This window comes from Zalophus californianus, chromosome 2 (genome assembly GCF_009762305.2).
Source record: "Zalophus californianus isolate mZalCal1 chromosome 2, mZalCal1.pri.v2, whole genome shotgun sequence".
NCBI lineage: Eukaryota > Metazoa > Chordata > Mammalia > Carnivora > Otariidae > Zalophus > Zalophus californianus.
Window position 1 is genome coordinate 105085364 of NC_045596.1, and position 144179 is coordinate 105229542.

The window sequence follows — 144179 nt, forward strand, 5'->3', positions numbered from 1 at the left end:
CCTGCTATCTTCTTCTTTTTCTTTTTTCTTAACATATCTTGCATTATTTGTTTCAGAGGTACAGGTCTGTGATTCAACAGTCTTGAACAATTCACAGCGCTCACCATAGCACATACCCTACCCAATGTCTATCACCCAGCCACCCCATCCCTCCCACCCCCCACCACTCAGCAACACTCAGTTTGTTTCCTGAGACTAAGAATTCCTCATATCAGTGAGGTCATATGATACATTTCTTTCTCTGATTGACTTATTTCACTCAGCATAACACCCTCCAGTTCCATCCACGTCGTTGCAAATGGCAAGATCTCATTCCTTTTGATGGCTGCGTGATATTCCATTGTGTATATATACCACATCTTCTTTATCCATTCATCTGTCGATGGACATCTTGGCTCTTTCCACAGTTTGGCTATTGTGGACATTGCTGCTATAAACATTGGGGTGCACGTACCCCTTCGGATCCCTACATTTGTATCTTTGGGGTAAATACCCAGTAGTGGTTTGCATTTGTGTTAATAATACCTTGCTCTAAGTGACAGAAAAAAGAACGGGCAGCCTCTTTATATGTTTGCCTCATTGTGTTTATATGTATACTTGGAATCGATTTTAGTTACCTTCACTAAAGGAATTCAAATGCAAATTTTAAATTGCAGCTGGTTTAAAAGCTGGCTTTCCTCCATGGCTAGGTGCATAACGAACTTGGGGTGATAAAAATTAAGAGTACTTACTATGATGTGTATGAGTTGATTATCCCATTTTAACCTTAAGACATATGAGGTGGGCACTGGTAAATGTTTGAATCACAACTCAAACCAATGTTATGGCTCTTGACTCTTTCAAAATTCATACCACTTTCCCTCACCTGTTTAGGTAGTTTTCAGTGCGTATGTTAATTTGTTGGCTGTATACCACTGAGGTAATATCATAATATAGTTTTGTACTTTATGGCAAAACATTTCTAAGAATAAATAATAGTAGGAAAGGAAGCAACAGCTTGGTAGAGGAAAGTACAATATAAATTGCCATCGTTATCCAGGGTTTAAGATTTAAATGATAAAATAGAAAACTTTGTTTTGCAGATGTTTTGTAACTTCATTACTGCTATATGCTAACAGGATGATTGCAAAGACTGCAGTTATCATTCAAAGGATAAACACACACATAGGATAGGGCTGAATGTATATGGTGACAATTACAAAAAAATAAAAGTGGGTGTTGAGTTGGGGTGGAGCTGAGGAGTTAGAAATAAGCACTCAAGGAACCAATGCATTATGCTGACAGTAACGGCAACGCTTTGAAGTTTAAAAAGAACACATTTTGCCAGAACATACAAATGCACGCAAGGTCTGATGTTTACCAATCAGTTGATTAAACAATAAGCACATGAAGATAAGTGATGGGGAAAGGCGAGCTCCCAAACTCTAACAAGGCTCCCAGACATGAAAGGTAAAGCACTGCAGAAAACCACACTGAAATTATATTGTAGTTCTTATCTGCAGTTTTGTTCTCTTGGGCACTCTCTGAAAGTTGCATATGGATTTTTAGGTCACCGGTTACTTGATACAATTCCGTTCAGCTGGCTCATGGTGAAAAACGAATGAAAACGGTTGTTGGGATTTCACAGGCCAATTCAAGGTCCTAACGGAGGCAGCTGTGTAACAGGAACTTTCTATTCCTAAGAGAATGGAATTCCTGCTCCACTTTGGTGTCCAAGTAGTGCGCATAAGAAAGCACATTATGGTTAAATGTGTAGGCTCTCTTGTTTTTGGTTGAGCATCTCACAAATTCTTTCATGTCTTCAGAATAATCCCATATCCTGTTTCAGCGCTGCCTGAAATAAGTCTTCAAAAGAACAAATTATTTGTAAAATCACATTTTAGGTTAATCTTAGGACTTTTACAACATCCTACCTTTCCCTTGTGAACTAGGCAGATGTGAGAAACTCCAATGCCAGCAATTATTTAAATAACAACACATACGTTATTCGTTATTGTCTTGGCTGATATGCATAACATTCCTTCATAAGCTGAGTATACTTCTGCTTGTCTTTTAGATTCACACATACTTAATTTCTAGCAAAGTTGTTTTTTTTAACACATATGGCAATTTGTCCACTGTAGTTAGGGTCTTTCCAAGCCCCCAGAAAAATTTTCATAATGGCATTTTAAAATTAAAATTTCTATCATACAATTCTGCAATGTTTTTAGAAAGACAGGATATCAGCTGAGTTGATGGATACCCTTGTTAAGTCTGAGTGAGGCAATTATATGAATTCTAACGAAGTCAATCAAATGTCAGGTAAAAATGTCTCATACAAATACCGGTTTTCCATCTGGTCAGTCAAGCCTGTATGTGTGTATGTGTGTGTATTCTTAACTTACAAGAAGTTAATAGAGAACCCTGAACACATGCACTGAGGGCATTAACTCCGTTCAGATTTGGCTTGGCCTGGCTAACTATCTCCCACTGTGCATTTCTTCAGTAAATTCCCAGGTGCTTACACACTGTACCTTCAGACTTTTAAATACTGAGTGGTAACAAAGGCTCTGCTATCCGCTATGAAAAGAGAAAAGATGTTCAGTTTGCTCTTTTCTGCCAAAAAACCAATTCATGAACTAACCGAAAACCTTCTCTTATCTCGAAATTGCACACTGGTTTACATAGTTATAAGATGTATAGCTCTTAAAACTGCTTGATGCATAGTTAGCATTCAGTGTCTCTTAGTGTTATTAAGGTAGCTGTACCTAGAAGTAAATCCTTTGGAAATTAAAATGGTGAATTTTTCCACAGGACACAACTGTCTCTTTTGAGACAAGGCTGCATATTATCTACACTAATAAGGTGTCTCTTCATTAGGGCCTGGTATAGTTCCAACAAATCCTCATGGATGGAAATGGTGATAATTCATAGTAATATTGTGTTTTTCTCATTTCAATCTTCATCTGAAGGGGGTGAGAAGAAATTCCTTTGTTGCCCTCCAGATTGCTCCAGGGAGGCAAGGCGAAACTTGTGGGTATTTTCCTAGGCCTATCCCAAAGGGCATGGCAATGTCTAGCAAAAGGACACTATATTACTATACGATTCCATCTAGGAAATGTTCAAAAACAGGCAAAGGAAAGCCATATTTTTAGTGATGTATACATAGATGTTAAAACTATTTTAAAAACAAAATGATTTTTGCAGGAGTCAATATAAGGGTTGGGATCCTAGAGACTTTTGGGATTCTTTTAACATATATTTTTAACTTCAGTGGCAGTTGGATAAGTATTTTCTCTATAATTAAAGCGTACATACACATTTCATGCAATCTTCAATTTCTATGTTATAGCTCACTGTAAAAAAGAAAAATAATAATATGGAGATGAAAAATATATTACTTAAGCATCATTTCCTTCCCAAACACTATTTGCCAGAAAGATTAGACAGTTCTTCTAATGTGCACCCATGATCTTTGTCCATACCTGGACCACAAAACCCTATCTTGTAAGTTATTCTGGTTCTCCTTCACCAGACTCTGAGCTTCTCCTGGGAAACAATTACATTTTGGCACCTTTGTAACTCTGCAGCCTAGGGTAGAGAATAGCATCTTGTAGTCCTTAAATGCCTCTGGGTAAGTGTATTAATCAATCAAGCAAGCATTCAGTTTAAAAGAAATACAGTGATCAAGGTTTAGTAGAAAGATTTTAGAGTCAATACTTCCCACAACCCTTACACCAACTGACAACAAATACCTTGCAGCTTTTGGCAAGTTATTTATCTCCTGTGAGCATTAATTTTCTCACAAGTAGAATATCTATATTTACCTCATGGAATCTAGCCATTTCAAATGATAACATATAAAAATAAGGTGACTATATGATTTATTGTCCACAGCAGGACACTTTTAAGAGTAAAATGAGACATTTTTTAAAAAGCTAAAATTATGTACTTTTGAAATATTGATTCACAAGACATTTACTACGTTGTTGGTGTTATAAAATAGGCCTATCTTAAAACTAATTCCAAATTAAAGGTGCATGGATCTATGCACAGTAAAGTAAGATTTTAAAAAACTTTTTATTTTAATACAAAATAAGAAAAATAGTTATCCCTTTAATATATTTATGTATTTTAATAAGTTTCTTAGCCACCTGTCATTAATACTGTCACTAGTATTTGAAGAACATATTACTTTTAGGCAAGAATATACAATGGAGAAAAGATAGTTCTAAGTGGTGCTGGGGAAAACTGGACAGCTACGCACAAAAGAATGAAACTGGACCACTTTCTTACACATACACAAAAATAAACTCAAAATGGATTAAAGACCTAAATGTGAGACATGAAACCATAAAACTCTCAGAAGGAAACATAGGCAGTAATTTATTTGACAGGGGCCTTAGCACATTTTTCTAACTATGTCTCCTCAGGCAAGGGGCACAAAAGCAAAAATAAACTATTAGGACTACACCAAAACAAAAAGCTTTTGCACACTGAAAGAAACCACCAAAACAAAACAAAACAAAACAAAACCCAGAAAACAAAAAGGCAATCTACTGAATGGGAGAAGACATTTGCAAATGATATATCCAATAAGGGGTTAATATAAAAAATATAAAGAACTTACATAGCACCAAAAAAAGATCAAATGTTCTGATTAAAAATGGGCAGAATCACTGAATAGACATTTTTCCAAAGACACACAGATAACCAAGAGACACATGAAAAGATGCTCAAGATCACTAATCATCAGGAAAATGCAAATCAAACAAGATATCACCTTACACCTGTCAAAATGGCTAGAATAAAAAAGAAATAATAAGTGTTGGCAAGGAAGTGCAAAAAAAGGAATTCTCATGTACTGTTGGTGGGAGTGTAAACTGGTACAGCCACTGTGGACAACAACATGGAGTTTCCTCAAAAAATTAAAAATAGGGGCACCTGGGTGGCTCAGTTGGGTAAACGTCAGCCTTTGGCTCAGGTCGTGATCCCAGGGTCCTAGGATCAAGTCCCACATCGGGCTCCTTGCTCAGCAGGGGGCCTGCTTCTGCCTCTGCCTGCTGCTCCCCCCTGCCTGTGAGCTCTCTCTCTCTTTCTGACAAAATCTTTAAAAAAATTAAAAAGAGATCTACAATATGATCCAGTAATTCCACTGCTGGGTATTTACCCGAGGAAAATGAAAACACTAATTCAAAAATATATGTACCCCGGGGCGCCTGGGTGGCTCAGATGGTTAAGCGTCTGCCTTCAGCTCGGGTCATGATCCCAGGGTCCTGGGATCGAGCCCCACATCGGGCTCCTGGCTCAGTGGGAAGCCTGCTTCTCTTTCTCCCTCTGCCTCTCTCCCTGCTCATGCTCTCTCTCTCTCTCTGTGTCTCAAATGAATAAATAAAATCTTTTAAAAAAAAATATATATGTACCCCTAGGTCTACTGCAGCATTATTTACAATAGCCAAAATATGAAAGCAACCCAACTGTCTGCTGATAATGGATAAAAAAGATGTGGTACACACCTGTGTACACACACACACACACACACACACACACCCCACATACATGCTGGACTCTTACCCACAGAAAAGGATGAGCTCTTGCCATTTGCAACAACATGGATGGACCTAAAGGGTATTATGCTGAGTGAAACAAGCCAGGCAGAGAAAGACAAATACTATGTGATTTCACTTATCTGTGGAATTTAAAAAATAAAACCACCAAACAAATGAACAAAAGGCAGCAACATACCCGTAAATACAGAGAACTAACGGTTGCCAGAGAGGAAAGGGTTGGGCAAAATGGGTGAAAGGGAGGGGGAGACCTAGGCTTGCAGTTATGGAAAGAGTAAGTCCCAGGGAGAAAAAGTACAGCCTTGGGAATATGGCCGAGGATAGTGTAGTGGCGCTGTGTGCTAACAGATGGCAGCTCTACTTACGGGAAGCATTGCATAAAGTATCGACCTGCTGAATCACTATGTCCCACACGTAAACCTAATATAACATTATGTGTTAACTATACTTCAGTTAAAAAATGTATTACTTCCTTTTAGAAATCACTTTTATCAAATGATGTAAATACATTTTAATATAACTAACATCTACTGCACACTTAATGTTTTACTTTTATGAGGAATAGTTTGCATACAGGAAAATGTGCCAAAATCAGTTGTACATCTCAATATTGACATATGTATATGCCATATGTACCCTCCTCCTCCTCAAGATATAGAATATTCCCATCATCCACTTTGCCTGTTTCTAGTCAACTGACCTTTTAAACCAAAGGCAGATACTCTGCTGAATTATTTACATCACCATAGATTAGTGCTACCTGTTCTGGAGCTTCATAACAAGGGAATCATATCCTTTATGTCTGTATGTATTTTTTATGTTTGGCTCTCCCTCCATTCAGGATTATGTGTGTGACATTCATTCATATTGTTACTTACATCATACACTCATCTCTTTTTAATTGCAGAAAGAAATTTCTTTGTATGATGGATCACATTTTTCTTTTTACCCATTCTCTTGTTGACTGACATTTACGTTGTTTGCAGTTTCAGCCTGTAAGAATAAAGTTGCTGTAAATATTATTTTGCAAGTCTGTTAGGAAACATATTATTTCTCTTAGATATATACTTACAGTGGAATTATTAGAAACTGCATTATTTAGAAACTAAATTATTAGAAACTGCAAATTTTTGCAATGTGTTGGAATCATTTCTACTTTACAAACAATATATGAGTGTGCCTGTTGTTCCACACTTTTTTAAACAACTATGCTTACCAAAATCCTATTTTGCCTGATGTTAATATAATATATATACATTTTGACAACTAGAGCCTTTTTCTGACTGGTAGACTATTACAACTTGTTTTAAAAAATTATGAATTATGCGTTCACTGAAACTAATTTCATGTTTTCCAATTTAGTAAGAACATGATTTTCTTACATGTGCCATGCTCTGCCATCTACATACTTGCACCATCACTGCAAACACATGTAATTTATCCTAATGTGAAATCTTTAATTGAATTTATAATAGCACATGTAATAATGTCATATATCAGTCAATAGAATCCTCTAAAAGTAGAGGTTTGATTCTATGATTTGGAATGGGATAATTTTAATTATTGTTTGAGTAAATGATCTTATTTTCTATTGGAAGCATCTAAAGATGCAGATTTAAAACTTTCCAAGTTCTGTTAAGGAGCTCACAACTGTTGCATCAATTTCTGTATATCCACACATAAAAAACAACTTTGAATAGGGGTGCCTGGGTGGTTCAGTTGATTAAGCGACCAACTCTTGATTTCAGCTCAGGTCATAACCTCAGGGTTGTGAGATTGAGCCCCACCTTGGGCTCCGTGCTGGGCATGGAGCCTGCTTGGGATTCTCTCTCTCCCCCACCCCTCCCATCCCCCCACCCCGCAACCTCTTGCGTGCACACACCCTCTAAAAACAAAACAAAACAGAAAACAACAACAAAAAAACTCTGTATACAAAATGAATAAATTTTTTTTAAAAAGTTGTCATTTGATCTACACCAAAAGTCATGCAGACAAAATGCTATTGAAATATACCCTCTGGGGGCGCCTGGGTGGCTCAGGTCATGATCCCAGAGTCATGGGATCGAGCCCCACGTCAGACTCCTTGCTCAGCGGGGAGCCTGCTTCTCCCTCTCCCTCTGCTCCCTGGCTCCTGCTCTCTGGCTCCCTCTCTATCTCAAATAAAATCTTTAAGATAAATAAACAAACAAAAAAACCCTCTGCAGTAGGCCATATTGAATTGTTGCTGTGATCTTCTCTAAATAATTACATTTAAAGTACTGGCTTGTGCCTCTTAGGAAGCAACCTGGTTTTTGCATTGTCACTGCAGCCCCTGTATTGGTTGATTAATGTTGACAAATATTTTGTCAAGTTATAGAAATCATCAACTTCCTTGAGAAACTGAATTTCATTAAGTTTTTCATTATACAGGCATTTAGATTTTAAGCGTCTTACTGTGGCAAGGATTTATTACAACAGTAAAAATGTAACTAAGTCATACATACACACATATATTGCATAGGCAGATAGGGAGGACTGGCCAACTTACATATATTTATTCAACTACATGTTAAAATAAGAACTCCGTGTATTGCCTGTGCATCTCACATACTAGCAACTGAAGCTATGACAGAAGCTCAAAGAACAAGATGGTAGTTAGCAAACCTTTTTTAATACAAATTAATACATCGTTAAGACTGAAAAGTCTAGGACAAATGACAAATATCAGGGTAATTGGCAAAAATAAGGATGACCAGAGCAGACCCAGTTGTAAAGTTACCATATTTCTACACACACATACACATACACATATTTATATACATATATACATACATATACACAATTACAGGCTTGCCTTATACAATATATAACCATATGACTATAGCAAAAATGCTCAAAGTATTCTTTGTAAGTTTGACAGAACTGCTTAACCCCCATTTATCACACATATTCCTTGTATGCTTTAACCTATAATTTCCCACACTTCCCATCACTAGGATTACTGGCACACTGGCACCTTCATGATTTCTTAGGCAATAGCACATCCTCAGGCTCTCAGGGAATGCCCTTATACTATATCCTTTAGGAATTAAATGCTGAGTGTCTTGGCAGCCCAGGCCCTTTACCTTGGATCCTTGATTACTAGAATGTACTGGCTTCTACTCCCCAGGCATCTGGATGGGACCGCTTACCCCCTTGCTCATGCTGCTCTTCAGTCAGTGATCCCAGCCTCAAGACTATGGGCCATTTTAATGAACACAAAGTCCTCACCATAGCAACCCTGTGCTGGTGAGGGATTAAGCACCATGATGGTATCCAGGTTGTCACCTTCTCACCTTGGGTCACACTTGACTAAAAGGCTACCAGGACAGCTAACAGTCTGGTTTCCAGTCTTCCTACAAGAGCACAAATCCCAAGCTACCTCAACCTGTCTTATCCCCTCTTTTCTTCAACCCATTGATGAGGGGCTTCTCTGGGACTGCCTACCTCCCTCCAACCCACCAACAGATGCACATATTTTTATAGATATTAGACAAATTTCCTAGGCTCAATCTTTGTGAAGGGGAAGGGAAATTAGTTCTAGGGCCCCTTTTCTCCTCAGTTGCTTTGATCTACCCAACATCACATCTTGTTGATTATAATTTTTTTTTTTTTTTTGTAGCAAATGCTCCCTCTCCATACTTTATGGGGCCCCTGCAGCAGCAAGGAACTCCAGATTGTCTGTATTTGGGTATGTGGAAGTACTAAATAAGAGCAAGTCCGGCTTGGCTGTCAATAGTAGACACATTATTGGTGATGCTAAAAATAAGCAGTACAGTGGGTTTTATTTTTGTGGTCTAAGGAGGAAGGAATCTACGTGGCAGCATTGGATGTGATAACTGGATTTCTGTCATTTTCCCAGCAGGAGTGCTTGGCAGGCAGCTGGGGTCCTCAGTTGTTTCCTTCCTAATAAAATAAAAAACAGGTCACCAAAACAAACAAACAAACAAAAACAAAACACCTCTTAACACCACTGAGAATCAGAGTTAGCTATCTCTAACCATGTATAGCTGAGAGCACTTCATTTTATCAGCAAACATTCTGTTTCCTTTGAAAGAGAAGTTTAGTTACTTTGTATCTATAAAGGGCTGTGGAGGGAGGAGGGGGGCCGTGGAGGGAGACTGGTCAACTTTCAAGTTTAACTATGTTAAAATAAGAACTCTGTTTACTGCCAGTGCATCTCAAAATTACCAGCTGAAACTGTAACAGAAGTTTAAAGAACAACGTGGGGATTACCACACTCAACCAAGCTTATTTTAATAAAATTAGTACTTTAAGATTGAAAAATCTAGGGATTTTTGACAAGCTAAAGAGAATACCAGGATAAGTGGCAAAAATAGGGATTACCAGGGCAAACACACAGCTGTAAAGTTACCCTATGCATAGCATGTGCTTGGTAGTACTTTTTTGTATATATAGAAAAAAGAGTCCTCATTAATGAAAACCTATTTTGACTATCTCCCCTAATGCTCCCAAGAAAAATGTATATTAAATAATTTATCTTAAAATACACAATTTGAGTTGACCTAACTACTAAATAGAAATCAGCCCAAATGCCTAGTTTAATGTCTGACCACTAAAACAGATTGCTTCAATGGACAGTCTGAGAAACAGATGAAAAACTAATGATAAATAGGTTGTTGCGTGTTTTAAAATGACCCAGCTATGGAACATGAACTGCCCAGAAAGGTGAGGTCCATGAAGACTAGATAGAGATGGAATGGAAAATATCTGGCAATTTTCAACATTAGCCTGGATTGTATTACCCTTTTTTGTTGAACAGAGCCACAAAGCAAAGTTTGCCATTTGCCAGAAGTTACACCAGTTAAGAATATCATTTCTAATGTTCTAATGTTGCAAGGAATCTGTTACATTAAAAAAAAAAAAAAGTTTTTCAACTGCTCCTTCCAACTAGCCAAGGAGATCTGTGATGCCTCAGAGCTGCCCCATCATGGCTGGGATGTGCAGACAACTCGCTGCAAGTCTTTGGCAGCAACCTGCGAATCTGTGCTGAAGGGGGATTGCTTCAAAGTAGCTTTTGCTTTTTGTCGTCGTTTCTCCAAATAACCAGTTTGCAGCAGCATCTGCTGTCTCAGCTCAGACGGTCCAAACAGATGTGCCATTACCTCATGTGATGAGCACACCCCGTGAACACAGTGCCTGCTCCTCCTTGGCAGGTAGTCCGGGGCGCTTTGTTTAAACCCAGTTGTAAAAATGGCTTGAATCCATCAGGGAATGGGAACTAATGAGAGGCAATTTTCTCTGCAAACTTGGGGAGGAGGATAATGCACTCCTTCTGAGTCCACGGTTTTATTAGTATTTCCGTTTCAGCAAGAGGTGCTTTCGACACAGCTTTCAAATTATCACTGAATTTATCAAGCCCATTTTACTTGATGTTGATGCGTTTGGAGAAGCAGATCAGGAGATGACTTCAGGGGTTCTAAATACATAGTGAGTGTGAAGTGCGAGCAAACTGTGGTATCTTCAGGCTTTGTATCCTTACTTTGTGCCTAAAGTTAGTAAGCAAGCAGGGCCCCGTACAAAAGGCACAAGCCGCCGCTCTATAGGAGCCCTGCAGTATTGCCTATGGAATGCCGTTCTCCAACGCCCCCCCCCCCCCACACACACACCCCTGTAAATGAGTACAATGATCATTTTTCACATACACTGTTTTTTTTTAATATTTTATTTATTTATTTGAGAGAGAGAATGAGATAGAGAGAGTACATGAGAGGGGGGAGGGTCAGAGAGAGAAGCAGACTCCCCGCTGAGCAGGGAGCCTGATGCGGGACTCGATCCCGGGACTCCAGGATCGTTACCTGAGCCGAAGGCAGTCGTTTAGCCAACTGAGCCACCCAGGCGCCCTCACATACACTGTTTTTTTGTTTTGTTTTGTTTTGAAAGATTTTATTTATTTGACAGAGAGAGAGAGAGAGAGAGAGCATGCGCACATAAGCAGGGGAAGCGGCAGGCAGAGGGAGAGGGAAAAGCAGGCTCCCCGCTGAGCAGGGAGCCTGCTGCGGGCTCCGCTCGATCCCAGTCTCCTGGGATCACGACCTGAGCCAAAGGCAGACGCTTAACCCACTGAGCCACACAGGCGCCCCTACACTAACTGTTGGGGAAATAATTTATTACCACCACTGTTCTCTCCTCTCTCTCCTGTAAGCTCATCCTACGAAGTTCCTCAGTATACCGAGAAGATAAACCTATTTGCGCATCCTTTGGGCAGTAGAGTAGTTGGACTCCGGCAATGTGGGAAGATGGTTTACTCTCCGTAGGCAATGTACTATGTGGTTTTATATACATTTTCTCTCATTTAAATTTTATACAACGTAACAGTTGTATATTACTGAGTTTTACTAATGTGGAAACTGACATTAAGTATCTTCTACAACTTCATACCTAGAAACTGGCAGAGAAATATTAAAATTCAGTTTTATCTACCTCCAAAGGACATTTCCTTTCTACTATGCGGTCAGCCAGGCAAGGAAGTTTTGCCATATTACTTACTAACTCTGGGCCTCGATTTTTTTTTCCATAATCTGGTTATTTTATAGACAAAATGAAAAATACAAACATGCACACAGACACATACACACACAAATGCAAAAACACAGGCTCACATTCATGCATTAACATATTGCTTAGCATAGAATCTGAAGCATAAGTGATCAATATATGGTAGCTAATTACAAATACTATAAACATGAAATTTAAAAGTGTTAATGACTACTAACCACTTAACACTTATCCATCCTAATGGTTGTCTGAATTTAAAACAAGTGGCCTAAAAAGAGAATTATTTATCCCCAAATAATGATACTTTAAAGATGGTCTCTTTGGCCACTTGGCTATTGAGTACAGAAGACTTTTGGACTAGGGACGCTTCCCTATGGGGGCCCACTGAATACATCACTGCAATGGCCTTCACACTGGCACAGCACCAACAATGGCCTTAGGCACAGAGGCTCCTTCTGGACAATTGAACAGAGGTTGTCTCCAGTCAATGGGATGGTGGAAAACTTATTTTCTGTTTTGTTTCCTTAGCATGGTGGTGTTGATCATGGGCTTTAAAGCAATTTAGTTGTTGTATAATCTTGAATAAGTCATTTAACCGTACTAACCTGAAACTTCTTTTTTACATTGATAGGAAAAAAACTGCTTGTCCATATAAAATGTCTAACATAATAGTACCTAAAACATAACCAGTCTTCAGTAAATGTTGGCTATTATTTTTGTTTACTAATACTATTATCACTACTACTACTAATGATAAAACAGTTCTTTTTATTTCAGTGGTATTTGTTCCTTTTACAGCTGTAAACTTTTTAAAGTGGGTCAAATACTTATAGGAATTAAAACTACCCAAGAGAGAAATGAAGTTTTTTTAAGATAGCAGGTATAACTGAGACATAATTGTTTGTAATATTTTAAAATTATATATCCTATGGCAAAAGGCCTAAACATTGCTGGAAGCAACAGACAAAATTACACAATAACATACATATTCAATAATGAGAATTTTAAAAATTAAAGTTATTGTGGGGATTTTTCCCTTCAGTTGGCCAATGAGAGAGTGCTAGGAAGGAAGGAAGGAAGAAGGTAGGAAAGAAGAAAGGAAGGAAGGACCTACAATTAACTTTTTTGTTGTTGTTTATTTAATGTTTGCTTGACAATGTGTTTGGGGAATGATTTGCTGCTGTGTCTTCAAGAACTTCAGACACCTCTGGAAGGTATCTAATAATAATTTAGTTTAAGACAGTCTTTTTATGAAATAGGACAAAACTGAAGCCCAAGGAACCAACTGATTTTCCAAAGATGTTTGTTGAAGGGATGGGAGAGGCAAAGAGACATTTAGCCAGGTGAAGAGATTTTGGGGGTAGTTTTTTAAAATGACTTTCAAAATAATGTGGGTTTTTGTGTTTTCATTATCAGAGAAAAGAATAACACACATAACCAGTTTAAATATAAGTTGTTATATGCACACCACTGAGATATTTGGAGTTACATTGAGAAAAGCACAGTTTTTCCAATTAGGATAATATACTTATTTCACTACCATTAATTCCATTCCTTGCAGAGAATAGGATGAAGACAATGTTTTGGGTTTTGTTTTGTAATGTTTCTGTGGCAAGTTTCCTTCCATATACAGTAAAATAAAAACACTGTCAAAATTCATCAGTGGTCAACAGGCAATTTCATACTTCAAAAATAATTTTTAGCTAAAAAACAAACAAACAAAAAAACAAAAAACAAAAAACACCTAAATTACATCTTCCACCATTGAATACACCCATTCATCCTCCCTCTCTTTTTTTCTTTGAGCCTCAGTGTTGTGCTGAGTTATGGACATGGAATGTAACCGCAATTTTTTTAAAAATTGTGTTAAATGAAGGAAATATTACAAAGCACTTTTTTCCTCATTGTATCATGCAAAGAAAAAACTGCTGCCCCTCCTCAAAAACAAATAAGAGAAAAACAGTCAACAAATAGTATGGTTTTTATAAAGAATCCTAACATAAAGTCACAGTTCCACCAATCTTTATTTTATGATGAATTTTGTTTGATTTTCCCATTTAAATTATAATTAGAGGTAGAGTTATAAAGGTCAAGACTTTGTCACCTTAGAAAATAGGGCATTTTGTCACTCAGATTTCAGTATGCAAGATTAATAGCCTCTACTTTGGTTCCTTATAAGCTTTTTCTCCAATGTAATAACAAAGACATTTATTTAATATACCTATTCATACTTGTAAATACAACACTCCTCTTCCTCTAAAGATTACACAGATTTCCAAAACTTGGTTTGGGCATGGATCTCACTCCTTATGAGCAAAAGGAAAAACTTGCACTTAATTCAAAGGAAATATATAAACATTTAATATTAAATTATCTGTGTCACTTTTTCCAAAAAATTTAAAAGGAAAATGTGGAGTAAATAAGCATAGTGGATAAACATGGTAGAAATGAAGGAAAAAAAAAAAAAGAATGAGAGATTATTAAGGAAATTCAAGTCAGGGTCAAAATTAAGAAAGGGCAAAGGCCTGGTTGAACTTGTAGTGGCAAAGTCATCGGCCCAGGACAAGGTTTCTAAAAAGTCTGTATAATGAGGAGTAAAACTTGAAAGAGATTTGTCTTCTCCTTGCAGTTTGCTGGTATAGTCACAAAATAATTTGTTACCAATTATCTCAAGAACTATTTTCTTTCTAAAGAAAGCACAAGACTCCCCACTGCACTGTTACTGGCATACTTTGATTCTTTCTTTTTCAACTGAGCCTTCCTAGGGCTATGAATGTGGCCAGTTCTTATCCTTCCAGTGCCTCCTCTTCCCACTTCTTTGTCTTTCCTGCGTGAGTACTCTCTTCCAACAAGCAAGAATCCCTTCCTGGCATCACAGCATTTTTTCTAACAGCCTATAATAAGCCACCAAGATTTTCCCTTTGGGGGCGCCTGGGTGGCTCTGTCTGACTCGTGATTTCGGCTCAGGTCATGATCTCAGGGTCCTGGGACTGAGCCCCATATTGGGCTCCCTGCTCAGGGGGAGTCCGCTTGAAGATTCTCTCCCTCTGCTCCTCCCCACATTCACACATGTGTGCACGCGCTCTCTAATAAATAAATCTTAAGAAAAAAAGCCTTTTTGTAGCACACATCTTTTGGACCGGTTGGTCTAAACAACAACAAAAAACAAAAAAACAAAACAAACAAAATGAATTGTAAGGTTGTAATATTTAAATTGTGGGCCAGGTAGGAAAGAGAAATCCTCAGTGACAAAAGAGGGAGGAGCATCCTCCCAAAGGAGCTCCCAAAATGAGCAACGATTTTGATCACCTACTCTGTTTGGTAAAGTGCCTCCTTGTCACTTACAATGTAGGTACAAAGAACAGTCATTAAGCAATTAAAAAGAAGTATGATAAACTATGCCACAAAAATACATTGCAGGATGGGTATATATAGTGGGGAACATTACCTACTTTAGGAATTAAGGAAGTGACATTTAAACTGACCCCTGGTAAAGGATAGGACAAAGTGAAGAGGAAAGGGAATCAAGTTCCTGTTTGCCAAAATTCAAAGCTAACACAGGCACCTATATTCTCAGTCAAATTCAGAAGAAAAACTTAATGTTACTCTTTTGACTTGGGGGGTGTTAACAAACTGTCAAAAATTAAAACTTCAAATTCAATTTTACTGTAAGTAATGAATGAAACACATTTCTCACTCCATCTTTGGGCCATTGCCCCTTCCTGACTGCCTGCCCTCATTCCCCCATTTTTGTGCTTCAGATTATCTGAAATTTTGTGCTTCTGATTATCACAGCATTCCTAAACCTTGCCACTCCTTTCTCAACTCCCATTGCTCTCTTACGCTAGTGGGTTACAGTTGCTTAAGTAAAACGAAAGGTTTTTATAAAAATCACCAAGAATTTGCATTACAAATTACACTCAAAGTTACCACAGCATTTTTTATGTCCATACAAATTGTTATAAACAACAGAAAGAAAGGCTACTTTTCTGAAAGAATTATATAGTTACAAGCATTTTCTTGGTATGTTTCCCTTAGAAGTAGCCAGACTGAAAAGATAGAAGGTATAAAAGGTTGACAACTCACTGCTAAATTAGAAGGATGTTAAGTGGCTTTTCTCTATGTCAAACTGTAATATGTAAGTCAACAATCAGATCTAATACTAAACCATAATTTCATTATTTTTTAAATTCTAAAATAGCCCAGTTTGCCTTTTTTACATTCCTTCACTGCATTCTCCTTACTGCGTTCCCTACTCTATCATGCCAGCATGGTTTACTGCCTACATTTTTTTCTCAGAGATTCATAAATAGTACTGCTGAGCAAATTAGACTTTCCTACTTGTAGTATAAGCCAAGAATTAAAATCAATAAGAACAACTTTGGGCCAAAAGTATGATTCCCCAATGAAAGCACATACTCAAATGATGTTTTCCAAAAATTCTCAGCTTGGGAAACCAAGAAAAATGCGAAGTAATTTATGGGAAGAAGAATCTTTAGTACTTGACATTGAACATTTTAATTAGAAATGCATATGGGCCATATGTTAAAACTATATTTCAAAGTCTATCCAAAGAAACCACAGTATCTACCAGGATGTAATTTGAAAAGAGGGATAAATTGTCTTTTCATCTTTTAAAAATTCTTTAGAATCTCTGGAGAGGATATATACAATCCAAGCAGATTTGGGTTAATGTAGTTGGAGTCTTACATCTATATATTACCTCAAGCTTTCATGTTGCAAGTAAGGCACTTCTATTCACATCTCCAAGGGGTTGCTAAAGAATGTATACAACAAGATTTTTTTCACATGCAAAGCTCTATGGATACATGTAATGATATTTCTCCCCATCAAAGTATCTCTTAGAAAATTAAGAATCTGTGTTTAAATGTTTATATCAATATAATCACACAGTAATCAAAGTGCAAAGGATTCAACTTTTTCATGAGCATCACAGTCAAATATCCTGAATTCAGTAATGTTTTTGAATCTGAATTCTGTCAAACCAAACTTGCATCTATTTGATGACATGCTAATTACAAGGTGATGATGGAAAGAGCATTGGCTTGGGTTCTGGCAGTGACTTCAAGGTGAAAGGCTTTGAGATTCTAGTTTATCATCTTTGAGATTATGATGTTATATACAGTTGTTTGCCAAGATTCTTTTCTTCTAACAATATCAACCAATTTATGAACATAAAGGCTTTTTGTCATAACTAAGTGTTCACCATTCGCATCAAAATTATCTAGCATGATTGATAAAAACACCAATTCTGAACCCCACCCAATCCTACTAAATTGGAGTCTTGAGAAATAGATTAAAAAAAAATCTATGTCTCATATAAAGACTCTAGGGGATTCTTCCCTAAAGTTCAATAACTACTAATATATAGTGGATTATTCTGATCATTGTAGAGCATCCCATTGTCAGTATTGTTTATTTTTCAAATCTACTTAATAACAAGGAAAAAAACCCTTTTGTTTACATAGAGATTTATAATTACAACTTCAGGTTTGTTTTTTTTTTCTCCATGCCCAGAACTCTTTTCCACTTCACACTGGAAGAGAAATTACAAAGAATAGGCCATAGATCTTCTTGAAGTCCATCAGAAATATCTGCATTAGCAAATTAGGAACAAATATTATTAGACAAACTCAGGTGGGAAAAATTCTGATCTTTGCATGTAATGTTGGAAATAGTTACTGTCAGAGAAAATAAGCTTTTGTAGTTAGTATAAAACATCTGATCCGTCAAATATCCCATTCTGGCACAAACCAGCACAGCGTGAAAATAGTAAGTGGACAGGAAAGAAGAGAGAGGATCACACCCAAGCACAGAACAGAGACTCTTCCATTCATCTTATTTGGTTAAAAGTTTTACCAACATCATAGTGAAATGACAGATCGTCAAATGTTATTTTCTATTAACAATAGTTTGCCTTGTATGCATTTTATGGCTGGTATATGGATAGAGTTTTAACATCCTAATCTTCGAAATCAGATAATAGTTCCCCCTAGTGTTCCTGTTTTTGCTCTGGACAAACAAGCCTACTTACATGACAGAAAATCTTTAGGACTCATAACTATCATGAAATATTGGCGAACACATAACTCAGGTATCTGGTCATAGTCTTTGATTTCAAACTGCCATAATAAAATAAAAAAATAAACACTGAACCCACAAGCAGAGGTTTAGCTCTACAACAAACATGATAGAATACATTGGTGCATGAACATACTGGGGAGATGGGAGGAGAGCAGTTTGCAAAACCGGACCACATAGGAGCCAAATCTCCATCAGAGGGCTAGTGAGAGAAGCCAGACAGATTTGGTTCAGATGATAGAAAGGTGAGGCCAGGATGTCAAAATGAGCTATGGATGGGACCTACTTAACCCTCACACATAAGCACACACACAGAACACATGTCCAACTACACAGGTATGTGCTCAAATGGAGCCTGTGCACTCTGAGAATCAACGTGTTGAGAGGGCCGTGATATAAGACTTGAGCCTAATGATGTCCGATCGTCTTTTCTATGCTCCTCCTGCTTTGAAAGACCTGGGTTTTAGGGGGAAAGCTATTTCCTTTCTTTTTGGAGAGAGAGGTTCAAGAATATTGAGAACTCAGGGCAGAGATTAATATACTAAAAGGTATTGGTAGTGGTGTGAGCAATAGCTCAAGCCCCCAAAGTGTATACTTTATGAGAAGAAAAGAACTTCTGAGTAGAGAGTAGTGAGACTTTGTGTCAGAGGACACTCAGGTAATGACGAGGTACATGAATGCAGGGGCTATATAGCCACTTGCCTCCCTGAATGCCTCTTCCCCAGGACAAGCTCCACAGCTGAGCTACCAGAGTGAACCCCAGGCCCTAAGGGGCCCTCCTCCTGGCACTGACTGCAGAAAGCCTAGCTGGTAAGGCTCAGCTGCCACATAGTTACAGCTACCTCAATCAGGGCGTCCCCGCCTGTGCGGCGCCCCCTGGCGGCGTCCACGCACCCACAGCTGCTCAGTTTTGGAAACCTTTGACAGTGAATCCTTCTGCCAGCCTCTTTGCCACAAGGCTATCAAGCAGAGGCCTTCTCCCCTTTCCCTGTCCCCCCCACTACTGCACCTGGATATGAAGTATAGGAAGCACTGCACACACAGTAGTGGCGTCTGGCCAGGCACCGGCACGTTTTGCGAGGGGCCGGTGCCACCAGTATCCAGAAGTGCAGGAAGAGCTTTGTGCACTTCTGGCTCCCCAAAGCCTCCACACCCTGCATACAGATGGGTGTCCCTTCCAATGTCCTGACTGTGAGAAGTGCTGCAGATGAAAGGAATACCTGATCAACCACCTGCGGCTCCACACCAGGAAGTGGCTCTTCCACTGTGCCAAGTGCAGCCTCAGCTTCATACTCCAGACAAGTTTCGTCAAGAATCAGCAGAAGCACACTAGGAAGGCAAAAAAGCACACCACCTGCTCCCGTCCTAAGCCTCCTGGACCCCAGGCCAAGTCTGACCGAGGAGAGAGCAGTGTGGGGCTCTCTATGTAGAAGGCACTTGGTAGAGCCTTCTGATCCTCGAGGACTTCAAGTGAGCGGCTGCCTAGTCCCTGAGACTCAGGCCTATCATCAGAAACTGTCATGAGCATAACAAGTCACGCAGAGAACCACACAGCATCCCTTGCACATATCTCCACACCTCACATCAGGATCAGATGTGCTGAGTCACGTGGTAATGACCAAGGTGTGGTTACTCATGACTCAAGACCTGTACCAGTTGGGCTGAGACCTGAAGGTCACCAAGTCAACCCTACTTTGTTTTATACTGATTGCTCATTAAAATGACTGACATGAAGATAGGGAAAACAAAACAAAACAAAAAAACAAAAAAACCCTCAGTATGGATTGGTAACCTAGGATAATGACAGTGGTTTTGATGGACACAGAGAAATACTTTCAAAATCCCATTTCATGGAAGAATTTGTTGCCCTGGTTGCAGGGACTGCTATCAGCAGACATTCTTCAGTTGTCAACTTTTTTAGGGATTGTCTCAGCTACAGAGGCTGCCTTATCCAAGGTCACATCATTGCCAGAGCTACATCCAATGACTGCTGGAGGCAAGAGTAAAAATACCCAGCCATTTGAACTGCTGAGGCATTAAAATGACTGATGTCAAGACCAAACAAACTTCTGCTTACTGAAGACTTATTCGGTGCTAACGTGCAGTAATCAATGATAGCTGCTTTGATGGACACTCTAAAGGGCCACCTGTGTCTTCAGAGCTCTGAGTGGGTAGGGCAGAGCTGTCAGACCTTGGTTATTGCTCATCTTCTTCCTCAGCCCAACCCTTCTTTTACCTACTTTCCCAGAGTATTAATTTCTAGGACCGTTCCCTAGAAAATATCTGCACATTTAATTTCATCTCAGAGTCTGATTCCTACAGACCCAACCTGTGACATTTGATAATAAGAGTGGTCCAAGAAAGCAGGCAATCTAGATGGGTCTCAGAGCTCGATCATTTTGATGCCATCACCAACTGGCACCAAAGACCCATCACCTGTGATAGGTAAGCACAGGGTAGTCCCTGGCACAAGGCATTGGTTCAAACTGTTAAAGATTCACTTGTGAATTGGAACAATATGCCAGTTGAAAGGAGTGCACAATTTGTCAGTTGTTGGAAACATATGGAGAAAATAGTAAAATTAAGAAAAATAAAATTGAATTGGGCTAAACTCAAAGTATGCTTTACAAGAAGATAACAAAAACTTGGGATCAATTAACAGACACCTGAAAGCTAGTGGCAGCATCTGAAACCACCCAAACCCCACCCTCAGCCAGTAGAATTTATCAAAAACAGTATTGCTGTGGAGGAGGGGGAAAGTGATGGAAATCTGTGTCACCATTAAGGATTTAAAAAATTCTAGAGTGTAGGTCCCTACACATCTCTAGTTCACCAGTCTATTTCCTACATAAACTAGAAAGATACTGCAGAATTAAAACAGACCATAACAAACTTAACCAAGTAATAGCTCCAATTGCAGCCACCTTGCCAGGTATAGTATATTTTCTAGAGTAGATGATACGGTCTTCTGGACATGGCATATAACCACTGATTTGGTGAATGTATTCTTTGCTATCACACTATCAGTAAACGAGTCTCAACTAAAGCTTCATAATCACATGGAACAGACAACAGGATACATTTACAGTTTTGCCCCAGGGCTGCATTAACTCCGCAGTGGTGTGTCATAGTATAGTCCAAAGAGATCTGAACTACCTGGACAGAGCAGCACAATGACCCACTACTAGGGGCTTTGTTGAGGCACATGTATTACAGAGATGAGAATTCATCCTTGTAATCCTTGATGAGGATTCAGGGTCTGCCACATCAGTAGTATTTTTAAGGATCCAGGGGTCATGGGCATGCCAGGAAAAATATTTCATCTTGCACCTCTCATTTTAAAATCATCTTTTATCTTCTCATAACACTGAAAATAAAATCCAAATTCCTTCCTCTGACTTAAAAAACGAAACAAAACAAAAAAGCTATAATGATCTAGAGCTTGCCTTTCTTCTGAATTTCTCTTAAAAACTCCTCCTTGCTTCAGGACACTTGTATTAGTTTTCTACTACAGTGTAACAAGTTATCACAAATTAGCTACTTAAAATAATACCTGTTTGTTACCTTACAGATTCAGTAGGTCAGAGGTCTCAGCATGGCATAACTAAGCTCACTGGTCAGGTCTTCACAAAGCTGAAAGCAAGGTGTCAGCTGGGGCTGTGTTCTCATCTGGAGCTTGAGCCCTCCATCAAATTCATTTAATTTGTAGGCAGAATTTAGACTCTGTGGTTGTAGGCCTTAATTCCCTGTTTCTTGCTGGCTGGTACATAGCGTTGCTCTCAGCAGCTAGAAGCCACTCTCAGCTCCTATCCATGCAACTCCTGCATAGGCAGTCCATAAATAACAGGGCTGCTTGCTTGCTTTTGCTTATTGCTCTCAGGTTGATAGGAAAACCTGTGCCTCTTAAAATCTTTCTAGATTCTTTTTAAGGGCCCATTTAATTAGGTCAGGCACATCTAAGGTACTCCCCCTTTCTTAGAGTCAACTGATTAGGGAGTTCACAGCAGCACCTACTTTAGTGTTTGACTGAATAATTGAGAGAAGGTGTGTGTACACCATGGGGTGAGAATCTTGGGGGATATCTTGGAATTCTTCCTATCACAGTGATCAAGACCGAGGCTTGCCTAAGACTGTTCATCTTAGAACTGAAAACATCCCACATTCCAGGAATCCACTCGCTCCTGAGCAAAACTTGTCCTACTAAATTCCTATTGTGTTGACCTTCTTTGGTTCCTCAAAAACATCTAGACCATTTTTCCTTAAGGATTTAACATTAGTAGTTGTACCTGTAATGTATTATCTTCTTGTCATTCACATTTCATATTAAATGTCATCTGCAGAGCTTATATTCTCTGGAGAGTAGGCAGCAAATAAAGAATAGTTGTAATCAATTAGTAATATGTCATATGTTAGAGGATGAGAAATTTTATGGGAAAAAGATGAAACAAGCTAATGAGGATAGTAGTGTTGCGATTCTAAATGGAGTGTCAGGGTGTATCCTTTTGAAAAGGTGACATTTGAGCAAATATTTGAAGGGAGTAAGGGCATTCATTAACCAGGTGGATTTGTGGGGGCGGGTATTCCACACAGAAGGAATAGCTGGTGCTAATTCTTAAGGTGGATGCCTCACATAATCAACAATATGCAAAGAAGAAAATGCAACACAAGTGGAGTGAGGAAAAGCGTACTAGGAGGTGAGTTCAGAGATGTAATGGACAACCACATCGTGCAAGTCCTCAACTTATAGAGTATTGTTAAGATTTTGGCTACTGAGATGAGAAGACACTGGGACACTTGGATCAGAAGAGGAACACGACCCGACTCAAATTTTACAAGATTCCCTCTGGCTTCTATGTTGAGAATAGATTGGGGATGGAGGAAAGGAGGAATTAGGGGTCTGAGCATTTATGGTGATTGAATGTAGTCTGCTAACAGTGTAAGCGATGAAAAGTGACGAGTGCAGATATAGTCACAAATCGACTCATGCAATTATGAGGGATTCCTTTTGTGTGTCCACTAGATTGGCCATAGATGCCACGTTATTTCTGGGTGTGTCTGCGAGGATGTTTCTGAAAGAGATTAGCATTTGAGTGAGTAGATTGCCTTCCCAGTGTGGATGGGCATCATCCAATCTGTTGAGGGCTTGAACAGAACAAAAGATGGAAGAAGGGGTATTCCGCCCCTTCTCGCCTGATTGCTTCAGCTGGGACCTTGATCGCCCGCACTCAGCATCCTGCTTGACAGGCCTTCATACCTGGGCTGGAATCTATTATCATTGGCTCTCCTGGTTCTCAGGACTCTAAATAAATTAACCGGCTTTCCTGTGTCTCCAGCCTGCAGACAGCAGATGGTGGGACTTTTCTGTTTCATAATTGCATGAGTCGATTTGTCATAATAAATGTCTCTATACATATAGACAGATAGGGATATAGGTTCTACTGGTTCTGTTCCCCTAGAGAACCCTGACTAATAGACGCAGCCAAAGTGTTATGTAAAGGTCAAAGCCTTGCTAGGGAAAATGTGGGATCTTGCAACATGAGATGGGGGGGTTTGGATGTATGCACCTGGGGATGTTGGCTCTGCAGACCCCTCAAGCCCCCCTAGATTTACAGAGGTGGGCCACCCTTCTCTTGTTAAGAGCTAGCATTTCTACCACGCTGAATGATGTCACAGGTCACCCTCCCACACCTCCACCCCCTGCCGTGTAACAGATGAACCCCTCAGGAGCTTCTCCTAATACCTTCTCCGGCTTCCTCCAGTGCTACATCCCTTCCTAACCTGTCTGGAGAGGTGCTGGGCCTCCTAAGTGACGAAACAGACTGTATAACCAAAGAGTTGTAAGAATTTGTTAGTTTGTACAAGCAGGAACCAAGAAAACATGCCTAGGTTTGGAATTTGAGGATGGCTACTTAAGGGGGTTAGAATGTGAGACTGGACAAAAATGAATTCACTTGGGCTCACTGTTTTGGGGACACAGAGTTTAATACCCTGGAAAGGACCGCAGGGGGATGGAGCAAACTCCCCACTAGGGTGGTTTTCAGAGTCTTGGAAAAAACAAGGCCTGTGCTCAGTGAAGTGGAAATGCCTGAGTTACATAACAGATGGCAGAGAAAGGAATAAAGGGGCTAAGGTCAGTGGATATGCTAGAATGGATATACGTAAAAGGCAAGGAAACCCACCTGACCCATCCGTAGGAGGGATGCGAGGACATGCCATTCACCAAGGGCCTTAGGCATGCTCTGGTGAGGGGTGCGATGCACCTCATTCCAGTGACAAAGCTCAGGATCCTAAAGAAGTTCACTGGCAGCTCGCCTTTGCAGCCTGGGGCTGAAGACAGTCTCAACTGCCACAGAGCTGGGCTCATTAACTTCCATGGGGATGATGCGCCCCACCAACAGAAGCCAGGTGGCACTATTTAATCACCAGAAGCCAGGAAGCTGCACTTACAATAATTGCAAGGCAAGGTCAGTGGAGACACCAAAGGGGTGTTATCCTCAGGGAGTTATGGAGACGGTTAATAGAGCATAGCATCCCCAGGGACAAAACAGATGAGCTGTCAAGAAGGGTGCTGCTTAGCCTCTATAACCAAAAAAGGCAAAAATGCAGGAGCAGAGGGATGAGGGCAATTGCCCCAGTAAAAAGTAACGAGCTCTTGCTCATTTCCCTGAGGCAGCTTTCAAATCTGGAACCCATTGACTAACGAAGTGGCCTCCTCCCTGGAAGAAAGAGCCTCGCAGCAATTACAGACTGTAATGATTCTCCCAGTCCTTCCCTCAAGGGGAGCTATGACCCAGGTCACTGTACAGTGAGGTAGGAGGAATATGGAAACAGCTGGAGAACCGGGGTCTGAGTAGACATTAAGGTATCATCATGGCATAAAGTAGGAGCTAATTGGAACCCTGTAATAAATGGAGTCTTGGCTAAAGTCCAGGTCACAGTAGACAAATAGGACTGACCAAAAGTTCCTTTCTCCAACACGCAAGTGTAAAAGTTGAATTCTTCTACTTTGTGATTAGAATAATTCCCCACATCCTTAGCCTATAGGGAAGAATACTCACAGTAGGTAAGGCCAAGTGGAAACCTATGAAACTGGCCTCCCCCAACCAAGATAGTAAATAAAAAGGAATGTTGCATCTCAGGGATAGAGAAGGGGGTGGGATGGCAGAAATTAATACCACTATTAATGACGTGAAGAATTAAGAGGTGATGGTCCCAATCATAACTGCATTTAATTTGCCAGTCTGGTCCACGGAGAAACTGTATATATCCTTAAGAATGATTTTAGGCTACTACAGGCTGAGTCAGGGAACATCTCTGGCTGCTGTTGTTGTGCCAAATACAGCACATTTACAGTCTTCCTTGGAGCTGTGTTAATGCTCTGCCCTCCATCACTAAATAGTACAAAGAGATCTGAACCACCTGAATATCACCAGGGTATCCCACTGATCAGTTACACTGATGACACCATACCAACTGGGCCGAACAAGCAAGATATGGCTAGTACACTGGAGACCTCGGTAAGACATATGTGCTTCATGAATTGAATGTTAAGACCTATGAAGATTCAGAGGTATGCCACTTTAGTGAAATTAAGAGTGCAATAGTCAGGGCCTGCCCAGAAATCTCCTCCAAAATAAGAGGCAAATTATTGCATCTTACTTCTCCTAGCACAAAGAAGGAAGCAAAGTGCCTAGTAGGCTTCTTCGGCTCTTGAAATCACATACCTAGGAATACTGCCCCAGCCCATATACTAGGTAAAATGGAAGGCTGCCAAATTTGAGCTGGTCCCACAGTAGTACAAAGCTCTGGAGATGGTCCAGGATACAGTGCAAACAGCCCTGCCTCTTAGGCCACACAGTTGAGCAGAACCTATCTTGTGGAGGTCCCAGTGGTGGGAAAAGATGCAGTACGGCACCTATAGCAAACAAGAGGGTCACAATGCAGGCCCCTGGGAATCTGCAGCAAGGCCATAGGACAGAACTATACACCTTGTGAGAAACAGCTCCAGGCATGCTATTGTTCCTTAGTAGAGATGGATACTTGACACAGGGAAAGCCTGCCCTGACAAATCATGTGGTCCGATGGGCCCAGCAATTCATCATAAAATGGAAATGGTATATCTGAAATTAAGCCCAAGCTCTCAGATTTTGTTATGAGTTAAAAGCCTTAGTTTTTACTTTCTTCCATGTGCAACAAATATTACAAGTGTTTTTTTTTATTGATAATGATCAGGTCATTATCTTTTAGAAGCTGATGTTAAACACAGTTGTATTAATTAATCTAAGGAACATTTAAAATTATCTCTAATATGTGGGACTTTTTGTAATATGCATTGTCAAAATAAACTAGACAAATGTTGCTAAGGTATTTGTCAATACTTACAAAACACGCAATAGTTATCTATAGTTCTCAACATGTTGTTTTATACTGATAGTTTTGTACATTTGGTGCTTTGCACAATCTCACAATAGCTCTGTTAAGATCTGAGTACCTGTTTAAGAGAAATCATTCTCTAAAATTCCAAGATATCCAAAAGTAAAGAAATACTTACATTTTAGTATAGATTACATAATGAAATATTATATAGCCATTTGAAAACATGTTTTTAAAGAAAATTAAATGGGGGGGGCGCCTGGATGCCTCAGTTAGTTGGGCATCTGACTCTTGATGTCCTCTCAGGTCATGATCTCAGGGTCGTGGGATCCAGCCCACATCAGGCTCCACACTCAGTGTGGAATCTGTGTGTCCCTCTCAAGTAAATAAATAAATAAAATTTTTTTTTAAAAAAAGAAAATTAAATGGTAATGGTATGAATAATTCTCATGGGACAATATCAAATTAAAATAATCTAAACATGCAACTTATATATTTATTGTGTTTAGATATCTTTCTTTTCCATATATTCTAAAATTTTATAATATGAAAAACAAATATATATTATGTTAATATGTGATGAATTATTATCTCTGAGGTTACCGTGGAATTATTGAAGTTATATCATCTCTTATATTCATATATCATAAAGTTTTATCTATTATCTAGAACCTGATGACAGTAAATGGCATCATAACTTTCTCCACATAGTTTTACCAAGTATCCTTTTTGCTCAAAATGTCTTCCTTATAATAATGTATAATAGATCATAATAACACTACATATATTTACTCAAACAAAAGCCCTGTGCTGAGAACACACAAAACATCGTGATCATACTAAGGACAGCACCAAGAATCTATTGCTAAAAGACATGTACTTCCTGCCCAAAAACGAAGTAACAAAATGCTATAAATGAAGTTAATCTCTAGAGAATAGGGGCGCCTCAGTCGTTAAGCTTCTGCCTTCGGCTCAGGTCATGATCCCGGGGTCCCGGGATTGAGCCCCGCATCGGGCTCCCTGCTCAGCGGGGAGTCTGCTTCTCCCTCTCCCACTCCCCCTGCTTGTGTTTCCTCTCACTGTCTCTCTCTCTCTCTCTGTCAAATAAATAAATAAATAATCTTAAAAAAAAATCTCTAGAGAATAAAATGTATAAGGATATATATATATATATAAGACATATATATATATCTTACAACTGCTTAGCATGTTCAGTCTTCTAGGTTTTTGTACTAATAATTATGATGCCTATTTTAATATTCTTGTCTATTAATTTTAATATCTGTGTCAGCTGTGCTTTGGTTTCAAATGTTTAATTTTTCTCCTTGGTGTGTTTCATATTTTCCTGCCTTTTTTTCATGCCTGGTAATTTTCATTGGATGTCAGACACTATAAATTTAACCTTGTTTGGTGCTAGATATTTTTTTTTTATTTCCCTATACATATTCTTGAGTTTTGCTCTGGGACACCGTTAAGCTACTTGGAAACTGTTTGATTCTTCCTGACATTTCTTTTAAGATTTTTTTAGGTAGAATGAGAGTAGCATTTCTTCTAAAGCTGATCATTTCCATTTACTGAGGTTTGATTTTGTCCCTCCTAAAAAAGATATGTTGAAGTTCCAATACCCAGTACCTCAGAACGTAACATCATTGGGAAATACGGTCTTTGCAGATTTAAACAAGTGAAAATGAGGTCACTATTGTAGGTCCTAATATGACTGATACCATTATAAAAAGGGGAAGTTTGGATTCAGACACACACAGGAATAAGATGGCCATGCTAAAGTACTGGCAGGGGTTGGAGTTACGCTGCCCTGAGTCAAGGAGCACCTGGGGCCAACAGAAGTTAGGGAAGTGATATGGCACAGATGCTCCCTCACGACCCTCAGAAGGAACCAACTCTGCCAACACCTTGATTTCGGACTTCTAACTTCCAGATCTGCAGGACAATACATTTCTCTTATTTAAACCATGCAGTCTGTGGAATTTTGTTGCTACAGCCCTAGGAAATTACTGTATGACAGAACACTTTCTGAGCACTCTACTCCATGTGAACAATGAAGTTTTCCTGTTTGACTGTGATAATAGGCACTATTCTCTCTCTCTCTTTCTTTTTAAACTATAGAAAACAAATTGAGGATTGCTGATAGGGAGGTGGGTGGGGGATGGGCTAAATGGGTGACGGGGATTAAGGAGGGCATTTGTTGTGATGAGCACTGGGTGTTTTATGTAAGTGATGAATCACTAAACTTTACTCCTGAAACCAATATTACACTCTATGTTAACTAATTTGAATTTAAATAAAGACTTGAAACAAACAACAAAAAAATAGGCACTGTTTTTAGCTCCCCCTGAGGGCTGGCTATTGTTATTTCAAATCCTTTGAGGTGGTTCTATAGCTTTGAGTGGTTTCCTCTCTTGCATACAAAGATTTGTACTCTGCTGAATTCTTGAGTGTATCCTCCTTGGTCCTCCAGAGTTTTCTCTGTCCAATTTTGCTCTCTTCTATACTCTGCCCAGCTAGTTGTAATGAGCTTGTTCTCCCCCTAACTCTCAGCTCTGTCCTTAACCAATGGAATCCACTGTGCCCCACCTGCTTTCCCTCTGTATTGCGACCTAGAAACTCTCTCAAGACTGTAAACTTAACATGAGCAATTATAGGGCTTACCACATTATCTCTCAGGGATTACTGACCTTCATTACTTCATGTCCAATGTCTTGAAAACCATTGTTTCATACATTTTGTCTAGTTTTTTTCATTGTTTCAGAGTTATGGGTAAAACCACTGTTACTCTATCGTGAGCACCGTGCAAGTCTATGCTCATACAGGCATTATTTGTTTTTATTGCTGGCATATTTGTGTACATTTCTCCTCAGTATCCAAAATGAAACTTTAAGACTATACTTTAGGACATACCACTGCTGTACTTGAGAGACTCTTAAAATAAAATCCAGAATCTATAGTATATAAGCTCTCTTCCTTGGTCTGCTTCATGCCTATTCATTTGACCTCATCCCCACTTCAGCTGCGATGCATCACCTATTGGCCTTCCTTGATTTCCTCACAGGCATTAAGTTTATCCTCAGAGTGTTTACACTTGCTGTTCTGTGGGCCTGGAAGGCATTTCCCAGAGATTTTCTCAGAGTTGCCTTTCATCATTCAGGTCTCAGCCCAAATATCTCTTCCTCAGAAAGTATTGGCTCTGGTACCCTGTTTTATTTTATTGATACCACTTTTCCTTATCTGAAGCAAGTTAGCTAGCTTCCCATATTTTCTCAGAAAATAAATTTCAGGAGAAATGTGAATTCTACTTTCTTGTTCAAAGCTACATCTTCAGGGTACAGATCAGTGTCTATGGAATAGTAGTGCTCATTAAATGCTTTTGAGCACTGGATAAATTGCTTTCAGAAAAGAATGTAGACAGCTAAATATATATAAGTAGCATTTTATATTGCACACCCTCACTCAAAAATAATATATTACTATAAAATAACTATGTTTATGTTATCTGTTCATGTTACAGTAGAAAGGAAATATGGTAACATTATTCTATAGGGATTAAAAATAGTGTTTTCTTTTGCACTACCTAAAAATATGTCCCTGGCATTAAAGAGTAGAATAATCAGAAACTTCATATTTGTATTAGAGTAAGTATTATTCCTCATCATCTCTCATTTCCATAACTATAACATCTATTATTTCTCTGTGGACAAACTTATCTTCAAATGCAGCACCTGAGAAGGAAACGTAGCTATATTCTTTTGATTTAAAAACTGTAATGATTGGAAAACTCTAAGCCAAATATTTAGTAAATGAAATTCTTAGTATTATATAAAAGAGCTGAAGCTACAGCATATCAGTTTTAGAAAAATATTATTCTTATCCTGTGGGAAGGGAAATGTGAAACAAGAAAATAGAAAGAGATGTATATGTAAATATGTGCTTTTAGTTGGAGATTTGAGTTGAAAAGTCTCTAATATAGATAATGGCTTTTATCTTAGGAGTGGGGAGCACTATTATATCCTTTTATGCAAATCAGTTGCTATAAGGCAAACAGGCATCAACTGAATAAGCCTTCTTTCAACTCTTATTACAAAGCAATTAATAGGCTCATAAAAAAGTAACTTCAGACACTATAGGCTGAAAAAAGAATTCCATTACAACCAGCCAGGGTCATCTTTGTCCTCCAGTTTTGCTAAGTATCAGCCCTGAATTTCATGTATGGTGCATAATTTTCTATACATTGATTATTGCATCTTTCACATGTAGTAAAAATTATATGTACGTTCACTAACAATTTCATTGTATGTATTCACATTTGATTATTTTCTCAAAGGAACCCTTTACTTTTCCAGAGGAGGAAAATGGTGTAGATGAAAATATTTCTTGACGTAGATAGATAATGATGGTCACACTTAACAAACGTTGCAACTGGAGTTTCAGAGAGGGGGGAACCCACATATAAACATTAAATACATGAACAACCTAGATTTTGAGGAAGGGGCTCACTGCTGTGAGCAAGTATTTCTTTTTTTTTTTTAAGATTTTATTTATTTTTTTGACAGAAAGAGACACAGCGAGAGAGGGAACACAAGCAGGGGCAGAGGGAGAGGGACAAGCAGGCTTCCTGCCTGAGCAGGGAGCCCAATGCAGGGCTCGATCCAGGATGCTGGGATCATGACCTGAGCTGGAGGCAGACGCTTAATGACTGAGCCACCCAGGCGCCCCATGGGCAAGTATTTCTAAATATTGAACTTCAGGCTTATACCTACTTACATAAGCAAGGCTGGGAAACCACTGTCTTCCCTAGTTAACTGATTAGGACAAATAAGAATATTTTCTCTGTGGGTAAACTCACTCCCAAGAAGGAAGAAGAGGAATGGGCTATCCTACATAAGGATCTGAGATGGTGAACAGCTCAAGTGGTGAAGACTAAACCTTCTCCACCTAGGGACAAAGGCATATTCCACCTGTGACTCCTACATATCCTATGATATTTTCTTCATTGTCATGGTCAAAGATGGTTTACCAACACTGTATCTTTATTCTAAGCTATTGGAATGAGAAATGGTGGACAAGCAAGTTCCTTTTAACGGTATAATCCAGAATTCACATACATCACTTTATTAACATTTATTTTCATTACAGCTTAGCTGCATGGCCACAAATAGCTCCATAAAGGAGGCTTAGTGGTTGTGATCCTGTGAAACAGGTATTTGGTCTTCATCCATTGTTCCAGGCACAGAGCTCCTAAAACCCTTGAATTTCCTTAGTGTTGAGAGCAAGAAAGGTGTCTTTTGTAATGTTAATGAGGTGAATTTTGGACCCTCTCTAAGGATGGGGCTGGTTTCCAGGAGAACCAACAATGTGATTTGAAGGTTGGAACTTTCAATCCCACCCCCTTGACCTCTGAGGAGGGGAGAGGGGCTAGAGGTTGAATCGGTTTCCAGTGGCCAATTATTTAATCAATCATGCCTGTGTAATGAAGTCTCCATAAAAACCCAGAAGGATGGGGTTTGGAGAGCTTTAGGGGTTGGTGAACACGTGGTGATTCGGGGAAAGTGTCACACCCTGAGAGCATATGGATGCCCCACACCATTTTCCCATACTTTTCCCTGTGTATTTTTTATCTGGCTGTTCATGAGCTATATCTTTTTATAATAAATTGGTATTCTAGTGGGTAAAATGTTTCTCCGAGTTCTGTGAACTATTTTAGCAAATTAATGGAACCCAAAGAGGGGTTACTGGAACCTCCAGTCTATAGCCAGTTAGTCAGAAGCACAGGTCACAATCTGGACTTATGATTAACATCTGAAGTTGGTGGATGGAGGAAGAGACAGATTCCTTTTTAGGTAAATAGTATCAGATTCGAGTCAAATTGTAGGACACCCTGCTGGTGTCTATGCTTGTTTGGTGTAAGGAAACCCTTCATTCACCAGCAGATGGAAATGAGGAGCAGAACCTTTTAGTGGGCTTTTTATTTTTTTTTATGAATATTTAAAAAATAGAATGTGGTTCTATGTGAATTTACAGCTTATAATTTAGACTACCCACTATTGCATCTTATATTTATTTGTTTGGGGCATGCGGGGATATACAATGTGAATCTACTAGTCTACAAAATGCCAAATTCAAGTTCAAATAGCAAGGGATACCACATTTACTTCCTCAGCATTAGTTAACCTTCCTCAGAATTCCCATAATGAGTTTTTGTATATCTCTATCATTTCTCTTACCAAATTGAATTTTAATCACATTTAAATACTTTTTTTTTCTATTTAGGTGGTTGTGATCACTCAAAGTCAGAAATTATCTTTTTCTCCTCAGTTCAGTGCCTGGCATATAATAAACACTAAATGAATGTTTAGTGATGGTAAAACTTACAAAGAACAAAACCAGAATGTCAATTTATTACTTGTTACTTAAAATAATAATTAAAAGAGAAGCAGTCAAGTGTCCCGACAAACTGAAGCTAGACTTTGTTGCAGTTACACACAGCTCCCAAATTTTAGGGGTTAACATAATAAAAATTTGTCATTCACACATAATCCACCATAGGTCTAGACTCTCCATAGTAGTACTCTGCTATGACTAACTATGATCCAAGATGTTTTGACTTTATCCTACTGGCTTTGCCATTTCAGTATGAAATTAACACTTTTGTTACAGTAGAGGAAGGAAAAGAGGAACCTAAGAACTCTACAGGGGGTTATACTGCCTTATCCAAGAAGTGATTATACCGTGTTTGTTCATATTTCAACAGCCTAAACTTGTCACACTGCCCACCTAACTATAAAGGGACTGGAAAGTATAGTCTTCACTTATATCCAAAAAGGAAAAGGAAACTAAATATTAATGATTACTAGTATTATCTACCATAACAGTAAATCATAATAACTTAAACACACTGAAGCAAATTTTGAAATTAGGATTTTACAGTCTTCATAAAGGAAACTTTACTCTGCATTACCAAAGAAATGAAGTGCATTTAATTAAAAACAGAGTGTTTATGCACCCAAGTAATTTTCAGAGATTATAATTTCATCTGTTTTGTTGATAAAAACAACAGTTATGGAGAATGGAAGTCCATACATTTTTCTAGAAATACAAATTTTATTCTTTTATGATAATAAATCATCTGAGAAAAACATATATGGACAACACTGTTTGAAATCTTTATAGATTCATTTTATTGTGTCTTATATCAACATTATTCTATGAACCTACATTGAGTCATATCAGAAGAAAGCATCATATAAACTCTCTCACTAGTACCTACTTTCGGGATGTAAAAAGACCTGTTCTCTCACATGAGAGTTTCCTCTTTATCATAATACATGAGAGAAATTGACTCCAGATCTTAGAAACAGAAAAACAAAACAAAAACAGATCTTCCAAACAACCAATTTGCTTATTCTTTTGAGAGTTGTTAAAATGATTGTACGTTGTTCTTTGTTTTGATCTCATCCTTGGGCCATGATGTTACATTCTCACTTCTGTCAGCTATATGGGCCATGTGGTTGAATTTTTGTTCATTGATATATTTTTGGCTATATTATTTTCCAGACTATATTGTCTTTCCATGTGACTCTAATATTTTTATCTTTTAGAATTTTACATTTTTATAATTCTCTGAAATGGTGGAAGATGGTAAATAGATAATCAAATTACTCCTATATTCATTTTTAGGAATAAATATAACTACTAAAAAATTTGACCCTTATAACCTCTAGTTAGCCATTTTTTTCCTTATGGGCTTATTAGGAAAAACTCTCGTGTTTCTCCTCTACTACTCATTCAGAACACTTCTGTGACCAGATATGTTTGTTTTTTCTTGTTTGTTTGATTGTTTTTTTCCTCCACTGACCAATTCTAGTACCAGCTTGGTGTCCTAAAATTCAGTTCAGTTCTACAATATGTATAGGTGACACTATCCACCTGGAGTTAGCATCAGATTCCGCAAGTGAAGGGCTTAGTCCCATAAGACTGCCCCCACTTCATACTCCAGTCACAAATCCCAGGTTGTCACCTGTACTTCTGACCAACTGGCTATAAATTATGGTTCCCATGAGCCCCTCCTTGGGTTTGATAATTTGCTAGAAAGGCTCAGAGAATTCAGGGAAACACTTACATTTACTGGCTTATTGTATAATAAAGGATATGATAAAAGACACAGATGAATAGCCAGATAAAGAGCTACAAAGGGCGAGTTCTGGAAGAGTCCCAAGCACAGGAGCTTATGTTCCCCTAGAGTTGGTGTGCACCACCCTTCCAGCATGTGAATGTATTCACCAACCCAGACTCTCCAAACACCATACATTTAGGATTTTAAGGAGGCTTTATCATGTCATGTCAACATGATTGACTCATGATTGACTCATTTTCCCCGCCCTCTGGGCTGGGGGGAGGGGGTGTGGAAGCAGGGGAAGTGGGAGGGCTGAAGGTTCCAGGCTTCTAATCTTGGTCTTTCTAGTGACCAGCCCATATCTAGGAGGCTGCCAAGAGTCACCTCATTGCAACAAAAGATGTTCCTATCACCCAGGAAATTGCAAGGGATTTAGGAGCTCTGTGTCAGACCCTGCTATCCCTCAGGAAATTGCAATGGTTTTGGAGCTCTGTGTCAGGAACTAGGGTCAAATACCAAATATTAGCAAGAATTGGGGGTATATATTTCCTGTTTCAAAATGCTATAGATCAAAATCAAAATGCTGTTTGGTGATTGTAAAATCTGACTAGGAAAGATTGGTATATGATTTAAAATGCTAAATAGCAACAGGTTAAAACAACCTAATACCTTGGTCCTTCAGTTATGGACATAGACCATCGGGAATGGATTTTGTTCTTGGGCTTGATCAGGCTAGCTTCTTCCTGGACAGGTTTAAGAAGGGATGGGGCATACCAATATTTATATTCACAATCATTTTCCAAGGTTCTCTTTCTAAATAAACCTCCTCTTTTAGATTTTTTATTTGCTATATTTCTTCTTTAGATATGTTAAAATTCTTCACTCAGATTACAATCTAGTCATTCTGATATGGAAATTACTTTATTTCAAGTGGTTTAGAGGTTTATGTTTATCTCTGCGCTTTTCAAAATGAGTTGACTCTATGTTTTAACCCAGTGATGATGATCTTTTTGCTTATGTGAGCATTCCATTGATAGGTTTCCCTAAGAAAGTATAGACTCAAACATCTCTGGAAAATATTGTCAAATTCCTTCCTTATATGACCTTAAACTTTCTTTTTCATATTTCTTATAGAAAACACAGTTGAAAAAAATAATCATAAAAGTTTCTTAAAAAATTGTAATTTAATTTCCAGCGAGGACTGGAAGGGGAATTTGATAAAAGGTCTTGGTCATTTCCTAAGAAAACCAAATATCATACATGTGTTAACATATAATTTCAAAGACCTGCTCTCATCATAATGTTAAGTATACCCAAAAGCTTCTCAAAGAACATTATCTTGGGGCTCCTGGATGGCTCAGTCAGTTAAGTGTTCGACTCTTGATTTCAGGTCAGGTTTTGATCTCAGGACTGTGGGATCGAGCCCTGCCTCAGGCTCAGAGCTTAATGCAGAGTCTGCTCATCCTCTCTCTGCTGCCCGCCCCCATTGTACCCTCTCTCTCTCCCTCTCTCTCTAAAAAAAATCTTTAAAAAATTGTTATCAAAGAACACTATCTTTTCTCTAACAAAATCTCTTTTTTTGGCAATCTTTTATTTATTATCTCTGTGCAAATAGCTTCAAAATCTTAGGCTCAACTCTTGACCTTTTCGGTTGCTTACAAACATCTCTTACATGATGTCAGGTCTCATTTCCTCTGGTTCCTGTGAATCGTCATAGCATTATTCTTTACCTTTCTTGTAGGGCACATCACTTTCAACTTTGTGTTTGTGTCATTTCATCCAATAGACTGAAACTTCCAGTATCTGCACGCAAATTTAGGGATGGGAATTTCCTGTTCAAGTTTACTGAGCAATTCCTGACTGGGGAGAAAAAAAAAAAAAAGGCAGGGGGTGGGGGATGGAACATATTTTCCACTTTTTTTTTAACCAACAAAGTGTATAACTCATATATCAGGCAAAACTTTCAACCAGTTTCCAGAAATGGAACTAAAATACTATGAGGTAGCTCTGCATTAGAATGGTAAATACTTAAAACATTTCTTCTGGAACATCAATTAAGACAGCTTCATATAGAGTAATGACCTCTTTCAGTACTAGCTACATCTGAGATGTACAGTCCCATTTTTGACATTGGACATGCTTCTCAAAATGTCTACACTTAACTCTAATAGACTATCAGGTGAATTTAGAAGGTAATTCTAGAAATTTTTCTTACACATAATTTTCTTAAAAACATAGGGGTGCTTGGGTGGTTCAGTCCATTAGGCATAGGACTCTTGATTTCAGCTCAGGTCACAATCTCAGGATCATGAGACTGAGCCCCGCATCTAGCTCCACACTCAGCGGGGAGTCTGCTTGAGATTCTCTCCCTCTCGCTCTGCCCCTGCCCCTGCTCACTCACTCACTCTCTAAAGTAAATAAATAAATATTTTTAAAAATGTGTATCATTTGGAAATGAATATATATTTTTCTCTATAAACACCACCCAAAACATTGTATTGAGAGGCATAAAGATTCTGTAAAGTTTTGGTATTAAAAATAAAGAGGTATGTCAGGAAAAGGTTAAACAGGGACTTTCTATTAAGATTCTTTCACTCGCAGTTAATAGAAATTAACTTGAGTTAATGTAATTAGGAAAATTATTAAAAGGATATTTAGTAACCTCACAGAATCCAAAGATGAGCCCATCTACCAAGCTTCAGAAAGGGTGAGAATAAGAGTCATTTTACAGAACTTGGCTATAGAATTTCCCATATGTTCTTTCCATAGTTAGCCACAAATCAGAACCCAGATATTGCTCTGCAAATCAAAATGCCAAACCTTTGGGCGAAAGCCTCTAATTGGCTCTGCTTGATTCAGGTGTTCCACTGCTAGGCAAATCAACTTGGGCTGGGAAAAGTCACCAGCACAAAGCTGACTGCTTAGGGACCACCCAGATGGGTCAGATAGGTAGTTCTTATATCTGGGAGGTTTAGTCTAACAGTGCCAAAGCTTTTCCCTATTGCTTGTATCTGATTCATCTATAAATGAATGGGGGTGGAGGATGGAACTTATTTTTCACTACTGAAACTAGCCTAAGTACATTTATGCAGTAGATATATGCTGAATTCATATTATTTCCTTGGCTACCACATTTTTTTCCTAAAGGCCTGTAATATATCACACAATCACTACTCAAATCACAAAACTTGGAAACATTTATTATGATGTTTTCATTTCCTAAAATTCTTAAGTTCAATTTAAATTAATCCAATGCATTTTGATAACAATGTTATTTTAAAAAGTGTTGAGTTTATTTTTCAAGTGAAAAATAAGTTGAAGTTGTTGGAGTAAGCTTCTTACAGAATTATTAAAATAATGCTATCTGAGTGACAGGCAGTGAAATTTAGCTGAACTGTTATGAAAATAGTTTGTTCTTTGTCTTGTTTTGTTGTGTTTTGTTTATTAAAAGATCATAATTATTCCCATTCAGTTCTCTTTGTCTGCTTCTTTAAGGAATTTCCTAAGTTGTATGAAATATGGATGAGGTCTATAACATCTGACTTAAAATATACAAATATCTTGAGACATTCTAAAGTAGCTTTCTTTGGCTTTCATGGTTTTGAAAATCTGAATTCGTTCAAAGATATACTTATTTTTTTCTAAAAGCTGATGTGCTAAAGCATAGAATCAAATATAAAGTATAAGCTGGTTGGAAAACCTTTATTATAATATTTGCTAAAGAATCTACAAATTTATATATCTAGTTTCATGAATATCAACTACAATATTATCAGCAAAGGTAAATTTGAAACTTTATTCTTGCCTTCCCTGTCTGTCTTCCTCAAACCACAACACTCTATATTTTCAAAGTGAAATGGTTTGATTTGAATTGCAAATCTTATCACATATATAGTTTTATTCTTTTCTATCTGGATGAGTGACAGTGGTATATAAGAGTTAACAAACCTTATCCAGTTTTAAATACATTTCTGGTATTGAAAGCTAACAGAGCTGAAAGTTGAATGGGAGAAAGCTCAGCTCCTGTATTCATTCTTTTATTTGTGTTCTGAAAGGGCCTTATGGAAGAAACCTGATAGAAATGTCATGGCATTACTAAATAGATCGAAGTCCAAGGTGGGAAAATAAAAGGTTGGCTTTGCTGCTTCTTTTGTCATTTTATAAGGAATGGATAGTGCTTTCAAAATGAGGGCCTGAGGCTATGCATGTCCTTTAATTTCTCAGACCCTGAGAAGAAGCGAATCCATCCCTCAATGGTCTACTGAAAGAAACCTTTAAAGAAACTCCATGTCCCAAGAACACACATCTCTTGTAAAGATGACAACAAAATGGGGGAAAATCTAAATGAAGGAGGCATATATCCTTGCACACTGGGATAGCCAACACCCACTTGAGAGCTGATCTGGGAGGATTATCAGCATGACTGCATAGGAATTTATTTTCTGTGATTTGTTGTGCTTCATTTCCCTGGAATATGGGGTTCATCTTTAAATTGTGTGTGAAGTAGAGTGATAATCTGGGCGTCACGGGAGCTTACAGCTAGCTACATCGTTAAAATATGATAGTCAAACAAGCAAAAATACTATACTCTGAGAAATTCCAAGAAAACTTAGCAATTTGTTTCTCATTTGAAACAAACCACAAAGTATTGTGGAAAAGTAGGGTCTTTGGAGTGATGCATTCTTGAGTTTATATACTCACTTTATTTCTTTCTGCCTTTAGGTAGGTTAGTTAACTTTTGAGCCTCTGTTTCTGCCCTTCTTAAATGAGGATGGTAATGTAAACTATATTAAGCTTTCTGAAGAATTAATTGAAATAACATAGGTAAAATCATCAGTATAAATTAAACTTACAGTAGAGATTAATTTCCTTCCCCCCACTGAAATTAATTTGGCTCTAACGTGGATGGTTGCATTTACTTCTCTTTAACCAATGACAATTATAGAAGTATTTCAAGAATGATATAGAATTTCTGCCATTTAGAAATTTAAAAATGATTAATCATTTCTTTTTACAGAGTATAATTGTTAGTGATTAAGTAAAAATAAAGATCTGGAGGTCAACCTTAGGCAGAATAAATGCATGCTGCACCTCTTCTTTAATCAGTGAAGCTTTAAGGGGAAGAATATGCTTAATATATATTTGTCCTACAATGTAATAATATCTGAAAATACAGCAAATTTTTGCCTACTAGTGTAGCCCTGCCATTTATAAGCAAACGATAAACTATTTTAGATTGAGAAAGCAGAACAGCTATAGCTTTAACCTGAAGTTAAGTAAGAAAATAAGGTAAATTATATACCTGTTAGCTCTATAGTTTAAAATGAGATAATACCTATAAACAAGTAACTATATGTCCCTATTTTCCTGGGACAGTCCTGAGTTACATTTGAAATGCCAACTGTATTATTAATAGGGCTTGCTCCACTTTTAAAGGAGCATTGTTAATATAATTATTAGGAAAAAAACACATTTTTTTAATAAACTTATTTTGGGAAAATCTTTCTAACTATGACTCAAAACCCAGATGCCATAAGAGAAAATATTGGTAAACTCAATTACATTGAAAAAGAAAAGCTATAATATGGAAAAATACCATGAACAAAGTCAAAAGAAAACTGAAAAACAGGAAAAAATATTTGCAACACATATCACAGATAAAGGACTAATATATAACAGACTCTTAAAAACTGGAAAATAAAAAGGCCAAATCCTAAATTTATGAGAAGGACAAAGTAATGTTCAATAAAACTAGTCAGACTCATCAAGAAAAAAAGAGGACTCCAAAAAATAACATCAGACATGAAAAAGGAGTAGTTACATCTGACACCACAGAAATACAAGGGATCAAAAGAGAGGACTACTACTATGCCAACAAATTGGAAAACAGAAGAAATGGATAAATTGCTAGAAAAATAAGACCTTCTAAGACTAAATCACAAAGAAATAGAAAATCTGAATAGACTGATTATAAGTAATGAAATTGAATTGGTAATTTAAAAACTTCCCAAAAAACAATCCAGAACCAGACAGCTTAATAGGTGAATTTTACAAAACATTTAAAGAAGAGTTGGTACCTATCCTTCTCAAATCATTTCAAAATATTGAGGAAGAAAGGGTACTTCCAAACTCATTTTACAAGGCCTTTACCCTAATACCAAAACCAGACAAAGACATCAAACAAAACAAAAAACAACAAAACAACAACAAAAAAAGGCCAACATCCCTGATGAACATAGATGTAAAAATCCTCAATAAAATATTATCAAATCAAATTGAGAAATGCAGTAAAAGAATCATACATCATAATCACATAGGATTTATTCCAGGGATGCAAGGATGGTTCGATATCCATAAATCAATCAATGTACATTAACAGTACACAGGATAAAAATAATACAATTATTTCAATAGATTAAGAAGGCATTTAACAAAATTGAACATGCATGTATGATAAAAACTCTCAACAAAGTGGATATAGAAGGAACATATCTCAACATGATAAAGGCCATATGTGACAAACCCACAGCTTGCATTATACTCAAAAGTAAAAAACTGAAAGCTTTTTTTAATAATTTTTTTATTGTTATGTTAATCACCATACATTACATCATTAGTTTTTGATGTAGTGTTCCATGATTCATTGTTTGTGCATAACACCCAGTACTCCACGCAGAACGTGCCCTCTTTAATACCCATCACCAGGCTAACCCATCCCCCCACCTCCTCCCCTCTAGAACCCTCAGTTTGTTTTTCAGAGTTCATTGTCTCTAATGGTTCGTCTCCCCCTCCGACTTACTCCCCTTCATTCTTCCCCTCCTGCTATCTTCTTCTTCTTTTTTTTTCTTAACATATATTGCATTATTTGTTTCAGAAGTACAGATCTGTGATTCATCAGTCTTGTACAATTCACAGTGCTCACCATAGCACATACCCTACCCAATGTCTATCACCCAGCCACCCAATCCCTCCACCCCCCACCACTCCAGCAACCCTCAGTTTGTTTCCTGAGAATAAGAATTCCTCATATCAGTGAGGTCATATGATACATGTCTTTCTCTGATTGACTTATTTCACTCAGCATAACACCCTCCAGTTCCATCCACGTCGTTGCAAATGGCAAGATCTCATTCCTTTTGATGGCTGCGTGATATTCCATTGTGTATATATACCACATCTTCTTTATCCATCCATCTATTGATGGACATCTTGGCTCTTTCCATAGTTTGGCTATTGTGGACATTGATGCTATAAACATTGGGGTGCATGTACCCCTTGGGATCCCTACATTTGTATCTTTGTGGTAAATACCCAGTAGTGCAATTGCTGTATCATATGGTAGCTCTATTTTCAACTAAAACTGAAAGATTTTCCTCTAAGATTAGAACAAAACAAAGATGTGCATCCTTGCCACTTTTATTCAACATAGTATTGGAATTCCTAGCCACAGCAATTAGAAAAGAAAAAGAAATAAAAGGTATCTGAATCAAAAAAAAAGAAATAAAACTATCACTACTTACAGATGACATGATAATATATATAAAATCATAAGATCTCCACTGAAAACTATTAAAACTAATAAATAGGAGCAACTGGCTGGCTCAGTCGTTAAGCATATGCCTTCAGCTCAGGTCATGATCCCAGGGTCCATGAGTTTGAGGAATTTTACCATAACTGCAGTGGAAAAAAATGAACAGAAGTGGGGTTAAGAATGGGTACATTCTTAGAATGGGGTGCCCGGGTAGCTCAGTCATTAAGTATCTGCCTTCAGCTCAGGTCATGATCCCAGGGTCCTGGGATCCAGCCCTGCATCGGGCTCCCTGCTCCACAGGAAGCCTGCTTCTCCCTCTTCCACTCCCCATGCTTGTGTTCCCTCTCTTGCTGTGTCTCTCTCTGTCAAATAAATAAATAAAACCTTAAAATAAAACTAATAAATAAACTCAGTAAAGTTGCAGGATACAAAATTAACATACAGAAACTGGTTGCATTTCTGTACACTAATAAAGAGCTATCAGAAAGAGAAATCAAGGAAACAATCCTATTTACAGTAGCATCAAAAGAATAAAATAGTTAGGACTATAATAAAAGAGATGAAAGACCCATACACTAAAAACTATAAGACATTAATGAAAGAAATTGAAGAAAACACGAAAACTGTAAAGCTATACCATGCTCATGGACTGGAAGAATTGAAATCATTAAAATGTTCATACTCACCAAAGTAATCTACAGATCAAATCCACCTTCCATCAAAATATCAATGGCATTTTCCACAGAATTACAACAAAGAATCATAAAATTTGTACAGAACCACACACACACACACACACACACACACACACACACACACACACACCTAAATAGCTAAAACAATCTTGAGGAAGAACAAAGTTGGAACTATTGTCTCCCTAACTTCAAACTATACTATAAAGCCATAATAACCAGAACAGTATGTTATAAGCCTGAAAACGGACACATAGAGAACAGAGAGCCCAGAAATAAACCCAAATGTATATGGTCAATTACTCTATGACAAAGGAGATAAGAATATACAATAGGGAAAAGACAGTCTCTTCAATAAATGGTGCTGGAAAAACTGGACAGTTGCATGTAAAAGAATGAAACTAGGCCACTATCTTACACCATATACAAAAATAAATTCAAAATGTATTAAAGAGTTGAATGTAAGACCTAAAGCCATAAAACTCCCAGAAGAAAACATAGGCAGTAAATTCTTTGACGTCAGTCTTAACAATATTTTTTTCAGCCAGTCTCCTCAGGCAAGAGCAACAAAAGCTAAAATAAATAAAAGGGATTATATCAAACTAAATAACTTCTGCACATGGAGGAAATCATCAATGAAACAAAAAGATAACCTACTGAATGGGAGAAGATATTTGCAAATCATGCATCTGATAAGTTTAAAATCTAAAATACATAAAAAACTTACACAAATTAATATAAAAAACAGTTAAAAAATTTGCAGAGGACTTAGACACTTTTCCAAAGACCTACGGATGGCCAACAGACACATGAAAAGATGTTCAACATCACTAATCACCAGGGAAATGCAAATCAAAAACACAACCTCACCCCTGTAAGAATGGTTATTATCAAAAACAAGAAATATTCGGCTCAGGTCATGATCCCAGAGTCCTGGGATCAAGTCCCACATCGGGCTTCCTGCTCCGCGGAGAGCCTGCTTCTCCCTCTCCCACTCCCCCTGCTTGTGTTCCTGCTCTATCTCTCTCTGTCAAAGAAATAAATAAAATCTTAAAAAAAAAAAAAAACAAGAAAAACTAGTGTTGGTGAGAATGTGGAGAAGGGGACCCTCAAACATTGTTGGTGGGAATGTAAATTGGTGCAGCCACTTGGGAAAACAGTATGGAGGGTCCTCAAAAAATTAAAAATAAAATGACCATACAATCCAGCAATTCCACTACAGATATTTATCCAAAGAAAATGAAACACCAATTCAAAGAGATATATGCATCCCTATGTTTACTGCAGAATTGTTTACAATAGCCAAGATATGAAAGCATCACCTATGTATCCATGGATAGATGAATGGATAAAGAAGATGTGATATTACTCAGTCATAGCAAGAAATCTTGCTATTTGTGAGAGCATGAAGAGATAGGGATGGACTTAGAGGGCATATGCTAAGTGAAATAAGTCAGAGAAGGACAAATATTGTTTTATTTCACTTATATGTGGAATCTAAAACCAAACCAAACCAAAACAGAAACAGACTCATAGATACAGGAAACAAACTCTTCGTCAGGGAGCAGGCAAAATAGGTGAAGAGAACTAAAAAGTACAAATTTCCAGATATAAAATACACAGGTCATGAGGACCTAATGTGCAACATAGGGAATACAGTAATTATACTGTAATAACTTTGAATGGTGACAGGGGTAACTAGACTTACCATGGGGATCCTTTTGGAATGTACAAAAATATCAAATCACTATGATGTACACCTGAAATGAATATGATATTATATGTCAATTATACTTCAATAAAAAAGGGCAAATTAATGATCAGGTTATGGAAAAAAATGATATGTAAAACACCCTTAAACATGTTAAAATACACTCATTTTCATGCTTATTAAGAGAAATGCAAGTTAAAACTACCACAGGATACCATTTTTCACCTATGAAGTGCATAAAAATTCAAAAGCCTGTTGCCACACTCTGCTGGCAAAACTGTGGGGAGAGAGACCTTCTCATATATTGCTAGTGAGAGGGCCAAGTGGCACAATCCCACTTCTAGCGTTTAACTGAAGATATGACAACAGATATAAAATATCACCTAATAAACTTATTCACTGAGTTATTATTCATGTAACAAAATATTGAAAACAACCTAACATAATGTATTTCTATGGAAGTATAAACAAACGTGTGGAATCTCTATAAACCACTATGGAATGGTTTCTGCGACATACTAGGTGAAAAATATAAAGTGTAAATAATGCTTCATACTTCACTGTTTTGTAAGAAAGAAAAAGAGATCAGAAGGCAATGTATGCACTTGCTATTTTTGTGGAAAGAAGACTATGAAAACTAAATTAGGATAATAAAAAAATCATTACTCAGAGAGAGTGGGAAGTAATGTTATTAATGGGATAGTGCTGGGAGTGAGAATTCACTGAGTTTAACTTTTTATATGGTTTGACTTTTGAACCATATTAGTATTTCACATATTCAAAAAGAAAATTATAAGGGATAAAATAGTCACTCCAGTTGCATCTAAACAAAAACAAATAAACCAATCTTCACTTCAAATTAATAACATACATAAGAAATAGAATAAACTCAAGTAACTCTTCGACACAGTCCTCTGACAGAACACACTTAGTGGTAGATATTCTAAGGATGAAAATAAGCACAAAGGAATTACACATGACCCTTGAATAACATGAGGGGTTGGGACACTGGTCCTCTGCACAGTCAAAAATCATGTAACTATAACTAATGACTCCCCCAAATACTTAACTACTAATGGCCTACTGTTGACTGGAAATCTTACCAATAACATCAACAGTCAATCAACATATACTTTGTGGGTTACATGTATTATACACTGTACTCTGGCAATAAAGTAAACTAGAGGAAAGAAAATATTATTAGGAAAATCATTAAGAAGAGAAAATACATTTATAGTACTATAACTATATAGAAAAAAATCCTGTGTATGAGTGGATCCACACACTTCAAACTGTGTTGTTCAAGGGTCAACTGCATTTAGTTGGTTTATTGTGGTGGTATGGATGTAGTTAAATCTAAAACGTCCTTGTGTGTGATGCAGAATAGAGCACATATGTAAACATATTAATATTCTCAGGAACCAGAAGACTCAGTTTGGAAGAAAGGAGATACAGACAACCAATGTGAAAGTGAGGAAGAAAATGTATGTTGTGTGTCCTAGCTCTTCACAAAGAGCTGGAAGATCCTGGAAGAGCCTAGAAGCAATGACACAACATTAACAATATGGACCTCTTGAACGGAGATCTTGATTTTTAAGTACCATTTCCCACTAAAGGGAAGTAGGATTCTTTGAATAAAGAGTTTTAAGTAAGACTGTAAGTAAGTCTTAATAATTAATAATCTATCAGCTTGAGTTTGTACTTAGGTACACAGTTTCAGATGTGTGACTTTGAGTTCATTGTATATATATATACATATATATATATAAATTTCCTCCATCATCACAATAAGAATCATTGTAAGAGCTAATACTTAAATAGCCTTTACTATCTGCCAGACACTAGGATCATTTCTGTTGTGTGGGTTTCTTGTGAGGAAGGTGGTAACATGAAATGCCGAAACTATACATTAAAAATGATATACTTTATTTATAAATTTAAGTATATTATGGACATAATTTAAGGGAAAACATATAAAAATCATGACAAATAATATATTTATTTCCTTACTCTTCAAAGAGATTTTGCAAATTAAGAAAATACTATTAATGCCACAGAAGGAAAACAGCAAAGGAGATGAAAGGAACTTTACATAAAATAAATAAAAATGACTGAAATAAGTTGGGGGAAAGTTTAAACTTACTAAAAAATCAAAGGAATACAATTAAAAATGAGTTATAATGTATCATTTCCACCTTAACAAATACTAAAACAAAATAATAAAAATTAAAAGCTAGTCAATGTTAATGAAGGTTCATGCTAACAGGACGTTAAATATTAGGCAGAACTCTAAATCGGTAAAAATTCCCAAGCAATTCATATAGGGACCTCAAAAATGTGTATAACTTTGATTCAGTAATTCCATTTCTTAGAATTTATCCTAAGTAAATTATCACGGTTTGTAGAAAGACACAGTTACAGTGATGTTTTCCCCGGATTGTTTATATTACCAAAAACTTGTAAGCAGTCCAATGTTCCACCATGAAGGCAAAGTCATTACTAAACATCCATGTAGTGAAACACCATGAAACCATTACCAACTACATTAAAGGAAATTACATTCATTGTACATTTTTGTATTTTAAAATATTATATTAAGTTTTTAAAATATAATCCAATTTTTAAAATATGTGCTTTACAATAATACAAAAACACTCGAAATCTGTACATCACAAAATCAAAAGTACTTATCTCTAATTCTTAGTTTTAGGATGACTTTTATTTTCTATTTAGGTATGTGCATTTTTAAGCTTTTTGTGGTATTCTTTTGTTATTGTAATGGATGTATATAACTTATGACAGGAAGAAAAGAAGACACAAAAATAGATTCAAATTACTACATATGATTTTGGAAACAAGATCAAGTGTTCAGAAAAGAAAACCTGAGATTCTAACATTTCCTCTTCTTAATCCTTATAAAATTAACTTAATCAACTTTAAATTGTATTAGTACATCCTTTCAGAGAGCTGCCTTAATGGAAGAAAAGTAGCCGAGTAATTTGAAACCGATTTTCAGGTATTCTAAGGAGAACTCTATTTGAGTGTTTTGAGTCACATAAAACTGTTCTTGAAGATTCAAGAAAGAAGTTTGTTGTTGCTGTTTTCTAAGTCCTACAATCATAACAGACCACTAGGCTTGTATCATTAGAACTGAACTTTAATACAAAAATTTTATGAATAAGCAAATGATGAGTTTTAAAATGAGAGACAAATGAGCATAGAAAGTCAGACCACATTACTAGTTTTCTGAAAAATTACTCTAGTGACTGAATTTAGCTCAGTATAATGAAAGTTTATAACTCAGAATAAGAACTTATTTATTTATTTTTACCTAAATGAATTTGTATTGCTTAATTATGGAACCTATCAAAAGGATTGAAGAACTGGAAAAATAAATATAAACAAACGTATGATAAATAGCAGTGTAACAGGCTTGGCTAGGGGAGATTGTAGAGAGAGCCAAAAGGCTTATGGGAGATCTGGTCTTACTTAGCCTCTTCAGTAATTATATGAATCCAATAATAAATAGAGTATATCTGAAAGTTTCTAAAAATATACAAGTATCTTAAAATATATTTATACATAAAAATATATAATATTTATGTATATTTATATGCACGTCTATATAAGGGTGTATGTGTGTGTGTGTGTGTGTGTGTGTGTGTGTGCTGAGATATTAAGGAGAGATTTAAAAGTTTCAATGAAACAAAGTAGTTTTAAAGTAGAAGACTAAAGTTTGAATAAAAATGCCACATTGCTGGTGGGGAAGCTTTAAAATGTAATCATCCTAAAAAATGATAGCTTATTATAATTTGCAGTTTGCTTTTTTAAAGATTTTATTTATTTATTTGAGAGGGTGAGAGAGAGCATGAGAGTGGGGTGAGGGGCAGAGGGATGAGCAGACTCCCTGCTGAGCAGGGAGCCCGATGTGGGACTAAATCCCAGGACTCCAGGATCATGACCTGAGCCGAAGGTAGATGCTTAACCGACTGAGCCACCCAGGCACCTCCACTGAGAAAATCCCAAAGTTCATGGCCATTAATTCCAAATCCTTAATCTGATTCCTCCATTGAAAAATAGATTAAGGAATTCCAAGCAGGATTTTTAGTATATACCAGAATATTAATTCTGAGAGCAGGGTTTTGGTTTTGCTCACTGTGGTATGCCAGTTAAATTTGACATTCTATTTCACATATTATTTTACAGCATTAATTTTCTTCCAGATTGTTGTGGTACCCTCTGTTCCTGTTACCCTACAACTTATATTTCTTTGTTATTTTTGTTACAAAGCAAAACAGAGTCAAATATAAAAGAAGTAATTTAAATTTCAATGTTTTAATACCCTTTAGTATTAAAAAACTCCTAAACTTATGTTTAATTACAAGGCCATCTAATATTTTCATGAAGGACTTAATAATTTTTTAAAGATTTTTTTGGGGGGTGGGGCAGAGGGAGAGGGACAGAGAGAACCCAAGCAGACTCCCCCATGAGCATGCAGCCTGACTCGAGGCTGATCCCATGACCCTGAGATCATGACCTGAGCCAAAACCAAGGTCGGATGCTCAACCAACTGAGCTACCCAGGCATCCCTTATGGAGGATTTAATAATTTTAATAATGCCTACAGGTTTCAAAATACCTGAATGATCAAAATAATGAGCAGCAGCATTTTGGGCAAGTTCAACATATGACTACTGATGTACCAAACTATACCCAAATAGTGATATTTTTTGACTAAAGAAATTACAGCTAGGGTGGACTTTTACATTATCTTAGGAAAAACAAAAATGCTACAACCTAGAAAGCATCTCTCAGTCTGTGAGAAAATGATGAACTTCATCATCAAGAGTTATGATGTCACAAGAATGCGAATCATAGCATCCATATGTGGAAATACTTCTAGTTCTGGGCACTCCACTCACTCCTGGTACCATCCCTAATCCTCCCAACAGTGCTGAAGACTGGGGACAATTAATCCCATTTTTTAAAGATGTTATTTGTTTAAGTAATTTGCACCCAACATGGGGCTCGAACTCACAATCCCAAGATCAAGAGTCACGTGCTCCACTGACTGAGCCAGCCAGGTGCCCCCAATTAATTCTATTTTGAATATGAGTAACCAAGTAAAGATTATGTAATTCACTCAAGTATGAAGTGATAACAGGAATCAAATTTGGACATGTTTAATTCCAAATCCCGTATCTTTCTCACTCTTTATCTCTCTAGTGAAATAAAGAACATTAGATGAACACTATCTATAGTGGTACTTATGAGTTTCTGCAAAATGTATGATAATAAAAATAGTAACTAAAAATAAATTAAGGGAAGCTTATAATTTCAGTCACATGAAGTTCTGCTGTATGCACTTTGATTCAGTTTAGGATAGTGTTCAGTAATATTCTAGAAAGATAAACTAGACATCCAGTATCTTGTAGAGAGATCACATATTTTGATTTAGGAACTTCCTGACTAGAGAAAAATGATTAATCATTTTCAGCTTATTCACATAATCTTTATTACTTTTAGTAATTAAATGAAAATTCCTTATAAAAAAAGTCTTTGTCTAAATAACTCTTTAAATTTCTCCACATAGGCTTATAGTCTCTAATCTCAACTCCATAATAGTTTATGCAGCCCCACTGATCAATAATTAGAATTAATAGGGAGTAAAATTATCTTTTTTTTAGAGAGAGGGAGAGCCAGTGGCTAGCAGGGGTGGGAGGGTGAGGGGAGGGGCAGAGGGGGAGGGAGAGAAAGAATCTTAAAGGCTCTACACTAGGTGTGGAGCCAGACTTGGGGCTCAGTCTCACAACCCTGAGAGAATGACCTGAGCTGAAATCAAGAGTCCAACACTTAACCACCTAAGTGACTCAACCACCCTGGTAGTATCTTTAAAACATCTCTACACTATTTATTTTATGTAAAGGACTTCTTCCACAATAAATAAAAATATTGTTTTATGACATTCATGATTAGTTTCTCTAAATATCGAATTCTAGTTTTTCAAAGCTGTCAAAATGAAGATGTTAATTGTATCCTTTAACATAGTGAAAATTTATGAAATATTTTGTAATATTGTTCTTTCAAAATCCATTAAGCTTCTAGTATCTTATACTTTTCCATAATCTGGGCCTGAATTTATTATAATAGAAATATAATTTATTATTAATTAGATCAGAAAAACAAACCAAGTCATCTGGTCTGAGTTTTTCTCTTTAATATAAATTCTTGTGTCCATTTCAGTAAAATGTTTCTAAATAAAAACTCCAAAGTCTGTCACACTATCCTGTGTAGACACACACACACACATACACACACACAGAGGGAGCATAATAATTCTTTAAAGAACTAGCTGTTGGTGGAAAGTTTTATTTTAGGTTTTTGATGTATTGTCACCGTTTGGCTCTAATTACAAACTCATAATTTAGATTTTGAATTAACCTTAAATATTGAACACACACTATGATTAGTTGGTTTACAATTTCTCAGGCTTAGGAAATTTTGAGTAAAGTCCCGTTCACAACATAAAGGAATAACATCCAAGTGATACACCATAGAAAGAATAGTCTTGCGGTTCTCTATAAACATAGGTGTAGTGCACTGAGGAAGAAGATGCTCCAGAATGTTCTATCAACTTTTGATTAGCCTACAGTAATCAGATGTTGCCTAGATAAAATCTCCAACTTCCTTTACACACTTCCCTGGTGAATAACAGAGCAGTTATAACTAGACAGGCATGACATGTCACATCTTAAATATATAATTTTTCCTCCATTAATTGTTGAGTAACTCCATTACCTCTAGAGTAAATATAAACATTTTCATCATTCCTAATACAACGAAAATTGCAACCCCAAGAACTGATTGAACTTTATAGTGTACTTTACCTTGATTTTATTCTTAATATTAATAAATTCCATAAAGAAAAATATCAGCATCCTTGTAAGCTGTTCCTGATTATTATATGGTCATATTTTATATTTCTGATTCTTCTATTTTGTTCCTATATTTGAAAATTTATAACACAGGTCTACATTTCTCTGCTTTCTAACGTCTTAAATGATAAGATTGGCTTGCTTTGTGCATAACATGTCTCACTTTAAAATGATGTTGTGCTCAACCAACTGCTCCAACGAAATGATCTTATAATACGGCAAGACTACGTGCAATATTTTAAAAACAATGTTTGTTTCTTCTAACATAAAATATAATGATATTTTGATCCATTCCAACATTTCCCTTTCCATTTTACTTGTTTTAATAATCCTGTCCAGTGAGTGAGAATAAGAATAGCCTCTTAGAAACATAGATCTGTCATATGGGACAGGAAATAACCCTGGAAGAGATTTTCCCAAGAGACACCAAAAAGCTTCCAATAGTTTAGAGTAAGATAGATCTAGTAGAAAGTATTTATAGCACAGAATCTATTGCTTCCTAGCTTGTGACACACTGGGAAAATTAGTTAATCTCTTGGTGCCTCAGGTTCTTTATGAACAAAATAGGAATGCCAACTCTATCAGGTTCGTATTGCTGTGGAGCAAATTACCACAAACTTAACAGCTTAAAACAATACCCATTTTAGTACATTATCTGGGACATATTAGGTGATGAATAAATCTAGATATTATTCCCATTATTATTAAAAGTTTACATGGATTTAGGTACTGAAGAAAGAAATAAAAATAGAATTAATCAGTCACAGTGATTAAGCATGATTCATGTAATCAAAGATGTGGTGTGGTATTTATTTTCTAAAACAGGGGTTTGGAAACTTTTTCTCTAAAGCACCAGATAGTATAGTAAATATTTTAAGCTTTGTAGGCCATCTGGTCTTTATTGCAACTCCTTAACTCTGCTACAGTGGAAGCATGAAAGCAGCCTTAGTAAATACGTAAATGAATACGGGTGGCTGTGTTCCAACAAAACTTTATTTACAAAAACATACAGCAGACCAAGTTTGGCTCTAGGACATAACTTGGCCCATCCCTCTTCTAAAATAGGAGCTAATAGGGGAACATCTCCACTAGTTCTTGATTTTATCTGTACTAATTGATTTATCTTTTTTCTCTTTTTTTGGAAAGACTATCCAGTTGATACATCTTCACCATATATCAACAGTGCAGGCTTTGTAATTCATGTTTCTATCATAATTAGTCTGGGGAAGAGGGGAGAATTGTTTGGGTAGGAAAAAAAGAACATGGAAAGCGTAGAGATGGTTTTGCTCCTTTTTCTGGCCAGAAATAAATACTAAATTTCAACGAGGTATTTTTTTTCCCACCTAGAAGCTGTAGATAAAAAGTTGCCTTTTATATTTCTTCCTGAGGTGTTGTGACAATGATTCATTGTGACTATTTGACACCTATTGAAGAACAAAATTACACACACAAAAACAGACCCAAAGACATGCTTTCATTCGAAGTTAGAATCCTCTGTGGTTCCCAGGCTCCTTCTCCTTGAATACTCTTGTTGGTTATGAACCCTAACTGGATGATATTCAAAATCAAAATTAATAATCTAGCATAGGATCACTTCACTTATATTATTATCAGTTTATATTAATTTATTGACATATAGTATGTCTTGGTTTTATATCTTTGACTAAGGCTATTTGATTTTTTTTTCCTATTCCTTTCTTAGTATTTAGCAAAATCCTAGGCAGAGTGGAGATAATGAAAACTGAAGAGATCATTAAACTTAATTTTGTCAGATGTTTGCAACAGTTAAGTAAGTCTGCATTTAGAACACAGAAACACTGGGGCTAAATTCCATCATGTTTAAAAATCAGTAAATATAGTATATTGGTTTGTTCTGAAGGAATGTATAACTTTTAGTTGACAGGGTATTAAAATTAGTATTCTCTTATGATTCCTTATGTGTTTAGTTAATTGTAGAAAAAAAGGAACTTCTTTCAGAAATTCTTTTTTTTCCAATACATATGTTGACTGATACAAACTTGTTAACATGTATTTGCAAACATTTTAATCATAGACACAGCAGACTTCTCTTTATGTCTTTTATTTATTCTAAAGCTGTTACTCTTACAATAGTTGGCATAACTAAAATGCTTTTCTGTTAACCATATATAAAACAGTAGTGCCCTTAGCATCACAGGTTCTCAAAATGGGAAACAGTCCTTTGGTACAAGCACTGAAAAGTCTAGAAAATGATAGCGAGGAATGAAAAATAACCCTAGGAAGTGAGACTTGGAAGGCAAAGATCAAAGGTCTATTTTCATTTATTTTTCTAACAAACACAAAGCAAGGATACACTGACAATGCCATTATATGGGATCAGGCATAGAGAAAACAAAGGGAAGATCCAGAACTGTTAACAAAACAGCTACATGCATTATTTTTAGGCATGATTCCTTTACTTTTTGCTTGTTTTTTTTTTTTTCACCACTGACACTCAAATAAAATGCATCACATTCAATCCCTCTAACCCTTCAGCTACATATCCAAATACTTTAGACATACTTTGAAAAATGATACGAAGTGTCCTATGCAACCCACCACTTGAAAGGACTGTTATTTCAAAATGTTTTCTTTTGTTCTAAGCTAAAAATAATAAAATAATGGGCTGAGCACAGTTTCAAATTGAACTGAACCATCGGGAGACTGTTTCAAATTAAACGCGAACAGCTCCAAATGCAGCCAGCATGAAGAGATAAGAGTTCATGCACCTCTGTGAGAGTGTTCACACACAACAAATCCCTTCTTGTTTACATGCCTATTAAGAGTTCCCAGCAGCTGAAATTATTTCACTCAATTTGATTCCATCTCATTCTCCATGGCTCATTTACCAATTCCTATCCAGGGCTATTCATGTTCCTTGGGAGAAAGTGAAGGTGAATATTGTATTTACAAAGGCCAGACAAAAAAAGGATCTCAACAATCACTGCTACAATTCAGATCCCACAGTTCCCCTTAAAACTATCTTCTCTATCTGGAGCTAAGCATCTGAGTTCCTTATTTCAGACTCCCAATGGCCAATGTCAAAATAGGTTGAGGATAAAGTTTCCAGCAGGGCACAGAGGCCAGATTCCCAGGTCTGAGGTTCTATTATCAGAAGGGAGGCCTCTGAGGAATCGTCAGTACTTTCAGTTATACGACAAGAATATTTAGCATATTTCATATTGCTTTCAACTTTTAAAACATAGTTCCTGCTTGCAGAATTTATTGGCTTTAATCGATGAAGAAACTGCTTTATGACTAAAGCCTAAGTATCCTTATCTAATAAGTAAGTGTAGTTCATCAATAGCTGCTTTTGGCAAAATAACATATGGTGTTAAAAGTCAAGTTAGTGTGTAAACTTTGGGGTGAGTAGGGAAAACCAGGGAGACTTCTGAGCATTTGGTAATATTTTCTTTCTTGAACAGAGTGCTGACATCACAAGAATACTCTAAGAAAATTTAGCATTCTGGACACCTGGATTTGTGCATTTTCTTGATATTTTACCTTGATACACAGTTTACTTAAAAAAAATGGCTCCTTTTGACTTATGTCAGAACAGATTATATGATGTGCTGAAGAACAAAATGCATGTTGTATGTCATATAACTTGCAGTCCCCAACTAAGTTGCTATGGTGATAGCAGGCACGTCTGTCTGTCTCTTCAAGAAAGTCCTTCTAATGTTTTACTGTGACCTTAATTGGGAAGTAGGCTTTTGGATTAAGACAGATTGTTTGACTGAAGAATTTTTCTTTTATTCTTGTTTTTAAAAATGAGATATAGGATGTTACAAATGAATCAAGATGGGGTGCCTGGGTGGCTCAGTTGGTTAAGCAACTGCCTTCAGCTCAGGTCATGATCCTGGAGTCCCAGGATCGAGTACCACATCGGGCTCCCTGCTCGGCGGGGAGTCAGCTTCTCCCTCTGACCCTCTTCCCTCTTGTGGTCTCTATCTCTCATTGTCTCTCTCTTGAATAAATAAATAAAATCTTTAAAAAAAAACAAGTGAATCAAGATGGTTTATATATGGCATATATGTTATATATATTATATATTTTAAAGATTTTATATTATATATAACATGTTTATGCCTAACATATGAACATATGTATACAATGTTACATATATAGTGTCACACATACCCATAAATATATAATATATATATATATATATATTATATATATTATATATATATATATATATATATGGAAATAAGTTCCTGTAACTCTGGTAAAATCTTTACAGGTAGAAATGTAGTTACATATTCTTGTCTGCTATACTTATTGACATCACTACTGAGAAGAAACTATAAGCTGAAAATAACAAAAGTTCACTATTCTGGTCTTCCACATAAGTTGGCCTGGAGTTGAGCAAACCAGATAAAATATTGTCAAAATTATTCTCCTTGCCATTACCAGTACCAGAAAGTTTGGTCTTACATAGAAGAGAGAGATGAACAGAAAATCAACCTTATTAATGCATGAATTAAGTCTTGTTAAGTATAACATTCAAATTTTCTCCATGTACTTTTATATTTGATATGTTGAACACTGTCAAATGATCAAGGTATGTAAAAATTTTGAGCATTTGTTTAATATTAGTTTCCTTTTGATTTCTAACAATTTTACATATGTATTTTTGAGGCAGCATAGCACATGTTATAAATGTTTATAAAGGACATATCTACATTAGGGATTATAAATTTAACAAAATAAAATTACCCATCTGTCTCAATTAAAGCTAATTGCCTTCAATTTTGCTTAACTCTCACTCATTCAAGATTAGTTAGAAATTGAGGTATTAAATAGAACAGAAGCAGACGTTAAGACTGAAGTCATTACTAACTGGGACAGTAATGAGAGACAGTTGATGTACACAAGCCCCTTGAAAAGGACTTCCCTATAAATTTCAAGGAAATATGCCAAAATATACAATTTTCCCCCAGCAAAATATAGAAATATACTTATTTTCAAAGAATGTTTAACTCCTAGATAACAAAAAGTAGTCATATCGTGAATCCTTTGTATCCCTATGTTCTATTTAATTTCTCTAACATTTAAAATTTCTTTTAAAGATGGCATAAAATTGTTCAGATCTTATAACTCATTCTTTTCTGAAATATAATAGAAGACAATTTGTAAAACATGCCTTGCAAAATGAAATGATTGCTTGAATTTAAAATTTTAAAAATGCTTTCTTCATTCCTTAATTTATATCATCCAATGTGGAACACCCAAAATCACTGTGACAAAAATAATAAATGAAAATGTACTTGCTAATTGAATATACTTTTGTATTTAACATGAGAATGAATATAATGAAACAATCATGAAAGGAAATGCGAATGAAAAGTAAAATTATAACTTTAAAATTTCATATATTTAACTTGGACAAAAAAGCAATTCATATACTCTAACTTTTAACAAAGAGTGCTATTGTACTAAATAAATATTCTACAATAGAATTTTTCTTCCAAAATTCTCATTTCTATGGAAGGTTAATTTGGTATTTTCATGATGGTATGGCTATGCATCCAATAAAGTCTCCAAAATGTGCTGAGAAAACTTGTAGGCTACCCAAAAATTAAAAAAAAAAGAAAAAGTCCCAGCGTGACCATCTCATGAATGGAAGAGCATCTCTATGTCTTGCTTCTGTTAGGTAAAATAATGTATGCAGCAATGGGAGTCAGGGGTAACAAATATTTAGTACCACTGAATTCATGAAACTCAACAAATGATGTCTTTTAAATCAATCGGAAAAGATAGTATGAATTTAATCATAATTTAAAGAAAGCATTGAAGAAATTTAAGTATAAAAATACCCAACATTTATTGAGTGTTCACAAATTGTTAGGTACCTTGTTGGTCATTTTGCATAGATCAAAATTTCTCCTCATAATGAACTATGAGTTTGACACTATGATTTTTCCCCATATCCCATGTAAGAAAGCTGAGAATTATAAAGGTTAGGAATTTTACCCATGTTTCCAGAGCTAGTAATTTTTAGTGTCTGGATTTGAACGCAGCTAGTCTAACCTTACAACTTTTACTTTCAACTCTATTTCAAGATGTATGTAGACTTATGACAAGATCAAATATTCCTCAAAGTATGGCTCTATGCACACACTTAGCAATAGAAAGGCTCTAGAACAATTTTGTCTGATTTTATGATTTGGGTCCAATAAATACTTAATCATTAAGGAATCTGGAGATACAAAATTCAGCACCTGTCTTGTGTAAACTTTGTAAATTAATGCAACAAAATATTTGTCAGTTTTATTTTTTAAAATAATGTACTGAAAAAGAAAATAAATAATTGAAAGTACACAATTTCTAGCTTTTAATTCTGTAGAAGGAAAATAAAGACAAACAAGCAAAGGGAAAAAATAAGAGAGAGAGAGAGAGACAGACAAGTCAACAGACTCTTAACTATAGAGAACAAACCGATGGTTACCAGAAGGAAGGGGAGGGGAGGATGGATGAAACAGGTGATGGGGATTGAGGAGTACACTTGTCAAGATGAGCACCGGGTGTTGCATGGAAGTGTTGAATCACTATATCGTACACTTGAAACTGATCACTGTATGTTAACTGGAATTAAAATCAAATTTAAAAAAACATTGAAAAAATAAATAAAACTTATTTTTAATATGGAAAAAAGACATAATAAAGAATGAAGGTATTTTAAAAACCCAAGTTATCCTCCAATTCCATGAGAGCTGAATTAAGAAGAATAACAATACATGGAAGAAATTATTTCTTAGAGAAAAGAAATCAGTTGAAAAGAACTATTTATAAATGTTGCCAAATACCACCTAATATTTCAGTCAGTGAAAAAATCAATGAATTGCAGAGAAAAACAATCAACAAAACTCTGCATAATCTTTCAAGCTATTTATTATTATTAAAAATAATATAATTGAATATAAAATAATGGAATATAATGAATAATAAAAAATTTCATAAATCTTTCAATGATATCTTCTGATGTCTCATACATGCACCTTAAATGGAAACAAAACCAGAAAAAGAAAAATTGAAAGTAAAAATGACAAAAATGATTTGAGACTTCAACCTATTAAGCAGCATTATATTCCTATTTACCTTAGATGGTAAAATTCATGTATTTTTCTGCACTTATTTTTCTGTTCTGAAAAAACCTTTCTCAAATAAACCTGACTTACATGGCAGTCTATTCCAATAAGCTGAAGACTTTAGAATTCTCTTTCAAACTGTAATGAACCAACCAAATGGTGGCAGAACAATGCTAATGATATAGGTGCAGGGGAGTTGAATTTGATAAAGAATTAAGCATTCACACAATGATTTTTGTTCCTGTTAAACACTCCCTGACAGTTTTCAAATTAAAACACTGAAAGGGCAAAGCATGCTTTATGTCAAATCTAAGTATAGAAGCCAGACTCCAGTTCATCAGTAACACTTTCCAGATTATCTAATTGGTATTTTGTTTCAGGGAGGAAAAATTGTGCTGTGTACATTTTTCCCTTAGTATTAGCAGTACAATGGCTGAGGTATCAAATAGGGATTTTTTGGTCACATACTGGACACAGATGTGCCTGATTTAGTTTAATTAAAAAAATAATGACTTACAAATGTAAACATCTTAGGAAAGAAGACTCCTTAACGAGGCCTCATTAACAGATAATCCTAAAAACTTGGTTAATGTTTTACACATTTTACCCTGGCTTTTCATGATATAAATAGCACAGTTAAGAACTTTTTCAAATAATCAGCATGTTTCTTACCTATTTGCAAATTCATAAACTGATGAAAGTAAAATAAATATGGCTTGCTGCCTCTTTCAGTATTTCTAAATATAGAAGATGGTTTGAATTTATTCCCTAGTAAAATAAAGAATAACCATATGTACTGACAGTTTTTCAGGTTGTTTAGGTACTTTAATAAATTACATGAATTTAATTTGGCACAATGGATTTTTTGATGAAATAATGAGCTCCTGAGAATTAGAGGCTAAAAAATATTAATTTTTAGCAAAAAAAAATGCAACAACAACATAAGGTAAATGATGTAGAGATTTTTATATTTATCCAAATTAGCATGCCATGTTTAAACCCAAACCAAAACCTGTAAAATTAATGAGAATCACAGAAAGTATTGAAATGTTTCAGAAAATAAATCACTTTTCCTTCAGGAAAATTTGCTTATCTTATTACACTAAATATGAAAGAAGAGTAACATAACACTCTGATGGTATTTCTCCCTCTGTAAAACTCAAACGCTGCTGACTAGATTATACTCAGGCTGTTGATTAAGAATTGGTAATTATCTAGTAAACTCAAACTGATAAATTAGAATCTCTGTTTTATATACATTTTTACATTAAATGTTCTAAGTTGCAGAGGCTGTGACTAAAAGCGAAACTGTTCATTTACATTTGCCTTTTGTACACATGATTAAGTCTTAGCCCGCTACTCAAAGAGGACATAAAATGGGAATATACAAGTGGGGTACACTTGGTAAAAAGTGAGCTCTTTCAATGCACTGTTCCTTAAAGAGTGGTACCAATCTAGTTTGCTCATTTAGGCATATATATTATATAATATATTATATATATATATGTTCGTAGCAACATCAAAATTATCCCAGACTGCATTTGTCTTTGTATCCCGCAAATGGAACAGAATGCTAAGGACCTATTTCTCAAGGAACATATATTTTCCATTCACCCATATGAAAGATGCTCATTTAACTCAACATTTATAAAGATCATAAAATGGATTATTTTGAATACTCAGCCTCCATAATGTGAATTATGTGTGATTTTCTAGACTATTACCAAACACAACAAACTGCAGATTGTATGCAAGAGTTCATAATGTAGATACAATATCAACTTCTAACTCAAGAAAAAAAACTGGCGTGGCTGAGGGAAATGTTTCTCTTCTGACCTAGACTTCCTCCTTTCATTGTCTTCACTTGTTCTCTCTTGTCTACGCTGTTCCATTTTCTACTCTATTCGCAGACTGTATTAGTTTGTTAGGGCTGCCAAAACAAAGTACTACAGACTGGACGGCTTATACAAAAGAAGTTAATTGTCTCACAGTTCTAGAGGTTAGAAGCCCCAAATCACTCACTCTATGAGTATCTCTCTGACAGAATTCCTTTTATTTTTTTTAAAGATTTTATTTATTTATTTATTTATTTATTTGACAGGGAGAGAGATAGAGCAGGAACACAAGCAGGGGGAGTGGAGGAGGGAGAAGCAGCCTTCCCTCTGAGCCCGGAGTCCGATGCGGGGCTTGACCCCTGGGTGAGCCAAAGGCGGATGCTTAACAACAGAGCCACCCAGGTGCACTAGAATTCCTCCTTTTTAAGAGGATACCAATCATACTGGATTAGGGGTCACCCTACTGACATTTTCACTTGATTACCTCTTTAAGGAGCATTTTTTTCTTTTCTTTCTTTTTTTTTTTTTTGGTTTTTTTTGTTTGTTTTGTTTTGCTTTTTTAAGGAGCCTTTTTTTTTCAAATAAGGTCATATCCTGAGGTACTAGGGATTAGGACTTCAACATATACACTTTGAGGATATAAAATTCAATCCTTGACATTTAGCAGGTCATCTAGTACTTGAAAGAAAACTTTTGTATGAGAAGGTATTTAATGCTAATGCAAAAAAATAAAAATCTTTGCTCACAATTATTTTGCCTATTACAAGTACAGAGTTTTCTGGTAACATTATTTATTTATTTATTATTTATTTATTTATTTTATTTATTTTATTATTTTTAATAGAGTTCCATCCCTGCTCTTCTCCCATGTTGAGCTCTCTCTGAAACCCAGACCTCAGCTGCTTTCCAGAAATGGGAAACTTTAGCAGATCTTCCCACCTCTAGGTATACTCTGTTATTTCTTTCTGAGCTGTACTCTGGGGAAGTAGATGGTGTTTCAGAGGTTGAAGCGTTCATTGAATATGACCTGCATCAGACTCCACTACTGAAAAGAAGTCGTGGAATCTGTATACCCCATTGCATTATTAAAAATTCCTCCTTGCTTATATTGCTTGGTGATATATTGTTTTCATGCCAATATTACAGCAACATAAAACAAAAGTAGTGTATCACCCAATCAACAACAACCAGCTAAGAATTAATAGAATCTAACATACCATGTAGATCATGTACCATTAGTTTGAAAATAGCCATTAATTTTATAAATGCGTTTGTCAATGACTTAAAATTTTTCAAATAATTTCTAAATTCCTATCAATCTGATTAACATTAATGATAAAATTTGTGTTTTCTTTGAAATAAAGTATGGTAGTTTTGTCCTTCCTCTCCACTTCCTGCTTCCTATTTGTATAGTCAAATATCATAATCTGTATTGTTATTGTATAATGAGTACATTCAAAAACAATTTTTTTATTTTGCTGTAAATATTTTTGGTTTTCCACCAGCTTATAATCCATCTTTTTCCTCAGATGACAACCTCCTGCTCTGTTTGAAGAACAACCTCTCCTACTCTCATTGCATATTGTTCTACATATTGTTCTCACCCATTTATGTAGCTCTAAGGTTTTGGTCAAAGTATTCCACAGTACTTAAGTCAAGAATGAGTACATGGCCCAAGGCAGTTCAATAATAGCTAATTCTAGAACATTTTTCCTGGAATTTTTAGGGAAAAAACTTTTTCTGCTAAGGTTACTGCCTTATAGGATGATAAGCCTTGAGGTGATGGTAGCCAACCACATGGAAGAAGCCTGTCTGAGAATCAAGCCAATATAACAGAAGCAGACTGGGGACATAACTATGGGATGACAGAATTTTCAAAATATTCTTAGTGTACCTAGATTCAACTATGTCTGAAGTTTGCCTTATCACTAGAATTTTCACTTATATGAACCAATAAATTTACCTAACTTTTTTTTTTTTTTTTACCCCTAATGGATTCAGTATTTAATGTAGTTCTTTGTGGTCATGTTATACTCTTTTTTAAAAAAATTATTTTTTAATTTATTTTCCAGAGACTTGGAATGTGTATTTGGACAATCTTTTCAAGAATGCTACTGGTTGTTGTTGTTGTTGTTGTTGTTGTTGTTTTCTGGCATTTCTTACCTGAGCTTGTTCTCTTTTATTTGTAGATTTTCATGAGAAGTTTTTTTTTTTAACTATTTATTTACTTGAGAAAGAGAACGAGCAGAGGGGAGGAGCAGAGGGAGAGGGAGAAGCAGACTCCCTGCTGAGCAGGGAGCCTGATGCGGGGCTCCATCCCAGGACCCCGAGATCATGACCTGAGCCAAAGGTAGACACTTCACTGACTGAGCCATCCAGGAGCCCTCATGAGAAGTTTTGATGGAAATCTTAGATAAGAATTTATTTCTAGGCTATGGCAACTCAGTAATTAAACATGTACGAGGTATAAAACTTACATTTGAATGAGTGAAACATAATAAGTAAATAAATAGAGCAACTGACTGCTGGTAGTAAGAATTCACATGAAGACAATAATGTATGGTGGTCATCTAAAAAGTGACTGAGGGGCTGCTTTATATTCTAAAGTCATAAGAACACTCTCTGGAGAGGTGCCAGACCCCAAGAGCTAGTGCAAAGGTGCTAGGCAAGAAGGGTAAAGGGGAAGAAAGAGATCAACATATTTGAAGTTTAGAATGTACATTCATGAGATAAAGTGTTCAAACTTTGGAGCTAGGCTTTTATTCTTTAAGCCATATGAGAAGTCATCTGAATGTTTTTTGGGGGGCAAGGTGACACAATCTACACTTCACAAAGACCCTTCTCTGTGGAGAATATTAGAAGGGTAGCAAAAGGAGAAATAGGGAGACCAGATGGCAAGTTACGGAATGCAAACTTTTTCCTTCTTTCCTTCTGCCCTCCTGTCCTTTCAGTTTTCTTTTGTCCTGTCCATCTTTTTTAGAGACCAAAGTAAAAGAAAAGTCTCAAAAAAATCCTATCAAACAGTAACAAAAACTTTGGAGGACAGGGACCTCACTTTTTTATTTCTTCATGGTTGCGGCCTGGCATGGTACCTGGCATATAATTGATGTGGACTGGATAATTTTTAAACTATGAAGTCAAGTTGAATGAGTCATCAAGCGTGAGTTAAGTCAAATATACAATTTTCTACAATTTTAGAGTTCATCATGCTTTCTCCATATACTTTTTATTAGAAATACAATGAGGAAAAATATGTAAATGCTTTCTACCCTGACTTACCCTGGGTCATAATAACAATTGAAAAAAAAGCTTTTCTTTAGCCTCACCCCTAATCACTCTGCAGATACTTCAGCTCACATAATAACCCTTCAAAGCCTAGGGTTGGGAGATCTGGTGACTATGCTTCAGCATCATCTGATAGCATTGCTGAAGTCTGGGGCTTTCCCCCTTTCCAATGACAGTAACACCAATTGTGCTCCTAATACCTTTTGAGAAAGAGCTGTTATGTCGAGCTCCTAGCTCAGGAGCAAGACTTGAATTCATGGATAGACTGGGTCACTACTACACCATACCAAGAACCACTTTTTCCTGCTTACCTTTGTGTAGTTCTCTGAAACCTAATTTTTATGCTTCAACCATCTTCCCTATTATATTTGCTAAATTTTTTTGCAATAGACTGGTTTTCCCCCAATCCTCAAGTCATGCCTGATTTATAATATTCAAAATCCCTATGTCAAGCTCCATTCTACTTTATGTAAGCTACATCCCAGTTTCTTTCTAGTACTTGTTTCATCCTGAAAATAATTTACATCCAACTACTATGACTGCTTTACTCTTATTTTCCCTACTCTTTGGACAGCATTTTCTTCTCATCCAAGGCTATAATGCCTTTGATTGGATATAAAAATGTTGAGATTTCACCAACAAATGAAAACATGGCCAATTAATTTGAGTAGTGAAAGAAAAAGAAATCAGCCTTAGGTATGCTATAAAGAATACACTAACAATTTTGTTGATATTGGTCCATTATAACATCCTTGAAACATTTTAAAATTTTAGAAATCCCTGAAACATTTTCAAAAATATTTTTCTCCATTGTAACTTAACTAACAAAAATTTGATTGCTCTATTTTTAGTCAAGAAATATTTCCATGGAGACAGATAAAAAAAAGTATCACAGTTATCATTACTTTTCTTGTCTTAATTGGAAAATAAATGTGAGGTTGTGGTCATATATTTTACAACCTCTTCTCCCCTTCTGTTCTGAAATGTTCTTGGATACAGTTAAAAGAAAATGGCAACATATGGTCCATTAGTTTAAATGAAGTGGGGGGAGAACAGGATGGATTATTAATGATAATAATTTATACTTCCCTTTGTATCTATATGCTGCTGTCTTGATGAAAATTTGGAAGGCCTCACAGTCAAATGAAGTTTAAGGTTAAAGGCTGAAATATGACAAAAGGATTTTGGGGGCAAAAGGAAAAGCAAAAAAAAGAATATCTACATTGGATTTTTATGGATGTCTCAGCTGTACTTCTGCAACACAACTCATCTGCTGGCAAGTAACATTTCTTATATGACTGTACAAATACTGACTAAAATTATTTTTTGGAATTTCTTTAGTTTACCTTATTGTAATTCAATGATTGCCCCAAGTTTTAGTAATTTAAGATGAAAATCTGGTATTTTCTTGTGAGTATTTGGAAGCAAACAGTCTTTCAGCTATTGAGGGGACACTTATGGGTGACTGGCTGTCTAGGTATCTGTATCTCTTGAACAACAATTCTTAAAAAGAATGATCTCACTGATATGAGGAATTCTTAATCTCAGGAAACAAACTGAGGGTTGCTGGAATGCTCGGGGGTGGGAGGCATGGGGTGGCTGGGTGATAGACATTGGGGAGGGTATGTGCTATGGTGAGCACTGTGAATTGTGTAAGACTGTTGAGTCACAGACCTGTACCTCTTTAACAAATAATACATTATATGTTAAAAAAAAAAAAAAAAAGAAGAAGAAGAAGATAGTAGGAAGGGAAAAATGAAGGCGGGAAATCGGAGTGGGAGTCGAACCACAAGAGACTATGGACTCTGAGAAACAAAGTGAGAGTTCTAGAGGGGAGGGGGGTTGGGGGATGGGTTAACCTGGTGATGGGTATTAAAGAGGGCACGTACTGCATGGAGCCCTGGGTGTTATATGCAAAAAATGAATCATGGAACACTACATCAAAAACTAATGATGTAATTATGGTGATTAACATAACATAATAACAAAAGGAGTGACTAACTGGATGTTCACAGGCTGCTTTGCAGAATAGAAATTCCAATGTCCATATATCCTCACATACATAAAATATATGAAATAATCTGTTCCTTTTGTGAATTCTCAGCCTTATCATTTTCCTCAAAATTTTATTCCCTTTTAAAAATTCTGAAAATCTATAGTTAAGTCATCATACTTATTTTTAATATTGTTTCCTGACATGTTATACCCCAACATCAATCCTTTAAAAACGTTGTATAAAATACTATCTGTAAAGAACTAGGGGCCTTCAAATGTGTGTTATTTTAGCAGAAGAATCCTTGTTTCCCTAATGATGAAATAAAATATTACAAATAACCTCTATGTAGGTTGAGGTGAGAGCAGAAAACTAATCACCATGTGTTACCTCCCCCTTCCAATTTTCTCCCTGCCCTGCAATAGCCCTGACATACTTCCTAACAGTCTTAGAACTCTGGGAACTCATTCTGGAATCCGCCATTTCATGAAGTATGAGAGTGCAGCCATCCTTTAGAGAATCAATAACTATTCTCAACAATTAATTGAAAAAAACTCACTAGATCTTATAGGGAGATTTTATGTTGTTGTTTTCTGTTAAAAAAAAAAAACTGCACTGTAAATGAAAATATGTGGAAGTGTTTTGTCAGTGGAAATAAAAAAAAATGTGGCCAATAACATGGACTGTGTTCAGCAAACCTGAACGACAGTGTGTCTGTTTACAAAGCTATGAAAAATTCCTATTTGTGTACAGTAAAGTAAAATGTATGTATTACATATTGCCAAAAAACAGTGTGTATTCTTCAGAAGAGCTGGTGGTACAACTGAGCATTTTCCCTGTTAGAATTCCTCTTTTCCCAGCCTGTATTTAGGAAAAGCCAAAAATATTACAGTGGATTTCAGAATGCCTAATCACTGGATCAATGACTTATCCAGAGTCAATTAACAATTGAAATAGTAGCACAGTGTATTGCTCTTAAAACATACAAAGCAGCTTAAATTGTAAAAAATAGACTTATTAAAGACTTACTAACAAGTTTATAAAAATAAAGTAAAATAAATGGTTCATAGCTCCTTCTGTCATTTTACAAGTTCTTTATCCCATGTAATAATTACTTCCTTCATCAAATTGAAAATCTATCATAGCTGGATGCTAACTTGTAGAATGATGACAATATACAGAGAAAAGCATTTGGTAACAAAAATAGATACAAAATGTAAAATATTATAAACTGTTGATAATTACATAAATCTGGAAAATAAGCAATTACAATGCACTACAGCTATGCATTAACTCTAATGTAATAACTTATAAAATCTTCAGTGAGACTATGTAACATTACAAATTTAAAATGAAGTGAGAATTGAGACAATCATATAGTAACTCAGTTTCCTTCAGAATATTCACCAATATTCATTGGTATTATGAACAGAAATACTGTTTATAATTACATCTTCTGTATGATTACCATCATTTTTACAAATATTGAGATTTTTAAGGTGCATTTCAATAAGAAAAACAAAATTACCATTAAACCATGGTTTTGCACAGAGCATATAATATTTGCAGGTGAAAAGGAAAAGGTTTTTTAATTCTCAATTTTGCTATCTTTTCTCAAAGAAAATGGGACACTGATTATACTACAACTCGAATATGGTTAAAAGTTCATTAAAATCTACTGAGATAGTACATGACATGGAACAAACATTACACTTAGAATCAGAAGGCTTAGGCTCAAGTTCTAACACAGCTTACTTACTGGTGGGATTTTAGCAATGAAGTCCCTGTAAAATGAGAAAGGCAATGTCTACCCAATCTATCTCAGAAGATTGTGAAGATCAGAATAAAAAGTAGCTTTGGACATCAATATAATGGCTCTATAGACTGTTAGAGAATTTACAAAATCAAGATACTATTCACCGATTATTCAAAGTGAAGATTTGAAATAGAGTAACTGAAAGAAACATATAATAAGTTATTCTCATTGTAGACCATTTATTTAATATTATACACAACACCTATAGAGCACTTAACTATGTGCCACACATTATTCTAAGAACTTAATGTTAATCACTTTATTAATGTGATAGGAGTATACTTTTATCTCCATTTCAGAGGAGGGAACTAAGGCAGAGACTGGATAAGTGACTTGCTAAGGGTTAGTCTCTAGTAAGTAAGGGAGCTAGTTTTCAAACACATGCAGGTTGACTACAGAGTCTATGCTCAAAGCATCTCATATCTTCCCTGCATCACTAGAGAGGTAACTTTTAAAAGGAGACCTAAGAATAAGAAGGGAATGGTGAAGGGAATTAGGGACAAAGAGAAACCAGACACCAATATTCTGAGATGAGAAGATATCTCTATACTCTTTGTGAACATGTAAACTTTGAAAAGTCCCTTAAATTTTCCTGATTGTTGAAAAATAAAAAAGGAAGCAGGTTTTAGCTCCAGTTTGTAAAGAGCATGGGAGTCATCACTCCTGTTTGTGCAACAACAATAAAAAAGCTAGACAAATTAAAAATTAGTGATTTTTCTTGGACTTGTCAAGAAATGAGGTTCTAGGGCAAACTGTCACCCTGGAACCTGGAGAGGCAGGCTTATCCAGAGAGACACAGCCAAGATAGATTCACCTCAAGTGGAAACCACTAGAACCATGAACCAGTAGAACACTTAACTGACAATTTTGATGAATTTCTAGAGGCCAAGTGTGGACTAGCTCAAGAGTGAAAAACTCCTAGGAACCATAGACTTAGGAAAGATCCCATAATTTCATAGGTTTTACCTCCAGGAATCCCAACAGGGTGAATATTTGAGAAGGACTCTGTGCCTCTGGTGATGACAAAATAAGAAGGATGATTGTGAAATTCCCAAAATTTTCTTAATCATAAATGCCTACTCTCCAAAGAAAAAGACTTGGCTGGAGCCTTCTCCCAAGTGAAAAAAAAAAAAGGCATCCTCCCACTCTTGCCCCTCTAGTCTTTTTGTCTCACCTAAGGGAGAAAGAAAAAGAAAACATAGGTAACAGAGGCTGAGGTTTCAAAGAAATGAATTTGAAATGCTGAAGTGAGGGAAAGGTGTGTGGGGGTCAGTGAAAGATGCTATGCCTCTAAAGAAACACTTGTCAAAGGCACAGTCCTGAGATACAGGCATACTAAAACACTGAAATGTAATTAGAAGATTATAGAATGCTCCTGTTCCCCCAAACCTTTCCATCACACTCTCAGGGATCCTGGATTAGAGTGGATTAGAGATGAGGGAACTTCAATCACATGATGAAGAATGCTTAGGGAAGCCCAAGGTTAAAAAGGAGATAAAAACAAAGATAGTTGAGACATCCAACACCTCTAGCACATGTAACTACAGCAAATATTAAACAGTCTAATTCTAGCCAGAGTAACATAAATCCCACATGAAATGTCTAATTACCTTAGTTCCTATCATCCAGTTAAATGTCTGGCTTTCAACAAAAAATTGTAAGAAATGACAAAAAAACAAGTTAAAATACAGTCTTAAGAGACAAAGCAATCATCAGAAATAGACTCAGGGAATGATGCAGATGTTGGAATTATCAAAGAATTTAGAACTACCATGATTAATATGTTAAGGGTTCTAACCAAAAAAGAAGACAACATGAAAGAACCTAAGGTAATATAAGCAGAGAGATGGAAATTCAAATAAGTTATAATTGCTAGAAATCAAAAACACTGTAACAGAAATGAAGAATTCTTTTGATAGGCTCAGCAGCAGACTTGATAGGCCTGAAGAATCAGTAGCTTGAAGACAGGTTAGTAGAAATTAAAATACAAAGAGAAGAAAAGAATGGGGGGAGGGGGAAACAGAACAGAACATCCAAATTAGATAATTTCAAAAGATGGAACATACACAGAGTTGAATACTCGAAAAATAATGGAACCAAAAAAAATATTGAATGTAATATAATGAAGAGTCTAATTCAATTTTTTGTGTTTGATTTCTGACATCTTTTAAGCTTCACTCCTCTGTCTGTCCCTTCTTTCCTACATCTGGACAAGCCTAGGTGCTCCTTGTTTTGGAGCTGGCAGCAAGTTCAAACCAGGCACAGGAACTCTTACCCTGGACTTATCTCCTAACCACCATAAAAACTTCAAAACAAACTCTGCCTACTCTCTCAAGGGCATTTTAGCATTTGCTTGGGAGATTCCCTGCTCTTTCCAGAAAACCTCATTATGGGCCCAATAAATTTTTCATATCCTCTTGGTGTCTGTGTATGTACGTGTGTATATGTGTGATAATCAGCATCCATGACCAAGATCACAATCCATGTCCAATTTGGCTCCAATGCTATCATTGAAAATTGGTCACAGCAAGTAATAATGACTGAGAATTTTCCATAGTTAATGACAAACACCAAATAAAAAGTCCAGGAAGCCTAAAGACTACCTAGTGGTATACATACCTAAAAAGCCACACCTAAGCATATCATATTCAGATTTAAGAAAGACAAAAAGAATATCCTGAAAAAAGTCAAAGGGAGAAAAAAACCTACCTATGGAGGAGGAAGGATAAGAATTAGAGTGGTATTCTCATAACCATAGAAGCAGGAAGAGAGTAAAACAAAATATTTAAAGTGTTGAAAGAAAATAAGCCATCAACCTAAAATTCTATATCCAGCAGAATTATCCTTCAAAACAGAAGAAGAAAAAAAAAACGTTTTCCCTACAAATAAAAACTAAAGGAATTCATAACCAGCAGAATTGTCTTACAAGAAATGCTTTAAAATGTTCTTCAGGGAGAATGAAAATGATGTAGAAACTTAGAACTACATAAAGAAATTAAGAACAGTAGAGAATAATGATGGTAATACAAAATCTTTCATTTTTTATCCTTAACTGATCAAAAGAAGAATTGTTTGAAGTAAAAATTGTAACAATGTATTAGATGGATAAATAAAATGAAGAACAGAAATGTCACAAGGGATAGGAGACAAGAAATAGGAAAACTCATTTTTCATAAGGAATCTGCAATACCTAAAAGTGGTAAAGGATTGTCTGAAAGTTGACATAGATTACTTTAAAATGTATATTTTAAAGTCTAGGGTCACCACTAAGAATTTTGTAAAAAGAGGTGTAATTTATATGCTATGAGAAATCATAAAATGGAATTATATAAAGTGCTCAATTAAAAAAGCAGGAAAATTGGTGGGGTCAAATGAAGGGAAAAAAGGCAATGAAGAGAAAACAGTTACAAACATAGTAGATATTAATCCAAATATATCAATAATCACTTTAAATGTGAAATTGTCTGGCATAAGCAACAAAATAAAAAATAAACATCTGGGCTTCCATTGAACTAAAAAGAATCTACACAGCAACAGAAACATCAACAAAATGAAAAGACAACCTACAAAATGGGGGGGGGGGAAATTGCAAACTATATGCCTGACAAGGGTTAATATCCAAAATATACAAAGAACTTAACCCAATAGCCAAGAAAAAAAAAGTAATCCAACTAAAAACTAGGCAAGGGATCTGAATAGACATTTTTTCCAAAGAAGATATATAAATGGCCAAAAAGTACATGGAAAGATACTCAATATCACTATCATTAGGGAAATGCAAATTGAGACTACAATGAGATATCACCTCACACCTGTTAGAATGGCCATCATCAAAAAGACACGTGCTAACAAAAGCTGGCATAGATGTGGAGAAAAGGGAACTCTTGTGCACTGTTGGTAGGACTGTAAACTGGTCCAGCCACTTATCGAGAACAGTATGGATGACCTCCAGAAAATTAAATATATGATCCATCAATTCCACTTTGGAAATAAATCCAAAGGAAACAAAGATACCAGCACCTCTATTGTCTTTTAATAGCCAACACACTGAAACAAACTAAGTGCCCATAGATGGATGAATGGATAAAGAAGATGTGGTATATAATGGGATATCATTTAGCCACACACACAAAAAAATACCCTACCATTTGCAACAACATGAATGGACCTTAAAGGCATTATGCCAAGTGAAATAAGTCAAACAGAGAAAGACAAATACTGTATGTAATATCACTTATATGTGGAATCTGAAACAAAATAAAACCAAAACACACTGAACTCGTAGAAAAAAAGATCAGATTTGTGGTAACTGGAGGTGGAGGGTTGGGGAAGAAGGAATTGGAGGAAGGTGGTCAAAAGATATAAACTTTCAGTTATAAAATAAATAAGTAATAAGAATGTAATGTACTAGATTATGACTATAGTTAATACTGTTGTATAATACACAGGAAAGTTGTTAAGAGAGTAGATCCTAAGAGTTCTCATCACAAGGAGAAATTTTTTTCTTTTCTTTTTATTGTATCTATATGATATAATAGATGTTAACTAAACTTGTAATAATTCCACCATATATGTGAACCTAACTCTCATGCTCTACATCTTAAACTTATATTATGATGTATGTCAATTATATCTCAATAAAACTGGAAAAAATGAATGATCTACATATACCAATTAAAAGACACAGATTGTCAGAGTGTATTAAAAGGCAATACTTAACTACATGAGGGTTATTTTTATATTTCTTTTTTTAATTGAGATATAATTGACATATAACATTATATTAGTTTCAGATGTACAACATAATGATTCAATATTGGTATACATTGAAAAATGATCACCATTATGTCTAATTACTAAGACTTAACTATATATTGCTTACAAGAAACTGACTTTAAATAGTAAACAGACGGAGAAAAATATAGCATGATAACACTAGTCAAAAGAAGGTTGGAGTAACCATTTTAATTTCAGACAAAGTTGACTTCAACACAAGGAAGATAAAGACAGGGATGAAATAATGACAAAGAGGACAAAGACTTATCAAGAAGACATAACAGTCTTACACCTGCATGCATCTAATAAGTGAATATTAAAGTACATGACTCAAAAACTTAAAACACTAAAATGAGCAATAGACAAATTCACTATTACAGTTGAAAGCTTCAACATCTTTCTGTTAGTAGTTGATAGATAAAGCAGTCAGGAAATCAGTAAGGATGTAGATGATCTGGACATCACTATCAATCAACTTGGTCTAATTGCCCAAGTCCAGCCATTAATGCAAGAATATAAATTCTTCACTCTCTCTCTCTCTCTTAGAGGGGGAGAGAGAGAGAAAAGGGGGGTAAAGAGGGGCAGAGGAAGAGGGAGAATCTTAAGCAGGCTCCACGCTCAACATGGAGCAGGTAACAGGGCTTGATCTCACAAACTGAGATCATGAACTGAGCCAAAACCAAGAGTCAGATGCTTAACCAACTGAGCCACTCAGCACCCAGAATACAAATTTTTCTCAAGCTCACATGGAACTGTCACCAAGAAAGACCACATTCTGGGCCATAAAACACACCTTAACATATTTTTTTTTTTTTAAATAGAAATTTTGCCAATGATGTTCTCATACCACAAAGGGAAATACATAACAATCTAACAAAGTATTTTTTCCAATTTTTGGATCATCCTAATTTTACAAATGTCATTTTTTAAACCAAAATGTTTCTCTGTGTATTCCCTTTATTCTTGGTTCCCTCAGCCTTTTAGAGCTGTAAACAGTAAGTCTAATCTTCACTTTAAGTGGCAGCCCTCCAGATATTTCAAGGCATGCCTTCTTTGCAAGCAGTTTTATCAACAAGAAATGTGCCCAGTTCCTTTGATCATTAGATATAATCTAGTCTCTAAACTCCTCAACCTCTTGGTTGCTCTGCATACCTTTTCAAATGTGTTCACACTCCCTTAAAATATTATAAATGTTTAGCACACCTGATGGAGATTTCCTGTTAAGATGGCAATTGAAGGTATGAGTCTACAGCCCTCCTTATGAATAACAGAAATAACTCAAAAGAATAGGCCTATATTGTCCAAAGAGATTGTTTTTGATAAATTTAAACCCAATAAACCTAGATAGTGTCTCAGAAGTTGTATGATGATTTAACATTAAAGCCAAAGGAAAACATGTTCAGTACGTTATTCACCCAATTGTGCATCAAAAATATTTTTAATTATCACATGTATTTGGTTTGTTTTTGTTTTTTATTTTTGTTGTTGTTGTTATTTTAAGTAGGCTCCATGCCCAGTGTGGAACTCAATGTGGGTCTTGAACTCATGACCCTGAGATCAAGACCTGAGCTGAGATCCAGAGTGGGACGTTTAACAGACTGAGCCACCCAGGAGCCCCTCAAATGTAGTTTTCATAAAATTTCAAGATTCCATTTAAATATGAGGCACACAGTAGGTCTTCAAAACTTAATGCATAAAAGGGGAACAACTTGTTTATGGTGTATCAATGTAGATTCATCAATAGTAAAAAATGTTTCTTCTGGCAAGAGATATTCATAATGAGGGAGGCTATGCATGTGTGGGCAGGAGGTAGATGGGAAATTTCTGTATCTTTTGCTCAATTTTGCTGTGAACCTAAAACTGCTCTAAAAGATAATAATAAATCTTAAAAAGAAGTAGAAAAAAAAAAACCCTGAGCCACTCTAAGAACTCAGGTTTCGTTTGCATATACATTGTTGAACATTTTGATAAAATTAGTAGACAATAGCAAAATTCTGGGAAAAAAAGAAACTATTTTTCTTGATGAATATTATTCCTTTCCATGCTGGGTCAATTCAGTCAATATGTCCTCATTAGCTATGCATATAGATACATGTACACTTGATTTTTCTGTTCAAAGTAAGAAATGTAAAGCAGAGAAAAGAAAAGTAATGTGTCTAGCTGTACTTTGTAAACACAGATTTGATGACAAAGAATATTTTGGCTGCTTGTCCAAATAATTTTGAAATTCCAAGCACATAAGATTTTTGCTGGTAATTTAATCATAATATCTTCAGAGAAATTTCCAGTTACTTTGCAGTTACTGAAAATTTCATGCAGATAAAATTCTTAAGATAACTTCAAAAAATTAACTTGTGGATGGAAATGGAATGTGTTTTGCAAGACTGCAGATGAAAAAACAAAACCCAAGAACTTATGGGTGTTATATTTTATTTTAAGATACACGTTTTCCCTTTCAAGGTCATATTTATCTGGTTCATAAAATAGAATTATAGAATTTAAAGAAAGCCAAATTTAAATTAACAAAATAATCTGAATTTTTAGGCCCTCTAGTAATCGTCATTAATATCTGTGTGCAAAACTAAACATCTCTCTGAAATATATCTAGGTGCCAGAAAGACCAAAACAGAAGTTTTAGTTGCATAATTGAGCATTATGTGTTCTAGGAAATTTAACCACAAATATCTGTGTGTGCATTTAAGTTTCATTGAGTATGAGTGTATTTTTACTATTGTTTTGTATCCTAACCAAAGGTTTTTCAGTCCTTTAGCCTGAAAAAAAAGTTTAAAAGAAATATTTACATGCCAGTGTTATATTAAAAAAGAAGACTTAAGCCAGAATACTCACTGGCATAATTACTTTGAGCCCGTTCATCCCTCACCACACTACATCCATACTCTTCTCTTTAAGGTTTGAGGATGGATTCACACATGGGAAACCTCCCCTCATTGTTGTCCCTTCCATTCATGTGACAAACACAAAGCTCAATTCCAAGGCATAGTGAGATCTCCTCTGAACCAGAATGCTACATCAGATTCCTGAAAAACTCACTGCTTCTATTTCTTGTGAGGTAGTGATATGTTTTTTCACATCACACAAAAGTTTCCCAATTCTTTGCCTGCCATGGACAGTGCAGACTCCACATTTTGCAGATTTCATATGATAGGTCTAACACCTTTGATAGAATATCCTGGGGCTCTAGGAACAAACATCATTGTGACTTGGACACTAGGTTAGGCAGCTGATATTTAATGAGTTAATATTAGATATTTAGAAACAACTGAATCCCTCATAGCTGGCACACTTGAAATCAGTCAATGGTAAGATCATTGTAAATGGAAGTTAAATCTGGAAATCATAAATAATGATGTAATCATAACTTAAACATTTAACTTTAGCTTACAACATAGCAACTTTAACTTAACTTGCTTATTCTTTACTGTAGGAATAAGGCCATTTCCTAAAGAATAGGTCTACAGTTTGCAGGTTTCATAATTTTTCTTGAATCAATTATATGAAAAATGTACCATCTACTATTGTCAGTTTGAGTTTCTTTAAAGAGAACCAGAATTTATAAAAAGAAATGCAAAACAATTTGATGTAAAAGCCTCCTAGCATTTCATAATTCCCCCCTCAACAATCTTAAACATTTTCAGGTACACATTTAAGTTTGCAACTAACCCATATTTAATCTTTCAAACCATGGCATTTAATTTTTATAGAAGTAATTATTTTTGTTTGATTTCATCTTTCAATGACTTATACAATATTCAATTACATTTCATTAATATAACAGATGGAACTGATACAAAGTGTTTGGAAAAGACACTACTGATGCATACTCAGCATACAATTAAAGTAATAGGAGCAGAAATGCAGAGGTTTCAGTGTGCTACGGGCTCTAGTCAATATGTTTACAGAGAAAATGGAGCTTCACTTAATCTAGCAGTTGGTTAAAGGTAAGCCACTTAAGCCAATTTCTATTGCACTTATCAAAGTCATCAGTTTATGTAAAGATGTGAAAAGGGTTTAAATTGTTTACAATATGATCAGGTCTCCTAGGGTAGAATCTGATCCATTTTTCAACCTCTGAATTGAAGTAAATATTTTTTGAGTTCTGAATTGAAGGAAAGGTAGTGAAAGGTAGCAGAAATAAAACTAGAATAGAAAATAGAAAAAAAAATAAATCCCATATCCATCCTTTGCCAACTTTGGGAACAATAAAATAAAAATAACGATTTAGCTCACAATTTGATATTAAAATACATCAATATAATATATGCTAAAGCTTTTTATTCTTCCAAATATTGTCCATACACAGTTTAAAAAATATTATTATCCTGCTATCTTATCAGTTACTTAAGTTTCCTAGGCAAATATAGTAAATGGCTGACTTAAAAATATTTATTATGTCAAATAGTTAAACTGAAATATGGTATTCTCTACATTGAAAATTATTCCATAGGTGGGCAAACTTTTAAAACCAGTTCTAAAAACATATTTAGTACAAACATTGTGAAAAGTATTTTAACGGATACTGTTATTACAATCAAATACAAGAAATAAGCAAAACCCAGTAATCCATACACCTGTCCAAGGGTCTGACTTTTGGTTATTTGGAATTTACACTTAGATTAACCATTCTGGATTAACCATTCTGGATTTCATTTGCGTTATTTCTTTGCCAGCACTGGATTTATGCTCATTCACCAGGAGGAACATTCACTTCCATTGCATTATATGTGTTGGTAAACTCTAAGGCACAGAAATCAAGTTAGCAGTGCTTCCCCTGTAAGTCTTTTATCTGTACATCAGATTTCAAAAATCCAGGGACCAATGTTGAAATTGGCTAATAACCAAAACACTCACTGTCAAATTAACTGTTCCCATCTGAGGTGATAAATGGAGAGTTCATAACTGTAAACCACGGCATATGAAAAATAACTCATTGACATCTGTTCTTAACATCTGGCTTTTTAATCGATGCACCAAAGCAAACGGGATGTAATTCTATTTTGCTTCTCCAAAATTAGCCTTTGTGATCATTTACATCTGAGTTATATGGCCATATAGGTCTACAAAATAAAAAAGATTTAATGTTTACTAATAAAGTCCAAGCACTCAGGTCCATGCATGGTTTACCCCTATCCTTTAGTCAGCAATTATATGCTTGTGTGACTACTACCAGCAACATAATAAGACAGCGTTAATACAAGTCCTGTTCCCCAGGAAAAATAAAACAAATGCAACACGCTTTCTAGTTCTTCTACCCAGTTCCTCAGGAGAAACACTGCCTCAATAATGAAAGAAAGAAAGAAAGAAAGAAGAAAGAAAGAAAGAAAGAAAGAAAGAAAGAAAGAAAGAAAGAAAGAAAGAAAGAAAGAAAGAAAGAAAGAAAGAAGAAAGAAAGAAAGAAAGAAAGAAAGAAAGAAAGAAAGAAAGAAAGAAAAGGAAGGAAGGAAGGAAAGAAAGAAAGAAAGAAAGAAAGAAAGAAAGAAAGAAAGAAAGAAAGAAAGAAAGAAAGAGAGAAAGAGAGAAAGAGAGAAAGAGAGAGAGAGAGAGGGAGGGAGGAAGAAAAAAAGGAAATATACATACACATACACATATTTTTTTAGTTCCTCAGAGTTCTGTACAGAAAGACAGCTTTAAACTAATTATGTATTAGTTTCCAACAAACACTAAGAAATGACTTTACATAAGGTTTTTCAAACTCACTTAATATAAAATAAACACAAAATACAAATAAATGTATATTGGTTGGCTTTACCACAATATTTAGTACAAATACAACAACAAATTATACACAGACATATGAAAATAAAAGCAAGTTAAACTGCTGAACATGATTATATTGGTGAGTTACGTGCATGATCCAGGCAAACATTCAAGAGTATGGAGATAGACAATGCTTAAAGAACCCAAAACAACACTTGGTTTATATGGCTCACTAATAATGTGACTAATTCATCAAGAATAATTTATGGAAAATTTTGTAGAGTAGTTTAATGAATCAAATTGTCCCAAGTTTGTAAAATGATACATGTATCCTTGAGAAACAGACTACAGAGCATTCAAACCATAACTTTTAAGTTTATAAACACATTTTATAAGCACACATTCTTGGTGCAGTAGATTAGCACTATAATAAAAAGCTTAAATTTTACATTAATTTTTATTAAAATATAACAGTATAAATAATTTATAATCTACAAGCAGTGAAAAACCAAAAAAATAAAGAAATAAAATAAAAAAGATATACCAAGGAGTAATGTCAAGGAAATAGAACCTTAAGCTCACTGGATGCTTCCCCAACCACATTCTCATGCATAAGCACTCCTCTATTTATGCATGATGTGTTCTTGAGATAGTGTATTGACAGAGTGGAAGAAAGTCAAACAACAGACTTAGATGAAATAAGTGATTTTGTTACCAGAATAATAAATTTTGGGCACAATTTTTAATAATATATTTATACTACCTCCTAAATTTTGTTACTTTCTTTTACATTTTTTTAGTTCAGTTCTCATCTGAATAAGGCTAACTATTCTAAATTTTGTTACTTTCTTTTACATTTTTTTTAGTTCAGTGCTCATCTGAATAAGGCTAACTATTCACCAAATAGTTATGCTAAAACAGGAAATTGCTTTTTCTGAAAGTCAAAACCATTCCCTAAGTTTCAGCCTACTTCATATCCATTTTATCTTTATTCAATGTTTTATTCTACTTCATACTTAATACTAAAACTCTTAACAGTTCATTCTAATGGTTATCAGAACTTTAACCTCTATGACTCCCTAATTTTTATGTAAAATAATAACATAATTACCTAATTAGTTAGGTAAATATGTAGGTTCTCTAGACAAAGAGAATGAAACCATGACTGCCAAATAATCAGCTGGACGCAATATTTTAAAACATTCCTTCGTTAGCTGATATAAAATGGTTAACCTGGTATAGGGAAAAAAAAATTTAGGTGCAGGACTTAATAATGCATAGGTACTATGGTAACAATCCATATATGACTTTATTTTTGAGAGAGCACATTATTTCACACTCACACTGATGTTCCCAGACTGTGGGACTCAGTCTCTGCCTTGGACCATGCACGGCTGATCATATAAGTAGCGAGGAGTTTTGGCTTTAGAAGGCCTCAGGCTGCCTTGGATCTAGGTATTTGGAAGTGGATGGGCTTTTATGCCAAAATGTTTCAGCCTTCTGTCTATTTTTAGCAGAATGTGTGAACATTCTGGTCCCTCCTGCCTCAGGCATCGAACTTTTAACAAGGTGTTTCCTTGGGTGTCATCCCACAAGCACTTTCACATACCGCTTGGAGGAATGGAAGTAAAATTAACATTATGGAAAGCAACTTGGCAATTTTTATTAACAACCTTAAGCATTTTCTTGCATTTTGACCTAAGTACATTCATTTGTAAGACTTTATCAGGGGTGGGGGAGATATATTTTATATTATGTAAGATATTATGGGTTCAGTTCCAGACTATCACAATAAAGTGAATATCACAAAAAAGTGAGTCAAATGAATTTTTTGGTTTCCCAGTGCATATAAAAGTTATGTTTACACTACACTGTGGTCTACTAAGTGTACAATAGCATATGTCTACAAAAATGTATGAGTCTTTTTGTTTGCTTGTTGCGAGTTTTAATTTAAGTTCTAACTAGTTAACATATAGTGTAATATTAATTTCAGGAGTAGAATTTAGTGATTCATCACTTACATATTACACCCAGTGCTCATCACAAGTGCCTTCCTTAATATCCATCACCCATTTAGCCCATATAATAAAGCTCAGTTTGTTCTCCTATAGTTAAGAGTCTCTCATGTATTGCCTTCCTCTCTCTTTTTTTTTTTACTTACTTCCCCCATGTTCATCTGTTTTGTTTCTTAAATTCCACATATGAGTGAAATGATGTGGTATTTGTTTTTCTCTGACAGACTTATTTTGCTTAGCATAATACACTCTAGCTCCATCCTCATCATTGCAAATGGCAAGATTTCATTCTTTTTGATAGCTGAGTGATATTCCACTACACACACACACACACACACACACACACACACACACACACACACCCCACCCTGTTCTTTATCCAGTCATCAGTTGATGGACATTTGGGCTCTTTCCATAATTTGCTATTGTGAATAATGCCACTATAAATATCAGAGCACATGTGCCCCTTTGAATCAGTATTTTTGTATCCTCTGGGTAAATACCTAGTAGTGCAATTGCTGGGTGGTAGGGTAAGTCTATATTTAACTTTTTGAGGAAACTCCATACTGTTTTCCAGAGTGTGGTTGCACCAGCTTGCATTCCCACCAACAATGTAAGCGGGTTCCCCTTTCTCTGCATCTTCACCAACATCTGTTCATTTCTATGTTGTTAATTTTAGCCATTCTGACAGGTGTGAGGTGGTATCTCATTGTGGTTTTGATTCATATTTCCCTGATGATGAGTGACGTTGAGCATCATTTCATGTGTCCGTTGGCCATTTGTATGTCTTCTTTGGAAAAATGTCTATTCATGTCTTCTGCCCATTTCTTAACTGGATTATTTATTTTTTGGGTGTTGAGTTTAATAAATTCTTTATAGATTTAGGATACTAACCCTTTATCAGCTATGTTATTTGCAAATATCTTCTCCCATTCCACAGGTTGCCTTTTAGTTTTGTTGACTGTTTCCTTCGATGTGCAGAAGCTTTGTATCTTGACAAAGTACCAATAGTTCATTTTTGCTTTTGTTTCCTTTTCCTCTGAAGACATGTCTGGTAGGAAGTTGCTATGGCCTATGTCAAAGAAAACTATAGACCACTTGTGAAAGAAATCAAAGATGACATGAAGAAATAAAAAAATATTCCATGCTCATGGATTAGAAGAACAAATATTGTTAATATGTCTCTACTACCCGAAGCAATCTATACATTTAATGCAATCTCTGTCAAAATACCACTTCCATTTTTCACAGAGCTAGAACAAACAAGTCTAAAATTGTTTGGAACCATAAAAGACCCCAAATAGCCAAAGCAATTTTGAGAAAGAAAAGCAAAGCTGGAGGCATCACTATTCCAGACTTTAAGCTATATTACAAAGCTGTCATCATCAAGACAGTATGGTACTGGCACCAAAACAGACACATAGATCAATGGAACAGAATAGAGAGCCCATAAATGGACCCTCAACTCTATGGTCAACTAATCTTCAACAAAGCAGAAAAAAAAAATATCCAGCGGAAAGAGTTTCTTCAACATAGTGTTGGGAAAACTGGACAGCAACATGCAGAAGAATGAAATTGGACCACTTTCCTACATGATACACAAAAATAAATTCAAAATGGAGGGAAGACCTAAAGTGAGACAGGAAATCATCATAATCCTAGAGGAGAACACAAGTAAAAAAAATATGTATCTTAACTGAAAAATATTTCTAAAACTGCTAACCATCATATGAGTCTTCAGCAAGTCATAATCATTTTGCTGGTGGAGGGTCTTGCCTTGATGTTGATGGCTGCTGACTAATCAGGGTGGAGGTTGCTGAAATTTGGGTGTCTGTGGCAATTTCTTAAAATAAGATGACAATGAAATTTACTGCATATATTGACTCTTCCATTAAGGAACAATTTCTCTGTAGTTTGTGATGTTGTTTGACATTTTACCCACAGAACTTCTTTCCAAATTGGAGTCAATCCTCTCAAACCCTGTTGCTGTTTTATCAACTAAGTTTATGTAATCATCTAAATACTTCGTTGTCATTTCAACAATCTTCACAGCACCTTCACTAGGTGTAGATTCATCTCAAGAAACCACTTTCTTTGCTCATCTCTAAGAACAACTACTCATCCATTTAAGATTTACCATGAGATTGTGGCAATTCAGTCATATCTTAAGACTCCACCTATGATTCCAGTTCTCTTGCTGTTTCTACCACATCTGCAGTTACTTCCTCCACTGAGGTCTTAAGCTCCTCAAAGTCATCTGTAAGGTTGGAATCAACTCATTCCAAACTCCTGTGACTGTTGATACTTGCCTCTTCCCATGAATCAAAAATGTTCTTAAGGGCTTCTAGAATGATGAATCCTTTCCAGAAGGTTTTCAATTTAATTTGCCCAGATCCATCAGAGGAATCACTATCTAGGGCAGTATATTTTGAAATGTATTTCTTCAATAATAAGAATTTAAAGTCAAAATTACTCCTTGAACCATGGGCTGCAGAATGTATATTGTGTTAGCAGGAATGAAAACAACAATCTCATTGTCCACTAAATTATCTTCAAGATGGAACAAAGTGAAGTGTAATAAAATGAAGTATGCCCATATATGCAAAGGCTTCTTCACAACAATGCTTGTCAAAACCATATTCATACTAAGAAAAAGGTAAAAAGTTAATCTAAATCTCGGAGCAAGATGGTGGAGAAGTAGGAGACCTAAATTTGGTCTGGTCCCAGGAATTCATCTAGATAGGTATCAAACCATTCAGAACACCTACAAACTCAGCAAGATATCGAGAAAAGAATAGCAGCAACTCTCTGAACAGAAAAGCGACCATTTTCTGGAAGGTGGGACATGCGGAGAAGTTAATCCTAGGCAATATTTGGGAAGATAGACCCCAGCAGGAGGGAGCGGGCTACTGGCAATTGATAGAGCAGTAGAGCACAAAATCAGAATCTTTAGAAGTCAGCTCCACTGAGGGATGTCACTCCAGTGGCTAAGTGGGGGGTGGAACCCTCGCTGGGACAGTGTGGTCTCAGGACCCTCGTGGTCACAGAAAGACCAGGGGTGCCTGAGTGCGGCAGAGCTCTCAGGTATCAGAGCAGGGAAGCCAGCTGCAAAGACAGAGCTGAGGAGTGGGCTGTTAGCTTGGGGTTTCTATAAAATGTGATCCACTGCACTGGCGAGCCACTGCTCTTCCAGCAGGGACCCAACAAGGGGCAGATCCTGGAAGACTGCCATTACTTCCCCAGGAGGAGTGGTGGGGGAGCACACTGCAGGAATTTGCCGAATTGGAGACTCCAAACTGGGTTGTATGCCAGAGATAGAAACTCTTGGTCACAGGCCGATTGAGCATGGAGTGTGGCCAGGGACCAGAGAGACAGGAGTGATTGGTTGCTTTTCTATGAGCGCTCACTGAGGAGGGGGGCCCCAAGTTCCCAGCTCCTCTGGGACCAGAGATTGAGAGGCCATCAAATCACTCTCATCCTCCAAAGCTGTACGAAAGCTTTCAGGGAAAAAAAGCTGCCGATAGTAAACCCAGGCAGATTACCTAGCCTGGCCCCTGGCAAGAGCGGTGCAATTCCACTTTAGGTAAAGACACTTGAGAATCACTACAACAGGCCCCTTCCCCAGAAGATCAGCAAAAAGAGCCAGCCAAGACCAAGTTTACCAATCAATGAGAACAGCAGAACTCCAACACTAGGAGAATACAGCACATAGAATTTATGGCTTTTTTCCCCATGATTCTTTAGTCTTTCAAAGTTAATTTTTTACATTTTTTTTATTTTTTTCTTTTTCTATTTCTTTTTTAATTTTTCTTTTCCCCTTTTTCAACCAACATCTTATCAATCTTTTTTTTTTAAATCTTTTTTACTTTTCATTTTTAGAGTCATAGTCTATCCCTTCATTATAGTTAACCTTATTTTTTGTATCTGTATAAGTTGTTCTCTCTTAAAATTTTGGGATACAGTTTCTTCTAACAGACCAAAATATACCCTAAATCTGTAGTGTATGGCTTTGTGCTAGTCTCCTCCTTATCACATTCTCTCTCCCCTTTTTTTTCTTTTTTTTTTGTTCTTCTTTAATTTTTCTTCTTTCTTTTTTCAACCAACTTCTTATCAATTCTTTTTATAGAATCTTTTATAATTTTCATCTTTACAGTCATATTCCATCCCTTCATTGTATTTACCCTTATTTTTGTACATATATAAGTTTTTCTTTCTTTAAAATTTTGGGAGGCAGTTTCTTCTAACAGACCAAAATATGCTCAAAATCTAGGGTGTGGCACTGATCTATTCACCAGCCTGATCATATTTGATCATTTTTTTTTTCTTTCTTTCCCTTTCTTTTCCCCCCAGTTTCAGGTCTCTTCTGATTTGTTCAGTGTATATTTTTCTGGGGTCGTTGTTACACTTTTAGCATTTTTTTAGCATTTTGTTCTCTCATTCATCTATTCTCCTCTCTACAAAATGAGAAGATGGAAAAACTCACCAGAAAAAAAAGAACAAGAGTTCTTACGTTAGTATGTACCTAATCAGTACGGACATTAGTAAGATGTAGGACCTAGAGTTCAGAATGACGATAATAAAGATACTAGCTGGGCTTGAAAAAAGCATGGAAGATACTAGAGAATCCCTTTCTGGAGAAATAAAAGAACTAAAATCTAACCAAGTTGAAATCGAAAAGGCTATTAATGAGATGCAATAAAAAATGGAGGCTCTAACTGCTAGGATATATGAGGCAAAAGAGAGAATTAGTGACATAGAAGACCAAATGAGGGAGAATAAAGAAACTTAGAAAAAGAAAGATAAAACAACTACCTGATCACGAGGGTAGAATTTGAGAGATAAATGATACCATAAGATGAAACAATATTAGAATTATTGGGATCCCAGAAGAAGAAGAAAGAGAGAGGGAGGCAGAAAGTATATTGGAGGAAATTATAGAAGAGAACTTCCCTAATTTGGGGAAGGAAACAGGCATCAAAATCCAGGAGGCACAGAGAACCCCCCTCAAAATCAATAAAAATAGGTCAACACACCAACATCTAATAATAAAACTTACAAGCCTCAGAGACAAAGAGAAAATCCTGAAAGCAGCTTGGGACAAGAGGTCAGTAATCTACAATGGTAGAAACATTAGATTGGCAGCAGACCTATCCACAGAGACCTGGAAGGCCAGAAAGAACTGGCATGATATAGTCAGAGCACTAAATGAGAAAAATTTGCAGCCAATATATATGGCAAAAACATATATATGGTAGTCCTTATATCAGCCAAATTAGATTTTAAACCAAAGACTATAATAAGAGAAGAGGAAGGACACTAAATCATACTTAAAGGGTCTATCCAACAAGAAGAACGAACAATTTTAAATATCTATACCCCTAACATGGGAGCAGCCAATTATATAAGCCAAATAATAATAAAATCAAAGAAACACATCAACAATACAATAATAGTAGGGGACTTTAACACCCCCCTCACTGAAATGGACAGATCATCTAAGCAAAAGATCAACAAGGAAATAAAGGCTTTAAATGACACACTGGACCAGATGGACTTCACAGACATATTCAGAACATTCCATCCCAAAGCAACAGAATACACATTCTTCTCTAGTGCCCATAGAACATTCTCCATAACAGATCACATCCTAGGTCACAAATCAGGTCTCAACCAGTACCAAAAGATTGGAATCATTCCCTGCATATTTTCAGACCACAATGATTTGAAACTAGAATTCAATCACAAGAGGAAAGTCAGAAAAAACTCTAATACATGGAGGCTGAAGAGCATCCTACTAAAGAATGAATGGATCAATCAGGAAATTAAAGAAGAATTTAAAAAATTCATGGAAACAAAAGAAAATGAAAATACAACTGTCCAAAATCTTTGGGATGCAGCAAAGTCAGTCCTAAGAGGAAAGTATATAGCAATACAAGCCTTTCTCAAGAAACAAGAAAGGTCTCAAATACACAACCTAACCCTACACCTAAAGGAGCTAGAGAAAAAACAGCAAATAAAGCCTAAACCCAGCAGGAAAAGAAAAATAATAATGATCAGAGCAGAAATCAATGAAATGGAAAGCAAAAGAAGAGTAGAACAGATCAATGAAACTAGGAGCTGATTCTTTGAAAGAATGAACAAAGTTGATAAACTCCTGGCCAGACTTATCAAAAAGAAAAGAGAAATGACCCAAATAAATAAAATCATAAATGAAAGAGGAGAGATCACAACCAACACCAAAGAAATACAAATAATTATAAGAACATATTATGAGCAACTATATGCCAGTAACTTAGATAATCTGGAAGAAATGGATGCATTCCTAGAGATGTATAAACTACCAAAACTGAACCAGGAAGAAATTAAAAAAAAAACCTGAACAGACCCATAACCACTAAGGAAATTGAAACAGTAATCAAAAATCTCCCACCAAACAAGAGCCCAGGGCCAGATGGCTTCCCAGGGGAATTCTATGAACATTTAAAGAAGAATTAATACCTATTCTTCTGAAACTGTTCCAAAAAATAGAAATGGAAGGAAAACTACCAAACTCATTTATGAGGCCCACATTACCTTGATCCCAAAACCAGACAAAAAAGAGAATTACAGACCAATATCCCTGATGAACATGGATGCAAAAATTCTCGCCAAAATACTAGCCAATAAGATACAACAGTACATTAAAAGGATTTTTCACCATGACCAAGTGGGATTTATTACTGGGCTTCAAGGTTGGTTCAACCTTCACAAATCAATCAATGTGGTATAATACTTTAATAAAAGAAAAAAAGAACAAGAATTATATGATCCTCTCAATAGATGCAGAAAAAGGTTTGACAAAAGACAGCATCATTTCTTGATTAAAACTCTTCAGAGTGTAGGGACAGAGGGTACACACCTCAATATCATAAAAGCCATCTATGAAAAACCCACGAATATCATTCTCAATGGGAAAAAAATGAGCTTTTCCCCTAAGGTCAGGAACACGGCAAGGATGTCCACTATCACCACTGCTATTCAACATAGTACTAAAAGTTCTAGCCTCAGCAATCAGACAACAAAAAGAAATCAAAGGCATCCAAATCAGCAAAGAAGAAGTCAAACTCTCACTCTTTGCAGATGATATGATACTTTATGTGGAAAACCCAAAAGACTCCACCCCAAAACTGCTAGAACTCATATAGGAATTCAGTAAAGTGGCAGGATATAAAATCGATGAACAAAAATCAGTGGCATTCCTATACACCAACAACAAGACAGAAGAAAGAGAAATTAAGGAGTCGATCCCATTTACAATTGCACCCAAAACCATAAGATACCTAGGAATAAATCTAACCAAAGAGGCAAAGAACCTGTACTCAGAAAACTATAGAATACTCATGAAAGAAATTGAGGAAGACACAAAGAAATGGAAAAACATTCCATGCTCATGGATTGGAAGAACAAATATTGTGAAAATGTCAATGCGACCTAGAGCAATCTACACATTTAAAGCAATCCTTATCAAAATACCATCAGCTTTTTTCAAGAAATGGAACAAATAATCCTAAAATTTGTATGGAACCAGAAAAGACCCTGAATAGCCAGAGGAATGTTGAAAAAGAAAAGCAAAGCTGATGGCATCACAATTCCGGACTTCAAGTGCTATTACAAAGCTGTCATCATCAAGACAGTATGGTACTGGCACAAAAACAGACACATAGATCAATGGAACAGAAGAGAGAGCCCAGAAATGAACCCTCAATTCTATGGTCAACTAATCTTCAACAAAGCAAGAAAGAATGTCCAATGGAAAAAAGACAGAAATGGTGTTGGGAAAATTGGACAGCCACACGCAGAAGAATGAAACTGGACCATTTCTTTACACCACACACAAAAATAGACTCAAAATGGATGAAAGACCTGAATGTGACACAGGAATCCATCAAAGTCCTAGAGGATAACACAGGCAGCAACCTCTTTGGCCTCAGCCGCAGCAACTTCCTAGACACATAGCCAAAGGCAAGGGAAGCAAGGGCAAAAATGAACTATTGGGACTTCATCAAGATAAAAATCTTTTGCACAGCAAAGGAAACAGTCAACAAAACCAAAAGACAACCGACAGAATGGGAGAAGATATTTGCAAATGACATATCAGATAAAGGACTAGTATCCAAAATCTTTAAAGAACTTAATGAAACTCAACAACCAAAGAACAAATAATCCAATCAAGAAATGGGCAGAAGACACGAACAGACATTTTTCCAAAGAAAACATGCAATGGCCAACAGACACATGAAAAAGTCCTCAACATCGCTCGGCATCAGGGAAATCTAAATCAAAATCTCAATGAGATACCACCTCACACAAGTCAGAATGGTTATAATTAACAAGTCGGGAAATGACAGATGTTGGCAAGGATGCGGAGAAAGGGGCACTCTCCTTCACCGTTGGTGGGAATGCAAGCTGGTGCAGCCACTCTAGGAAACAGTATGGAGGTTCCTCAAAAAAGTTTAAAATAGAGCTACCGTATGACCCAGTAATTGCACTACTGGGTATTTAACCCAAAGATACAAATGTATTGATCCAAAGTGGTATGTGCACCCCAATGTTTATAGCAGCAATGTCCACCATAGCCAAACTATGGAAAGAGCCAAGATGTCCATCAATAGATGAATGGATAAAGAAGATGCGGTGTACATATATATACAATGGAATATTATGCAGCCATCAAAAAAATGAAATCTTGCCATTTACAATGACAGGGATAGAACCAGAGGATATAATGCTAGCGAAGTAAGTCAATCAGAGAAAGACAAGTATCATATGATCTCGCTGACATGAGCAATTCTTAATCTCAGGAAACAAACTGAAGGTTGCTGGAGTGTTGGGGGGTGGGAGTGTGGGGTGGCTGGGTGATGGACATTGGGGAGGGTGTGTGCTATGGTGAGCACTGTGAATTGTGTAAGACTGATGAATTACAGACCTGTATCTCTGAAACAAATAATACATTATATGTTAAAAAAAAAAAAGAAGATAGTTAGAAGGGAAAAATGAAGGGGGGGAGATCAGAGGCGGAGACGAACTCTGAGAGACAATGGACTCTGAGAAACAAACTGAGGGTTTTAGAGGGGAGGGGTAGTGGGGGGTGGGTCAACCTGGTGATGGGTATTACGGAGGGCACATACTGCATGGAGCACTGGGTGTTATATGCCAACAATGAATCATGGAACAGTACATCAAAAACTAATGATATAATGTATGGTGACGAACATAATAAAATTAATAAAAAAATAGTTAATCTAAATCTCTCAAAATAAAGAAAGGGTTCAAATTAATCAAACATATATACTGGCATATTTGCATGCAATAAAAATGAAAAATTATAAACTCTGAAAAAAATATATTATAAATATAAAATAAGGAATAATCTCTTTTTTTTAAGATTTTTATTTATTAATTTGTCAGAGAGAGAGAGAGCACAAGGGAAAATGTGCTGCCCCTGGAGCAGCAGAGGGAGAGGGAGAAGCAGGCTCCTCACTGAGCAAGGAGCCCGATGCGGGACTTGATCCCAGGACCCTGGGATCATGACCTGAGCCGAAGGCAGACGCTTAATGAACTACTTCAACAATACAAAGGAAACCTTGCTGGAAGTAAATTACTTTTAAATATTATAAAAGATACATCCAGGCCATGGCAGTATATTTGATGGTTTACTTATTTCTTTGTGATTGCCTTATTTTACAAAGATATATAAGCAGGGACAAATGTGCCCAGAGACCAGTCATATGTTGTTACCCTTTCTCCTAATTCCTGCCTTCAAAAGTAAGGGACAAAAGGGTTACCCTGTTATTCACTGGTCTATTTTGCCCACAAAGGATGTATCTGAAGGTGAATAGTTGAGCTCCATTGGCTTATCTGCCCCTAAGGCTCACTTATTAGGTGATATGCTGATGTTCATTAATATTAGCACATCTGCTGTATCTTGCTCAGAGTGAAAAATTAGTGACTTTCAGGCCTGAATTACTCTTTTTTTTTAAGATTTTATTTATTTATTTGACAGAGTGAGAGACAGCAAGAGCAGGAGGAACACAAGCAGGGGAGTGGGAGAGGGAGAAGCAGGCTTCCTGCCAAGCAGGTAGCCCGTTGAGGGGCTGGATCCCAGGACCCCGGGATCATGACCTGAGCCTAAGACAGACGCATAACTACTGAGCCACCCAGGGCCCCAGAACTGAATTACTCTTGCAGTCAGCACTGATAGACCAGGGAAAAGTTGCCATTTATCCCCAGTACAACACTTGGCTAAATTGTCTTGATTTCTGCTCTCTTTCCAAGGAAATAGAGTTGTAGAAGTGATTTCAAGAAGTCCTTCAGGTAATCGTGTGTTAATATTATACATAGATAATAGACCCTAAAATAATTATATAAACGCCAACTCAACCACAGCGTCACATGTCAGATTTTCAGAAAGTTTCAAGAACCCTTTCTGAAATGTACAGGGCTGCTCTACCTTCCACACCTTGGACTCTGTGCCTTCTTTTTTCTTGGTTGATTTCAGTAGTAGAATGTCTCTGCGTACAGCCCCCATCCATTTGGCCTCTCCCCAAGACTGAGGGCTCCTGTTGGCTCCAGCTCTGACTCCATTCTCCAAAGGGACATTTACACTTGTATGGTCGCTTCTTAACCTCAGGGTTAAAACTTACACATATGTGAATTATTCATTTTTTAAAGAAGCTGAATGCCTTTTAATGAATATTTTAAAACTTTATTACACAACCTAACAAGCTGATTAATTTTCCTCCATGCAAAATGTCATTAAGAGAATCAATTAAAAGTGCATTTTCAAACAGATAAAGGTATAAGCAGCCCTGTACAGGCATTTGTTGTATCTTGATTTCCCTTTGTTCTGTCGCTATCATATGCAGAATTCCAGCCATCTTGCACATGTATGCTCTTCTTCACAGTAAGAATTGGATGAAAGGGTGTGGATGAGTCAGTGTAAATCCATTACAATTATTGGAAAAACAACTCAAGACACATGGCTAACTGATGCTGGGTCAATAAAATCTTCTCCACATGTGCAGGGTATCCCACTTTTACTTGATTTTTTTCTTTAGTAAAAGCACAAGTCATATTCATTTTAGAACTCACATTTATTAAATGACGAGGGAAACTTTAGTGGTAATACATTTAAACACAAATATCCAATGTTTAAAGATTGCAAAGGCAAAGTTTCATAATTACATTAAACGTGGAAAAGGTAATATTACTCAGAAAGTTGTGTGAGTGCCTTTTTATAGGTAAAGTAAATTAAAAATGACATTTTTGACTTTAACAGAGAAGGAGGTTTTATTCCATATGAAAATTCACCATAAAATACATTAAAATAGTCATTATAAAATTCATGTTCTGGTAAATCCATGTAACTAAAAATACCATTAAAAGGCATCATCATGGAAATGAATGACTGATGATTTTTTTTGATTGCATAAAACTTTAGTAGTTTGAAGCATGTTTGATCTCATATACCAGTAAACTTAACAAGACCTTGAAACTTCAAAGATTAACTTTACTTGGGAAAAAAAACATGAAATAAAAGGAAAAATGAAATATATAAAGTATTTCAAGGCTGCAAAGAGTCATGGATTCTTGTTCTTGGGGAAGGACAAACTACATAATATAACAGATGTTGTATTTCAAAATAAGATAATATTGATTCTGTTTCAGCATATGTCTAAAGTCACAAGTACTGATGAATATCTCTAATCCCTTAACTACCAGGAATATAAATAAAAGGAGCCAGGAGTAATTACCTTAAGTCCCTGCATAATTTTCTTTTAAATCATATAATTGTGGTTCATATGCTTATTTGCATATTTATAATCAAGTTGAGGGTTAAAACCCCTGAGACCAACTTCTGTATTTTAGAAACACTTCAAATATCCAAGCTCTTATACACAATATAAATTATGTACTATTAATCAATATTTTTATTCCATTATCTAGTAGTATGTATGGCATATGCATATGACTTGTGGAATTGAAACTTGAATAATGCTGTTTTATGATGGGTATACTTATAAAAAAAACAGTGACAAATTTCATTATACCAGTGAAGGAATTATTCTGAAGAAAACTGATTAAATAGAAAAATAAAGAGGCATGGTAGAAAATATTTATATTTTATCTAAATAGTCAACAAAAATTATTTCTATATAGTACCTCTCATTATCAAGTTTCATGTTATTTACAAATCTGTTTACCTTTTCTCTTTCACTCTCCTTTATTCCTTCACACAAACATATATTCAGTGCAAGCTCCATGAGAGTATGTAAATACTTTGCATTCCACTGTGTTTGTTTTAAACTATAGCTTATGAATCTAAAAATAGGGACAAGAAGTAACAGATATCAATGATTACCTTGAAATTTGCAAACACAGTTAGGATTTTTAAAAGTATGTATATAAAATATGCATAAATGTTGACATTTGGAAAATACTTCTAGTTTTCATTTTTATAGTAATAGGCACTTCATAGACTTAATTTTATAGATGAATCACTTGTCATTTAGATATAATGTGATATCACTTGTCATCAAGAATATTGTAGTTGATTAAAAAAGAAGATATCAATATAAAGGATAAATAAATATTATCTAAATATTTGACAGAAAAGAACATCAATATTGTTTCATAATTTGAAGAATTTAAGAAATTGATTCTTTCACTCAATGAATACATATTTCTGCTGTTAACTAAATATACAGATGATGACAATCAAACTACCTTTACTGATAACTGTTAAGAAATCTCATAGTAGACTACTTTGGAATTATAGCATTAAATATAATCAAGTTATAAATATATAGAGAGTATGGAGCATGTTACAACAAGATAAATTTCATGTCACTGAAATATTTTACAATGGACCCATTTAAATAAATATATGCTTAACTGTAGAATCTTTGAAAATATACATTGTACATAAAATGAAATTACTTCAGGGCCAATTGCACATATTAGTATTGCCACCATACTCTAACCACAGAAATTATATTATTTAAAATGTGATTTAAGGTCATTCTTTAAAATGCCCTTGAAATTTAGAAACTTTCACATTTAATGTTGTTAGTGAAATTTCAAAAGAAATTCCCATCAATAAAAATTAACAAATTGAAGGAAATTTGTAAAGCCAGGAAATGTATAGAACATTTGCAGATCTTCCAGAGAAAATAAAACTATCAAGACTTAGAAATACCATCATTAACAATGAAGAAAACCTGGTTTTGTCTGGAGCAAAATGGAAAGTGTACTAAGTGCTAAGAAAATAATATTGATTTTTTCTGAATTTCTCACTTCCTATACCTTGTTAACTTTGTAAATTAAAACAACAACATATCAGTACAGCAAAGAAAAATTGCTAGAAAACAATTATTCATAATCCAATCACCCTAGTAAAGCTTTAACCTCTCAAATATTCTAAATTTCCATTGTTTAAACTCCATCCCATGCCTACTCTCTTTTCATTTCTCATATAAATGTTATTTCCAAAGCACAGTATCTGTTTTTATAAAAGAAAAATGAGGGATTTTTACTTCTTTATGGATTATTTTTAAAAATTGAGAACTATAATTTACATATATATATAAATGTGCTTGTCACTCAATCCTACTATTGTGTTTAAAATTCTTCTATTCTATGATTTCGTTCTGAGATGACACACATTTCTTGTCTACTTCTATTTTTTTTGTCCATTTTAGTAAGTTAAATAATTTATGATGGCAATCTTTCATATTTCTTTGGTTGTTTTCCCTGCCATTGTGCCCTTAAACTGGACTAACCTACCATATATTTGCATAACTAGTGCCCTCTGTGGCAATTGCTCTAAAGTTTTCCTTTTCCCTCCAATTCTTGAAATTATTGTCCCGTATCTACTTGTCTTCAGATAATTTAACTTTGAATTTATTCCTCTTTCTCTCTTTGGGTGAAGGACTCCTCTGGCATTTTATGTGGCTTAAAATGTCTCATGTGTGTATGATTTGGGCAGATCTGGGAAGTACTACTAATTTATACTCCACATTGCCTCATATTTCAGTTGGGTTGGTTCTAATGGCTGGTGGTCAGGACAGCTAGGGCCTGACCAGGCATTAAATTCTTCTTTATGTCATCTCAGGGCTGCTTTGCCTGTTCATTCAATATGGTCTTTCCATCATGATGGCTTAAGGGTAGCCAAATGTCTTAAATGTCATCTAGAGTTCCAAGAGCTAGTGTCTCAAAAGGTCTACAAGAAAGCTTCAGGGGTGCCTGGGTGGTTCAGTCAAACATCCAACTCTGGATTTCAGCTCAGATCATGATCTCAGGGTCCTGAGATCGAGCCCCACTTTGGGATCCCCACTCAAGTGGGGAGTCTGCTTCTCTCCCTCTTTCTCTCTCCCTCTTTGCCCCCCCCAACTCGCACTCACTCTCTTGCTCTCTCTTTCTCTCTAAAATAAATAAATAAATCTTTTTTAAAAAACTTTAAATATATAAAGAAGAAAGCTGCAAATGTTCCAATGACCTTGCTTATGAATTTCCAGAAAGTCATTTCTGTTTTAGACTATTGATTATATGTCACTAGTGTCATACCAGGTTCAAGGGGAGGAAAATTCGACACTACTGCAGTGTTCTTTACCACAATTATAGACTCTGGCTTAATTTATTGAGCATTTCATCCAGAATATTCCCAATTGACCAGTGCGTCTAGATGTAGTATTTAATACTAGGTGTAGCATTAAAAATACATTATTTTATTTATTATACGATCTTCAGTGTTAGGAACTGTTTCATTTTTCTTTACTGTCATAGTGTCTAGGAAAGAGTGAGCATTTCGTAAATATTTATTGAATGAATGATATTAAAAGTAGCTTTAGACACAAAATTGATTTTGAAATTCTTCAAAATAAGCAACACCATTAGGTTTTTGTTGCACATAAAATGAATTTGAAGCTCCTTAACCCTCAAACTCCTTCCTAATCTGGACCCTCATGATGTTTCCAGAATCAATTTCCATGATCCCTTGATTTCTTTCCCTCCTCCATCACTTAGTGATACCAATCTAACCATAATCACCCATACAGTGATTTTCCCACCTCAGTTCCTTTGTTTAACATATGACTGGGGTTCCCTCTTTCTCTTCTCCTTGGTGTAATTTTATTCATCATTTAACCCTAAGCTCAAATATCACCTTTCTGGGAAGACTTTACCTAACTATTCAGTTAATCACTCCTACTTTCTGTTTCTACAGCTCTTGTTGATTGTTATACCTCTGCATTTTAGTTGTTTACTTAGTAACTTCCATGGAGTCATACTTCACTGCAGGAGTAATTCCAAGAAGTATTCACAGGAGGCCCAAAGGATGAACTGACTTGGCTGTGAAATATGGCAGAAAAGCCAAGGTAATTGAGTTCTGTACCTAGCTCAGACTAGGTCTAGCTAAGTTCCAAGCTACAATTCCTTTCTAATGAGGCATGTGGCTTGAGATGGGATGCTCCTGAAGTAGAGCAGGTGCAAGTGGAACTAAAACCTGACAGAAGGCTATACGACCACTGGTACATCAAAGATTGTTTCCAATTCAGGGAGCCCCAATCTCTCAAGCTGAGAACAAATCATCAGAGATCCACTTGGAAGACTAATTCAGGTGATCGTTATCTCATATCTCCCACTTCTTGGCTTTCCACTGTACTTTGGTCTCACTTGGTAGGAAATCCACAACCCTATTAACAGGTATGGCATTATTTACTAATCTTCACCTCAGTCTTCTAGAAAACACTCCTATTCACTAATAATCTATACTAGGTCCAGTTCTATATGCAGGGAATTTCTCAGTGAATGACTTAAACAGACTGCCTAGCCAATAGCTTATGCTTCAATATAGGAGACAGAAAACAAGTAAATACAGCATAAGAAAGTGTTAAGTGCTTTGAACAAAGCAAAACATAGAAAGTGATGGAATAGGAAGTATTTTAGAAAGGGTAACCTAGAGATGAAGATAAAGACATTCATGAAGAGATGAAGAGATGCCATTTGAAATGCAATACCAGAAGGGTAGGCCTGCTGAGAAAATAGAATTCTAGGGAGAGGTAACAGTGAAAAGAAAAGACAAGAGATAGTAATGAGCTTGATATGCTCCATAAATGCCAGTGTGATTGGCTATTAGAAAGTGAAATGTACAATAGTAGATGAAGTCAGTCCTTCCAGAGTAGGATAAGGATTTTGATTTTAGAAAATGCAACGGATGTCATTATAGGGTTAAACAAAAAAAATGACATGATCTAAATTATATTTTTAAAAGATCGCTTTGGCAACTATGTGAAAAATGGATCATAGGGAATTGATTATAGATAAAGTAGAAAAATAAATGTAGTAATTAAAGTCATGAACATAAGCAAAGTCCCTAGCAACAGAACGTCCCACCCGCTTCTAATAAATATATAAATTTTTTTAAAAGATTTTATTTATTTATTGGACAGAAAGAGACAGCGAGAGCAGGAACACAAGTAGGGGGAGTGGGAGAGGGAGAAGCAGGCTTCCTGCTGAGCAGGGAGCCTGATGTGGGACTCGATCCCAGGACCCTGGGATCATGACCTGAGCCGAAGGCAGACGCTTAACGACTGAGCCACCCAGGCGCCCTAAATATATAAATTTTTGAGAAAATAATCAGCTAGGGGTTTTGCTTAAGGCCCAACTAAGAATCCAGTCAATTTTGAGTTGTCAAATTTGAGTGACAACTGTTCTGTATCATTAAGATTTCCTATTACAGTGCAGTCCAGTATGGTAACAATGTCATAGGGTTATACTTATGGTGAATTCCATCTACTGCATGCCACACTGTATAACCATACATTACTAGACATTCAAAGATCCTTTAATAATTAAGGAATATTTTCTGCTACAGAAGAATTCTCTTCTACCGTGTTTTATGACACAGAACTCTAGAGCCCTACATAAGTGCTTGTCTTTCACTTCAGTAAACACAAAGTCCATCTAATTATTTTTTGAGAAAACTATTTGCTCTTTCCATAGACATGGTACTTCTTTAGGCAGAGGTAGTATAGCTCTCCTTCCAAAATATAAAGTATCAGTCCAGGAACATGTACCTGATTAATGAACCAAACTTCCTGAACTAATTGCATATCATTTATCTGCATCTCCAAACATAAATCCAACTGACTATACTGTGGTTATGCCTTGGTCTTTTAAGTTTGAGTTTTCTGTTTCTTACCACTAAAACCTGGGTTACTAAGCTATAATTATCATTGGGAGTTCTTGGAAGTTAGGAATAGAAATTAACTCTGTTTATATCTCAAGTAAAAAAATTGAATTTATTGGAAAAATATCAGGGTCTCACAGAAATAATAAAAACCTGGAATATGAGCTTTGGAAAACTGACAAGAACTAAGAACTTTTGAGAAGATGAGGCAGTAAAAACAGCAAAAGTTACACAGATGGAATAGGCCAGTCCAATATTCTCCATCTATCTCCATGCCCTAGCCTGGGTATGAGGTCTAGATGGCTGAGCCTACACTATCTGTAAAAGCTATAAAACTTTTAAGGTTCTTGGCTGCAAGCATCAGAAACAGACTTTGACTATATTGCACAGGAAAGGAACTATTTAGAAGAATATCAAGCGATCTACAGAATCATCCAGACCAGAGGATCAGATATGGAAGCCAAACAGAAATCAAGAAAGGGTGGACAACAGAAAACACAGCCCAAAGAAGATAAAGATAAAATATGGTGAGTTCTCCTCCCAAATGCCGCTGTCACTGGTTACTCAACAATGTATGTGCTAAACTCTCAAAATCTCTGCTAGATGCCTTCATGTTATCATAAACATTTTCCTAATCCTTCCTGCCTCTGCCCATTCTTCTCTTCAAATCAAAAGTCAGAGCTTTCTCATACACCTATACTCAAACTTCCAAAGGATGGGACAGAAAGACCTGGCTCTTTTGGTTTCTATAGTGAAAACCAGGGAAGTGATTTCAACCAATTCCCACATGGTAGAGAATTCCCTAAAAACCAAGCAGGGATATTAAGAGGCAGTATTTCCCTAGATAAATGTCCACAGAAGGAAATTAGTATTGGTGTTTCAGTGAGACATGGAGGTGCCTTAGACCTGGACTTGGAAGAGAATATAATGGGATGTTTGAGTGCAGGCTATGGAAAGAGATAGTCAAACCACTTCAATGCCACTTACTCCTTGCATGATATTGAGCAAGTTACTTGATTCTTTATCATTTCAAAATTAAGGAGTTTAGGAAGACTATAAGAATTAATTCATGAATGTGCTTAGTAGTAAGCATAATATAATTCTTTGCTATCATTTTTTGAGTAGTAGCAGTGAATATGGAGAGACATAATGAATGGAATAATAAATATTGGAAAGAGAGTCTATAGGAGTTGCTTATTGTTTGATATGAGAGGAAGGGAAGTAGATCATGGATGACTTATAAATTATGGTTTGAGCAGGTATATGGGTTGTAGTACTATATACTGAGATGAGGCAAATCTCTATTCCATCAGTTTCCTGAGTTTGATACAACCACCCCAGCATACACTTAAACTATTTTATATAAAAACCTTGGTTCTGTCCAGTTCTAGGAATACCCAAACACATTATCCCAACCTTGAGGGCAGTTTCACACCTGCCCCCAAACACAGATAGGACACAAGATTTTTTATTTTATATTTGTTCATCTAATATCTATATGCATCTAGTATCAATATCTATAAGAATGACTAGAAAGTTTGGCATTTCAAGGACTTTCCAGAGAGTTCTGTGTGTAAATGACTATCATCCAGGTCTTCCCAAAATATATGGATTAACTAATATTTGACAGATATAATCTAATAGAATCTATCCCAAGCTTTGAATTTTTCTCACTTTTGCGATGTAATGTCAAATAGTCACAGGTTCCATAAATTAGAATGTGGACATCTTTGGGAGACCATTCTATTTGCCATGTCTTCTAAAGAGGAACTGTAAGTTAAGAACACTATAAGTAAAACATAATTAGAAAAAAAAAACTCCCTAATAAGATTTCAGAATGTTCTTTTAATCTCTATAGTAATAATAAAGTGCCATATTCATGGTAATATACTTCTTTGTAGTTTACCCAATTCCATCTTCAATATCACATCTCTTCTTTGTTCAAATGTTTATTAGGGAGGAATAAAGTTCTCAAAACTAAAAAGAAACTTTAAAAGTTCATCAAACAAGAACATAATGTGAGAGAAGACAAGAATCAAAATTGATCAGAAGAAATTTTCTTAGATTGTACCCTAGACTAATATGTCACAAAGATAAAAGAAAGAACACCTTTCTTAAAAATTATGCCACCCAGTAAAAGTTAAAAAAATCAATATGTGATCAACAAAAATAGCTGATTGACAGAGAATTATTTTTTAATCAAATATGTAATCTAAACACATATAAAATATTGCAAATTATTTAAAATTTAGGCTAGAAAAAAATATGATCAAGATTTCAGGAAAGCTTCTCTTTCTCTTTCCTTTGGCTTTTAAAAGAAGACATTTTCTTTTTCCACAATGCATATCTGCCAAATGAAAACAGGAAAAGCAATGGAAATAGCCCAAACTTTCCCAAGCTTCATGATAGTAAAGAGGACTGATAAAAGTTACTGTAAAAACAAGACCAACCCAGAAAACCAAGACTAAACAGGACTCCCTTTTGTTTCTCCAAGTTACATTTTCTTTTCTGATTTAATATCTAAGGAAAATTGCATGGAACAAAATTTTGGCATCTATTTATCGCATGAGGACATTTTGTGAAAAACCATATATTAAATGCTTAATTCTTTCACTGAAATAGTGAAGGAAATATTGGACCATCATTAATCATATCAAAGCAGTATATTATTCCAAAACAGAAAAGAATGTTCTTATAAAGGCAATATCAGAGTAGAAGCCAAACTAATTATAATATGCTTTGAAGTATAAAACCTGCAGCAGAGGACCTCCATGACCTGGTTGGAGACAATTTCAAATACTAAGCTGCACTTTGGATAAGTGAAAACTTTGTTTTGTGGATATGTGTGTGTGTGTGTAAGGGCATAAGTAAACAAAAAGTTCTAAACACAGTCATCTCAATTCATACTCTGTTGCTAAGGAAGGAGATCTTTAAGTGACCCCATTATAAAATTCCCTACTACTTTTACTCCAGTAAGTGAGCACCAAAATAATATCTATTCACAAACTTGAATTCAAGAACAAATACGGCAACATATCAATAGGATCCATATAGCTGTTGTACCTAGTTCATCATCTTAAACAAATACGTAGTCAAAAATATTTGTTGAAGAATAATGTAAGAAAAATTACCTATCAAAAGTGACCCAAGGTGTTTCACAGTCAATTTGCCACCTTTGTATTGCAGTATAACTATGTGCATCATCACATTTGTATGTTTCACATAAATGTACTTGCTGACATCTTAGCTTGATATGCCCTTCCCCTAACGTTGTATGACTAACTCCTTCTTGTCTTGCAGATAAATAAGCCAATGTCCCAGAAGGAGAGAAAGGCAAATTCAGAGTATTTGGGGAAACTTTAATGTGAGGATCATTTGCAAAGATGGAGACTTTAGTGAGGAGATTATTGAAGGCAAAGGGAAAACAAAAATCGGAGCTAGCAACAATATGAAAGTCACAACCCCTAGGTTTGGTAGGGCAAGGGGAAAGTAGCAGCTATTGGACCCAGAAAGATCTTAGTTTAGCTACAGCTGTGAGAGAGGATTCCCATCAAAGCAATGGCCATGGGTCGAGGAGCTCAGCTCTACCCAACCTATGAGCCAAACCCTCAATTTCCTATTTTTTTAAGATTATTTATTTATCTCAGAGATAGACAGAGAGAGAGAGAGAGAGCATGAGCAAGTGGGCAAGTGGGGGGAGGAGCATAAGGAGAGGGAGAAGCAGATTCCCCACTGAGCAGGGAGGCTAGATCCCAGGACCCAGAGATCATGACCTGAGCCAAAGGCAGATGCTTAATCGACTGAGCCACCCAGGTGTCTTTCTTCTTAATATCACCTCTTTAAAGACACTTTTTTGAGACACTAATCTAAAGTAGTAAACTAACACACTCATGCTTTATCATGTGACCCCAGCAGACTTTTTGATGTGCTCTATACATTACCAGAAGCATCTGACTTTTTGTTTTTACTAAAATTATTAGACTGCCCTGAAGAAGCATCTAAATATTATAATCATTACTAAAGACAGTACATTTTTCACACAACGGATAAGACTAAAAAACCTAGGGGCACCTGATTGGCTTGGTTGGTTAAGCATCTGACTTCAGCTCAGGTCATGATCTCAGGGTCCTGGGATCAAGCCCCACGTTTAGCTCCCCACTCAGTAGGGAGTTTGCTTGTTCCTCTCCCTTTACCCCTCACCCCACTCATGCTCTCTCTCTCTCTCAAATAAATAAATAAAATCTTAAAAAAAAAACTAAACTAAAAAACATAGACATTGGGAAACCTAACAATGGACTTTTAAATATCTTAGACATTTAGGGCCTCTATTGCAATGAGGGTCAGGGTGGGCATCTGCCCTGAAATAAATGGCTGTTCTGGTTATTTAGTAAGGATGTCATGAAATTATTGCCATAGGCTACTCTAAATGGCCATGGCATTTTCTATCACTGATGGAATTATTGCTGTCTCCTCAACCCACAGAAATGAGTGAGATTTTGAGGAACTCCTTTCCCCAACAAGATTCTAATTTTCTGCCCAGAGAACTACCATCCAGGCCTGCAGAAATCAACTGACACCACGTCAATGACTGCAGAGTCATTGAAAACCAGGGAGGGTTCTGGATGAATGTTCTTGCAGGTGGAGACTCTGGGTTTCAACACTGTTTCCAGGCCTCCTCTTAAGCAATGGCAAAAACGCAATGCCTAAAATGGAGTTCATTAGACAAGGCTGTTCTGGAAACTAGCAGCTGATATAAGCATCAAAGAGAACATGGGAGTTCTCTCCCTACAGCAGGTAAAAAAGACAATGGACTTCAGTTTTTTGTTTTTTGTTTTTTGTTTTTTTTTTTTTTAGATTTTATTTATTTGAGAGAGAGAGCATGAGAGAGCAGAGAGCACAAGCAGGGGAGATGGGGGTTCCGGGGAAGAGGGGCAGAGAGAGAGGGAGAAGCAGATACCCTGCTGAGCAAAGAGCCTGATGCAGGGCTTGATCCTAGGACCCCAAGATCATGACCTGAGCCAAAGGCAGACACTTAACCAACTGAGACACCCAGGGGCCCCTGGACTTCAGTTTTTAATGTAACCCCAAGATCCTGAGGAAATTTGTCATGGGAGGTAAGGAAAAAAAAATACCTGGACTTCCTTCTCAAGAGAATAGATGAGACTTGAGAATTGGAGAAATTTGCAGTTCAGAGTATAATGAGGAGTCTGACTCCTTTTTTTTTTTTTTTTTTATGTTTGACTGCTAACAGCTTTGAAGTCTTAACGTTCCCTTTTCCCTTCATGCCCTACATCTGGCAAGCTAATAAGAAAGTCTGGATTCTCCTTCCTTTAGCACCTGATTCAAGTCCCCACCCATAATGGAAACTTACTCTAGCCCCATCCCTGAACAACACCGCAATTAAAGCCCAAGCCAGACCCCTCTTCTCATGCTCTCCCCCAGAAACCTCAATTATGTAGGAAATTAATCTTTTCATACCTTGTTGGTATGTATGCCTATGGCATCATTAACATGAACCAAATTTTGGGTGGGGGTCTCCCCTGCTTTTGCAGCATGACCATAACATAAAGGAAATCTGCCCTCCTTTTCCATTTCCAACTAGTGAAGAAGTCAGACTGGTTACCCACAATCCTCAATTTTCTTTTTCCTAATGGTTGTAACCATTTTCTTTCCAATTCCTAACCCACCTTACCTTCCATTCCTTGCCAGTTTATCAGACACCTTAAACTTTTTTTTTAACAATTTTATTTATTTGACAGAAACACAACAAGAGAGGGAACACAAGCAGGGGGAGTGGGAGAGGGAGAAGCAGGCTTCCCGCCAAGCAGGGAGCCCATTGCGGGACTCGATCCCAGAACCCTAGGATCATGACCTGAGCTGAAGACAGATGCTTAACAACTGAGCCACCCAGGCACCCCTCAAACACCTTAAACTCTTGTCAGTTACACTAGGTTCAACTGGAGTCTTCCATGGGCAGAGTGATCATTACCAAACCTAAACAAAACTGAAGTGAGGAAAATAAAGTCAATGTGTACAAAGTCAATGGATTTGCTTCAATATGTAGTTGCAGCAATAGTAAGATGTGAAATTTTACCAGGTGAATTTGTATATACAAATATCTTTCCAGAATTTTATGCTCCAATTCCACCCATTCTAATTTTTCATCTCTTTTCAAGATGTCTGTTATTAACTGGAAACTACTTAAAACTTTATGCTATCTGCTCAGTGATGTTATGCAACTCTGTTAGTACTGGTTTGGATATGTTAAGCTTGATGTTGAATTGAAAATTAAGAATGTTACATTTTGTCAAATAATAGGATAACTTATTGTGATGATTTATACTAGATAATTCTATTCACTGAAAAACTTTCCAGTGTAACTACAATTTATTTTAAGTTTCTCAAAGAGTCTTATACTTTTAAGGAAAATAGTAATTTAAAGAAATGATAGACATCACAGCAACAAATTTTTCTTTTTCTTTTTTCTTTCAGGGATTTTATTAAAAATTGTGTATAAGTCTACAATATTGGGTAAAGAAAATTAATTGGGCCAATCGATGTATTGGGATGTGTATAAAAGAGAAAGAATGGTGGTACGATGCAATTCATTTCTCTTAAGTGAAAAGAGGGTTTTTGTTTTCAAAGGCTGCCTTTGTCAAACGGCAGATACAGGAAGCTACATACAAACCTCCTGGTTTCTCACTTCATCACTCTCTCCATAATAAGGCTTCATTTCAGATTTCTTTTGGGTATCAACGTTTCCAGTTCCTTTGGCTCTAACCCATGGCCCTTATCTGACCCAAAAGCCCTTAAGCACTTACAATTCAAAGAGAGCATACATTTCTGTGGAGAGCCAGACCAGCCTAGAGCTAGAAAGAGGTGGTGAAGATTTAACAAGGAAAAACAAGGGACCCTTTAGAAGGTTGAAATGGCATGGCTGGGAGGGAAGAGAGAGGAGATAGAATCCAAAGTCTAAAATATCCATGTTAAAAATCATTTTAACAATCAGATTTAAAAATAGACCCTATTAAAATGTTTGCTAAAGCATAACACAGAAGAAAAATAAAATCATTAATTTCATGTTGTGAAATGAAACCAATAGAAGATAATTTTATACCACCTGGTTAATGCAGAGTCCCCCATATTTAAGCATCTATGTGAGAGTCTGTGTACATATTCCTGAAAAATAATTGGTTGTTCATGTCACAAGAGTAGAACATTTAAATAATGTGTAAAATATTTATGATGAAGATTGCCAGTGTCATCTCATTTGACTCTTTTTAAAAATGGAGGTGAATCTAGCTTTTTGGAGGAACATGAAAAATAAAACTCAAGGAAGTTATATCAAAACATTTGTATTCCATGCTAAATTACCTGTGTTGTTTTATTTCAATTTAACTTTTTCTTATAGATGTTCTTGATCCTAGCCTGTAAATATACTTCTTACACTATTTAATTCAACAAATTATAAAATTAATATGCTTTAGTAACAGTAACTTCAGAGATGTTGAGAATAATGATGCATCTCTCAGCAGTCTAAGCTATGTAGAGCAATTTTTTATCAAGGTTTAATTTACTAGAGTAATATTCACCCACTTTAGAGTACAGTTCTGCTAGTTTTGACAAATGCATATAATATTGTAACCAATACCACAATCAAGATATACAACAGTTCTGTCACTCCCCAAACTTTGCTATACGTGTAGCAGTTTAATAGCAGCTACTTTTCAAAATCCTGATCCATGACAAAAATTCAATATCTTACTTTGTTTACTTTGGCTCTTGATTTATAGAGGGCATTCAAATGTAGGATTATTAGATGTAAAACCAAATATAATTATTGAGCAACTCAACTTTTTGTCCTTCAAAATAGGGGACATGTATTATGCATCTCTCCCTCTCTCTCTCTCCCTCTTTCCTCTCTTTTAAACTGTCCTCCCCCTAAAAACATAACCTTCTTTACTTCTTCCCAGTATTAATCGGGATATTCTATTTTTATTTTTGTTTTTCTTTGCTTTATACAGACAGCTAGCCTTCTGATTTGTATTAACAGGAAAGAAAATATCGCCAAAACGACATTACCTCACAAGCAAGAATGTAGCACTACATTAGTTTTTCATGATTGGATAAAGCATGTTTAGGTTAAATGTGGACATCAGCAGTTTTAAAACCCAAATCTGATGCATCTGGCACTCTTTATTGTCTTAGAGGTTCCATCAGCTGGATGCTTAAAATCTGTCTCCTGGCAGCAAAAGTCTCCAGTGAGGTTTTTATGTAATTTGCTAAGAAATGCCTGGTTTCAGAAGTCATTCCTTTCAATCCCCAGGGAAGCATGGCTGCTAGAGTAACTCTGCCCTTGAGCTACCTGCTAGATGACTTCAGAAAATCTTATACAGAAGCAATATTTAAATTAAAAAAGACAGTTTGAAAACCTGTTTTTAATTTGTCCATAAGAGCTCAAACTCCCTCAGTTTTGTTAGCTGATAACTGTTTCTGTTTTGTTTTGTTTTGTTTTAGTTATTTTTAAAAGTAAGGGTGGAGAAAGAAAGAGAACCCTTTGGGAAGTAATAAAACATTCCCTTTACCATAATAGTCTTAGGGTGGCTGCAAAGCCTGTCTTCACATAGCCATGCTCCCTCAGTGCAAGATGCTATTCATGAGTTGATGAAGGGTTAATGCAGGGATGCTTACAGTGGATCAAACACAAAACAGAAGCCACCCAAGGCTCTGCACTGTTGCTCAGGATACATGAATTTTGAAGACTACCTTGGAACTGGACTGGCCATTCAGGTGGTTTGATCTGCATCCATGCTCTACACTCATCCACTTAGACACAGTGAGTGTATAAAAACTAGAATCACTTACATTGATTCCTTTTAATACATTTTTGTTAGAAGTGCCAACTCATTTTGCAGTAACTCAGGCACAGATCTTCCCACTCTTACACTAATACTACGGGCTTGTTTACTTTTACTTTCTCAACCCTCCCCAGATATTCTTGGAAAGAGTCTCAGTAATTTCAGCCTCTAGTAAGAGTTTATAAAGCTTCAAGCATTCTTTACCCTTCCTAGAGTCAAAGTAATACTCATGGAATACTCTTTTCAGAAACTTTATACCAGTGGTTTTCAAAATTTAGTGTGTGTCAGAAATATCTGGTGAGCTTGTTAAAACAGAGATTTCTAGGCCCCATCCCGAGTTTCTTCTGATTCAGTTTGTCTGGGGACAAACTAAGACTTTGTATTTCTACAAATTCTCAGGTGAGGTTGCTGCTGCTGAGCCAGGAACCATATTTTAAGAACCATAGGTTTATATGATGCTTTCTGATCATTGATTATTCCAAGTAGTGGAATAAGGAACACCATTGTTTCTTTGTAATTTTTTTCCCTTTCTCTGTACACTGGCCATTCACTACTCCTTACAATTATCTCCTTATAGATTTCTACTTGTTACCTGCACAATTCAGGTATACTAGATATTTGTTGACACTCAGGTTTTATCTCCAGGTTTTATCTCTTTTTTTAAAAATTTTATTATGTTAGTCACCATACAATACATCATTAATTTTTGATGTAGTGATCCACGATTCATTGTTTTCATATAACACCCAGTGCTCCATGCAGTACGTGCCCTCTTTAATACCCATCACCAGGCTAACCCATCCCCCCACCGCCCTCCCCTCTAGAACTCTCAGTTTGTTTCTCAGAGTCCATAGTCTTTCATGGTTCATCTCTCCCTCCGATTCCCCCCTGCTTCATGTTTCCCTTCCTTCTCCTAATGTCCTCCACGCTATTCCTTATGTTTCACAAATAAGTGAAACCATATGATAATTGACTTTCTCTGCTTGACTTATTTCACTCAGCATAATCTCTCCCAGTCCCATCCATGTTGATGTAAAAGTTGGGTATTCATCCTTTCTGATGGCTGAGTAATATTCCATTGTATATATGGACCACATCTTCTTTATCCATTCATCTGTTGGAAGGGCATCTGGCTCTTTCCACAGTTTAGATATGCAGACATTGCTGCTATGAACATTGGAATGCATATGGCCCTTCTTTTCACTACATCTGTGTCTTTGGGGTAAATATCCAAGAGTGCAATTGCTGGGTCATAGGGTAGCTCTATTTTTATTTTTTTGAGGAACCTCCACACTGTTTTCCAAAGTGGCCGTACCAACTTGCATTCCCACCAACAGTGTAAGAGGGTTCCCCTTTCTCCACAACCTCTCCAACACTGTTGTTCCCTGGTTTTATCTCTTCTAATCTCTCTCCTAGATTGCAGACCCTTAAAGCCTGCAGATACTTTACAGACTCACTTGTAGGTTTGTATAGAGTTGGTCAATGAGACATAATCCTGGAAAATTTTAAAGGCAGACAAGAAAACACCATTATTTTATGGTGGTCATTGTGAAAGACACGCAGGTCCTAGAAGATGACAGATGTGGTGTTTTACCCTCAGTTTGGAGAGTTTTCTCATATATACTTTGGTGTTGGGAATAGCCCACTCTATTTGTGGTGGCTTCCTTGTAATGATAGTACTTTCAAAGCCATTGAAGGCAGCAGCCTTCCTACCTTTTGTTCCCCCAGGATCCCTAAGGTAGATATGCTGCTACTAATTTCATTTTAAATTTATTCCTACTAGAATACGTAGGTGACTGCTACTTTACTGAGCTAAATGAGAGTGACACTGTAGAAGGTACTGTATCTAGGGAAAAGATGCAAGGGTAAGAGAGACAGTTCCTGATTTGACTTCTTTATGCCTTCCCCAAATAGCAGGGATTATAGAGTAATGAGACTTTACTAGTTTTTCTCTCCACAAAGAAAGGTCAGACTTATCTCTGAAATAGAATTCCTCTGTAAATAAAATAGACCGTTGAAAAACTGTTTAGATTACTCCAGAATTGAAGGTTGATATTACCTGAGTATTTTGGAGACTAAAATCTCCATTTACTATTCTTGTGTATATGAAAAGTACCTTTTCAAGTTATTAAAAAAAAAAACCCTCAAGTGTTTGTGGTATAACAATACTCTCAGTAGAAAAATTTAAAAACCAAAAACAAAAAAGCAAGACCCTTTTTCAGTTAAACTGGCTGGGGAAATGCTTAATATTCTTTCTCTTCTTAGGGTTTCCTCACATGTCAGTTTACCAAAAATCTCTGAAAATTTTTTCAGTACCTATGTGAGAGCATTGGCCCAACTTAGATGACCAGAGAATCCTTCTTTCATATGATACCAACATTCTTTAGAAATATTGTTCAACAAAGCCCCCTGTGGAAAATGTTAGCCTAAAGAAAGTGTTGCTAGTATTAGGGAGAATGGAGCAATAAAGGAAGGTCCCTAATCTAATCAAAAGGAAGTCTGAAAACATAATGACTGAGATTCTTAATAACTAAGATGTGATAATTATGTGAAAACGATCATAGCTCAGTTCTATTTGTTAATACATCCTAATATGTAATAGGGAGAAGTTTTATTAAAAATCTTTAAAATTTTAGCATCTATCTCTTCATGTTGCTCTCAGTATAGATTATTAGAATATCTACAAAAACCTCTGTGCCAATTGTATAATCAGAAGTGTGACAATGAAACTGGATTCTATCTTACAGTGAAATGGTGGGGAGGGGCTTCAAAATCAGCATTTTTCCATGAAAAAAAAAGCAGGAGTTCAATACCTGAGACAAAATAAGGAAAAAAGAGATATATCCAAAAAGTAGATTAAAAAGGAAATCCAAGGCTTTTATATGAAGGTGGGGCTCTGCATATCCCAACAAATCCTCATGATGCCGTCTGGATTCTCCATGGTTTCACCTCACCCCTTCTTCTCATCAATATTTTCCCTGCTGGAATTTTACCCCAACTATAATAGTTACCAGTAGTGATTTGGAGCAAAGAGAATATATGATTTTAGGATTTCTATATACAACTCAGAATGATGTTTTAACTCTTTATCCTAAATTAAGATATAGTTTCAACAAAACCTCTCTTAAAATTCAAAACTCATAATAGAAGTCCTTAAATATTAAGTAAATCTCCTGTTTTAATTAACCTCACTTCTCATATTCCATCATTGTTTCATTTTTTGTCTAGATCCCAGACACTGCAAATAAATTGTCATTCAACCTTGCAGACACTTTGCCAACAGTTAAAGGACAAAACACAACAACCAAGGGGCACCTGGGTGGCTCAGTGGGTTAAGCATCTACCTTTGGCTCAGGTCATGATCCCGGGGTCCTGGGATCGAGTTCCTCATCAGGTTCCCTGCTCAGCGGGAAGCCTGCTTTGCCCATTCCCTCTGCAACTCCCCCTGCTTGTGCTCTCTCACTCTCTCTCTCAAATAAATAAATAAAATCTTAAACACACACACACACACATACACAACAACAACAACCAAAAGAAATCCAAAAACACTTCATGAAAGATCTGATTGACATTCCATGATGAACGGTATATTAAAGAGAGCCTTTTTAATGCAGTGAATTTAGGGGTCCAAAACAAAGAGAACTGGGTGGTCTCCAAGGGATTGGATACTAGAAGCAATAGTTTTATTACCATTCCTTAAAAATAAGAAGCTTCCTTTTGAGATTTGTTCCTCATTGGGGCTAATTAAATTTGGAGGCTATAATCAAAAGGCAGGAAAACACGTTTCTTTTAACAAATGGTTGGTCAGTTCATCTCTACTGAGACTCATTTAAGTACAAAATTAATATCGTAAGTTAGAAAAGACAAAGTAGGTGTTAGAGGTAATGAAAGATTTAGGCAGCAATGTCAAGATCAAGTGCATATTTGTTCATCTCCTTCTCAGTTAATGTCAGTGAGTACTCATTAGATACCTACTAGGATAGCTCTGTGCATTGCTCAAGCCCATAAAACCAGTGTTTAGAAATACCTAATACTTCTTTGTTTACACTTTTTGCATATTTTCCCCCAATGCTGACCACTAAAGACCTGAGCTCCATAGCCTCTGCCCCACCACCAAAAACTCTTCCATCAAAGAACTCTTTCTGGGTCAAATGCCCCAGAATCATCCTATCTCTAGCTCTAAATATTCTGCCTCTCGTTATTTTCTCTGTCCTTCAGCCATTCATTTAAAAAACATAGGCTCAGAACATAAAATGTGTCAGATGCTAATTAAATAATTATTAATAAATAAAAATAGCAATAGTGCGGTGCCTGGGTGGCACAGTCAGTTAAGCATCTGACTCTTTGTTTTGGCTCAGGTGGTGATCTCAGGGGGGTGATATTGAACTCTGAATGGGGTTCCACGCTCACTGGGGAGTCTGCTTGGGATTGTCTGTCCTTCTCCCTGCCCCTCCCACTTATGAGCTCTCTCTCTCTCTCTCTCAAATAAATAAATAAATCTTTTTAAAAATAGCAATAGTAAAGAGACTACCCCTGCCTTCATTAAGACAGAGAAGTTAAAAAGGCACTATAAAAAGTGTGATAAGTACTTAGTAAAGAAGTATCATATGTTGGCAGGAAAGTGAGTGCCGTCAAGGGAATGTTTCCTGAGGAGATGTTTCCTGGCCTAGCTCGTGAAACAGGTATTATTTAAGGGAAGAAAGAATAGGGTAAAAAACAACCAGACATGCAGAGAGTACTGCAGGAGCCCAGTGCAAGCGGAAGCAAAGATCAGGGGGCTTCTGCTGTTGCTCCCACCAGTCCACTGCCACCACTGCCTCATCCCCATGGAGGAAGTGACTAGACACGGAATGTGGAGCCCCGCCATCACACTCTCCATGTCCAACATGGCTTGCCAGTTGCCGCTGCAGAAGAAAGATGGCCTCAGACTCACTCCTCTGTTCAAAGTGTCATGTAGGATGTCTCCGGGTAATGTAAATTTATCCCTTCAAATCTGAAATCCAGGAAATAAAGGAAGGATTCAGAATCAATGCCACATTCCTAGTGGGCTACACTGCCCAATGTGGTATCTGTTAGCCACATGCGGCTACTGAACATCGGACTGTGGCTACTTTGAAGCAAGAAATGTCCTAAGTGGAAATTATGTGCTAGATTTCAAAGACTTAGTATATAGTAAAGAATATACAATATTTGGTAAATTGATTTCATACTGATTACATATTAAGTATTAAATATATAACCAATACATAATATATAATCAGTCAATACATATTACATGGTGGTATTTGCCTATATTGGGTTAAATAAAATATCTTTAACATTAATTTCACCTTTTTTTAAACTTTTTTTAATGCAGCTACTAGAAAACTTTTAACTGTATATGTGTCTTACATTATATTTCCATTGGAGAGCACTGCCATAGATCAATTCCAGCAGAGTAGGAATGAGGGTTAAGATAGAAGTAAAGAGGTATAGAGCATTATGAGTGACTGATGTGGCAAAAAAAATCAATGGCCAAAGGCTTAACATTTTAGATGCTGACTAATGAAAACAGGGATTAGAGAAATTAGTAGTTTTAATCTTAACATGTTAGAGGAGGGTTGACTCTGGGCCTGGTGGCAGAGAACTTGATGCACTTGGTTTACCGAGGAGGAACCCAGAACTTGAAGTTTTGTTAAGATTTACAAGCAAATCAGAACTCAGGGGTTGATCATCAGCGGTGATTCAGGCCTTACCCAGAGGTAAGGATTTTTTTTTTTCTCTTCAAAATAAGGTTTCCTACGCTACAAATGAAAACAAAAATATTGGCTTCCTTTCAGATAATCTTTGAACAATTTCCTTCAAAAAAGCACATATTAATTTCTGTACAAGATAAAATCCTCAGTGAGTCTAAACCCTATAGAAACACAAGATTTTAAATTGACAAAACAGTTGTCATTAGAAGATAAATGTAGTCCAATCAGAATACTAAAGATGAAATTCAGCCTGCCTCAGTAATTTGCATGGTGAATTTTTCTTCTGAGAAAAAAAATCCATGGTCAGAGCAAGAGCATTTTAAAAAAATGAAATGTGTCATGAATTTGTTTATTCTTAAACATGATCAGGAATCCAGAAATATGTCAGTTGTTCATGCAGATATATTTCATATTCATATGAAATAATATTTCATAATAATATTTCAATAATAGTATAATCACATAATATCTTTTTGACAGCTGATTCACCCTGCTACAACATTCTACTGAAAAAAAGCAAAGTTGATAACAATCAAAGTATTTTCCATGAAGATTAACTATACAAGCAAAGATGGATAAAAAAACAAAATCTTGGGGCACCTGGGTGGCTCAGTCGGTAACCATCTGACTCTTGGTTTCGGCTCGGGTCATGATCTCAGGGTCGTGAAATCCAGCCTGGCATTGGGCTCCCTGCTTAGCACTGATTCCCCTGAGATTCTCTCTCTCTCCTCCTTCTGCCCCTCTCCATGCCCTTGCAGGCTCAGGCTCACGTGTGCTCCAAATAAATAAAGAAATAAATACATAAAATCTTTTAAAAAAATCTTGGGGGGTTAAGATGAGATACATATTCCTTCTGGATTCTGAACAACAGCAATCTGTATGGCAACAAGGAATATGCCTCTAGATGAGTGGATTAGTAGATTAGAGTGTTGACAAGATTTGAGGAGTGTGGAAGGTTATTTTGAGATTAATAGCCTAAGCAAAAAGAAATTGGATTTTTTTTAAAGATTTTATTTATTTATTTGTCTATTTATTTATTTGAGAGAGAGAGCGTGAGAGAGTGGCAGAGGGAGAGGGAGAGGGAGAAGCAGGCTCCCTGCTCAGCGGGATGTGGGGCTAGACCCCAGGACCCTGAGCCAAAGGCAGACACTTAACAGACTGAGCCATCCAGGTGCCCCAAGAAATTAGATTTTGAAAAATTCTCTGTCTGGAATTTAGTCACTCTCATTCAGTTGAATCCCCATACACTTTCCCGAATGACAGAAAAAAACAATAGAGTTAAAAAGAAGGAATCACCCCAGCCTTCTGTACTTCTGAAACAAATAACGCAACATATTTTAAGAAAAAAGAAAAAGAAGAAGATAGCAGGAGAGGAAGAATGAAGGGGAGTAAGTCAGAGGGGGAGACGAACCAGGAGAGATGATGGACTCTGAAAAACAAACTGAGGGTTCTAGAGGGGAGGAGGGTAGGGGGATGGGTTAGCCTGGTGATGGGTATTAAAGAGGGCACATTCTGCATGGAGCACTGGGTGTTATGAACAAACAATGAATCATGAAACACTACACCAAAACAAATGATGTAATATATGGTGATTAACATAACAATAAAAAATTAAAAAAAAATAAGAACAAAAAGAAGGAATCATTTAGAATCTTGGGATTATACAAAAATATTGTAATATTAGTTATTTTTGATCCAGTAGTTATTTCTGATTATTTTAACAGTTGGATTAATTAGTTTAATTGATTTTCATTATATTTTTATCAGAAAATAGAACCCTAGTAATTTTTTGTCTTGTATTTATTGGAATTGTTTTTTGTCAATAAAGATCATCAATTTGTAAATATTAAATAGATACATAAATATAAAGCATATCCTACATCTGAAAAATGTGCTATGTGATGCATTTTATTCTATCTGTACTTTAATCAGTTTCCTTGTTGATTTTGTTGACAACTTGATCTGTCATACAAATACTAATTAATATTAGTATTATTCAATATATTTAATAATAAATTACATGAGTATATTTAATATATATTAAATTTATGTAATTTCCTAATGGTTGTTTAACAATACTCCTTCTACTGTTATTTTTTTATCCAAAAGATGTAATAATAAAGCCACTTTAAATTTTAATATGCCATAGTGAAATGGTTTTTTCATTTTAGAATTTTCTCAACTTAATTTTGTTTTAAAATTAATATGAAATCCACTTTTTTATTTGAATTCAATTTATATATGTTTTTTGTTTTTAGTATTTGAAGTAATTTGCATTTTTGCTGCTTCTCATAATTAGTAGATAGATTCCATTTAATACTTCTAGATTCTTTCTATTAAAAAGATTCAAATCACTTTCTTCATTGTCAAATTTACTAAACTTGGTGAGTAAATCTTTAGCCTATCCCCTCTACTTCATCATACTTGATCTAGGTTTTGTAATATTTCATGCTCTCAAGATTTTTTCACTAATATTTGTAAAATGATTTTTCCAATGTTATCAATACCAAATATAAAAAATATATATTTTCCACTATAATTAGTACAAAATAAATATTTAGCCTTTGTTTTCCCCACTTTTCTGTCTCTCCTTTATGGTTTTTGTTTCTTTAACCTTTTAAACATCTTTTTTTATTTGTTTGTATTTTGTATTATTTAACTTTCATTCATCAATGTCATCCTCTTTCCTGCTAGGGGATAATATTTTTTATTAATCAGTGAGGGCAAACTTTTTCTAATATAACTTGCTACTTTGTACCTTAACTCTTGTTTGGAATTATGTTTTTTTAAGCAGTGACTCTAGTATGTTACCTGAACGTATATTTTTTTAAATGTTATAGATCTAAAAATTGTTTTTTCATATTTTTTCATATGTATGTATTTTCATGGAAAGGCATATAATGAGTTTCTTTTTCTACCTTAAAATTATGTTGAGAGATATTGTTCTACTCTCTTTAGTGATTTATTATTAAGGATATCATTTTATAACTTTTATAAGTAATATACTTTTTTACCTTGAATTCTGGCATAATTAATTTCTTGTAGTGAAAGTAATTTTCTAGGACCTCTGTTAACATCATCTTCTTTCACTTTATTTGCTTGTAAATATTGACTCCTCTAAATCTTCCATCTCATGTTTTATTTTTCGAGTTTGGTAAGGGTCCTTCTAAGACACTGTTATAATTTTTTATACATTTGTCCTGTATCTTGAGAAATTATTACTATTTGTAGGTTGGAAATCTGTGGCTTGCCTTCAAGGCCTGCTTTCTCCTTGTTTCTTTGATTTATATAAACTGAATTCTTGGAGTGCTTCTCCACATCTATTCTCCCTAACTGATTTGGTTTTCTGTACTATCAAATCTGCCTTTGAGCACTCTAGTAGAGCTTTAATTCTGTGCATTCATTTTTCATGTCATTATTTTCCCTTGTTAGCCACGCATGTTTTCATCTCAATTCAGACCATTCCTATTATTGTACATAGTGTCTTTTTATGGAGAAACAAACTTGCTCTAAAAACTAGTTGGTTCATAAAGTAATAAATTAATCTATGAGGCTTTCTCTCTTTGCTCATATACTTTATTTTCCTAGTCCAGATTATACTGTTTTTCTGCTTACTAATTTTTCACCATGACTTAACCTTCTTTTGCTGTCACTTTGATGTTTTGAGCCTCCCCCAACTTTTCATATTCAGTGTGACGATGAGGACAAGGGAAGTGAAGGTAATATTTTAATCTTAATTTTCCACTGTGTGCCTAAGTACTGGCAAATGGCTCCTCCCCAGACCTGAAGCAAAGTGTTGTGTATTATTGACTACCCCAGGCTCCAGTTCATAGCTGGTAGTCAACAAAAGTCAAACCCCCTTCCTTGTACATCCCGTTCTTATTAAAAATCCCAGAGCATTTGATAAGAGACCCCAAACCTGGCAGGATCAAAGTTCATAAAACCAAAGAAAAGTAGTTAGAGGAAATTTACATGGTTGAAAGTTGACTAGGATGCAGCATCATTAAGCTAAATAGACCAACAAGCATTTTTTTCATTGGTTTGAGAAGACTCTGTGTGAAATTGACCCAGAGAGGGTTACAAAACCTTATAAATTATAATAAAAAAAGGTAACATAGTTGGTTAGTTATGGTTCCTGAGACAGCAAAATAATAAAGTACTAAGCTTCTGAGATAAGTAGATAAAAAGACGTATATATTTCTTTCAGAATCTGAACGATGCCCTCTTTGCCTTTTCTGTTCAAGTTATACTAAGATCCTTTTCTCACAGATTTCTTTTAGTTTAACAAAGTTGGATGTCATACATGTAAAACCATATAAATTAGGAACTATTTTAAATGAGAAAGTGGAAATCAGGTATCTATTTCTCAGAAACAGAATTTTTCAAAAAATAAGACATGCAAGGTGAAAAAAGAGAGAATCTAGAAAGGTAACAAAAGATCTAAATCCTGTACTGTACTTTCAACCTGATAAAAAAGGATATCATATGTTAACAGTCCGGGCTGATAAGCAAAAGACTTTGAAAGGGAAAAGAACTCTACATTTTTCATGTGTTCTTTTGCTCAATTATTTTTGGACATTCATGTTGATGTGTTATCTTTATCTTTAGGCTGGCCTAATCTTAAAACCCTCAGTACTCTGTTTAATATTTCCTATTCACGGTTCACATGAAAAGCAGTCATGGGGAAAAAGAACATGCTTTCCATCATCTAGCTGTTGTCTGTGCTGATGTATAAAAACTAAAAACATCTTGAATTTCATAAGCTAAGATAATCATGTAGGGCTGATGATAAAGCATTGTTTTGACTACTAAGTCACAAGATTAATAAATGTTAATCAGTATCAAAAATAATTTTACTCCAAACGTATACATTTTAACTATATAATAAATAGATCTTAGACTATACCTTACCTGTTTTAAAGTAAAATGTTTGCAGATGGGATGATTCAACTTGAAAGTATTTGAAGTATAAATGACTAAAGACATAAAGATTAAAAGATGGTCAGTTAATGGTATGTCACAATTGAGTTTCCATTGGCTATGAATAGAGCAGTTAATTCACTCCAGACTAAGTAGTACTTAGATAAAGCGAAAACAGCTTTCATTTCAGTGCAGGCAACATAAATTCTCTTTGCCTTCTCGCCTCTAACTGAAGCTATTTTGGATCACCTGTCACTTTTGGAAATGCTAGTTTTACTCTATCACACAAAATTATCAAACACATTACCTTACATGTGTAATTTCTACATAGATAACTTTTCTTAAAATTTAAGCTTGCCAGGGGCGCCTGGGTGGCTCAGTCGGTTAAGCATCTGCCTTCAGCTCAGGTCATGATCCCAGGGTCCTGGGATCGAGCCCCGCACTGGGTTCCCTGCTCCGCGGGAAGCCTGCTTCTCCCTTTGCCTGTCATTTCCCCTGCTTGTGCACTCGCGCTCTCTCTCTCTCTCTCTCTCTGACAAATAAATAAATAAAATCTTAAAAAAAAAAAAATTTAAGCTTGCCAGTCCAGTGAGAATAATGTTGAAAAAGAAGTTCTCCACACTATCATGTCATTTGCCCACTAACCATAGGTAATTTTCTTCCATTTGACCAGTACCCACTGTTGTACTATTGAGGCCCAAAGTAAATCATTGTTGGTACAGTGACATATCCAGTTAACCAGACATGCACACAGGTTCAACACTGCAGCCATAAAAACAATAAAACTTTGACTCTTTAAAGTACTTCTTGAGTTAAAACTGTAAAATAATAGAGATTTTTAAAATACAGTAAGGACTAACTTCCCTACTCACCTATCTAAAAATAAAAGTCATTGCCAGTGAATTTCGGAAACTAATGTAGTCCATGGGATATTGATGAATGAGTATTTTAGAGATAGGAGGGTGGTGGGAACTCAAATTAAGATATCTATTCTCTGACTCACCAGCACACAGCTCAGACTGTATGCTTCCAACATATAAATCTATATTAACCTAGTTTCCTTGGTGAGATCATGGTGGACTGTCTCAAGTCTGTGATCTATTATGATAATTCATATAGACATTATAATAACACTCTATTGTCATCTGACATCATCCCTGGGTGGCTAAAGGACACAAATAAATCCCACTTAAAAAGTAAATAAAAGAAAGAAGGAGAGAGAGATTTTTTTTAAGATTCTAATAAATGTTTTAGTGTACAATTCATTTTTTACAATTTCTTAAACACTCTTCACTTCTTGATCTATAATGATGCCTTTAATTTGCCTTTCCTGCCACACATTCTAAATTCAGAGTAAACAATTACTGAAAAAAATAGTGAGGTTCAGATTAAAAGTCCACAAACAATAGCAAAATTTACTATCTTACTGAAATTTGGAAATAAGCACCAACCCAGATGCCAAGGAGCATCAGGTAAATCTAATGAAGACCTGAGGAAAATCAGACAGCAGCTCATGGGAAATGCAAAACTACCTTGCCTCTCTTCTATTATCCTTGTTTAATCTTCCTCAGAATTAGGTCCCTAGGGTAATTTCAAGTATGTATTCTAAAGTTAATTGCTCTTTATTTTTTTAGATTTAAGGATTGGAGGGTAGTAAGAAAAATAGAACATTCAAAATGTGTAGAAAGTATTCAAATTATCCACATTCATAGGTTATTTTCATGCACACTTAATGGTTTTAGTAAAACCACATTGAAACGACTGATGTAATCTATTGAATTCAATTTTACTCCCAGAGCCATTATCCACTACAGAGATAACATCAGAGTTATAGTGTATGCTTCATTTTATGGAATGTTCTAAATTAATGCTTAATTTTATCCAGGTTAATAATGAAAAGCTAGAGAAAGTCTTGGAGAGTGTAATGTACACTGTAAATACTAACATTTCAATTCAATGAATAAATAATTTAATTGCACAATGGTATACGATAACATCATAGAGCAAGTTTAGTAGCTTGAAAGAATTTGCTGACCTAAAATCATGAACATCAATTTCTACATTTCTGAATATTCGCCCCAAAAATAATTCAAATTAAGATTATCATTAAATCATTTGAAAAAAAATTAATTTAGAAACAGTGTGTGAGGCAAGTTAGATAAGATCGCTTATTGTAGTATATTAGTAGAATGTAAACAAGTCTAGATCAGAGTCAAGTACTAAGTTCTAACACTTTGGGTAAATAGTTTAAGTGCCCTAAAGATTCATCTTCCTCTTGGAAATAAAGATTTGGAATACATGATTTTTAAGGTCCTTTCTAGTATTAAAACTGTGTAGATATTAAAGGAAAATTCCCATGCCCCACTTATCAGATTGCAAAACTCCTGCCAAGTGTTTGGAGGAAATTTCAGCTCTCACATGTTACTTATAAAAATATAAATTTGTAAGAGCACATTGGAGAGGAATTTCTTAATACCTAGTGTACAAATATTATGTGTATGTTATGTGTTTAAATGTATAATACTTATGTGTACTTAATTATTATATATGTACATAAATGTATCATATAATTTAGACAGTGTTAGACTAAATAAACCAATTTATTTATTAAAACCAATTCTTCTGGAAGAGTAGAATTTACTGTATTAACAATGAGAATAAACTTCTCATAATTTAAAAGTATTTTCCCAGGGGCGCCTGGGTGGCTCAGTCAGTTAAGGATCTGCCTTCAGCTCAGGTCATGATCCCAGGGTCCTGGGATCGAGCCCCGCATTGGGCTCCCTGCTCCGCGGGAAGCCTGCTTCTCCCTCTCCCACTCCCCCTGCTTGTGTTCCCTCTCTCGCTGTGTCTCTCTCTCCATCAAATAAATAAATAAAATCTTAAAAAAAAAGCATTTTCATAGTTATCTACCACTCTGTGACATGTAAACATAAACACTAGAACATGTAAAGTGCCTAGCAAACTCGGCTCTCTATAAAGAAAGACAGCAACTTTGGGGGGCCGGGAGGACAGACCTAAAACTATCTAACCAGTTAAGTATCATCCATTATTTTCTTTATTTTTAGTCTTATCTTTTATCTTTAAAGATAGATGTTTCTCAAGCTTTTCTTCAAAGTATGAATATCTTAGCTAATTTTCCACCAGCACACACCAGTTCAGCTCAACCTGCCATTGGATGCCTGGATTCTGATCTCACAGGCCAGCCCACATGATAGTAAGTGTCTGTTTTGATTGGCCAGTGCCTGAACCCTACTGGCTGTTAAGTATTAAAATATTTTGAATATCATCCATTCTTAGTCAATATTGGTATAATCAACTTTTTATTATCTTGGGGTGGAAAATTAACTTATGGGTAAGTAAGGTTAAAAAGAAAGAAAATAATAAACCATGCAAGTAAATAAAAATTTCTACAAGGCTGTGAAAACACCCACACATTTAAAGGAATTCACTTGGGGTGCCAAATAAGTAAAGCATAGACATCACCTATGGGAATGACTCTCCCCTTGCCAAAGATCAGTGGATTGAAGGGACACCCTCCCCTCCTCCTCTGTGAACCACAAAGCATTCCCCTTTTCTTAGAAAAAGAAAAGAGGGGCTCATGAGACGTGAAGCCCTTTAAGTAGGAGGAGAAGGGAAAAGTGGGTTGTAGATGAGGTGGAAAAATACAGTTTGGAACACAAATAACTATCTTTGTTGCTGCTATTAACTATTTCTCTCAGAAATATGAACTTTTTACTCAAAAATTCAAATTTACATATAAGTTGCAAAAAATTTAAAAAATGAAAAATGAAGTTATATAATTTTACCTTAATTCACCTATGATTAATACTTTCCCCCATTCACTTTTTCATTCTCTATCTACCTATCTATACATGTCTATATATTATGTTATGTGTATTTGCGTGCATGTGTACATACATGAACAATTTTTTTCTGTGCCATTTAAGAGTGATTTCCATATATAGTGCTCCTAAGTACTTCAATGTGTATTTCCTAAAATAAGGATATTCTCTCTCTAATAGCCACAGTGGGAAACTGTATTTATTATTTCAATTTAAATTTTATTTAACACCCATATAATTCTTTGTCTGTATTAGGCACCACTTGAAACTTGGTTTCAACAACTATTGACTGTATAATCTTGTACAAACGACAACTCTCTGTGCCTCTCAGTTTGCTCATATGTGAAATCAGGATAATAATAGTATAGGTACTATTTTGGCTTTGAGTGGTGCCTAAAGAGGAGTATTATATAAATGTTGCTAAATACAATTTAAATTTTAAGAATAAATACAGTTTTTATTGCGCTTGCAATTAAGTTATTTGGAGTTGTCCATGATCTTCTTCACCTGATTATCAAATTACAAAGCTACTCTCTACTCTCAAAGTCCATCTCAGAAAGCATTACCGGAGAAAATATCCAAAATCCAGTGTTCCAGGGCTCTTCCCACTCACTATGCTTCTGCCAGTAAATTGTAAGTTTATTTATACTCTCTTCTGGCATTCACCTCCCTGTTTTTATAATGGCATGCCATGAATCACATTTCCCTTTTTAAGTAACTTTGGCAAAAAACTATTTAAATTTGCTAAATATGGGGACGCCTGGGTGGCTCAGTCGGTTAAGCGGCTGCCTTCAGCTCAGGTCATGATCTCAGGGTCCTGGGATTGAGCCCAGCATTGGCCTCCTGCTCAGCAGGGAGCCTGTTTCTCCCTCTCCCTCTGCCACTCCCCCTGATTGTGCTCTCTCTCTCTCAAATACATAAAATCTTTAAAAAAATTTAAAAAGTTTGCTAAATATGTATGTCATTACAGAGACTGAAATAGTAAAGGCAGCAAGATATGAGGATTAAAGCAGTCATCCTACAACTTCGTTTTTGACCTTTAACTTCTATCAAAATATCATTTATCTCATTCAATATTTTAATCAATATTTCTTTTATTATTATTAGTTTATATGATCTAAAGACCCTATTAATTGGCAAATGTCTTGAAGAGAAGGAGGGTGCCTTATTTATTGTTAAACCTAATAGGAGCACCTTTGAACAACATCCTGTCATACAAAGATAAGAAAGGGATAGACAGCCTGGTGAATGAACCCAGGCTACGAGTGACTTCAAATAAAGGGACAGGCTTGAATTTTTGTAGAATTCGGTAATGCATGGGATAAATTGGGAAGTAAGAGATGGAATGAAAAACTCTCATGTTACCTGGCAAAGGTTACTGGTGATGCCACTGAGATTGGGAAGACAAGTCAGATATGACCTTGCTTGAAGAGCTTGTGGCTCTTCCGAATGGAAAGTCCAAGAAAGAGTTCTATGTACATGGAGAAGCCAATGAGAGGGATATAAATTTAGGAGTCCTCAGCATGGAAGAATAATCCAATTCCAGGAAAAATAGAAATGTATCAAACAAGACAAAAAAAATGTCAGAAATATATGAACACAAGCTAATAAAGAAGTAGAATAGTTAGAGAAAGGAAACAAAAAAGAGAGGCAGATTGAAAAGGAAAGTAAGGCAAATCTAAATGCAAAGGCCATTTAGAAGCAAAGTGAGCCAGGGAAACAAGCTAGGGAGCTGTTACGGCACAGGCCACAGTATTAGGGCCATGGAGGAATAGGTCTACCCAGAGACTAATGCTCCATTGAAAAAGAAATGCCACACACGAAATGTGTTTGTGTTTTTATAGTTTAGAATGTCTGTAAAACATTTCTCATTACATTAATTTCCAGTGGAAAAAGTAATATACCTTTCAAAACACTAGATTTGTAAGTGCTCAGGAAAGTCTAATTTTTGCCATCCCCATCATGTCCTGTAATAAAAGATGAAAAAGAGGCCTTTACAAGATGTTTAGAAATAGAATAAGCAGGAGGAGAAAATTTCCTTTTCCTTTTAAACAAATTTGAAAATGGGCATGCTTCCAACTAATAAAAGAATGTTTATTTCCAACAGGCCTATCAAGAAGACCATGGTTGCAGCCCTCGGCAATCTGACCAAGCAATCCCTTGTCTCAGGAATACTTCCTGCCAATACACATCACTAATAAGACACAGGTAAACGTGCTGCAGATAAGCACACAACACTCAAAGATAGGACCAAGTATGGGTGTGCACTCCATATCCATTATTATCCCAAGAAGAGCCATTTCTACTTACAAGAAGTAAACTTATCAAAAGCAATCTCATTCATATCTGTGATTCATCCACAAATGAGAATTAGAGATGCCATTAAAATTTTTTTTTTTAAAAAATGGGACAGGGCTTACTTTTAATTCACACCAAATACATCATAAGTCATCACTGGATCAGTTAGCATTAGTCATGAATTTCGGAAATTAAGAGATGACTGAGTAAGCAAAAATGATTGAGAAAGCATGCTTTCTTTATTGCAGGATAACACATTTTCTTAATTAAAAAGCTGATACTCACATGCATTGACCGTATTGTAGGAGTGTATGGTGGAGTGTAAAGGACATGGGGTTAGAAAACAAGCCATCCAATGTCATAGTCTGGTTTTACTCTACTCTGTGTGTAACGCTGAGCTAAGCCCTCTGTGTACAGTATTTTAATGGTAAGATGAGAAAAACTGACTCATTAATTTTTCTTCTTCTTTAAAAAATATAACTTTTTCAAGGAAATCTTACATGGAGCTTTAATTACTAAAACAGTGGCTCTGATCTCTTTAGGTTGAGAGGAGGAGCCCCAACTACCAGACTTCCCCTCCCTCTCCTCTGCCCAGCCCACCTAGCTGACCTCAAAACCTCCTCCACAGAATGCAAGAGTTCCTCAAAAAGTAATTCTTTCATTCGCTCATTTATTCATGAAATCCTCATGAGCAAATAATTTGTTAATCACAGGGAAAAACTGAACAAGTAGTGGTAAGAACACTCACCTTGACCTTAGAAATCACTGGGTTAAATGACTCCTGAGTTGTTTTCTTTTTTAAAGATTTTATTTATTTATTTGAGAGAGAGAGCCCACGCATGAGAGGTAGGGGGTAGCAAGGGGGCAGCGGGAGAGGGAGAAGCAGGAGAGGGGGAAGCAGACTCCCATCTGAGCAGGGATCCTGATGCTGGACTCAATCCTAGGACCCTGGGATCATGACCTGAACCAAAGTCAGATGCTTAATCAACTGAGCCACCCAGGTGGTGCCCCTGGTTTCTGAGTTCTAATTGGCTGTTGACTTCTTGTTGTTACTCAGGCACCAAAACAGTCAGAGGCCCCGTGTAAGTGTGTGAACCTTCATAATGAAGACCTTGCCTATTTCTCCAACTATATCATTTCTACATCCTTCTTCTGCTTCCTCTGGCTATTGGCTCTTTTGTATCAGATATACTTCCCCTTCTGCTCTGTGCTTTCTTCTTCAAGGGGGGAAAACTGCTCTGCAGACAAGTAAGCACTACTTCTGTAAACTTTAATTATAAAGCTTATCTCATTATGGCTAATTTTAAGGTATTGTCCAGATAGTTGCAATTGTGTTAAAATTCTGTTGATTAAATTTGTACTTAGAACCAGTGTGCAATTAGCAGTTTCAAGATGAAAGTTTTTCCTTAATTGCTCTTTAATACACTTCTAAATTTTGAGAACCTGGTCCCCTCCTTCCATCCCCAGGTAGTGAGACTGCTGTTATTGCTCTTGACTTGAGCCTGCCTTTCTGAAATCGCCAAGTTTCCTAAACCTAAGTCTGTCCCACAGAATATATGTGTTCTGGTTCTTGTTCCCTCTGAACCCTATTATCTCTTGGACCGTAGTCAACTAGGCTGACAAACTAATCAGGGTTAATGAATTCATATATTCATATATAACTTTCAGGGAGATACGAGAGCATTTTAAAATGAGCTTCAAGAGTCAAATCCAACTCAAAGAGGTGAATAAAAAAATGAAAATTCCAGAAATCTTGGAAATCCAGTTGCACAGGTATCTTGAGCCATCAACAACTTTGGAAACTCTCTGAAATTTCATCACATATGCAATCACCATTTCTCCTTAAGTCCCTCACCTGCTTGGAGCTTGATGATGTTTATAATATGAAGATCTTTTTCACTGGTATTTTTTTGTAAGGGAATCTGCCCAGTCCCACAGTAGGCTTTCCTGTTTTTTGGAAACTCTAAAATACATAGAACCTGAATTTTCATCCTTAAATGGACTTTTGTATATCTAGAATTCTCTCTTATCTTCTCTATGACAACTTACTATTAACTAGGTTTGCCTAATTGCTATTCATATTAAACTAAGAGAGGGATCAATTAAGAAGAGAAGGACATATTACTACTATCTCTAACAAGTAATAAATCATTTATAGTGAAATCAGACAGGAATTTTAAGTGATCTTCACTATTACATATTCTATAAATTTACAGGATAAAACAAGATCAGCCATACATGGTCTAATTATTGCAAACCTGTAGACTTTACCAAAAAAGATTCGGAACTACTAGATATTAATCACATGCTTTTAAATTCCCTGATGGCTATATTGTACTAGGATTTCCAATCTCATCATTGTGCAGCTCTTTGCCATATGCTCACGTGTGACCATCTCATTCTCCTACTTAAAACTCATTAACACAAGTTATGAGAACCTTCATAATCTAGACCTTGCCTATTTCTCCAACTATATCATTTCTACATCCTTCTTCTGCTTCCTCTGGCTATTGGCTCTTTTGTATCAGATATACTTCCCCTTCTGCTCTGCTTTGCCTCCTCACCTTCTCTCATCACTCACTTCTGTTGTCTAGCTAAGGATGATTCAACTTTGTAGGTCTCAACAGATAGCACTTCCTCAAGGAATTCTTCCGTGCCTTTTCAAGTGGTTTAGATTCCTCTTCTAGTATATTCAGCTTCCTCTATCAGCAGTTTCCACAGGCTATTCCAAATGCCTATTTACCTGTCTGTCACCTCTTCTATAGTGTAAATAGGAAGACCACATTTTAATAGGCCACTTTGTATCTCAGCACTGAGTGTCATAACTAGCATGCATTAAGGAATTAAAAACAAATGTTGCATAAATGAATGAATGAGATGACTTACACTCTACTTACCTTTTCCTGAATTTTAGCCATTTCATACATATATGTGTGTATATACATATATATATATACACATACACACATATACATAAATATATATACACACATACATATTTATATACAGTATATATCCACACAAGTATATCCATGCATATGAAGTCAGTGCATGCATATAGATACCGACTAGTAATTTGTACCTGTACATGCACACATGCGCACACACACACACACACACACACAAGAAATGTCACCTTCTTACCCTAGGCTTTATAAAAGTTTCAGTTATTTTGCAGATAGCTCCAGCCTTTGTGTTTATAGCATATATTATAACCAAAGCAAAATGAAACTATAAAAGAGTCTTGGTTATATTTTTATGGGGGAAAATTTTTAATTAAAAAACACAACTGGCCTCAAAGAATGGAAATATAATTTTGTTAAAGTTTGTCCCCCATAAATTAAAACTCAGTTTGTATGCATTCATTTAAAAATGTTTAGACCATCCTAAGCTAAAAAAGAGATGGCACAGAAACATCTGAAGGGCAGAGAAGAAAATGAACCAAGGACTGCCCAAGGTGCCTTAGTTTGGAGCTCTTCATGAAGAAACTGAAGGAAAAGGCTTTGCCTGCAAAGCAGGCAGAGTGAAGGTTTCCATCATGTTACATCGCTTCTGTGTGGCAGTCACTAGATCACAAGAGAGCCAGCTTTGGAAATTACTTATCAGTGCCAAAAGAATACTGTTCCAAAATTAATCATAAATTGCTTTAATATTTCTCCTTTCTATAAATTTACATTCATGCCATAGGTTTGGACCTATTTTTGAAATACTCCTGCAAAGGAGAGTTACCAACCCCACAAACTGTTTGTGAGAGTATTAGAAGTGCCAATTGAAATAGGAATGCAATAACTTTGTGAAATCGCATTATCTGTCAAGTTCTAAAGCTTATTCAGGTGCTTATTTAAACCCTCGGAGCCCATAGGGAAATGAACATGGGATGAATTTTTATTTAGGTTGCCACAACGTTTCAGTAGTGAAACTCCATCGTGGTCTACCAGACATCAAAAATAAAGTTTCAGCAGTAAAACAAGTGTCAACAAACCTCATGCTTCTGTGCAGAAATAGCAGGTACTAATAAGGTAACATCAGTACATTATAAATAATCCCTGGGACAGTCTCAAAAGGGCTCTATGGTATCAAACACGTGCAGCAGAAATCAAGTAAAGGCACCTCCGAGGCCATCCAGAAATGACAAACACAGTTTATAGCACAGGTTGTCTGAAATATGCCCCTCAGCTCCAGGTGCCAACAGCCACACTTTGGAGGAAATCACCAAGACCTTTCATTATTTGATGGAACAAGCAGACAACAGGAATGTCTCAGTGTCAGAGCTTTTAGTGAAAGAAATTAATATTCATCAACACATCTTAACTCAGTCGACAGTTTAAGAGTTGGAATGAAGCATGTCATTCAGGCTAGGAGGTCCTTGGTCCAAGTTAAACAAACTAAAGGAGAATGTCTGGTTTTAAGAACACTTGTTCTATACCCTAATGGGATTATGCTTTCAACATTAGAAATACCCAGGTGCTAAATTAATCTTGTTATTTTATTTGAATGACTTAGTCAATGGTAAATTTATTCAGATTAGAAAAACGTGATATCAATATCTAGCGGCAAAAATGTATAAATGATCATGCTATTTAGATACTTGTTTGTCCCTCTAGATGTTGGGTTACTTACTTGTATATCCTGTGTCTGGTGAGATATTTGCCTCACATATAGCATGCATTCACTTCATGTTTGGTGAATAAATAGAGGTTGGACAAACACATTTATAAATCTTATCGGAATGGCTAATAATACAAGAGACTGTCAAAAGGGCACCTGGATGGCTCAGTCAGTTAAGCATCTGCCTTCGGCTCGGTCATGATCTCAGGGTCCTGGGGATCCAGCCCCGTCAGGCTTCCTGCTCAGGGGGGTGTCTGCTTCTCCCTCTCTTCCCCCCCCCCCCCACTGCTCGTTCTCTCTCTCTCTCTCAAATAAATAAAATCTTTAAAAAACAAAATATAAGAGACTGTCAAAAAGAAAGTTTTCATCAATTAACAAAATATTTAAGAAAATAAGATTATCAATTTGTTAATTAATTACCCTTTATCAAAGGGTAAAGACTCTTTTTAATAAAAATTAGCATATGGTGATGTCAGCACATCAGCAAAAACTGCAGAATAAAGAATTGAAAATTATGCAATTTTTTAAAATGGGCAAAAGCTGTCAGAATCAACTTTTCATACCTTGAAATTAACCACAGTCTTGAAATTCACAGTGCCTGAGAGAAGAGAATGGACCTCATTCACAATTATAATTATCTGTTCTGACCCAATGACTCCCCAGAAGACCAGCAAAGGTTTGTCTTTATTTCACTTACTGGAACTGACTACCTTCTTTCCTTTTTTTTTTTTTTTTAAGATTTTATTTATTTATTTGAGAGAGAGACAGCAAGAGCAGGGGAAAGAGCAGAGGGAGAGGGAGAAGCAGACTCCCCGCTGAGCAAGGAGCCCGATGCGGGGCTCAATCCCAGGACCCCAGGATCCCAACCTGAGCCAAAGGCAGCTGCTTAACCAACTGAGCCACCCAGGTGCCCCATGACTACCTTATTTCTAAAGCTTATCACTACTTCCTGGGGAATTTGTCAAAAATATTTATAGCTGAAGTGATAAATAACAGTGAGGCAAATAATAGCCTAAACATAAAGCCTGGAGGAAAGGCTGGAAATGAGATGTCCATATGGGCTTTGAAAAGCTTCAACATTTTCTTAGGAATCTAGAAATTCATGAAAAATGCTCATGGCTTTGCACATGCTCAGGAAAGACCGAGAAGGCCCTACATTGTCATGTCCTGATAACCTTAAAGCTCTTAAAAAAAAAAAAAAAAAAGGCGGGAAGTGCAAGCCAAGGCACAATTTTAACCTGCCTGGATGAGCACTGACCTTGTGTCCAACACACACAGAGACCCTTGTGAATTAATGGAAGATTGTTTTGGTTCTAGATGTTTAAAGAAATCTCAAAAATAAAATTAACCTAAGAAGAGTGAGACATGTACACTAAAACTACAAAACATTGTTGAAAGAAATCAAGAATAATCTAAACAAATGGAAAGAGCATCCATATTTATAAATTGGAAGAGTTTAATATTGTTAAGATGGCAATACTCCCCAAATATCACACTTTGTAGATTCAACATCAGCCATATCAAAATTCCAACTGCTTTTATTCATAAGTGGATGAGCTGATCCTAAATTCATGTAAAAAAGGACACAGAATAGCCAAAGCAATCTTTAAAATCACCGTGAAAGATAGTTAGCTTTATATTGAATGTTTAAAATATCTTATCTGAGTCAGCAGGGAATAACAATAACGTGCAAATGGCTAAAAAGATCACAGAATTTTCTCCTATATATAGATTTTGCTTTCTCTTTTATTTTTTTAAAGATTTATTTATTTATTTATTTGAAAGAGAGGGAGAGAACACCCATATGCATGCACAGGAGAGTGGAGGGAGGGGCGGAGGGAGTGCAGAGCCCCACCCAGGGGTTCAATCTCAGGACCCTGAGATCATGACCTGAGCTGAAACCGAGTCAGATGCTCAACTGACTGAGCCATCCAGGAACACCTTTGCTTTTAAATGAAAAGGCGCTATGAAATTATAAACTTCAGTTCTATTGTATAAAGTTAATCTGTTCAAAATTCTCATTTATGGATGCCTAAGTGACTCAGTCAGTTAAGTGTCTGCCTTCAGCTTGGGGTCATGATCTTGGGGTCCTGGGATTGAGCCCTAAATCTGGCTCTCTGATCAGCTGAGAGCCTACTTCTCCCTCTGCCCCTCCCCCAGCTGTCTCTCTCTCCCCCAAACAAATAAGTAAAATCTTAAAAAAAAACTCACAATTGTTAAAAAAAATCTCGTTTATACCCATTTTTCCTTCTGAAAATAGTACAGGTGTTACTGCATATGGTACATATTCCTCCTCTGCATTATGTTGAATGGGACTGATGTTTTCTTTTCTTTTTTTTAGATTTTATTCATTTATTAATTTTAGATAGAGAGAGAGCATACAAGTGAGTGAGTGGGGGTAGGGGCAGAAAGGGAGGGAGAGGGACAAGCAGACTCTCCACTGAGCATAGAGCCCCATGTGGGGCTCCATCTCAGGACGCTTGAGATCATGACCTGGCCAAAATCAAGAGTCTGACGCTCAATGGACTGAGTCATTTCTTTATAAAATTATAATCATAGATTCTCAAAATGAAAGTAGAGGGAACAGATAATTCCATTCAACACACTGGCCAAAATTAGAAATGAGAACTTCATACATCTGTTTTCAAAACATGATTAGATTACTTTTTTAAATTTTCTTCCTTTTTTTTTGCCTTTCTTTTATCCTGTGTAAACAAAGTAAAATGAAAATATTGTATGCATGCTTACTCTTGCCTATAAAATGACTTTAATATTTAAATATTGGTGTTTCACAACCAAGTTAAAAGAAAATTATAGTTATTGTGAAGTTAAAGTCTATTTATTATAATAGGACACAGAGTAATTAATTCTTACACCACTATGATGATGTCATATCATTTTTAAAGTGCAAAGACACTTATAATTCAGGTATTGATTCAGTGAGCCTGTATATGTTTATTTTTCCCTAGGTTAGGGCCTTAAAGATCAATTGCAAATGGACTTCAGTTTTCTATATCCCCACTTATCCAGGCTGTTTATAAAACTGAGATTGCCTCTCTCTTGGAAGCACTCTTTTACAATTTTTGAGGAGTATATTTGGCAATATCTTTTGTATATTATATTCATCTAAAGTAGCACACTCTCTGGGAGCTGGTAACATTTCACTGGGCAGAGATGGTATTTTTCATGCCTACCAAGCTAAATACAACAAGAAATTATGGAATCAGGCAGAGGTGTGAGAAATTTCCATTTTTCGTCACATCATCTAAAAGCTTTCAGAATTATCAACTTATATATATCTGGGTTCTACTTGTTTCCATACTCCCATCAGCAGACATCCTGGCAGGTAAGATGAAACAGAAGTATGGAAAATTAGCCAATGAGAGTTGGAAAAATCTTATGAGAAATAGATGATGTTTCACAACTCTTTTTTCTGCTCTCCTTAGCACCTCCCTGCACCCACCCTCCAGGCTCACTAGACTTTAATTTTACACAAGCAGAAGCTTCCTCTGGAAGAAAAGTCTAGTGTTTTGTTTTGTTTTGTTTTGTTTTGTGATAATATGAAGAGTTTGTTGCAACCATGGAAAATAAGTAAAGGATAATTATTGTAATAAAAATATCCAGAATTACTTTCAATAGTAGATTAAAAGAAGAGAGGAAATAAAAGATGTATCATAACCTAAGAGAAAGCAAAATTAAGAACATATTGTATTTGCAATACTCAGAAGTTATTCTGACTTCTACTAAACAAAAAACTGCTTAAAAGGAAGAATATTTTCTAGCAGATTCTTAGCATCTGGATAGAAATCCTGAAAAAGAACAAAGAGTTATTTTCTTAAAGCTTTGATTCCAACAGTGGTGATAATAGCTACAATAATTGAGGAAAACTCAAATAGACATTGTGTTGATTTTTGAAACGAATCTTTCAGTCTTCACTGAATCCCTTTAAAACATCTTTAGTTTTAAAACATCTGGAGAATACAGGCAAGTGTCCTGAGATTTCAAATGAATTACGCCTATTGGGAAATGGGAAAATCATTTTCGATGTGCTATTTTTCCTCTCAAAATGTGACTATAAGTTACGGTCATAGTGTAAGGATTTAATTATTAATTAACATGCCAAAGTTTGCGAGCTTGCCTGTTCACAATTATTCAGTGTCTGACTTGCTCTGCCCTGAATCACAGGTCTGTAAAGGCTGGATACGCATTTCCTAGGCAGCCTTGCTGAAAGAGAAATCAGATTTAGGTTCAGCCGGTGAGAAGTATGTGAATTAAATTCAAAAAGTTCAGGAATGGAAGCCACTTCCTCTTTCTGCTTGCAGTGCAGCTGCCATCCTCACGGCGTTCAGCACACCCGGGGGTGTGCGGTAGCCTCTGTTCTAGAAATCATCCCCCCACTGACTTCCTTCAGACAGTTACGGGTAACAGCAGCTGTTACTTCCAGTGACGGACTAGGACAGCAACATTACCTTCTGGACTACCTGAAGCTGAGCAAACCTGGGAGCTACCTGTTGTGTTCACATACATTTGATTCAACGGCCCTCCCATCAACTTTGGAAGTATCTAACTCCTTGTATTAACCAATTGCCTGTATTAAACTTCTTCCTTATTGAAAGTGTTTTCTGTCATTGTGACCAAACTTTGAGTAATAATAGTTACATGCAAATGAATGCCCATCTTGAGAGATTTTTCCCTTTATTCTGATGAGATGGCATTGCTCAAAATATTTTTAGGGTGTGATGACCTAAGGAAGTGTCTCAGTCTTTGGATAACGTTGATTGCAGTGTCAAAATTCCATCCTTTGAGGATGGATTTGATTTTGGTAAACAGCTAGAAGCTGCTTGAATTTAAGTGTTAAGGTAAGATAAGTTCTTCTTATGGATTGAATTATGTCCCCCCAAAATTCATATGTTAAAACCCTAACCCCCAGTATCTCAAAATGTAACTGTATTTAGAGATAAAGACTTTAAAGAGGCAATTAAGTTAAAATGAGTTTATTTCGGTGGATCTAATCCAATAGGACTAGTGTCCCTGTAAGAAGAGATTTGGAAACAGACGTATACAGAGGGAAGACGATGTTAAGGAAGGACAAGACAGCCATCTACAAGCCAGAAGGCAGAAACCTTTGGACATACCTACCTGCCAATACCCTGGGTTGTAGCCGCCAGAGCTGTGAGAAAATGAATTTCTGTTGTTAAGCCACCCAGCGTGTGGTTTGGTTATGGCAGCTCTAGCAAACTAATCCAATACTATTTTGGATGTGAAATATATGTGAGTATAAGACATTAAACTTCATTCTAAAAAGAGACTCATAAGATGTCTCTAAGGATAATTCTAAGAGAAGGCTATAGGTATGTATTAAGGAAAGACCATAATATATACGTAAACCTCCCAAGGTGGATTCTTTTGTCAGGAAGAGCATTCATTTAAATGCCATTACACAAAATTTATTTTAAGGTTCTATTTATAGCACTGTAAGTTTGTATGAAGAAAATACACATGTAAATAGGATTTATAGATAGATAGATAGATAGACAGACTATATAAATTATCATATCACCATTCATGGAATACATGGACAAAGATTAAACCAACATTTTTAATTAGCTAATCACATTAGGAAACTGGGAAAAAGATTGGACAGAACGCTACGAACTGCTCCACAATTGCAAATATGTGGACCAAAGGGTCATAGCTGTCTTTGTTTTTCATTTCGTGATACAAAAAGTGTGGCTTCCTGTCCTCCAGTATATAATTTGTTACTACACTAAAGACAGACTGTTGAAAATAGTGTTCTGACCAGGTATGTTCTTATAAAGAAAAAGCAGAGAACTCGATCTTTAAGGTATGGGATTTTGTCAGCATGGCAATTTGTGAGATATGAATATATTTTTAAGACAAAATAGATAATCCATCAAATCCATCAAGTACAAAAGAGTGAAAAATAACTGTTAACTTTGGCACAATTCAAAATCAATCTAATCATTGTTGCTAGATTTCTTATATATAAATTACAGTTGGTCTTCCCTTTGTAGCTGCAATTTAAGTATTATTTTCAGAACAAGTACTGTATTTGCATGATTCAAAAAAAAGTATAAAAAGGTATGCAAAGCTTTTCTACCATCACTGTGCCACCTCACCCTTGTCCCCACCTTGGGAAGTCACTCTCCTGAGTTTCTAATTCTCCTTCCATAATTTCTCATTACATACATAGATGATAGATAGATAGATAGATAGATAGATGATAGGGAATTCTTATTATACATAAGGGAACATGTTAAGGCAGTTTAAGACAGTTACTCCTCAGTACATAATAATCTCCTTTTTATAGATATATCTTATATATGCCATACTGTATCTAATCAATGAACTATTGCTGGAAACTTGTACTTTTTCTAGTCTTTTTCTCTTATCAGTAATGCTTCAAAAAGTAACCTTTAGGGATAGTGAACTCCTGTAACACCATATCAGGGACCAAAAATTAAATTGTATAAAATACAGTGTTGTGTTTTCGCAAGTTAATAAAAACCAGAATTTTTCATTCAGTCTTTCAGCTAGCATATATAAACAAAAGCAGAAAAGGAAGTGTTTCCATGTAATTGTTTTTTATATGTGGAAAACAGAACAATTATCACAAAAAGCATGCAATTATAGAGTAGTCCTCTTATCCATGGTTTTACTTTCCACAGTTTTAGTTACCCATGTTCAACCATGGGTCCAAAAGCAGATGATCCTCCTTCTGACACATTGTCAGGTCAATAGTAGCCCAGTGCTACATCACAATGCCTACGCATTCACCCCACTTCACCTCCTCACATAGGCATTTTGATCATCTCACATCATTGCAAAAAGAAAGGGGAATACAGTACAATAAGATTTGGGGGGGGTTGGGGAGGGAAAGAGGGACCACACTCACACAACTCTTATTACAGTATATTGTTATAATCATTCTATTTTAATATTAGCTATTGCTGTTAATCTCTTATCATGTCTAACTTATAAATTAAACTTTATCATAGGTATTTATGTGTAGGAAAAAACATTATAGTCATAGGGTTTGGTATAATCTGCATATTCAGGCATCCATTGGGGTCTTGGAATGTATCCCCCCCATGGATAAGAAGGGACTACTGAACTTCCCTGTGATAGCCCCAAGTGACTATTGGACTTTGAATTCCTAATCTCACCCTATTTCCCACGCAGAAAAGATTATTTAGTCCACTCCCACTTGAAAATAGAGCCAATGGTCAAGAGCATTATGTTTCACTCCAAATAACATCCCAGATATTATAGAGGGAGGTTACTTCATTGTCAAATTGCCATTTGTTGGTCTGTATACAACTTTATTCTTCATCCATGAAGGTTCATATTTCCCTAGTTTTGCCAACTGAGTTGCAAATACATTTTAACATACTCTTAGTATTGTACCAAAGAGAAGAACAGAGAATTTATCTGTATCTATGTTTTAATGTAACAGGTCTTCCTAGTGGTATATAATGATTTGTCTTTATTTTAGATCATTGTTGGCCCATACTTCAACACTCCCCCTTCCTTTTGTGAAGAACTACTTGATGGGGTAACTATGTGACCTATGCCTCACCAGACACAGGAATTTCCAATGAAGACAGCTATGTCTCTGCTCCAGTGTAGTTAATCTTAAAGTCCCTCAAGTCTTAGGTGTTAGTGATGGCAAAACCCCACATTAGGTCATCCAGACCATCCCTTGGCAAGACTCATTTCAAGAGTATTTGATGTTTGCTTTTCTACTTGGTCCAGTCCTATTGACTTCAACATTTTAAAATTTAAAAGGCACACGGGAATCCCAAAATTTTCTTCTCAAAGCAAATCAGCAGATTATAAAAACTGAAAAATGTAAGAACCTTATTTTCCTAAATCTCAAGAGACAAAAATGTTCTATTTCAAGGAAAGTAAAATGTTTATTTATATTTCTCCTAGAGACTTCAATCAAGTGTGTTTAATTGCTTAATACTTTTGGTACTAACCATAATATCTGTTCCTTGTTACGCATAGGTATTAATTGACATCAATATTCTGGAAATTACTGTGTTGACAAACCTATCTGAAATGGCCCTTTTGATGTCACATTGGGAAAATGGTCAACACAGCTAGAATGGAAAAATGAGACCAAACTTTTGTTTTGTTTTGTTTTAAGATTTTATTTATTTATTTGTCAGAGAAAGAATGCACAAGCACGGGGAGCTGCAGGCAGAGGAAGAAGCGAGCTCCCAGCCGAGAAAGGAGCCTCATGCGGGACTGGATCCCAGAACCAGGATTATGACCTGAGCCAGAGGCAGACACTTAACTGACTGAGCCACCCAGGTGCCCCGACAACAAAGCTCTTTCTTTCAAGGCAGCGCACTGAACTACTGGAATAGTGCGCACACAATACCAGTGACAGTCCCAGAGATCACAGACCCACCATCAAGTTGATATAGCCAAATAATCAGACAGGATAGAAGTTGACTTGGAATCCCTAAGAAAGCTGGAAATCCTGACCACCCAGTTTTTATTACTGCTGATATTATACAAAAGGCACATGTAAATTAGTCAGAACTCAGAAACTCTGCATTTATATCTACAGACTTATAGCAATGAAAGCTGCTTTATTTCTGACTCTAACTTAATGATCCTACTTAATGATTTAGGACTAGATATGTGAAACATACATAACATCCACTTTATGATTTCTCCTTCTGATAATGGCCAAGTAGGGTGCTGCAGACTAATCCTCTGCCAAAAGTAACTAGAAAAACGGGAAAGTATTTTAAATCTGTTTGGAAATACTGGACCACTACTAATGCCGTAGCAATTTGAGGGGCCATGATTATAAGGGAGAAAAACGGAAAGCTCAGAGAAGTGAGGCTGATATTTTGGTACATTCTAAACAGTTTTCATATGCCCTTTGGTAAAAATATATTTGCATTTCTCTCAAGTTTATACCTAGGATTAAAATGATGTGTCACAGAGTATTTATATCTTCATTTTGGTAAACAGTGCCAAAGTTTTCAAAAATGGTTGTAAAAATGTATACTCCTACCAGCAATATAAGAGAGTTCAGCTAACTTTGGCATTTAGACGCTTGTATTTATCAAAAGAAAACATTAAGAGAGTAAAGACAAGCAACAACAACAAAAAAGGAAGAAGATTGTTGCAATGCATATATCTGATGACAAACTTGCACAAGAATATAAAAGGAATTTCTACTCAATAAGAAAAAGGCAGATAACAATAAAAAATGTTACAAAAGACTTGAATAGGCACTTCACAAAACAGAATATCCAAATTGATATTTTTCATCTAAAAAGTGCTCAATTTCACTACCATCAGAGAAATGCAAATGAAATCCACAGTAAATACCTCCACACATACCAGAATCCTTACTATTAGATAAATGCAGAAACTACCAAGTTGTTTCTTTTTAATGTAGTGTTCCATGATTCATTGTTTGCGTATAACACCTAGTGCTCCATTCAGTACGTGCCCTCTTTAATGCCCATCACCAGGCTAACCCATCCCCCTACCCCCTCCCCTCTAGAACCCTCAGTTTGTTCCTCAGGGTCCACAGTCTCTCATGGTTCGTTTCCCCCTCCAATTTCCCCCACTTCATTTTTCCCTTCCTACTATCTTTTTTTTTTTTTTTAACATATAATGTATTATTTGTTTCAGAGGTACAGGTCTGTGATTCACCAGTCTTACACAATTCACAGCGCTCACCATAGCACATACCCTCCCCAATGTCTATCACCCAGCCACCCCATCCCTCCCACCCCCCACCACTCCAGCGAAAATACCAAGTTTTTATCAAAATAGCAAGTATATCTTCAAAATGGGGATGTATAAACTCTAATGCATTATTTCTCTAGCCAAATACAGGACATTTCTTCAGCATTAGAAAAGAAAACTGATAATAGTACATCACAACATACTTTTTTTAAATCCATGAATCCACTAAATGACAGAGAAATGGTAAGAATGAATTTAATAAAGAATCATCAAAGCATGGTAATGCCATTCAATAAAAGTATATTGGGGAACAGAACACAGTTTCAGCATATCATCTTATAGATAACTTAATGAATTGCTTTGACAATTGAAAGAGCTGGAAAACACTATTTTAACCAAATAATCAAACTCGGGGTCACCAGAAAATGGAATGAAGGAATGTCGATGTAATACAAGACGAAGTACATAGTATTTACCTAATTATTGCAAAATTTTTGACAAAACTCTTTAATCTGAATCTAACCATTAGGATACAATTCCTCAAGTCCAAAATACAGGACTTTTTATAAGACATCTAAGTTTTTTAAATGAAAAAATCACAAAAGACATACAAAGGTAGAACACTGTTCCTAACTAAAGGAAAGTAGGTACATGAAAAACAAATACAATGTATCAACACTGATTATATTCTAAATGGAACAGTTTTGGAAAAATCACAGAGGTTGTGGAATGGACAATATTTTAAACTATATTACTGAATCAACACTAAGAATAATTAATATTCTGGGTTATATCAATGCTATAGTTTGAAGGAGAATGTCATTGTTCTTAAGATATGCAAGCTCAAATAGAGTGAAATGTCATGATATCTGCAAATTACTTTCAAATGGTTCAGCAAGAAGAACCATAGGCGAATAGATAGGCAGACAGACCGACAGATAAACATCTGGAGAGAAAGAAAATGCAGCAAAATGTTAAAAATAGGGCAACTTAGGTGAAAGATATATTTTGTTGTACTATTTACAAATTTCCTCTAGGTTTGAATGTTTTCAAAATAAAGTTGGAGAAGTAAAGAGGGAAAAGACATTTTAGATAACAACAGCCACAAAACCTTTTGGGAGGATTCAGTAATAGAAGAGACACACTAAAGCAAATCTTAAAGAAGTTCTTCAATTAGAAGGAAAGTGAATCACAGTTGGAAGCACAGAGATGAAGAAAGGAATACAAAACAATAAAAAGGGTAAATATTTGGTAATTACAAATGAATACTGGTCATGTAAGACCATGATACTAATAAGTTGTGGAATTTGAATTATTAGAATTAAAATACAAGAAAAGAATAAAACAAAAGTCAGGACGTAAAAATGGACTTCAAGTGTTCTGAGGTCCTCATGTTGCCCCAACCTTAATTTATGTAAGTCACAATGTTTCTCGTACACTCATTGGCAACAACAAAAAGAATAGCTAGAGAGTGTATAATGCTCAGCCAAATGAAGAGGAAAGAATGGAATAACAACAACAACAGCAACAATAATTACTTAATCCAAAGAGAGGGGGAAAGGAGAGAAGGAATGACATAGGCCGGATGGGGCAAATAGAAAACAAATAAGTACATCGTAGGTTTAAACCCACATATTTTAAATGTAAACAGTCTAAGGACTCCAGATATAAAAGCCAAGCTTGTCAATCTGGATAACAGCAGTTTTAGGAAGCCCTCTATAGAAAATCAAAGCCTAATTTACAGACCTTTCCTGTAGTAATCAGAACACCAATGAGAGAAAGGAAATAGAATGGTCAGAAGAAAATGTGATCATATAGTGTTTAATATTTCTTATAACAGATTTTCCAATGGCATTTTTACAATTTTATAACTTTCTAGAATAATGAAGATGTCTGCTTACATGTCATCAGTTGTAATAAAAAGCAGGACAATTTATTTTAATCTCTTTTTTGTGAATTTGGAAATGGCACACACGCCTCTGTAGAAAGTCTGAGGTCTTCAGATAGAAAACTAGGGAGATTTTTTTTAAAAATATGAAATAAACAACAGGTTTCATTTGATATGCTCAACAGTTTTAATGCCTTTAAACTGATAACATACTGGTTATATTTAAATAGTATGGGGACGCCTGGGTGGCTCAGTCAGTGAAGCATCTGTCTTTGGCTCAAGTCGTGATCCCAGAGTCCTGGGATAGAGCCCCACATCCGGCTCCTCGCTCAGCGGGGAGCCTGCTTCTCTCTCTGCCTGCCACTCCCCCCTGCTTGTGCTCTCTCTCTCTTTCTCTCTGACAAATAAATAAATAAAATCTTTAAAAAAACAAATAGTACAAAAATGGTGATGTTTAATAAAAAAATCCCTTAAAAATACACTGTTTTTTTAAATAAATATCGCAGCTAATTATAAAAAAACTTTGAAATGGAGATTTTTATGACTATTAGTTAAGTCACAGATGATCATCCATACTTTATATTTGTCACAGAAAAAAATCAGATATTCTTAGTAATAACAAACTTTCCCCTATTAAAAATGTGATAATACCCCAGATGGACTGTTTTAAATTCCAATGCTACTATGTAGAAAAAATATTAGTAATTTTCATTTAAACATAGAAGCATAGAAAATTCTATCTTGTTAATCCAAGAAGACCAAGAGCCTAAAACAAAGTAATAAGTCTTCTTTTTAGTTAATAGTATCTTGAATCAAATTTTCCATTTTCCTATTTCCCTTGATTTCTTTATTTAGTATGCTTTGTGAGCACCACTCATTTGGAAATTTAGTATCAGTACAATTTAGTATGCTTTGTGTGCACCACTCATTTGGAAAATTGCTCTTAAAATAGAATAGAAAATAATATAATCCAGAATGAAACTGCTATTGACCACAATTTCACATTTTCTGTTATAGATGTATATATAAAATAAAGTTTTAAAACTATTTTCAGAAACTGAACTTTGAGATAAATCATGAAGAATTATTTTATCTCAAAGCTTCCAGAGTTATTCTAAAATTCATGTTATAAACTACATCTTTTATTTCAAACCACTTTCTTATAAATTTTATTTTTAAGTAAACTCTATGCCCAAAGTGGGGCTTGAACTCACCACTCCTAGATCAAGAGTCACATGCTATACCAACTGAGCCAGCCAGGTACCCCCACTATATTTTAAAACTTTACATTTAAATCACTATAAATTAGAAGGCATCAGGAATTAAAATGTAATCTTTGTTCTTGTTTTCTTACTAGGCAAGCTATAACCCACTCAGTTACATATGGGCCTACAATGAGTAGAACTAATTTTTTTCCTTATAATTATGATAATGATAAAAGTTAGTTTTATGTAACACTGGACAATTTTCAAAATGTTTCTCACTATTTTATTTGGCCCTCACAACAACCTTGTGACTAGGAAGGAATAAAAGGAAAATTCCCACCATTTTATAGATAAAGAAATAAGGCTCTAAGAAATTTAAGTAAGCCTAAGTTAGATGGTTTTTGATGGATTAACTTGAAGTAAGACAAATTATGTATTTATTATCCAACATATATTAAGTGTTCAAGCTCTCTTTATTCATTGTTTGGAAACACTTCATATAGCCCCATGTTTTATTGTTGTTATTATTGGGGGTAAGGGTGATGGTAATGGTAGAGTGTGGTATGTGCATGCACACATGCCCACAGAGGAAGAGAAAGGAGGGAAATGGGAGTCAGAAAAAGATGATAAAACTAAAGATTACCTAAAGAAAGAATTTCACAAGACAAGAAGTCCAATTATCATAGCCAAGAAGAGAAAGGCCTTCTTGAAGAAATAAAAGTAGCTAACTAGATCAAAAACTAATGATGTAATGTATGGTGATTAACATAACAATAAAAAAATTTTTTAAAAAGTAGCTGACTAGAAATCCAAAAAATTAGAAAGCCATTTATGTTTTTGCTAATAGAGTCCATTTTGCTAAACTATAAACAACAATATCTGAGGAGACTGAGAGAATTTTGCTATCAATAAAAATTTTTCATAGATAATCAATTACTATTAATGGGAAATGCATAACCAAGGATTTTAACATTTTAAGTGGAATACTACTTGGGATTTTTGAGGTAGATGTAAGCATATGAAAAGCAGTTATTAAAAAAAATACTGAAACCAAGTTTGGAATACATTTCTACATTAAAATACCATCTTTCATACAACCTATTTATTCCCTAACATAATAACATGAAGACAATTAAATGGTATAGGTAGATAAATCTTAATTATATAGATCATCTTTTCAATTGTAATTCACTTACAGTCTTCCAGTCTCCTTAATATAATGTTTCAATTCTATGGTAAGTTCAAAAAACAATTCAGGAAATTTTGACTATTCCTAAATTTCTCTGTGAAGTTAGCCCTCAGTTACCTTGCATGTTGGCCAATGAAGTTAGGCCAAGAAAAGATTACTGAGACTACTTATGCTAAAGCGTTTGGTCTCTGTTGTATAGACTGTTATTGTGAAAATGGATTGTTACCAGGAACTGAGTTCAAGTTTGGAAGAGGCAGTTAATGGATTATATCATGCAATAGTGGTTCAGAGAATCATTTTGCTACAGTGGTAACATATAAAAGGACATGCTTAATTTGCAGAAAACGTCAAATGCATGGATAAAAATAATGATGAGTATAATGCTAAAAATAGCACCTACATAATTTCTTTCAGTGACTTTAGGCCTTATCAGGTCATCCTAGCAACTCTGATAATCTCTTATCAAAAGGCTCCAGTAGCAAGATACCCTCTCAAAGCTTACTAAATGTTCCCTACTTGGTTTCTCCCTGTCATGGCCCTAGATATAACTAAGCTTCTCATCAGTAGTAACTTCTTTTTCTATTGTTACTAGACTCATATAACCTGTATAATATTTTTCTAGACCAAACAGAGTTATACAATTATCAATACCTTTAAGCTAACTATGCCTAAGCATTGTGTTTATATTATTTATCTTTCTAGATTTATATCTAAATTTAGGCTATAAGCAGATGTCATGCTAATAAATGATTTCTAATCAGGATAAGTTTCTCTTTTAAACATGTGGTCTTTGTCCAAAAGCAAGAGTGTGGAAAAGGACACGTATAGTAAGGAAGAAGGAAAAACATCATATAGGGATTATCCAGATGAAAGAAAATAAGAAATAATGGAAATTTCATCTATTAGAGTGCCAGATCTAGGGTTTTACCACTTAGTATTCTGGGCATCTGTTCTTTGTGTGTGAATATGTGTTAAATGAATATCAAATGGTATGTCAGATCAAAAAACAATGGTGACTATTATTGAAGGGCCTATGAGAAAGAGAAAAAATTATATATTTATATATATTCATATTACATATATTAATTTACAGTATCATCAAATAAGTTTAACCATGTCAATGATGAACACCTAACTTCAAAAATATCATAATTATGTATATCATTACACATAACAGATTAAAATGCACATATTTCATTTGACTTACTACCAAAACGCATCCTTTATTGATATGTAAGTAGCATGATGTACAATTTATAACATTCTGTTATAGTTATGAACACTGCCCATAATTCATTTGTCCATAATGCCCCTAATTCATCACTCTTGAGTTTTGTTTTTCCTTTTATTTGGTTTTTGAGAATTTTTTCGTTATGTATCAGTTTTAATCCACTTAAATTTAAATAATTATTTTGTTTTGTTTCTTTCTCAAGGATACTCTATAGAATATGAAGTTAGTATACTAATTATTTAAATTTAAAAATATAATTGTTCCTGTTATTCATTGAAATATCATATTATCAATCCCTACTTTACAAAGGAGAAGCATATCAATCACAAAATACAAGAAACAGTAGAGTTATAACTAATCAGTGTAGAAAGAATGAACAAAATAGATATTCATCATTTAGTAACCATCGTAGTAGTAACTGATAAGCCTAAGGATTATCAATGGATGCTAAAGCCAGTGGCAGAAAGTTTGATGAGGTACAGTATATTAGAAAATACTGGAATATCACCCCCCAAAGTATTGGCCAATACAAAAGGGAAAATGATGACATTATACTGGAGAAAAAGTTTTGGTAGTAACTAGTGTAGGTAATAGAAGTTAATATCACAAATCATAGGGCAAGCTAATATCATGTGCCTCTATCATTTCTGTGATATTTCTGCCAAAAACGTATGGCCTGAAGAAACATCTGGTCATGAGGAAACATCAGTGGGACACAGGTTGAGGTCACCTGGTAGAATGAAATGATTGCATTCATCAAGATTTTGAAGGATATGAGAGGCAAAGGAAGACTGAGGAGTAATTCAAAGAAAATTGATGAGACATGACAGCTAATTGTACCATGCCTTTCTAAATAAGATCCTGGAAAAGTAATGAAAAAGAGACATTAATGAGACAGTCGTGAAACTGAATGACAATGTTACATCAGTGCTGATTTCTGGGTTGAGAGAACTGTATGATGACAATGTAGGAAAATTTTGCTTTCGAGGAAGAGAGTGAGAGAGAACAAATGAAGTATTGTGTTAGAGACTCTAGAATGTGGGATAACTTTGGGAGAGGAATCTAGGAGTTCTTTGGACTGTCTGGCAAATTTATTGTAAATTTTAAACTATTTCAAAACATAAAGAAGCAAATTAAAAATAATACATGAAAATAATGAGAAATTCAGCCATATGTTTTATCCTGTGAGACTTAGAATTACACCATTATTGATCAGGATATTTGGCAATAGGATAATGTCTTTGAATTTTGTTTCATTTTCTTATTTTCCCCACACAGATGAATTTTTGCTATATATGTAATGCTCTTCAAAATTTGGCTCCAGAACACAGTGATTAGT